At 39.8% G+C, this 144,179-nt stretch overlaps 1 protein-coding gene and 1 pseudogene across 1 annotated transcript; both read right to left on the minus strand.

Moving 5' to 3' along the window:
* Nucleotides 1-34,990: 34,990 nt before the first annotated feature.
* LOC101554253 (ATP synthase subunit d, mitochondrial-like) lies at nucleotides 34,991-35,436 on the minus strand (annotated as a pseudogene).
* A 14,240-nt stretch (nucleotides 35,437-49,676) lies between these two features.
* Nucleotides 49,677-115,749, minus strand: ST6GAL2 (ST6 beta-galactoside alpha-2,6-sialyltransferase 2). Its single transcript, XM_004617928.2, has 7 exons — nucleotides 115,681-115,749; nucleotides 113,495-113,726; nucleotides 102,047-103,012; nucleotides 88,746-88,843; nucleotides 81,815-81,916; nucleotides 78,533-78,707; nucleotides 49,677-54,946 (listed from the first exon to the last, which is right to left on the minus strand). The coding sequence occupies exons 3-7, from the start codon at nucleotides 102,954-102,956 to the stop codon at nucleotides 54,675-54,677; spliced, it is 1,557 nt and encodes a 518-aa protein (XP_004617985.2). The 5' UTR covers nucleotides 102,957-103,012; nucleotides 113,495-113,726; nucleotides 115,681-115,749; the 3' UTR covers nucleotides 49,677-54,674.
* Nucleotides 115,750-144,179: the final 28,430 nt, after the last annotated feature.

Raw genomic sequence — 144,179 nt, forward strand, 5'->3', positions numbered from 1 at the left:
TACATCATGTAAAGGATCCAAAGAGTTTCAGTTCTGTACATGTGCACACATTTATGGCACGGAGAGACTAGGCGTTGGCAGTCTATAGCACAGTTAGTGTACCGTTGACTCCAAATCTTAGCTGGGAACAGCCATACCTGTGAAGCATTTAATAATCCACTGAAACTGCGAGCTGCTGAAACAACAACAACAGAAACAACAGCAAGCAAAGCCATCAGTCCATGCTTCTGCACAGTCATCCTGAAACTGATGTTCCGGCAAATGCAAAAGTCCTCCAGTAATATGAAGATTAGCTTGATCAACAGCAGTGATTGGGATAAGAACTGCATACCCAGCCGCTGCCCACATCAGTTTGGTTGTGACACTACATCAACTGCCATATAGCAGAGACTGTGAAAGCTGGGCTAGAGCTCAGACCAGTTAGACCGCAATGCTCCAGCAGATACACACCATGGATGTCACAAATCCCCGCCACCTAGGCGTACGTAAATAAACACAGACTGATTTTGTCAAATTCTCAGAAATTCTCACAAGGCATGCAGAGCTGCCAGAAATCAGAAAAGTCATAAACACTAGCTTGGTACTGCAAATTGGAAAACTGGATCATATCTCAGAACACAGAAATCTTGGCATTCTTTCATGAATAATGAAAACACTTAAAAAATTCAATTACATCAACAGATGGGCACAGAAGTGCAGGTGCTCAAGTACCAAGGAACATGCGATGCCGCCAGAGGAAGACATCAGTGTTACAATCCTCTTGATGTTCACTTAACTTACAAAATAATTAGAGGAGAAATTAATAAATTGGAAGAAGATTTATGTAAAGATTTAATAATCCACTGAAACAGAATTGAAGGAGTTAAAGAATGTAGCATCACATCTCAGAAGCAGAATAGAAGATGCCAAATATTTAAAAGGTGCCTTCAAGGACAAGGTATACAGCATATAAATAAAGAAGTGATAATACAAAGCTTAAATAGGGCTGGAGACACAAGAACAGAGGGTAAGATGCTTGCATTACACGTGGCAGATTGGGTTTGATTACAAGCACTGCAAATGTTCCCCTTAGCACTTCCAGGAATGATCCCTGAGTTCAGAGCCAGGACTAAGCTCTGAGCACAGCTGGGTGTGACCTATCCCTATCCCCCCCTCCCAAAAAAGAAGTAAGAAGATAAAAGAAAAGTAAAAGGAAGTGAAAAAAGGTTAAAACAGATAGGGATGTGTGCTGAAAGTGGGTAAAGGACCAAACACGATAGCCTCTCTGTATCTGTATAATAAACCATAATGCCCAAAAGGAGGGAGAGAGACAGAGAGACAGAGTGACAGAAAGAGAGAGAGAAAGAGAGAGAGAGAGAGAGAGAGAGAGAGAGAGAGGGAGAGTGAGGAGAGGGAGAGTGAGGAGAGGGAGAGAGAGGAGAGGAAGAGGGAGAGAACTATCTGCCATTGAGGCAGGCTGGAGGGGAGGGGTAGTGCCAGGAGGGATACTAGGATATTGGTGGTGGGAAATGCACACTGGTGGAGGGATAGGTGTTGAAACATTGCATGATGTTGATCATGAAACCTGAAAATGATTACGAAAGTGTTTTAACTGTATATTATGGTGATTCAATTAAATATTAAAAAAATAAAAATAAAAAGGGTGTTGGAGCATATGCTGCCCGGGCCCATGTGCTGCTTGCGCCCATGTGGCCAAGCACATGTGGTGACCGAGCACATGTGTCGCCCCAATCTCCCCTCTTAAGATGTGTACTTTCATGCTTTCATGACTAATGCTGGGATATGTCTAGGGGCTCTCTCCACTTTTGGAGAAGCCCCCGTTCTCTCTTGAGCACAGTACTCTCTCCCATTCTCACTCTCCCACTCAAAAACGCTCCAAATAAAATCTATTTACTTAAAAAATAAAATAAAATAAAATAAAATAAAAAGGGTGTTGATATCTTGATCAAAAAAACCCCAAAACCAAAACCAAACAAAAATAAAAAACAACAAAACTCCCAAAAATCAACAACTCCCTCCCCCCAAATTTGATTACAAGCACTGAAAATGTTCCCCTTGGAACTAGGGATTGGAGAGATATGACAGCAGGTTTTCTTTGAATATAGTCAGCCTAGGCTCAACCATAGCTCAGCTTATGATTCCCCAAACACCACAAGGAATGATTCCTGAGCACAGAGCCAGGAGTAAGCTCTGAACACAGTGGGATGTGTTCACCTAAAAAAAACATACCAGACTAAAGAAAATTTAAGATGAACAGAAATAGAATAACTCTGAATCCAGAAGAGGAAGAAATAGATAAATAGATAAAGAAGAATGGCTGATGGATGAAATAATAGCTCAAAACTTTCCCAGTCTGAAGAGGACTGAGAATATCTAACATATATTGAACAAAACATACCGAAACAAAATGAAACCAAGACACATTTTATTTTGTTTTATTTTTGTTGTTTTTTTTAAAATTGAATCACCATGAAAGACAATTACAAAGTTTCATGTTTGAGTTTCAGTCATACAATAATTGAACACCCAATCCTCCACCAGTGTACATTTTCCACCACCAATGTCCCCAGTATACCTCCCCCACCCCACACCCCCAGCCTCTATGGCAGACAATTTACTTTTTATTCTTTCTCTTTTTGGGGGCATTATGGTTTGCAATACAGATACTGAGAAGCTATCATGTTTGGTCCTTTATCTACTTTCAGCACACATCTCCCATCATTATTGAATCCTCCAACCATCATTGACTCAGGGATCCCTTCTCTATCTCAGCTGCCTTCTCCTCCAGCTCATGAGGCAGGCTTCCAACTATGGAGCAGTATTCCTGGTCCTTGTGTCTCCTGTCCTTGGATGTCCATCTCATATTTTGTTGTTTTATATTTCACAAATGAGTGCAGTGTTTCTATGTTTTTCCCTCTTTTTCTGACTCTATTCACGTAGCATGATACTCTCCATGGCCATCCACTTATAAGCAAATTTTATGACTTCATCTCTCCTAACAGCTGCATAGTATTCCATTATGTAGATATACCAAAGTTTCTTTAAATAGTCATTTGTTCTTGGGCACTTGGGTTGTTTCCAGATTCTGGCTATTGTGAACAGTGCTGCATATACAGGTGCACATGTCATTTTTCTTGTGCTTTTTTGTGCCCTTGAGATATATTCCCAGAATATATCTCAAGGGCATATGGAATCTCAATTTCAAGTTTTTTTTTAAAGGAATACCCATATTATTTTCCAGAAAGGCTAGTATCTCACCCATCAACAATGAATGAGAGTCCCTTTCTCCCCACATACACGCCAGCACTAGTTCTTGTTCATTTTGATGTGTGCCAGTTTCTGTGGTGTAAGATGCTATCTCATTGTTGTTTTGACTTGCATTTCCTTGATGATTAGTGAGGTAGACATTTTTTCATGTGCCTTTTGGCCATTTGTATTTCTTTTTTGAGGAAGGTTCTATTAATTTCTTCTCCCTATTTTTTGATGGGGTTGGAGGTGTTTTTCTTTGTATAATTCTACTAATGTCTTGTATATCCTGGATATTAACCCCTTATCTGATAGGCATTGTGAAAACATTTTTTCCCATTCTGTGGGTTCTATCTGTATTTTGATCACTGTTTATTTTGAGGTGCAGAAGCTTCTTAGTTTAATGTCCCATTTGTTTGTTTGTTTCCACTTGCTTAGTCAGTGGTGTTTCATCCTTAAAGATGCTTTAGCTTCAATGCCACGGAGGGTTCTGCCTACATTTTCCTCCACATAACTCATGCATTCAGGTCTGATATTGAGGTCTTTAATCCACTTTGATCTGACTTTTGTGCCTAGCATTAGACAGAGGTCTGAGTTCATTTCTTTGTGGGTGTTTTTTGCAGGCAACTGTCCAGTTTTCCCCACATTCACACCAGCACCACTTGTTGAAGATGCTTTCCTTGCTCCACTTTACATTTCTTGCCCCTTTATCAAAGATTAACTGATGATATATCTGAGAGTATGTGACAATATTCTACTCTGTTCCATTGGTCTGCAGGTCTGTTTCTATTCCAAACCTTGATGTTTTAATTACTACTGCTTTGTAGTGCAGTTTGAAGTTGAGGAAGGTGATGCCACCCATCATTTTTTTCCCCAAAGATTGTGTTAACTATCTTTGGGGGTTTATTGTTCCACATAAATGTCATCAGTGTTTTGTCTATTTCTTTGAAGAATGTCATGGGTATACTAATAGAGACTGCACTGAATCTGTATAATGCTTTGGGGAGTACTGCCATTTCGATAATGTTAATCTCGATCCTTGAGCAGGGATGTAAGACACATTTTTTTTCTTTTTTGGGTCACACCCAGCGATGCACAGGGGTCACACCTGACTCTGCACTCAGGAATTACCCCTGGCGGTGCTCAGGGGACCATATGGGATTCTGGGAATCGAACCCGGATAGGCTGCGTGCAAAGCAAACACCCTACCCGCCTTACTATCGCTCCAGCCCCTGTAAGACACATTTTAATCATAATGGAAAGACACAGAAAGATAGGCTTCTTAAAGTGGGAAGAGAGAAGTAAAGCTTCAAATTGAATGGAAGAATATGAAATTCACATCAGATTCCTCAAGTGAAAATCTGCAAGAGAATGGAATAACATTTTCAACGTATTTAATAAAAACAAATGCAATGAAGAATCCTCTATTCAAAAATATTATCTCTCAGATTTGTGGGAGTTACAATAACATTTATGGACAAACAACAGCTGAAGATATTTTATCTAAATGAGGTCTGCAAGAAATAATGAATAGATTCCTACAAAAACATGCTTTATGATAAAAATGTCCAGAATTCTCATAAAAATGGCAATATCTTCATTTATATCTATGATTACTCTAAATGTCAATGGAGTAAACTATCCTGTAAAAAGGAATAAATTGACTGGATGAATCAGAAAAAAGGAATCCAACTTTTCAGCTGCCAGAGATAATTCAATTCTCATGATAAATAACAGTTCAGTGTGAAAAGTTGGAAAAAATTATACGGACTATGTTTACATGAAATGAAGAAAAAAGGTCATCACTTATAGCAGATCAAATAGCAATCAAGCTAAAGAAAATAAAATATATATTATTTAGAGTAAAGGAATCATTCAAGATGAATATTGTTCCTTAATCATATTTTAATTATTAATATTTATAAAATAAATGTTAGCAAACACATAATTTTGATTTTCTAAGTCTCATATCTATTATATTTCTGAAGTCTTTAGTAAAATTAAAATGGTTTTATAAAATTTTAGGTCCTTATATCTGTGTAGCTCTAACATACTTCATAGCACCTAATTGGTGCTTGTTAGGCTACTTTCTTATCTCCTGTGATTAGGTGGAAGCTGGTAAATAAGTTGGAGCTAATTCTTTGATCTTAAAGTGCAGAATTCCCTTTCTTAGTCTTGCTGAGCCACCTGGATATTCTGAATTGATTATCTCATATGAATTCCTGTCTGCTTCCTGCTTCTCCAAGTTTCAAGGAGTGGGAATGAGGGTAGACAAAGGACCATGCCACGGAATAGCATGCACACAATTCTCAGAGATTTTCTTGGCTTGAATTTTTACAGTTCCTAGAAGTGGAATAAGGAGAGTGGTGGAAGATATTAAGCACTTTGTGGTGGTAAAAATCTGGTAATTTTGTACATCAAGCCAATAAATGTTAACACTACTGTGACTATGATACCGAACTACAATAAGATTTTAAAAATAAAACCTGCAAATTCCTCCAATTCTTTTGTTTACTTATGTGATGAAAATTCTTTTCCATGAAATTCTACAAATTTTTAATTTCAGGAAGTTTATTTAAGGGATTTCGGTTTTAAAGGTATTATATTTTACAAGCTTTGAAATTTGTTGCCTTGGGGCTGGAGTGATAGCACTGTGGGTAGGGCGTTTGCCTTGCACATGGCCAACCTGGGCTTGATTCCCAGCATCCCATATGGCACCCTGAGCATCATCCGGAAGTAATTCCTGAGTGCATGAGCCTGGAATAACCTCTGTGCATCGCTGGGAGTGACCCAAAAAGAAAAAAAAAGAAAGAAATTTGTTGCCTACTTGATTTCCTGAACATGTATCAATTTATGCTCCTATTTCAGTCATTTTGAGAGGAAAGGTCTTTTTTTCTTTTTTTTGCGGAAAATCAATCTCAGAACACTGAATCTTAGAGAAAGATGAGGTTTTTAAGAACATGATTTGGGATTATTTATGTGTATTAATATTTTAGATGCAAGACCTGACTGATTAAATTATAAATAGAAAAGACATACCCATTTAATATCTCTACAGGGGTAAAAAGTGAATCAGCTGAGGTAGTCATAATTCAGGAGAAATAGATTTGGGTAGCAAAGAAGTTGTTTATACTTAGAAGATGAAGTGTTGTTTACTTGAAGTTAACTTGGTCAATATTTAATCTTATAAAAAATAAAGTATTGATATCTCTCACATACACAGACCTGAATGCCAAATATTTTTAATAAAGCAAAGAATAGATTAGATCCCATTATCCAGTGGAGTAAATGTTAAAAATAGGACATAAAATCAGAGCTATTCTTAAACCACATGAAAAATTAATTTACTTACTAAGACAATGGGCTGGAGTGATAGCACAGTGGGTAGGGCATTTGCCTTGCACATGCACATGGCTGACCGGGGTTCGATTCCTCCATTCCTCTTGGAGACTCAGGCAAGCTATAGAGAGTATCCCGCCCGCACGGCAGAGCCTGGGAAGTTACCCGTGGCATATTCAATATGCCAAAAACGGTAATAAGTCTCACAATGGAGACGTTACTGGTGCCCGTTCAAGCAAATCAATGAACAACGGGAGGACAGTGCTACTAAGACAATAATTTTGGGTAGGGAGGTCTAGAGATGACAAATTATGTTTAAAACAAGGTGAGGAGTCTTGTGAGAGCCCTTAGTATGAATTGCTTGTGCATAGATCTAGCAAGATGCACGATCAGGAATACAGAGCAGGGCTATGGGAGTAGGAGCTATGCAAGATTAGGGAGGGATGACAGTGCATGCAGTGCCGAGCTTTGCCAGTGCTGTACAGAGAGAGAATACAGAAGAGCAAGAATATGAACAATTATCAAATGTTAAGAGACATGTGAAGATAAAGAAGATGAGTAGAATTAAGATGGAAAAAGAAGAAATGAAAGAGACACTGCCCCTGCCATTAATTTCCAATGATGGTTGGAACAAATTGTCACAAACTTGGCAGCTCTAAATAACTCAAATTGAACAGGTTTTTCTGGAATCAGAAGTTTATAGTTGAGTTGTCTGGGCTATAATAAAGACATGCAGGATGGAGCTATAGTACAGTGGTGAGAACATTTGCATTGCATGTGTCCGACCAGGACTCGACCCCCGGCATCCTGTATGGTCCCCTGAGCACTGCCAAGAGTAATTCCTGAGTAGCAAAGCCAGGAGTAATGCCTGAACATTACCGGGTGTGACCCAAAAAGCAAAAAACAAAACAAAACAAGAACATGCAAAGGAGTCTTTATCATCTATTGGTGCCAGGGAGCCTCTTTTCTTTCCCAGAATCTGGAATCGCATGGCTTCCATCACTTAGACATCTGTGCTGGTTAGAAGAATCTTTAGAATGGCATTGAACTCACCAAAATAATGCAGAATCGGCTCTTCATTGCTGGATCCTTACCCTTATTTTACCTTCACAGTCCCCTTAGCCACCCGATGTGGCACTTGCAAGTTATAGGAATTATCAGATGGCCCTTTGTAGGGACAATTCGTCTTCCTACCACAGATTCTAAACATATCTGATGATTTTTGGACTCCATTATTTAGGAAGAAACTTTTCAAACATTCTGATCAGGCTCCATGTGTGAAGTCTACAATCCTCCATGTCTTTAGGCAGAATAAACAGTGATGAATGCCAAAAGTGCGTGGGGAAACATAATTATTGAAATGCTACATTACCAGAGAAATTCAAAATAGTAATTTCCCTCAAAAGGTGAATTTAACGAAATCTTTAGTACGAAATTTAATATGGATATCTTCTAGCTCAATCAGGGAAGGAAGTCAGTACTGAATTTCACCACTAACTGTTAGAAAAGATGGTGGAGGGTTTCTATTTTAACTGAAGAAAATAAAAACACGTATACCCCCTTAAGTGCTGAAAGGCCTTTGCTCTGGCACCAGGAGTGTCACACCCAGCATCAGTCACCTGATGGCATGAAATCTTTATACAGGGAAGAAAATACGTTTCATTTAAAAAAAAAATTCTGAACTCTTGCTACTTCGGAAGTGAAATCTTAGGATGTGGGAAAACAGCACCTGGAAATAATGGTGTAAAACAGAATTAGCAACTTTTCAAATTTATTCTAAATTTAGTTCTTCGTTAGGTCAGATGTGAAGTATTTTGATATTCATTATCATTTCACTGAGGTCCTAACTGTAACACTCAGTTGATTTGACGTATATAGAAGCCTGGGTTTTCTCATGATTGTTTGAAGTTCTTTTCCTTGTGTCTCCCAAGTGGTGCTTTTGGGGCCCAAAGTCCACTCCTGGCGGTGCTTGGCCAACCCAGCAATGGCGGCCTGTGGATGTGGTGCTGCTGGGGCCCAACAATGCCAGAGACAATAAGATCCACCCAGTTCTGCAGGAAGCCCCATGGGAGAGGCTCCATGGAAGATCATGTGATACTGGATGTGGGATCTGGTTCTACCTGCTCTCTGGCCTCTGCATCTTTCCCCACCCCCCCTTTTTTTTTTTGCTTATATGTGAAGTTGAGGTGGTGCTGGCTAAAGAACTGTGTATGAGTGGGCAGAAGAAATATGGGTCAATGCATTTGTTTATACACACATGTAATTAGTAAATAACTGCCAGCAGTGTGACTTAAAAAACAGATCGCTTCATTGACTTAGGCTTAACAATTTATGATATGATATATGCTGTCACAAAAGGCCTTAGACGTAATTTTTCCATCTAGCTTACAATTGAGGAAAATAGAATTGCAGTGGGCACCTGAATCTCAGAGCAGAGGAAAAAGATTTCCCTCACATTTGAGATTTTTCTTAATTGTGTGTCTCATTGCCTTGTGGATCTTTAAATATACAAAACCGCATTCAGAGGTTTTAAATTTTGGAGTTAAAAAGACATGAAAAGGAATCAGAGTGATAGTACAACAGGTGGGACATTTGCCTTGCATACTGCTAACCTGGGTTCTGTCCCTGGCATCCTGTTTGGTCCCTGAAGCAATGCCAGGAATAATGCCTGAGTGCAGAGCCAGGTGTAGCCCATGAGCATCACCAGATGTGAACCAAAAAAGCCGCCAAAAAATAAAAAGACATGAAAATTGCTAAATTGTGCAAATTTATTCTTTGTCATTGATACAAATGATTAATCCTTTACTTCCTCGTAGAAGTTACTTACTACGGTAAGAGCTAATGATTACTGGCTGTTTTCCAAGAGCAGACTCCAGAGCAGGTGTTCTTTATCTGTTTACTCATTTACTCTGAACAGCCCTAAGTAGGCGCTCAGAAATATAAAAAGAATTTAGTATTTTAAAATCTTGTTCCTTGGAAACTGGCTCATATATGTGCCCCATTGTTCACATGCACTAGGAACAAAATCAGCTGCCATTTCAACCGTGAACCATGGCATTCTAAGAATGGTCACAGTTAGAGTGGAACATCTCAAACAGTGCAGCTCGTCCAGTAACACCGGTAATGATTCACTGGGTCTGAGCTGGGCTCTGGAAATTTACATATGAAGCTGGGTTTGCTCCTAAGAATACACAGGGAACAGCAGGGAACCAGAGAGTAGGGAGGACATAAATCCTGCCATATGAGAGTCACCCACGGAGTGTTTGCAGGCTCACAGAACTGGCAAGCCTGTGGGGATGGGCTAGGGCGACATGAAGGCAGGGCAGGGTCAGTGCAAGGATGCAAATGAAAGCAGACTTTCCTCCACAGTGCTTATTACATTTGCCAGGGACTGAGGAACCTGCACGGCCTTTATTTCTGTCCTTGTAATCCAATTTACTAGTCGGATAAGGCCTTCCCATAGAAGCAATATTTTCTTCAGCTAGTAATTTCTGGGTAGCAGATCATTCAGTTTCTCAGATGGTTGCAGTCTTATTTATTTATTTATTTATTTAAATTTTTTATTAGTGAATCACCGTGGGGTAGAGTTACATACTTAAAAACTTTAGTGCTTGCGTTTCAGTCATACAGTGATCGAGTATCCAACCAGTGCCCATTCTCCACCACCAATGATCCCAGTATCCCTCCCACCACCACCCCCCCTCCACTCCCACCCCACCCCACCTCTGTGGGAGGGCATTCCCTTTTGTTCTCTCTTTCCTTTTGGGTGTTGTAGTTTGCACTAGAGGAATTGAGTTGCCATTATGTTGGATCTATAGTCTACATTCAGCTTGAATATCTCAAGCCGAGTTGGTCCTCCAAATACCCTTTACTTGGTGTTCCCTTATCTATCTGAGCTGCCTTTTCCCCCAGCATTTGAAGCCAGCTTTCAAGCCATGGAGTAGACCTCCTGATCCTTATCTCTACTATTCACTGCTGGTGGTAATGCCAATGGGTTCAGCCCTTTTGGAAAACAGTATGGACAATCTTCAAAAAATTAGAAATTGAACTCCCATTTGACCCAGCTATACCACTTTTCGGAATATATCCTGGAGACGCAAAAAAGTATAGTAGAAATGACATCAGCACTTGCATATTCATTGCTGCACTGTGTACAATAGCCCAAATCTGGAAAAAACCTGAGTGCCCAAGAGCAGATGACTGGTTAAAGAAACTTTGGTACATCTACACAATGGAATACTATGCAGCTGTTAGAAAAGATAAAGTCATGAAATTTGCATATAAATGAATTAACATGCAAAGTATCATATTAAGTGAAATGAGTCAGAAAGAGAGGGACAGACATAGAAAGATTACACTCATCTGTGGAATATAAAGTAACAGAATGGTTGCTGTCTTTTGACTAAAATCACGTGCAGATTCTCAGGTGAAGCAGAAAGAAATATGTGACACCCCTCAGCCAGCATGGGGCTTATCTTCTGAAAATATTCATATATTTTGTCCCAGAATGGAAAATGGGCTCCAAGGGAAGTTCTGTGGGCAGCCACATAGTAAGAAGGGCAAAAATGCTGCAACATACCATAGCCCAGAGGGTTGTAGAGTTTATGTGGTATTCTATCAAGGAAGTCTTGCCTATGAAGTGCATGCTCATCTCCTAAAAATAAGTCCTTAGGCAGGGACATCATATGAGTGGAATAAATATATTTTATTCCCTCTATCATTAACGCTATTTGCTTCTTGGCAAAAAAGGATTAGACCAGGGAGTCTCAAAGATCACCTCTGTCTACCCTCCCCCTGGAGCAGGTCACAATTTCTCTGTGATGACCTTCCTCTCTGAGCTCTCCTGTTTGAGTAAACTCTTCTCCTCTTCTTCAGTCCCAGCAGAGACCCAGTGCAACACTGGTGGTTCTCAACACCAAGTGAGTACCTTTATAAATGTCTGTTTTCCTGAAATTAGAAAGTAGCATGTCTGGTTGGTAGCACTGTACCACTGTCATCCCATTGATCATTGAAATCTGGCGGGCACCAGAAATGTCTCCATTGTGAGACTTGTTGTTACTGTTTTTGGCATATTGAATATGCCAAGGGTAGCTTGCCAGGCTCTGCTGTGTGGGCGAGATACTCTCAGCAGCTTGTCGGCTCTCTGAGAGGGGTGGAGGAATAAAACCTGGGTCAGCTGCGTGCAAGGCAAACATCCTACCTGCTGTGCTATCGCTCCAGTCCTGGTTGGTATGATTGCTATTAACATTAATTTAAATAAATTTTATTTTATCATTCCAAGGCACCCCTCTCTCAATAATCTTACAAGTTATATCAACTAGGAGGTTCTACTTTGAGATAGTGGAGAAAACCTGTAGTCATTTTATCAAACTTTCCAAAGGCTGGAACGTGGTATCTATTTTCTTCTTGGACACAAGTATACTCCAAGTGACTATTCATATGTGTCTTCAATCAGCCTTATCAAATTAAGATACAATATTTGAATAGTATCAAATAGCTGAGTGTGATGATGGGAGAGCGCTACATTGTTTCAAAGTCCTCTGTATGCCCTGCTACACTTTCGTGTTTTAGCAATTCTCCCTTATTTGAAAAAGGTAAAGATCATCTAAGCCCTATGTAAACATAGACCCATAGACCTCATTGCCTAGAGTGTTAGAAATAGTGTTTAAAATATTCTGAGCCCTTCTATCTTCTCAGTTCCCTGGGACATAGATTAAAATTGTCATGTTCAATTAACAGAGAAACCAGCTATAAAGCGAAAGTGCTGACTTTTTCAAGGTCACTCCAAGTTGACCAGCAAAACACTGAAGCTCTGACAGTTTTGCATTTCCCATAAATTACAAAGACATACAGAAGTCATGCAGTATATTCATTTTCTGCCTAGTAAGATTAGTTTATGGAAAGAGCTTTAGGGGAAAGGCAAATAACTAAAATGCAATTTTCATCCTCTTTATGGAGAAATTGAAAACAAATTGAAGACACCTAACTCTGAGGTTACTGTTGAAAATAAATGTTGAAAATTGGTGGTGGCACTCAGCAACTTACTGAGATATATTAAGCCAATCCTTCTCTCTTTCCTTCCCAGCCCCTCTATTCACTCTATTCCCCACATAATTGAAAATTTCCTCTCGCTCCAAAATGGCAGCATGAGATGTTGTAATGTACCAATTAATAGTGTAATGTACTACTACTTAAAAATTTCTCTGGATCCAGTTGGATTTTAACCTGTGTTGCTTTTATTTTACTTAAAAGCTGTTTACCTTGAGTTCTTGGGACTTTATATGGTTTGTTTCTATTTTTTTCAGAGCTAAGATAGGGAGTCTGTTTCTCGAAATTCCAACTATCCCCTCCCCATCTGTCCACAAGTCTATGTGGCTGCTAGAGGCAAACGTCCCTCAGCTATTTTTAAACACCTTCCTTATATCTTCCCATCTACAGCCCCCTCTATTCCAGATGGTTTTTAGAAGCTGTTGGAGATTAGAGGACAGACTTAGTCTAATAGAAGAATTTTCACTGCAGATTGAAGCACAGGGACTTCAGACTATAATTGATATTGTTTGTGTCTACCACTCTGAGATATAAAGATGCTTAACCAAGTGTTCTGAGCTTTAGAGCAGCTGTTATAAATAAAATACAAAGTGCTGCAGTCTGTCTTATTCCTGCTTAAGCCCCGCAAGCACTAAGCTTAGAGAATACAGTCTCTTTCTTGGCTGAATGTTTCAGAAGAGCCATAAATAAGAAATACGTTGGCCTGTGTAATTTCTCATTGTTTTATTATAAAAAAGATGAAATTTGTAAACAAAATTGGGAGAATATATTGTGCCAGAGAAGAACCACCCAACTGTGTGCTCAGCAGCCTAGTGGTTATTTAGAATTGAAGAAAGAGGTTGAAAACCAGTTTCCAAGAATGGTAGGTATATCAAGCTACCCATGGCGTATTTGATATGCCAAAAACAGTAACAAGTCTCACAATGGAGATGTTACTGGTGCCCGCTCAAGCAAATTGATGAGCAATGGGATGACAGTGACAGTGATCTAATTCTTTATACTCTTAAAAATATGATTAAAGCTTTTCTGTGGTAGCCTGGAAAGTGAGAGGCGAGAGAAGAGTGGGGAGAGAGATGTTAAAGGAAAAGAGAGAGGAAACTTTTTTTTTCTTTTTGGGTCACACCCGGCAATGCACAGGGGTTATTCCTGGCTCTGCACTCAGGAATTACTTTTGACAGTGCTCAGGGGACCATATGGGATGCTGGGAATCAAACCGGGTCAGCTGTGTGCAAGGCAAATGCCCTACCTGCTGTGCTATTGCTCCAGCCCAAGAGAGAGAAAACTTGTGAGATGAGTTTTCCATGCATGTGGAGGTAAACACTGGAAAATTCATTTTTCTTTAAACCGCAACACTCTTTGTTATGTGTTCCCTTTCCAAATTTATTTCTTTGTTTCTTGAGACTCTATAATCCCACTGCAGCGACTGAATGACAAGTTCCATTGTTCAGTGTATGGGTCTCCTTGGGCATATACAGTTAAAGCTTTTTGTTTCTCTTGCTAATTTCTTTTCTGTCACTTTAATCATTTCACAATGTAAAAGCCTAGAAGGGTAGAGGAAGATTAACTTCCTTCCCAACAAATGTTTGTGTGAAATTTATGAGTAATTAAAACAGCATCAAAAATATTAGCAAAGGAAAAAATGAAAATGATTTAATAACATAGATATGGAGAACTTACCCTGGCTGTGAATTCTAAAGTAAAATGGGGAGCAAACCGGAGGCATATATCCTATGCTAAGGGATCTGGGTCATCAGGAGAGAGGAAGATGATATTCATGTGACAAGGAGAGGGTGAATTCATTTTCACTCTAAGAATTAAGTTGAGACTCAGATATAGAGGGCATGTTTACAGTGGGACATATACACCTCCTGATACCTAGCCATGCTCTATTCTTCTGTGTCAGAAAAAAAGGGGGTCAACGGATAGCTTCTTTAGTTAGGGAGAAGGGCAAAAGCTTAGGGAACAATGAATCTTCCTTTAATTAGGAGAGGATGAGGAAATGAGACGAGGACATGGTCCTCTCCTCAACCTCCAAAGTATTCATTGTCCTTAACTCAAAATAATCTATAGCTTTCCATAATGGTAACAGACTTTCTGAGGCCTACATAGTCACTCTTGACCCTAATTCTACAGTCCCAAATAACCCCCGGACAATGGTGCAGCAAAGCAGACACTCTGGTGGAGGGTGTGGTATTTATGCAACTATACTCATAAAACTCTATAACAGACAGCATTGTAAATCACAGTGACATTGTAAAATAAAATTAAACAAAAAACCCACAAAGTTATACTCATAAAAAAAGGCCTAATCTACACTTACTGAGAAATACCTACTGGACTCCTGGACAGGAAGGAAAAGAGGAGCCTTCAATATGAACTTCCTTCACTGCCCTTTCTTTTTTCTTCTTTTCTTTCTTTTTTATTCCTTTTTTCCTAATTTTTATTAAGCACCGTGATTTACAAAGTTGTTCATAATACCATTGTTTTAGGCAGCTAGTGTTTCAACACCACCAGTGTGACCTTCCCCTCGAAATGTCCCCAGTTTCCCTCCTAATCCCAAACTGCCCTCTTAATAGGTACATAATAGATTTACTTTATATTTCTTGTGCAAACAAACCTTAAAGAAATGGCAAATAAAATGATCAGAAAATAAATCAGTAGGAGTCAATGTGTTATTGCTATATGACTTTAACCTATGCAAATGAGGAAATTAAAACCATTTAATACAATATAATAAAATGCCTATTCTCATTTAAACAAGTAAACTTTCAACTCTGGAATCTAAAGTATGTTGCATGAAATTTTATTTTATATTTGGTTCTTGGGCTGGAGCAATAACACAGCGGGTAGGGCATTTGCCTTGCACGCAGCTGACCCAGGTTAGATTCCTTCGTCCCTCTCGGATAGCCCAGCAAGCTACTGAGAGTATCTCGCCCACACTGCAGAGCCTGGCAAGCTACCCATGGCGTATTCGATATGCCAAAAACAGTAACAACGAGTCTCACAATGAAGATGTTATTGGTGCCCACTTGAGCAAATTGATGAGCAACGGGGTGACAGTGACAGTGACTTGGTTCTTATTATGGTAATAACCATGTCTTACCTGCCATTAATAAAACTTTAAAAAATTCTGTGCTAGTATATTTTGGAGTTTACATGAAATAGGTAAGACCTACACATGTAAAAATTTCCCCCTACATTATATATAAACACTGCAGTTTACAAAGTTGTTAATAATGATTTGTTACAGGATTCAATATTCCAAGACCAATCCTACCACCGCTATCACCTTCCCTCTATCATTGTCTCCAAATTTCCCAACCACCCCTCAAACCTGCCCTCATAGCAGGTTAAAAATAAGTTATTTTATATTGCTTATTCTGAATAAATTGCCAACAATTTTGAAAACATATTGCCTTAGAAGAAAATTAGTCTAAATAGTTTTATCTCACCACGGAGACAGTAAGTCCTTGTATGACGGGTAACTAAGATGTTGTTACAGGTTAAGCCTTCTCTGCTAATGTTTTGATAGCTGAAATTGGTTGCTATCTACATTACATCCCATCCAACCTTGTCTGCTACTATTGGATTATCAGTGTTGTAGAGTTTGGAGATGTCACAGCTGCTTGCTAGCTCTAGGAATCCAGAATTTTCCACTTGGACTTAACTTTTTAATTGGGCTATGACTTTGCCTCCCTGACCTTTCATTTTGGGATTTCCTCTTGGATATCCAGTTTCTAAGATTTTTGTTCTTTAAGCCTTCCTGTTTGTGATACTTTGTTATAATATTACTAGTAGATGACTATAAGTCATATACCATTGTTGCCAAAGGTACCTACAGACCCCCAAAATAGGAGGTGACCATAGTAGAAAGACTTCTATCCTGATCCTGCTTTGCTCCCCTGGACATCACCGGTGAAAGGAATGTAAGTAACACTTGTGACTGATGACTGCATGCATTCCTGACCAGTGTGGACATGAAAGAATTGAGTGTTCGTTCCACCAATAAAACTTTCTTTTCATTTATTTATTTATAGGAGGGTTTTTTTTAACACAGATGGCTGTGCTCAGGCCTTTCAAAAGTGCTCTTGAAATTTTTTTATGATGTCCTGAAATTCATTGCCAAGGCTTCCCTATCCCAGACCTGACTATGTATTTCATCACCTAAATTCTTCTATTATTATGTTACTCTTCTTGCTTTACATTATACCTACTCACCTATCTATTCCTCTGTCACTCATTCCAGCTTGACTTAAATTATAGAGTGCTATTGTCCAAGAGAACACAGCAAATATTTATGCTTCCCATTTGAGCAACAAAAAGCCCTCAGATAGAGTGGTGTTTGTGTTACAATGAGAAAACATGAAAATTGTCCTTTGTAATTGCATTTCTGAAAATATAACCCTTCCTGTGAATCTGTCTTCTGGAGTACAAAATTATTCTTACAGAAATAGCAGTGCATTGGGGTACTGGTGGTTTTGTTTGCATCCTGGTCTCACAGTGGCTTGTTTCCTTGGAGGAAAATATCCCTCAGGTATGTGAGTGAGAGAGGAGTGGTGAGAACAGGGATAGGCAGAAAAGATTGTACCAAATGTGGAACAGACACTAGCAATCCTAAATTTGGACAGATGTTCTTCCTAGGAACTGGAACAATAGCACAGCAGGTAGAGCATTTGCCCTGCACACAGCTGACCCCCTAGGTTCGATTCCTCCATCCCTCTCGGAGAGCCCAGCAAACTACCGAGAGTATCCCACCCTCATGGCAGAGCCTGGCAAGCTACCCCTGGCGTATTCGATATGCCAAAAACAGTAACAACAAGTCTCACAATGGAGATGTTACTGGTGCCCGCTCAAGAAAATTGATGAACAACAGGAAGACAGTGCTACAGTGCTATAATTCTTCCTAGATTTCCTAGAGTCCACAGGGCCTGATGGAGAATAAGGAAATGTCTTGCCTACAGAGAGTGCAATCCTGGAGAAAGAAAGAAAGAAAGAAAGAAAGAAAGAAAGAAAGAAAGAAAGAAAGAAAGAAAGAAAGAAAGAAAGAAAGAAAGAAAGAAAGAAAGAAAGAAAGAAAGAAAGAAAGAAAGAAAGAGAAGAAGGAAGGAAGGAAGGAAGGAAGGAAGGAAGGAAGGAAGGAAGGAAGGAAGGAAGGGAAGAAAGGAAGGGAAGAAAAGAAAGGAAGGAAGAAGGAAAGAAAGGAAGGAAGGGAAGAAAAGGAAGACAGAAAGAAAGAAAGAAAGAAAGAAAGAAAGAAAGAAAGAAAGAAAGAAAGAAAGAAAGAAAGAAAGAAAGAAAGAAAGAAAGAGAGAAAGAGAGAAAGAAGGAAGGAAGGAAGGAAGGAAGGAAGAAGGAAAGAAAGGAAGAGAGAGAAAGAAAGAAAGAAAGAAAGAAAGAGAGAGAGAAAGAGAGAGAGAAAGAAAGAAAGAAAGAAAGAAAGAAAGAAAGAAAGAAAGAAAGAGATAGAGAGAAAGAAAGAAAGAAAGAAAGAAAGAAAGAAAGAAAGAAAGAAAGAAAGAAAGAAAGAAGGAAAGAAGAAAGAAAGAAAGAAAGAAAGAAAGAAAGAAAGAAAGAAAGAAAGAAAGAAAGAAAGAAAGAAAGAAAGAGAAAGAAAGAAAGAAAGAAAGAAAGAAAGAAAGAAAGAAAGAAAGAAAGAAAGAAAGAAAGAAAGAAAGAAAGAAAGAAAGAAAGAAAGAAAAGAGAACCTGAGTTAGGAATTGACTCTGGTTGCCTTCTGCATACTGAGGGTTTCAGGTTCACCTAGTGACAAAAATTATTCAAGATTCAGTACCAGACAGCACATCACATTCAGGATGATGGTGTCCAAAAGTTTCCACTGACTTGGAACATCTTGCTCAAATTGTTGAACTGGACAGCTGGCAACAGGCTCATGCTCCTTCAGGAGCGATTCTAGAGAGAAAAGTCCCTTTCATTTCTCCTTCAAACCCAGACTGTTTGATGGTCTGGATTTTTTCTTAATCCACACTTGACATTTAATAAGTGCTCAGTACTGCTAACAGTGATCAGCGTGCATTTCTGCTGCATGGGGAATTGTATGCCTGAGGAAGGAATAGTGATTATGAATAAAGATAATTACTTTTTTCCCCTCATTGGATCTACCGAAGGTGTGTCTACATTTTAATGACATGCACTCTCGATTTCTTTTTAAAGTTTTCTTGTTCCTCACCTATGGACCTATCTTTTGTTGACCAAGTCCTACCCTTTCAGCGACCTTCTTCCTTTCAAGACTTCAACCTGACTGCTTGGCAGCCAGTTTCGATGGCACTTACAGACTCTAATACTTAGACTGTCCTGCACACACATTCAACATCCCCTGCTCTGCTCAGTCCTTCATCAGCATGCAAACATGACTGCATGTTCATTCATTCTTGGAGTGAAGAACTGAATGAAAGCACTTCTGTTTACTTTTTGTGATAACCATTTTTCTAAGCTTACTTTGTCTTTTAAAAGCCAATTTAAAAATGTATGGGCTCTGAGATATCTGTAAGGACAGAGAATCTGCCTTGGGTCCCACGAGTTTGCTGGGCAGGTCACTCAGATAAGATGATGCTTACTTCTGTGATGATACTTTCACTTTCACTGCTTTAAGTCACAGCCAGCAGTGCTCAGGGGACCACACACAGTGCTTCAGACCACAGTTGGCAGCACGCAAGACAAATGCCTCAATCTCTGTACTATCATTCTGGCCCCAACTATTACCACTTTTCATCTCTGTCTCTGCACCCATCTAAATTCACATCTAAATTTTGCCACAAATATTCAAGTCTAAGCAGTCCGTGATGGGAGGAACCAGTCAGCCAGATTCTGATACAATATACATTTAACATATGCATATATTAAACACAATATTTGTTCAAATACAATTTAAAGTAAAAATATAATAGAGTACTATAGATATTTTAGTACTATATAGTACTATAGATATAGGACTCCTCATAGTCACGTCATACAGGTTTAACTTCCTTATTTTACTAAACTTAGTGTAGCATGATCTCCCAAGAAGTTTGGACACAGTTGCTAAAATCTCAGCACAACAGAACTGAAGAAAAAGAAAAGTGTCATCTATAGAATTACGATTTCTAGGAAAATAAATATAAAACGGTTAAAACACTCACAAGATTACCGTGAAACAGTAAGGATCTCATGCTTGTGGATAAAGCTCTCTTAAGGTAAAGGCTAGGTTGATACCTGATGACAAAGCTTACGTGAAACAAAATTATCTTAATAATAGGGTGCATTTTCATGTACCATGTGGACTAAATAACAATATTCTGAAAATATCTGGCTAATTATTAGGACTAGCAATTCTCCATTCTCAGAAGCCACTAAAGTTGAAACAGCTCTCATAGGAGAGGCTGAGTTTAAAAAAAAAAAAACATCGAACTCTCCCCCCAACCCCTTTCCATCTGCCCTCATTAGCATACAGTCAATAAATTCACTGGGTCTCTGCTAAAGGGGAGGGGTGAGATTAAAGTGGTTCACTTTTTTTTTGTGTGTGTGTGTGTGTTATACCATTAGAGAATTTATTTACACCATTTGGGGAAGTTTTCTCTTAGCATAAGACATAAAATGTATTACTCTTTTCACGTTCTTATACAAGAATAGAAGAATCGGGTACTCAATCAGTTTCATTAAATTTGTAAGTAATTTTTATCATAAACTTTGGAGTTGACTGGTAATTTGGACATCAGAAAATAAGAGAATTTGGGGTACAGAAAATTATACCCAGAAATGTTGAAGGAACCACAGGACCTTTAATGAGGCTAACCTCAGGTTAAGTGAGGGTTAAAATCAATGACTTTGCATCATTCAACACCTGATATTGTGGTTTGTAAAAAAGCATGTCATAAAATTCAGTAAACGTTCATTTCTAGTTAATAACCTAATGCTATATCAGGACATGAGCTGGAAGGAATACATAGTGAAGGATATTAAGGCACATTGTTCAGAATATTGCAGAAGTTGAAGTAAGGAAATATTGTAACTTGGTCAAGTAGCAGTAATGGGTATAAAGAGGAATTTATTGAGTTGCATTATTTTTGAATATCTATCTGAAGTTATTGATGGACTGTAAGAATGATTCAAGGTGGCTTGTGAAGTTTTTTTTTTTTTTAATTTATTTATTTTTAATTAGAGAATCACCGTGAGGGTACAGTTACAGATCAATGTTGTCAAAATGGCAATACTCCCCAAAGCATTATACAGATTCAACGCGATCCCTATAAGTATACCCATGACATTCTTCAAAGAAATGGATCAAGCAATCCTAAAATTCATATGGAACAACAAACGTCCAAGGATAGCTAAAACAATTCTTGGGAAAAAGACAATGGGAGGTATCACCCTCCCCAACCTCAATCTTTACTACAAAGCAGTAACAATTAAAACAGCATGGTACTGGAACAAAGGCAGAGCCGTAGACCAATGGAACAGGGTGGAATACCCTTACACACAACCCCAAATGTATGATCATCTAATCTTTGATAAGGGAGCAAGAAATGTGAAGTGGAGCAAGGAAAGCCTCTTTAACAAATGGTGCTGGCACAACTAGACAACCACATGCAAAAAAATGGGTTTAGACCTTGACCTGACACCATGCACAAAAGTCAGATCAAAATGGATTAAAGACCTCAACATTAGACCACAAACCATAAGGTACATTGAAGACAAGGTCGGCGAAACCCTCCACGATATTGAAGATAAAGGTATCTTCAAAGGTGACACGGAACTAAGCAACCTAGTAAAAACAGAGATCAACAAATGGGACTACATTAAACTAAAAAGCTTCTGCACCGCAAGAGATACATTGACCAGAATCCAAAGACTATCCACAGAATGGGAAAGGATATTTACACAATACCCATCAGATAAGGGGTTGATATCAATGGTATATAAAGCACTGGTTGAACTCTACAAGAAGAAAACATCCAACCCCATCAAAAAATGGGGCGAAGAAATGAACAGAAACTTTACCAAGGAAGAAAGACGAATGGCCAAAAGGAACATGAAAAAGTGCTCTGCATCACTAATCATCAGAGAGATGCAGATCAAAACAACCATGAGATACCACCTCACACCACAGAGACTAGCACACATCCAAAAGAACAAAAGCAACCGCTGTTGGAGAGGATGTGGGGAGAAAGGGACCCTTCTTCACTGCTGGTGGGAATGCCGACTGGTTCAGCCCTTCTGGAAAACAATTTGGACGACTCTCAAAAAATTAGATATTGAATTCCCATTTGACCCAGCAATACCACTGCTGGGAATATATCCCAGAGAGGCAAAAAAGTACAATCGAAACAACATCTGCACATCTATGTTCATCGCAGCACTGTTTACAATAGCCAGAATCTAAAGTGGTTCACTTTTATTTTTAGTAAGAAGTCCTGAAGCAGATCTGGAATTCCAGCAGGAAAGCCTGATATCTTTTAACTCTGATAGGATAAAAGTTTTGCAACAAATTTTATAACTCTAGAAACTCATGTTTTAAATCAAACCATTACTCTTTGAACCTGTTTTTATGTACCACAATTACTTCAATGCACAAGATTTTCCTAATCCAATGCAGAAGCAAATAAATATACACATTTAGACAATCTGAAAGAGGAAACCTTAGTTTCCAATTGCCCACAAGAAGGGACCCCACACTTTCTCCTCACCAGATGTTCCATTTCCCCCCATTTTACCTAAGCCCCACAGTCCTAAACTTTAACATTCCTTAAGTTCCCCAGGACCATATTCTTCTGTCCCTGAACTAGAAGTCACAAGACTAAGAAAATGAACAGTATCCAAGGCAGGTGACCAGAAAGACAAACCAGTCTGACCACCCTGTAGATTCCCTGCATTCTTTGTAACACAAAGAACTGGTTTTCCTATAAAAGTCTTACAAAGCCATAGTTAACTTATAAATTTCTATACTAAATTTCTCTCCACTTGGGGAGCAGCTTCTCTTCTCTCTTCTACCCTCCAAAACTTTTCTACCTTCTAACTCTGAGCATCTTGATTACTTAATATTTTCATTTGGGCGTTTGCTTTGCACATGGCCAACCCGGGTTCTATTCCTCCATCCCTCTCGTAGAGCCCGGCAAGCTACCAAGAGTATCCCACCTGCACAGCAGAGCCTGGCAAGCTACCTGTGGCATATTAGATATGCCAAAAACAGTAACAACAAGTCTCACGATGGAGACGGTACTGGTGCCCGCTCGAGCAAATCGACGAACAACTGGACGACAGTGTGACAGTACGAAAAATACTGAAGAACCTGGGAAGTGCGAATCAACACAGAGACCTGCTCTCTGTCTCACCTGCATCATTACCAGCATAAGAAAACCTTTGAACCATCAATTTTTATGAAAAAAGAAAATATTCTTTGACTTCTAGGAAAACACAGATATTACCCAGTTTAGAACACAAAGGTTAACATTTTCGGCTTTCTTGGCACGTGGCTGGCAGACTTTCTAAACATTTTGTTTTCTCCAGTGTAGAATACTAGAGTTGTGAAAGATGTGTTTACTTTATTGCCTTAAGGTGCACCCTAGATTACATTACTTTCATGAATCTCATTCAGCTCCTATGAAACCCAGGAGAGCTTTTCTTCCCTGATCCTCTGGGTGTTAAGTGAAATTCAGGGATCAACTCTGGGTCTAGTGCCTTTCGGGGGGAAAAAGGGGAAACCCCACTAAAGCAGATCTAGCCCCCACAAAAGCAGATCCTCTTAATCTTTGTGTGTGTGTGTGTGTGTGTGTGTGTGTGTGTGAAAATCTTGGATGTTGCTGTAAGGTGGGATCTAATGTGGTTTGAGGACTGAAGCTGCATGCTTTAGCAGTCTCCAGAAGGAGAATTGGGCTGTGACCACACTCACAACAAAAAAGGTGAAAGCCCAGTTTGTTCATAGATGGTTGTGAGGACTTTGTTCCTTTGACCCAACTTCCTGACATGAAGAATCTTCTGTGTACCCAAAAGGATTTATCTCCACCTGCAGGCTGACACTGCTCCCATCTTTTCCCCAACATCATGTCACTTGGTGGCAATGAGCAAATCGATGAACAACGGGACGACAGGGTGACAGTGCGGAAAATAATGAATCTGGGAACCTCGAATCAACACAGAGACCTGATGGCAATGAGATAATTCCAATCATTACAGTTTTGTAGTTATACCTATCTGGTGCCATATATATGTGGTGTCAGGGATGAAATCCTGACCGGCCAGGTGACAGAAAAATGCCTTACCTGCTCCACTGTTGGTCTGACCATCATTATCTTTTAAATATAAACCTACTTTATTGAGGCATGGCATATAAACAGCTATATGAATACAGTTTGATAAGTTTGGAAGTTTACACACAAAACTTCCTTCACATTAAATGCTACAAGCATAACCATCATCTCCAAAAGCTTCCTCCTGCCTTCTTTCTTTATTTTGTTATAAAACTCTTAATATCAGAGCTATTCTCTTAGCAAATTTCTAAATACACAGTACATATGTCATGCCACATAATATATTTTCTTAGACTTGTTAATCTTGTATAACTGAAGCTTTGTACTCTTTGACCAATACTTTCCATTTTTTCCCTGCCCTAAAACTGGCATCTAATTTCCATTTCTATTGCTTCTAAAATGTTTTGACTATTTTATTGCTTCTAAAATGTTTTGACTATTGTCATATAAGTGACACTATCTAATAATTTTTCTCCTTATCTATTTAGCATAAGCTACTCTAGGATCACTGATGTCACAAATAGCAGTTTTCCTCTTTATGTATTTTAATGTAGTTAGTAAAATTAATTAATTGCATATATGGATTGCATTCTGTTTTCACTGGGCAGAACTGTGAAATGTAAGCAGAGAGTAATCCTTATATGCCATTTAAAATGTTCTGTTTTGTCTTTTGGATCACACCCGGGAGTGTTCAGGGATTAGTTCTGGTGGTCAGGAATCATGCCTTATGAGACTCAGGAGATGATATATGGTACAAGCAATGGAACCTTGGTCGGCCACATGCAGGGCAAATGACCTGTACACTGCTGGGTCTCACAGGTCCCAAGACAACCTTTTTTTTTTTTGATTTGGGTCACACGTGGCGATATACAGAGGTTACTTCTGGCTCTGCTCTCAGGAATCACCCCAGGCAGTGCTCAGGGGACCATATGGGATGCTAGGAATCGAACCTGGGTCGGCCGCATGCAAGGCAAATGCCTTACTCACTGTACTATCACTCCAGCCTCAAGACAATCTTTTTAAAGTGAATTATTTTGTTTAGCAGAGCATTTACTTCACGTGTATAAAGCTCTGAGTTCAATCCCTGGCACCAAAAAAATCATCCATTCATCTAATATTCTAAAACTTATATTAATATTATTTAGATGGATAATATATTAATAAAGTTTCAGTAATTGATAAAATGTCTTTATAATCCATTTAGTTATTTATCAAGCACCTCCCATTACTATGGGAAATGGAACTAAGAAGCCAATTTCAGTCTGTTAAGTAAACCTTTAGTAATTGATTTTGAATTCAGCAAAATAATATGAAAAAACTTACAGAAATGGGCCCTGACTTAATCTTCCTGAGAAAGGCACTAATCGAGTATGATGATAATTCAAATTGAGGGGCCAATGAGGCATTTCACTATTTTCAGAAAGTAGGCTCAGGGACATTTCACTCACATTGTCTATAAAGTGGTTACATGTCACGATTCTTGGCTGTTCTGGTTTGGTGAAGACTCATTCATAATTCTTATTGTAGTTGCTAGAACATGTTAGGTATATTTTCACTAAATTACTTAGCATATTTCTTTTTTTAATTTAATTTTTAATTTTATTGAATCACCATGTGGAAGGTTACATAGTTCTCAGGATTATGTCAGTTATACAATACTCAAACACCCTTCCCTTCACCAGTGCCCATATTCCATCACCAACTACCCCAGTATACCTCCCGCCCCCTCCCGCCCCCCAGCCTCCGCCCTTGTAAGTGATAAGTTTCACTTCATTTACGCTTTATCTTGATTACATTCCATGTTTCAACACATAACTCACTATTGTTACTGGAGTTTCCCCCCAAAAAGAAAAAGACAGTCCTACTGCCAAGGAAGCATTTGATAGTTAGTTTTCCATTGCTGAGAATGTAGAGATATTAAGTCCCGCTGTTTGTTACATAACTTATTTTTTTCCCCCCTCGTCCCGTGCCACCGAGTTCATGCCTGCTTAGTAATCACCACGCTGTCTGACAAAGGGAAAAAAAACCGAGAAAGATGGTTATTTCCCGTCATCAGCCGGCGTGGGGCTATGGCTTAGTTGATAGTCTAGTAGAATGTCTGCAAGCAGTTTCTGGAACCAAATGTAGTGCGCTGGTATTGGCCCCGGCTCGAGATTCCACCAGCATCCCACTGTTCCATGTACATAATAATTTTTTTTCCCTTATATCCCATTCCAATGCTACCAGGTCTGTGTCTGCTTAATGGACATCATACTATGGTTAACGCCACACCGCGTTTCTTCCCGAGAAAGAAGGATATTTCTTCTCCTCAGCCGGCGTGGGGATATGGCTTAGTTCAGTCTAGAGAGATGGCTACCACTTTGATTGCCTTCAATATTTCAACAAAAGACTTAGTATTCTTGTTAGGATTTCCCCCCAAAGTCCGACCCGTTAAGAAGGAACAATTTCATATTGCTGATGATTAGATGACATTAGGTCACGCGGCCGCAGCAGCGGCTGCGCAGTTTTGGGTTTCTGTGTAAAGTCCAGGGAAAGTACAGCCAGAAATTACATCACTGCAAACTTTTACCCTTTTATGGTGCTCATAAGATGGAAAAACCTAGAGAGAGCTGGATCGGCGTCTCCATTTTGTGCTCAAAAAGCGGTGGAAGCTGTGCTGTGCTCAGGAGGAAGGGGTTAAGAGAAAGAGGTTTAAAAAATAGAGAAATACCCGGCTCCCACTGTCGCAGCTTGGCGTAAGCTCTCAGTTCGCATTCTGGAAGTATTTCAGTGGGCTGCTGGTGTCCAAAGGAGCTCTTTTGGGCTCTTCGATCATGCTCGAGCGACAGCCGCGCCAAAAGGGTTAGCATATTTCTTTGGATACAACATTTAAAATTCTATTTTATTTGGCTGTAACTTGAGTGTGAATAAATATGAATGAGTAGTTAGTAGATTATGTGATGCAAAAATATATGCTTTTTATAAAAAAGAAAATCTATTGCTTTTTCTTTTTCAGTCTAGATATTCCATGGACTGGAGCGATAACACAGCGGGTAAGGCATTTGCCTTGCATGTGGCTGACCTGGGTTCAATATCTCCATCCCTCTTGGAGAGCCCGGCAAGCTACTGAGAGTATCCCGCCCGCACGGCAGATCCTGGCTAGCTACCCATGGCATATTCGATATGCCAAAAACAGTAACAACAAGTCTCACAATGGAGACATTACTGGTGCCCGCTCGAGCAAATCGATGAACAATGGGATGACAGTGATACAGTGCTACAGATATTTCATGAAAGCAATGAACGGGACTAGTGTGTTAGCTTACTGTGTATACTTTGCAGGCTGAACCCCCAGAATTCTACTCCCAGCACCCCCTGTTTTCCTGAGATTTGCTAGAACTCACCCTCAAGTTTAAAGCCAGGAGTATCCCTAAAGAATCACCAGATACACCCCCCCCCAAAAAAATCTCAATAAAATGTTGTAAAATAAAATGTAGTAAAGTTTAAGAATTTGCAGCATTTTGCAAAAAGTATCAGTCATTACTAAGCTTCAATTGCTTACTTGGAAAAATACTGCTGTCAAATCATCTGTTTATTGTCTCCAAGGAAGTTCATAACGGGAAATCTTTCTCTTTTGTGTCTCTATGTTAGGTAGCCAAACTTTATTCCCATAAGTTATAAATTCTAATAATAAGAAAATCACAATTTTACTAATTTTTTTGTTCTGAAAATCACTTGATAATCTCTTAACAGTTCTTATGAATGTAATAGAAGCAATAAAGCACACATTATGGTTTCATTTGGAATTGTATGTTTTGTCTCAGCCCTCCTGAAATTCCCCCTCTGAATTAGGTGATAATGATAGCACTCAAGAATACACAACACGGAGGCAGATAACAAAAGAATTTCTAACAAGTAATAGAAGATAGTAGATTGGGATTTTAAATTAAATGAGTAAATCAATGAGCCAGAAAACAGACAGGAAAACTGATTTCTCCTCTGCAATTTTCAGTAGTAGGAGGAGTGAGAATTTACAAAGTAAGGGTCTGAGGTCTGAGCTGGATGAATCTCTGAACCAGACAGCTGAGATAGGACAGAGCAGCTCCAGCCTGGAAACAGGTGTTAATTATAGATTTGCCCCATTGCCTTTTTTAAAATCACTCTTATTTAATTAATTAATTTATTTATTTTAAAATTTTATTTACTTTTTTTATTGAATCACCTTGAGAACAGTTACAAAGCTTTCAGGTTTATGTCTCAGTCATACAATGATCAAACACCCATCCCTTCACCAGTGCACATGTTCCACCACCAAGAACCCCAGTGTACCCCCCAGCCCACCCCCACCCCCCGCCTGTGTGGCAGATGATTTTCACTTTACTTTCTCTTTACTTTGATTACACTCAATATTTTGACAGAAAACCCACTATTATTATTTGGAATTTTACCCCAACAATCAGACCTGCCAAAAAGGCATCATTTGATAATTTGTTTTCTATTGCTGATAATGAAGAGCATAGGATGGCGCGTGGCTGCCCACGTAGTTTCGGATTTCTGTTACTTTACTAAGTAAGTCCAGAGCGATTTCTCCCAAAAGCCGCTGGGTTCCGAAATTGGTTTGTGTGCCTCTGGGATCATGGCCGTTCAGGAGCAGAGGAGCCATTCGTGGGCGGCCGCTCGGGGTCTTGTCTAGGCAGGAAGCAGCGGCCCCAATGCCTTTTAATGGAGTGGATCCAATGTCATTTAGAAGGGGGCACAGTAAATATATATCTATATGTGTGTATATGTATACATGAAAATTGAAATAAATATAACAATGTTATAATTTTTTTGTGTATTTTTTAATTGAAGTTCAGAAAAGAAACTACCCAGTTGATGCTCCACTGGAGGCTGAATTATGATGTTGGGAAATTGCTATATTGTCGGGTCTTATGTGCACAGTCATGTCCTTTTATTTGGTAGCACAAGCTCCTACTAGATCAACACGGAACACCCCTGCACCACACCTGGCAATGTTTGCCACAGCTGTCACTGTCACTGTCACTGTCATCCCGTAGCTCATCGATTTGCTCGAGCGGGCACCAGCAACATCTCCATCTTGAGACTTGTTACTGTTTTTGGCATATCAAATAATGCCACGGGTAATTTGCCAGGCTCTGCCGTACAGGAGAGATACTCTTAGTAGCTTGCTGGGCTCTCCAAGAGGGGCGGAGGAATCGAACCCAGGTCGGCTGCTTGCAAGGCAAAAGCCCTACCACTGTGCTATCGCTCCAGCCCAGAAATGTCCTCTCACATGGATAGGCTTCAGGGACTCAGGGAGAGGAATGAACTAGATGAAACATGGTGCTGGAAATAAAATCTGAGGTACTTCACATATTAGGCAGCACTCTAGCCCTTCAAGTTATTTTCTCTGCTCCCCCAAAGGGGAAAATATTTTATTTCTTTTGCCCTTTGAAGTTTGACTTTTGATTTTCTTCTGAGGGTGAGGATTGGAAAGTCTTTCTCTGACCAAATATCTCCTCACCAGTCTATTCCATTGACCTATTTTCTATTATTTTCACCAATGAATATAAATAGTATTCTATTTTTAATTTCACATTTCTTTTGATTTACTGAAATACAGGGAAGTGATTGGCTTTTACATATTAAACTTGTATCCTGAAATCCTGCTATAATTTTTATCCAAATTTTTGTTGTTTATTCTTTTGAATTATTTGCAAAGATGATCATGTCACTAATCAACAACTACCTTTCTTCCCATATAGATACAATTTATTTATTTTCCTTGTATATTGCATGAGAATAATTTGGCATGATTTTGAAAATGAGTGATGAGGAAGACATTCTTGACTTGTGCCTGATTTTAGAAATTTTTAGTACCTCACCATTAAATTCTATTATAACTTTAAATTTATATCGATATTTCATATTATATTGGAAAAATATCCTTCTATTCTCACCTTCCTACTTCCTCATTTCCTTACTTTGATAATGTGGCAGATAGTCTACATGGTTTCAAGTCTTGTTCTTAAGGATCTGGCACCTGCCAACTTTATCCACTAAAACTTATGCCTCGGCTCAGCTGCATGGAAGCTTTTATGACTCACTTGAGTGTGAACAGTTCCACTCCATGGAGTAAAAAAGAGAATACTCAAATAACAGTGTTACTCATCATGAGATAAATGAGCAACTAAGAGAACAAATCAGCATGAATGAGATAAATCAGCAACTAAGGGATTCTCTCCCTGAGTAAAGTCCCAAGAACACATCAAAAAGGAAACTAACAGAGCGACTACCCAATTAACTTCTGGAAGCATTTCTCTTTGTTTGAAGACATTAATGATGATATATATTATCTATTCCTATGCAGCAATAGAGAATACATATCAACAGCAGAAATAGTCAAATAGAGGGAAAATAAAACCAATGGTAAGTGTGTGCTACTTAAAACACCTCATTTTCTCACTTTATTTTGTTGAGTGTTTGTGCAGATTCTAAAAATAATTATTTGGATATGTTTGGCCCTTTTCTTGGGCAGACTTGCCGATCACAGGTGCAGATCCCCTGTTTTGGAATATAAGGATAAAAACAGGAAAATTTCAAGAACATATTTTTCTAGTTTCCTGCAGAGTCTTGAAAACAAATCAATACAAAGACTTTTATTTTATTTTATTCTACTTTAAAACTTTAAACGGGAGATCACTGAAAAGCAATCACCTACAATGTTTAATGCCCATCAAATGTTCGCTATTAATATTTTAGATATATTAGGCTGAGACAAAATATAATAACAATGATAACACCACCAATAATTTATATTCATTAGATGTCAGGCTCTGTGTTAAATAATTTACATGTACCATCTAAATTAATAATCGCTATTATCTCCATTTTAATTTTTAAACTATTTTTTATTGAAGTACTGGGATTTACAATACCATTGTTCAGACTTTTCATGGATACATCATTCCAACACCACACTCACCATCAAAAAATTCACTTTCTTTTACCAGTGTCCCAAGGTCCCCTTCCACCCAACTCCTATTTAAGCTTAGTTCTGTAGATCATAACTTCTAGTTCTGATGACTTTGACCATTTCTTGTTCCCTATGTTTTTTACTTTTTTATGAAAAAAGCAAAAAGAAAGTCATATTTTAGAGAGACCTTGTTGGGAACTGTTTAGGACCCTGAACTAAAGAGAGCCCCTTCAACCTTTACTCTGGACAAACCGGAAAATTCCATTACCAGCGTTTGCATAACCTGAGGCACAGGTGCCCTTGTGACAAAGGAAATAGCTAAACTCAAGAAGTAAAAGTAGCCCAGGGCAGTTAACTACGAGACCCTAAGGGCCCATAAAGAAGAATACCTTCCTCTACACTAAAAGCCATACCCTAGCTTACGAAACCTTGTATGTTCCGCCTAACAGATGTTCCTGCCAGATAAACCCTTGTCTTCCCCTCCCCACTATTTCTCAACCGACTCTTAGAGAATATTGTAGCCCACCAAAGAACACCCCGAACTTTTCCTTATTTGGTCTGAGAAGACACTTCCCTGATGATTGACAACTCATGTACCAACCCCCTGCTAAGAAAGGTATAAAACCAGCATGACTGCTAATAAAGACGCTCTTGATCAGCATGTGTTGTCTTGAGCCTCTTTCTTTCTAACCTCACCAGTTTTATTCTCAGGTCGGGACCGCTCATAGAACCCACCCAATTAGCAGCGCTTTCCACTGTTGTCTCTTCGCGGGCCGGAGAGATTACGGGGGAACTCGCAAGACCTCTCTCTTTTTAAAAAAATTGTGGGGGTGGTAAAAACCTACACACATATAGGTAAACAGAGGTAAGCTCCTGGAATTCTAGAGAATTCCAGTAAATCAATATATTATCTCCATTTTAGATGTGAAGAAACTGACTACAGAGAAATAGGTAATATATACAAGGTCATGTAGTTCTATTTTATTCTATTTATAATTTTTTTATTGAATCAGAGTGAGATACAATTATAAGTTATTCATGATTGGGTTTCAGTTAGACAATATTCCAACACCCATCACTTCACCAGCGTACATTTCCTACCACTAATAGTTCCAGTTTTCCCCCTCCTCTCCTTCCCGTCACCTACCTCTGCCAGGCACTTTTCTTCTCTCTCTCTTTTTTTCTCATTCATTTTTGGCATTAAGGTTTGCAATACAGATACTTATAGGTGATCATGTATATCTCTTTACCTACTTTCAACACTCAGCTTGTGCCTAGAGTGATCATTTCTAACTATTATTGTCATACTGGTCTCTTCTCAATCCTAACTGCCCTTTGCCTTCCCCCCCACCCACCCACTGTGGCAAGTTTCCAACCATTGACCATCTTCTTGGCCCCTGTTTTTCCTAGCCTTGGATATTAATCTCATACTATTTTTTAGATATCTATGTAGCTAATTGGGCTGGAGCGATAGTACAGCAGTAGAGCATTCGCCTTTCACGCGGCTGACCCGTGTTCAATTCCTCTGCCCCTCTCGGAGAGCCCAGCAAGCTACCAAGAGTATTGAGCCCACACGGCAGAGCCTGGCAAGCTACCCGTGGCATATTGGACATGCCAAAAACTGTAACAATAAGTCTTACAATGAGAGACATTACTGGTGCCCGCTCGAACAAATTGATGAACAATGGGATGACAGTGACAGTGATGTAGCTAATTTAGTAAGCATGGAGAGAACCTTGCCTCTCTGATTACTCATGTGACCCTACGTGGTGTTGGTTGTTGACAGCAGTGACTACTGAAGGGTTAGTCTGTACTGCACAGGCACTTGCAACTGTGACCCCTTTCACACTTGGATGTCACTGTCACTGTCATCCTGTCATCTCCATTGTGAGATTCGTTGTTACTGTTTTTGACACACCGAATACGCCACAGGGAGCTTGCCAGGCTCTTCTGTGTGGGCGAGATATTCTTGGTAGCTTGCCAGGCTCTCCGAGGGGGCAAAGGAATCGAACCTAGGTCAGCCTTGTGCAAGGCAAACACCCTACCACTGTGCTATCGCTCCAGCCTTGGATAAAGAAATAAATGTACAGGATATTATATTTACCTGTGACAATTAACACTATTGGAGTCTGTTAGATCACAAAACCTCTGGGTATTTTCAAATTCTTTGTAATTATATTTATTGATCTTTTTTATACGTAAAATAAAGTTTGAAGCCACTTAGTTTTGTTGTGACCCTGAGTTAATCACTGTTATTGCAATTGTTTAATTTTGGGGAGAGAGTCATGCTCAACAATACTTGGAGGCTACTCCCAATCCATTGCTCAGGAGTCACTCCCATCAGTTCTCTGGAAACCATGTGGTCTTGGGGATAAGCTCCAAGCTTCCTGAATATAAAGCATATTTACTTAGCCTACTGAGCTATCTCTTGGCCTATTTTCAAATTTTGCAAAAATTATCAGTGACATACCTACATACGAGAGATTTATATCACTGTCTCACTGTACCACTGTCATCCCATTGCTCATTGATTTACTCTAGCGGGCACCAGTAACATCTCTATTACACTCAGCCCTGAGATTTTAGCAGCCTCTCCTTACTCGTCTTTCCCAATGATTGGAGGCTCTTTCAGGGTCAGGGCAATGAGACCTATCGTTACTGTTTTTGGCATATCGAATATGCCACAGGTAGCTTGCCAGGCTCTGCTGTGTGGGCCAGATACTCTCAGTAGCTTGCCGGGCTCTCCGAGAGGTATGTGTATATCTTTTACTGTATTTGGGATATGAATACATCATGGAGAGCTTGCAAGGCTCTCCTGTGCGGACAACAGACTCTTGGTAGCTTGTCAGGTTCTCCATGAGGGAGAAGGCGGCTATTAGATGTTGTGTGTCCGCATTACAGGAGTATTTCTACTCCCACTTCCGGGAACTTGGTTTTATAGCCTCTGGATGTTAGCCGTTGGTGGGATTACATGGCGCCAGGGGCAGTTTGTGGGTGTGGCTACCAAGCTACTGGAAAATGGGGGTCTGGGTGGAGAAGGCCCAGTCCAAATCCAAGCAGGCTTGGAGATCTCAGCCTCAGGTCCCGAGAGATTCATATATACATCTGAGATACATATATTAATAGATGTGTGTAAATATGAGAAATTATAATTCAGATATAATTTTACATCCTATTTGTTTTCCTTCACATTATATCACGAACACTGCCCATGCAATAATTTTCTTTATAGTCATGGTTTGCAGATTCTGTGAAGTTCCCTTAACTGATTGGTTCAGTCATTCTATTCTGTTCACCAAAGTTAGAATAAAGAAGAGCCAGGACAAGTTATTTGGAAATACTATTAATTGATAGTCTCATATTTTGTCCATTAGGGCAAGTTCTGATGTTTACTTTTACTCATTTTGTTTATTACACAGATAGGTTGGATGAAATTTAACAAATTTGAGTGAGAAGACGTGATCTTGAATCCTGCTCCATAACTATGGTCAAGTAAGTACCCATGGGCACATCATTCTCTCAGTATATCCAATGGGATAATGAAATCTGCTTTCCAATAGTGTTGTGAGAAATAATGGAAGAATATTGGTGCAGGAATTTTTTTCTTAGACTTCAATATTAATCATCATGCTAATTTCATTTTCCAAATATACTCTTTTTGGAGAGAGACTGGCTAGTTTTCAGATGACTGTCTCTCTCATAATATCCACTAAATACTATTCGTGTAAGTCAACATGCAGTGTGTGTGTGTGTGTGTGTGTGTGTGTGTGTGTAACTCCTTTTAAAAAGTAAATAGCATAACAACAACAAGAAGGACTAAATCCAGCTGCCTAGAGTAGATTCTGTTTTGCTACTTAACGGTTTTCTAATTTTTATTAAATTATTTTGCCTTTGTTTTTCTCATCTCTCAAGAAGGGAAGATGTATTGCTTTTGTAAGATTAAGTAACAGTACAATTGATGTATCTATAATGATTAATTAGAATTAATGGCTTAATAAATTGTATGTCTTACCATCAAACATTCTTTTAAAATTTAATTTTATTTTTTTCTACCACCTCATCCTTTTACTGTCCACTGGAACTGAGATCAGAACTTTCACCCAGATTTGGGTTTATAAACTCTCGATGGGCTTGTGATATGAACTACATAGGCATAGTAAGGCTAGTAGGGATACTTCTTTATGTTGAACTTGGTTTCCGGGAAGGCCTTGTTCAAGTCCTTGCTGGTTATCTGATCAAATGATATAATGCTCCAGCTCCTTCTGGTACCCCTCCATCCTGGCCTTGGAGAGTGCCAGAAACTCAGCAGAGCTTTTCATATACTCTTTTTTCCCTCAGCATCCACCTGAGCAGTGAAATTATCCTCAGGCACAGGGATCTTCTGGACACTGAACTTCTCAAGGACAGAGACCAGGCTTGCCTTCGTCATGTTGGCCTTGTAGTAAGCCTGGTTGATGGCAGGTGGTTTCTCAGGAGATTGGCCAGCCTGGAGGAGAGGATCTCATTCTAGTACTTCAGGGAGTTAGCAATGGGCTTCTGGCTTCGGGGGATAATTTCCCCAAAAGTTATCCGGTCAATGATTTTCAGAGCAAGTTTTTGCCTGGCCATCTCAAGATTCTTCACTGATCCCAATGGTAGAGAGTGAAACATCTATATTTTTTTGCAGGAGTGTCACTCTCCTAAATGGCTAAATAATTTTCTAGTGCCTTATTCTCTGAGGTAATCTCCCATAGTATGCCAGCCTATAACAACCAAACTGACTTGACAGTTGTTTCCTGTTTCAGCCCTATTTTCTCGTGTGCTAATAGATTGTCTTTGCATGACTAAAAGAATATATATTATTTCATTATTTTCCCTATTTTTCTAATGATTAAGAAATATATATAATATACATTATATATATTTGCTTTTTGGGTCACACCTGGCAATGCACAGGGATTATTCTTCGCTTTGCATTCAGGAATTACTCCTGGCGGTGCTCAGGGGACCATATGGGATGCTGGGAATCAAACTCGTGTCAGCCGCGTGCAAGGCAAACCCACTGTGCTATCGTTCCAGCCCCAAATGATTAAGAAATATTATGATTGAACTTATGCATATTACTGGGTTCCTATTTATATTTTCTTTCCTTTTTTGTGGAGGTGGAATATACTTGACTCTGTCTAGAGCTTACTCCTGGATTTTTACTGGAACTGCTTGTGGGGATCATAGTAGTACTAGGGATTGAACCAGGGTTGGCCACATGCAAGGCAGATGCCTTGCATCAATCCCTGTTCTATCCTATTGATGATTTATTCTCTAAATCTTAGATGATGTATGTCACTAGTATAACATTTCTCCAAAGATAAGTTCCATGAGCATATCCGGGGATCTTTATTTTCTCTGACTTATGATATTACTTAGATATAATATGTTTAAAATTATACACCCTTATGAAGTTTATATGTACATACAAAAACTGTGTGTATGTATGTTGTTATCCATATATATTCATTTATATTCTTATATGAAACTTGAAGAAATTGCTCAGGTTTCTTCCCCCATATGTGTGTGGCTTTTGTTTGCATTCTTGCGCAGTGTTTCATTAACCAGAATTTACAAACATCAATTTCCTCATATGTATTTTCAGAGATATTTTGCATTTATGAATATTTAAAATCTTATGCTTTAATTTCAAGTGGTAGTCAGAAACAGTGACATATTGAAGGTATGACTTCAAATTACTTGGTCCCACTGAGAGGTGCAGTCTAATTATGCTTCCCTTGAATCTGGATTGACTTTAGTGCTTTGTTTGACATTTTGAGTCTTAGAGGAGACCATACAAAACCTTTGCCTCTCAGGGAGACATAAGCTGCTTTTAAGAAGTCTGTCAAGCCTATTCTGTTCTCTGAGGATAACTAATGTAGTCCTTTTCTTTGACAGTCTCAATTGAACCCCAGCCATCAAGCCACCTTTGGAAAATAGCAGATGTGACAAAGGCTTACAGGGAGACCCCAGACTAGTTCATTCACAAGCTGAGTACAACAAGCAGAAGAATCACTCACTTATATGGATACATACACAATAAAATCACAAAACTTTTTTTTATAAAAAATGATCATTGTTTAACTTGAAACTTATTAGGCAGAAATTTTAAAAAGAAAAACCAAGGCAATGGCAACCACATATTTCAATTCCTCTTTTTTTTTGCTTTTTGGGTCACATCTGGTGATGCACAGGGGCTACTTCTGGCTCATGTCTCAGTAATTACTCCTGGCAGTGCTCAGGGGACCATATGGGATGCTGAGAATCGAACCCAGGTCGCCACGTGCAAGGCAAACACCCTACCTGCTGTGCTATCACTCCAGCCCCCATTTCAATTTCTCTTGAATGAGATTTGCACAATTTTTCTATAAGCAAGCAGTTAAATGTCTTAGGTTTTGAGAAAGAGGTATATAATGTAAATCTCAGTTGTGTATTGACATACATATTGTGCTTTGACAGTACCTATAGACAATATAGAAATGAATGAGCTTAATGGTGTTCCAACAAAGCTTAATTTACAAAAACAAAAGGTAAACTATTTAGCTGTAGATCATAGTTTGCTGACCAAGCATTGCCATAGTTCGGCATTTCATATATTTTTTTCACTTAATATTCAAGTTGGTGCAATGTGATACTGCTTTAAATGTACATTATTGAGACAGAACACAAATGGTGTCTGATGATGTACAAGGATAAAATATAAATAAACCTTACCTAATTTATGTCATGTCAGGAAAAAGTGTTAGGAGAATGATTGAATACAAGAATTTAAATGAATCTACACCATAAAATTTTTTCCTATTTATGTGATTCAGTTTCAATAAACCAACATTATCTGCAATACTGATGTTGGTATTAGAAGTGTACTTCATTTGGCAGATTATTTAACGTCATCAAAATTATTATATAGCTATGTGACATATATAAGCACTCAGAGATTTTTCTAGGCTTATTTTAGCCCATCACAGCTTTGTCATACTAAAGTTAATTTTACTTGACAGTGGGGGCACAGAAAATATATTTTCTTTAATATGCTCTTTGAAAAACATAGGAAGTACTGCTTACAGGTAGAAAAATCCATGGCTTTATTCACTAGCAATCATTGGCGGATCTCAGACTAGTGTATCAAGTACCACTTATCTGTTAACGGTGCCAGAAAATTACAGATAAGTAGGAAGGATGATAAATTTTAAACCTAAGGAATAAATTTTGTCTTCTCAACCCAGTGATTAGCTTTACTGTTCTCTAGGTACATCCTTGGTTATTATTTGATGTTGAACAGATAAAAGCGATTTCATGCAGAGATGAAATTAGCATATCATTACCCTCACGTTTCCCAAAAGCCTTCAGGTATTAAAAAGTCATTGAGGGAAGCATAGTACCATATAGGCCAATTCTATACTTGACCATTTCTGATTTTCATCTTTTCCAGAAATTGAAAATTTGATAGGAGAAAATATTATAAAACTAATTTAAGATTATCCATTTATTCTTTCTGCTACTTATTCCTTTTGCCCAAACTCAAGAAGTTTAGGCCAGTTATCATCATATCTCTTAGAAGGGATATCAATACACCTGTTGATGAGCAGAGTCAGATTCCTGGTTTCTGACTTCCATTGGTCACAATTTGGCTTTAAGACTTTAAGAATTAGAAGAATATGCTATCTTAAAGCAATACTTTAGATCTATGTCCAGTTTGGCTAAAGGTCTTCCAAGCTGGGGATAAGAGAAAATGCGGAGAGCAAACACTGGGAAGACTGTCGAGTTGGTGGATAATGACACATGTCAGAATCTCCTTCTCCCCACATTTTTATCAAAGTGAAATCTAGGTCCTAAATCAAAACCTGACAGCTGGCTGCATAGGGAGAGATGGAAGGAAACATCAGTGAGCATAGGAATTTCTGTAAAGGAGGTAACACCATACCTCTTGGACTTGCATGATGGAGGATGTTGCCAGTCAAAGCATGACAGGTGGTGCAAGGGTTCCTGCCCAGAATCAGTGGGACCCCGATTTCTATTCCAGAGCCATACTTAAGCCCTGAGAAGCTCCAGATGTGGCTCCCAAAGCAAGACCAAAAATAAAATAAAAGAATACTTTAGTGAAGGGCTGAAGTTATAGCACAGCATGTAGGGCATTTACCTTGCACGAGGCCGACCCGGGTTCGATTCTTCCATCCCTCTCTGAGAGCCCGACAAACTACCAAGAGTATGCCGCCCACATGGCAGAGCCTGGCAAGCTACCTGTGGTGTATTCGATATGCCAAAAACAGTAGCAACAAGTCTCACAATGGAGTCGTTACTGGTGCCCACTCGAGCAAATCAATGAGCAACAGGATGACAGTGCTACAGTACTACCTTAGTGAAATTAAGTATATGTACAGATTGGTGTCTCTATCTTCTTTATCCAGTCTCAAACATTTTTCTTATCCCCCCCCAAAGAAAAGTGCTACCAATTTTTAGTCATTTTTTATTCCCTCTGCTTTCCAGAAGCAGAAAATCATTAATATATTCTTTGTGAGTATTTTCTACGTTTGAAGACTTTATATAAATGGAAAAATATTTTTGGCTATTATGAATAAGGTTGCTATGTATATATATATGTACAGCTATTGTGTGGAAATATGTTTATATTTGTAGGCTTGTAATTATTTTCTTCAGCTGTTATAACAAATTACCACAAATAGTTCTTAAAACAAAAGTTTCTCATCTTATTGTTCTGTAGTTAAGATGGGTATCAATAAGCTAAAATTCAGGTGTTAGCTAAATGTTCCCATTCCAGCTAGTACCATTTATTATTATCTCCATTCTGAGAAGTTTTTAGCTTTTGAAGGTTGCTATATTCTTTGTACAAGCTGTAATTTTGTCACTTTGGGCACAGATCTTAGCACACTGCCATTTCTGTTATTTTTATTAATATATTCCACTCTTTATTTTAAGGATATGCACATCATCCCAGATAATTTCCTTATGTAGTAGCCTTTGCTATGTAATTTATCATATTCACAGGCTTGAGATATTAGAATATATATATGTGTGTATATATAAATTATTCTATCAATCTCTATCTTACTCTTATATGTATACATAGGAACTTGGGATAAAAATAGGCTTTTGGTTACTATGTTTAAAATCTTTTTGGGGTGGCATGCCCAGCAGGATTCAGGGCTTACTTTGGGTTCTGAGCTCAGGGATCACTCCTGGTGAACTCAAGGGACCATACGTGGGACCAAGAATCAAACCTGAGTCATCAGTATGAAAGGCAAGTGCTCTACCCACTCTCTCATCACTCTGGTCCTGTAACTTTAATTTTTTGAGAAATTGCCAAACTGTTTTCTAAGCTAAACTATCATTTTATATTTCTGCCAGCAATGAATGAGATTACCAATATGGTTCACATATAGAGTTCAGAGTTATTAATCCCATTTTAAATTTAAAGCAAGTGATCTCATGCTTATTCTTGGAAATCCCACTATTACGCCCTCCCTCCCATGCTCACCTCTCACATTTTGTTTTTAAAATATATATTAGAGTGGGGATATTTTTCTTTTTCTTTTTTTCTTTCTATTTAAGCAACACTGTGTTGAAACATATGTTTCAAGTATAAGGCATTATAAATCAACATCTGTATATTATGATCTGCGCCAAAAGCTAACCTTCTGTTCAGCACCATAAATTGGCCTCTCAGCTTGATGTAATTTTCCTACTCCTATACTCCTTCTGCTCTGATATTTCTTTCTTTCTTCTTTCTTTCTTTCTTTCTTTCTTTCTTTCTTTCTTTCTTTCTTTCTTTCTTTCTTTCTTTCTTCCTTCCTTCCTTCCTTCCTTCCTTCCTTCCTTCCTTCCTTCCTTCCTTCCTTCCTTCCTTCCTTTCTTTCTTTCTTTCTTTCTTTCTTTCTTTCTTTCTTTCTTTCTTTCTTTCTTTCTTTCTTTCTTTCTCTCCTTCTTTCTCTCTTTCTTTCTTTCTTTCTTTCTTTCTTTCTTTCTTTCTTTCTTTCTTTCTTTCTTTCTTTCTTTCATTTTCTGGTCTACTTCAGATGTATTTTAACATATGCATATGCTATTTTATGACACTACTCAGAATCTAGTTTTCATCCAACACCAAACAAGTGACTCCCTTTAATCTTTATGTCCCTCCACTTTCCCTCTGAGAACTGCTATTCTATCTATACAATCTAAAAGTTTGTTTTTGTTTTATTCTTTTACATCCCCCAGAAATCAACTTACATTTTAAAAATTACTTCCTAGAAAAAGCTTTGTTTTTCTTCCACATGAGTGAAATTGCACAATATTTGCCTTTCCCCTTCTGACAGTTCACTTAGCACAATCTTTTCAAATTCAACCCATGTTGCTGCAAATGGTAGTATCCCATTTTTCTTTATATTGTGTACATATCCCATATCTTTTTGTTTGTTTGTTTTTATGCTTTTTACTTTTTGGGTCACACTTGGCGATGCTTGGGGGGTTACTCCTGACTCAGGAATTAATTCTGGCAGTGCTCTGCGGACCATATAAGATGCTGGGGATCAAACCTGGGTTGCCACGTACAAAGCAGTTTCCCTACCCACTGTGCAAATTGCTTATGCTGGCCCCTATACCACATCTTTATCATTATTAATGATGAGAATTTAGGTTGTTTTCATATATGAATGGACAATATCAAATGATGATGAATCCTTAGTCTTTGACTACAGAACTGAAATTACCAAGCAGCCAGGGGAATCGGTGGGGTTAGGAAAGAAGAGACAGATTAGAGATGTCATAAGAATCGTATAGAGGTAAATTGGACACTTTGGTGCTGATGAAGGTAAAGTAACTATACCTCAAACCCCATTATAACCATTTTGCACAAATTAAAATGCACCTCTATGTTCACTGCAGCATCATTCTTTTCCCTTTCTTGCATAGCAAATTTAGTGACCATGAATTCCTTTAATTTTTGTTTGTAGGACATGCTCTTTAGATTCCTTCAAAGATGAGTGATAAACTTGCTGAGTATATTATTTAGTTGGTAGTCACTTCCACTCAATGCTTTGAATATATATACATATATATATATACACACACATATATATTATGCTATTCCTTCTGGCCAATAGAGTTTCAGTTGCTAATTTTGTCGTGAGTCCTATGGTAGTTAAATATGTGCTTTTGTTATCTCGTGTTGCTGTCAAGAGTTTAGCTACATCTTTAATTTTTTATTTAAATGAGAGTGCCTTGCATGTAGGTTTGCATTTATTTTGTTGGGAATCCTTGGGCTTTCTTTTTTTTTTAATTTATTTTATTGAATTACCATGTGGAAAAGTACAATGCTTTCAGGCTTAAGTCTTAGTCATACAATGCTGAAACAACCATCCCTTCACCAGTGCCCATATCCCACCACCGGAAAAAAAAAAACACAGTATGCCTCCCATCCCGCCCCCCCCCGCACCCCCCCTTATAACTGATAATTTTCACTTTACTTTCTATTTACTTTGGTTACATTCAATATTTCAACAGAATTCTCACCATTATTGTTAGGAGCACCCCACTAGAGTCAGACCTGTTGTGAAGGGAAATGAGGTCGCGCGGCCGCGGTAGCGGACACAGGTTTTGGATTTCTGTACTTTAACAACTAAGTCCAGGGAGATTTCTTCCGGATATTGGATCATTGCAAGCTTGTAAACCCCATCTGTGGTCGTCATAATATGGACATAATATGGCGGTCCTCACGCCCTTCATCCCCGGGAAGGGACAGGCGAGAGAGAGAAATACCTTTCCCCTCCTGGGCGGGCATGGGGTCGCGGCTTGGTTCTCAGGCTGGAGACATTCTGCAAGTAGCTGCCCATGTTGAATTTGGTTCAGCTGGGTCAGGATTCATGCTCGTGCAGCTGCAGAGGAGCCGCACATGCGTGCGGCCCCCGGGGTCACATCTCAGCGGAGCGGGCTTTCTTTTTTTAAATATTTTTAAATTTTATAAAGTAGTTTATAATATTTCATTACATTTAATATTCAAACACTAATCCCACCACCATTAAACCTTCCCACCACCATATTTCAGGTGTTTCTATCACGAACCCCAATCCCTGCTCCAAAGCAGAACTGATATATTTTGTATTGTTTGTTATGAAATATATATATATATTTTAAGAAATATTTTATTGAACCACCGTGAAAAAAAGAAAAAAAATACAAAGCTTTCAGGTTTAAGTCACAGTCAAATACTGATTAATCCACCATCCCTTCACCAGTGCACCCGTTCTACCACCAAGAACCCCCCCCCCATCTAAGTAGCTAATGATATTCCCATTATTCTCTATATATATTGAGTACGTTCCATATTTCCATACAGAACTCACTATTATTGATTGGACATTTTCCCCAACAATCAGGCCTGCTGAATAGGCATCATCTAATAATTTCTCTTCATTGCCAAGAGTGAAGACTTTAAGGTTTTGGGTTTCTAATATTTTAGCTCAGTTCACAGTCAAAATGGATGGCTGCAAGAATCCGCTCTGGTGCCAAAATGGGTTAGGAGACCTCAGGATCACAGTCAATAGGCGCGGAGGCTCTGTTTCTCGTGCCGCGGCTCCAGGTTCATCTCTGGGCGGAAGGCGTGCCGGGAACGCCCCCCCCCCCTCCCAGGACCACCTACAGGCTACGTCACTAAAGAAAGTCCTACCTCCTGGTGGAGGGGTCTTAGAGGGTGGCTCTTACCACGTGGCTGCTACCGCTGCCACCATTTTCGCTCAGAAAAATGGGGTGGAGAGGGAAAAAAATCCCTCCCCGGGCTGCACGAGGTTGTAGCTCAGTTCACAGTCAAAATGCATGGCTGCAAGAATCCGCTCTGGTGCCAAAATGGGTTAGGAGACCTCAGGATCACAGTCAATAGGCGCGGAGGCTCTGCTTCTCGTGCCGCGGCTCTCGGTTCATCCATGAAATATATTTTGCTATGAAATATATATTGTTTGTTATGAAATATATTTTGTATTGTTTGTTATGAAAAACCGCTGAAAATGTTAGAAGTTGAGACTTTTGTTTATATATATACATATATCTGTAAAAAAAAATTTCCCTTTAAGATTAGTTGCCTCCTACTTTGAACTCCACCAAAAAAGGTGAGGTACTCGAAGTACAGGTGGGGTGTGTGGTATGAAGTGTCGCATGGCCATGGATGTGGCAGTGCAGTCCAGTCATAGGTTCACACGTCGGGGAGGCTCAGCCTGAGCATGTGGAGAATGGCTGTGAGCATGGTGGCAGTTGAGTACTGGAGGTTTGCAGCTGCTGGTTCTGGGTCCCTTGGGGTGGGGAGGGCTCAAACCTCCCCCGTCTGGGGTCCCCCGAGCTTGGCCTGGGGTCTGGCCTCCCCTCTTCTTATGAAAACTCTGGTTGATAATGTTATTTATATTGATGTTCCATAAATCTTCTATGGTATCCTTACCTTTTAAATTCTTTTTTTCTTTTACTTTCTTTTTTAAAAAATAATTTCTTAACCCTCAAGCTCACTAACTCAATATTGGCTTTTTGTCACTATGCTATTGAGTTCTTTTATTTCAGGTTTTTAGATGCAACACTGTACTATTTAGATCAGTGATTCATGCTTGGATTTTCCTCATACTTTCTCTGTCCTTGTTCAAGTTCGGATCCATTGACTTTGTCACTTCAGGGAGCATCATTAGGATGGCTGTCTGATGCAGTCATTAAGGGGTTTAGAAAGCCTTCATATGCTTGGTTCTCCAGAGGTTTTTGTAGTTCAGAGGTTTTTGTTTTTGTGTTTCATTGGAAGTGAATTTCTTCCTTTATTCATTATACCTGTGCTGTTATTTGTGAGGATCTATGTTTGGACAGGTATGGATGATAATCAGAGGTTTATAGTCATAAATAGTTTCTGTGGGTCTAAATGACTGCTAGGAAATTGTGATCACATGTGCGCTGCAGCAGATTAATTTGCAAAGAACAAACAGATCTTGGTGGTGATCCATGAGTCATAGCTGCTAGTGTCCAGCAGAGATGACAGTGTCTACAGGCTAGCCTGGACTGAGCAGTGACTTGAGATTTTCGGTCATGAATGCCCAACAGAAGCTGTGGCACTGAGAAGAATTCTGTGACAACTAGAAGATTGCCCACATTTGGCAGTGGTAGTGCCAAGTTGGGCTGGAGCGGTAATCTCTAGATTTGGTGAAAAGGATGACAGCCACAGGAGAGAAAAGCAGGTAGCAATGAAGTATAGGTAAGGTGATAATTTTGTGAAATGACATTGGATCTTTGGTGGTAACTTAGATAAGTTTCATATACATAAGAATTATACAGTTATATCTCTGAAATTTTGTTATAAACTAGTGATAAATGAATAAAATTAAGTCAGTTAAATTACATATTTTATACATACCCCCTACTTAATTTAAGTGAGAGTTGTCCAAGATGTCATTGCTTGGTCTCTCATCTTGGGTATCTTTGAGCTGCATCTTTTCTTTTTAAATTTTTTATTGAGTCACCACGTGGAAAGTTACAAAGCCTCCAGTGACACCATGGTAGTTCCATCACTACTGATTCTTCATTGTCTGGCCTCACATACTGAGGCTGTCCGATATCTGGGCGTCTTCCTCTAGGTTTTTCAGTGCTTTCTTGAATTCACTCAAACCAGTTTTGCAGATAAGAATAAGAACATTCAAAAGCTCCTTCCCTGATCTCTTTATGCCAAAATTATTTTTAAAATATTTAAGAGGTATGTTACTGTTCTAATCCTTCTTCCTCTGCAGTAAGTCAGCAATGACAGAGGTGCATTTTCCATAGGCATTGATTTTTTTATTTTTTGGTTTACATGAACTTTTGTGATCAGCTTCCAAGCTGCCGTCTCATTCTCTAAGTAAAATATTATTTTACAATTTAGTTTGGAGAGTGGCTGGAAATAAAGTTTACGAACTGTCAACTATCCCTGTCAGCTTTCTCTGTGCTATATCATACGCTGTCTTTATTTGGCTTGTGACAGAGAGCTTGCTTCTAATAACAAAATAAAAATTATACTTGACTGACATATATAGTGAAGACACACTTTACTTTCTGAATGTTTAGAGAACTAAAAAAGTTGGGTCAACCCGAATGGGTCCTCCCATCATCCTCTACTTGGTGTTTTTTTCTCTACCTGAGCTGCCTTTTCCCCAAGCATGTCAGGCCAGTTTTCAAGCTGTGTGGGGCAGACCTTCTGGTCCTTATCTCTACTATTCTTGGGTCTTAGTCTCCCACTCTGTTATTTTATATTCCACAGATGAGTGCAATATTTCTATGTCTGTCTCACTCTTTCTAACTCATTTCACTTAACATGATACTTTCCATGTTGACTCACTTATATGCAAATTTCATGACTTCATCTTTTCTAAGAGCTGCATAGTATTCCATTGTGTAGATGTATCAGATGTGAACTGAAAGTAGACTATAGACCGAACATGAAGGCCACTCAATACCTGTATTGCAAGCTACAACACCCAAAAAGAGAGAGAACAAAAGGGAATGCCCTGCTGCAGAGGCAGGATGGGGTGGTGGGGGATGGGTGGGAGTGGTGAGAGGGATACTGGGATCATTGGCAGAGGTGAATGGGCGCTGGTGGAGGGATGGGTAAAAGATCACTGTATGAGTGAAATGCAAACACAAAAGTTCATAAATTTGTAACTGTACATCACAGTGATTCTCTAGTAAAAAAATTAAAAAAAAAAAAGAAAGAAAAGCCCAGGTACACGGGATCAGTGACAGCAAACTCCAGGTCTCAAGGGATAGGGGATGGGCGGTCCTTCCCATCTCCCCGCCCCATGGGACCCTGGATGTCACACCCATTAACTGCCTCCTGCTGCTATTTAAGCCCGTTAATGGCCATGATCCAGAGACACATAGAGGAATCTCGGAATCAAGCAGTTCACTGCAGACATTTCTTCAGACTCTAATTATCTAAAATTTTAGAATTCTAGGAGTGCGCGGCTGCTCTTGTGGCCATGCAACATCTTATGCTATTCATAACAAGCAATACAAAATAAATTATCTAGCATCAGTCTTTTCAGCAGGTTTGAGTGGTGGCAGGGAAAACTCAAAATAAGGGTGGTGGGAAGGTGTAATGATGGGTGGGACTGGTGTTGAAATATTGAATGTAATCCATTATTGTGAACAACTTTATAAAAATAAAATTTTAAAAGAAATTTAAAAAAATGTTGGGTCTTCTGTTGATCCATACATTTAAAAGCACATTAAAAGACATTTCAAGTATCATTATTCTCCTAAACTAAGGCTTTGTAGTATATTTATTGGGAATTATTTGAAAACTGAAGCAGTATCTCAGGCAGAAACTACTTTATTTGTTTAATGTTTTGATTTGGGACTGCTTCAGGTGGTTCTTAGAACCTGGGTCAGCTGCACAAAAGCCCTATCCACTATCTCTCTCACCCAAAGGAATGATTCGATCATTCCTTTCATGGGTTTTGAATGATAACAAGACTGAGCCTGTCATTTCCTGACTATGTGACTGTAGGCTGATGAATTAATCTTTTTATTCCCCACTTCCTTGGGGCTAAGAAGTCAACCTTAAAGGTGATTTTGTGAGGATTACAGAGACACAATGTGCCTCAAGTGTTACTAAAATATTTCTTGATGAATTGTATTTATAACCAGAGGTTAATTAACCAGAGGTGAAGAACCAGAAAATATTTAGGCTTGGTGTATTATGAGTCTCTGTCACAACTATACTTAACTCTGTAAGTAGGAGCTATGCACAATATGTAAATAGTGAGTATGGCTGTAAGTCAATAAAACTTTATTTGCAAAAATAGCTAATGGGCAGGATAGTCAACATCTAACATCTAAACTAGGGTTTAGTGCAGGATACCTTGTCTTTTGTGATTCTGTCTACCAAGGTTCTTGAACAAAGCACTTCAGCACACAGTCAACTGTCAACCAGTTAAGATGTAATTTTCCACTTTAGTCTTGTAATTTTCTGAATTAATGGCTTTGATATGCAAATAGCACTGTCTTTGTACTTGCATTTATTTACTCCCTCTCTCTTTAACCTTCACTTTCCTACCCTGTTCTTCATTCCAGAGTTTCCCTCTGCTTCTCTCTGATTTCTTTGAATGATCTAAAATCATTTCTTTTCTTGTCCCTTAATCCTGATAAGAACATTTCCAACTTTCAGGCTGCAGTCTCCTGAATGTGTAACAAATCAGGACTGTCTCATTCCCAGCTGCTCTCTGGGTTTGCCTTTTGAGTGTACAACTCTGGTCCTTCCCAGTCAGGGTCTACAGTTCAGACCCATGTTTTAATTAGGACAATATTAGGTACTGGCAGCATAAATAAACCTTTTCAGCTTGGTTTTGCTCTGTTAGTGGCCCTGTTTGTGGTGACTAATCTCTTAATGAACAAAATTAATCCACTTCTAACTCATGCTGTGTGTATTCAAAAAGTGTGAGTGTGTGTGGGCGCTCGCCAGTGCCTTCAGTGACCAGGGGCCATTTCCCCACCCTGACCTGTAGCCATCGCCAACAGATGCAAGAGGAAGGGAAGGGTCGCCAGGCTGGTTTTTGATCAGTCGCTGTTTATTCCAATCTGTGTCCCACCATTTATTCCCTTCTCTCCAGGTGCCTCTTCCAATCTCACTGAATGCCCCATTCCAGTCTCACACTGCCCCTCATTCCTCTCTCCTACTTTCCCCAGGCTAGTCTCCCCACACCCAGTCTTACAGCCTTAGTCAAGAGCCCAACTTCCCTGGTTGGGGGTAGCAACTACACATAGGTCTGATAGCACAATCAGCATATGTACAGCCCTTCCTGGGAGGTGGGGGGGGGGAAGCTCTTCTAAGACAAAGATCTCATCCTGCTAGGAGATCTGCTCAAGGGTGAAATTTTATCTAAGGGCATATTTCTCCTTTCCTTAGTCCATAACCATTTAAACAGTCACCTTAAGCTTACTTCTTAATAATCTTTCTAATGATTTTGTACGGACATAGTAAGAGCTATATTAAGCTTAAAGGGTGATTCTCCTGGGAACATCTCGCTATAGATCCCAAACTACAGTTCTCAGGACAGATTAGTCCTTCCTAACCATAGCAGTGTACTTGTCCAGTCACTTCTCTTTGGGTCATGACAAAATTTGTCCATACTGTACTCTTATTGTAAGTTTTATGGCACTTGGCTTGTCCCGTTTCGATGTCAGGGTAGTTTACAGCTTGCCCTGGGTCCATCCAGTCTCTTCCCTGGGACCCTGCTTTTGGGGTGCTAGGGACTAAAGGAAACTGATGCTTAAGTCAAATAACCATGACAGATGTCCAGGAGTAAATATTATTTGAAGCCATTAACTCCCAAGTTACAAAAGCATAGAATTATCTGTAAAAAGGACAGTAAATAAACTATGCAAAGTTATAAATAGTTTATAAACTATTTATAAATATAAAATAAACTATGCAAAGGACATAAGGGAAAGCAAGAAGCAATATTTCACTCACAAATACAAAATCCAGAGTCCTTAGAAGGATCTGACCTTACAAGTCACAGGGTCTGACTTGGGGATATAGGTGAATAACAGATAGGGGTAGCAGAGCTCAGAGAAGTTTAAGGTAAACACAGAGAAATGGGAGCACTGTGATGGGTATAACCCAATAAACCAGAGCTCTCTGCAGCGAGAGAAAGGACAAACTAATGTTACCCTACAGTGCTGTGTACACATTACAGATTGAAAACTTGTTATATTGTTACTTACTTTTCTCCACACTGTTAATTGGATTCTGGCTGTCCGCCAGGTGTTTGGGGATTTTATTTTGCTTTAGGAATTGCTCTTTCTTGCCACTCACATCTGAGAATTAAAACAGACTCTAGTCAAATGAAAACATGTTTTATTTACAAGAAAAATCTGTACATTGTGTATACATAAAAATATACAAAACCAAAATAGAAAATATCAAAGTGTTCAAATGTGTACAAACACCCTTAAAATGTGACTCCTGGAAAATCTTAAGTTTCAGTTAGTTTGAAGAGCACACATTTCATTTTTAAAAATTATCATACAAAAAATTCCTAAAACTGTTAAAAAAGTTGACTCATTTTCATCAGAAAAATTTATCGAGAGTAAAACAGGATGTGTGGTACCATGTATACTGGATTTTTCATACTAGCAATGCAGTAAATATGTTCAAACTCTCTCTTGTAAGACCATTTTCCATACATATTTCTCCCCTGGTCTTGTCAAAAAGTCATGAGCATTAGGCATATGACTGCGATACAATCTTTAGGTAGAATGTTCTACCTTTATAAAGCTTTCAAATTATTTTTCTCTTTTTGGGGTGTCATGCCCACAACGTTCAGGGGTTACTCCTGGCTCTGTACTCAGAAATCACTCCTGGCAGTGCTTGGGGAACCATATGCGATGCCAGGAATCTAACTTGGGTTGACTGTGTGCAGAGTGAGTACCCTACTTGCTGTGCTCGCACTCTGGCCCAAATATTTCTGCCATGCTTTTGAACATAGCTATGATATGTTGAATACATATGTTGGAAGACTGTTTTTTTTTGCCATGCCCAGTTGTGCTCAGGGTTTACTCCTGGCTCTGTGTTCAGGGATAAATCCTGGCAGAGCAGAGGAGAACATATGTGGTTCCAGGGATTCGACGGGAATGAGCCACATGCAAGGCAAATTCCTTCCCCACTTTACTGTCTCTCTGGCCCCAAAAGACTTAAATTTTTTTTAACTGGGCATATGATATTGGCTTCCTTCACTTAAAATATTGGTGTTGACATAATTAAAATAAAATTTATTGTAAATGTTTCAGATAAAGTTTGATAAGGAGACAATATAAACAACTATATATGTAGATATGTATATATACAATTATATAACTATATCTATATGCATAATTTTTATAACAAGAGTAAGAACTATATCAATGTCTTTAATTCTTTAAATTCTATTAGCCTATCATTTGTAGAGAAATATGCTAGATTTATTTTTTTTTACTAAAAGGTTTCATTCACTTAATAAAACAAGAATCAAAACTTACATTTCCTTGAATTGAAAGAAATATCTTTCACTGACCAAGTCTGTAAATAATGTCCAAGTGAAAGAAACATGCAGAATCATTTCACAGTGGAAAGACCCAGAGTATAAAAAAAAAAAAAGTTCTGTACCTGATTTGAAATCAGGTATATTTTTTACCTAAGCACTTAATTACTAAATGTGGCTGTTTTTATTCATGAAACTACTGAGTAAGAGCTCTAAAGTGAGAAGTTGAAGAAACAATTAAAATATATTCAGAGACTATTTTGTCTCTAAATTTTATCATGTATTTCTCAGTAATTCCTCATCCTTTCTCTGTCTCTTCCCATAGCAAAGAGAAAGGATCAGGCCAGGTTGCTTTTATCACCAGCTGCAAATGCACTGTGCACTGATCTCTGAGGAAGGCTGGAGAGAGAACCTTAACGACATTTTTGACACAAAATTCTCCCATATTCAATTATTCATGTGACACTTGTGCTCCATTTATTGCAGCCAACAAGGACATCCTTGATTTAGTGGATACAGCTATTCCTGCCCAGAGGGCTCTGCCAATAACAAGGAATTAATCTGTTCCACCAGAATGAAAAAGTTCATAAACACGTAACAAACCACCTTACAGTAGCCTTAAACAGCTACTTTTTATTTCCCAATTTTGAAGGCATTATCCTATAACCTCAGCATTACTTTGTCCAGATGCTCTGGAAACAATGACTGGTGACTACTAGAAAGTAGAGTATTGATAAAATTCTTGGCTCAGAGACAGCTGAAGAGCACAAGACTGTAAGAAATGCTATAGCTAAAGGAAGATCTTTCTGAGTCCTGCATCCAGGCAAATGACCCAGTAAATATAAGATGCACAAAAATTCTTCATTCCTTCTTAACACAAATCCCTGATATTTTCATGCAAGTTTTTACTGACCCCCTTGTGCTTCTACACTCAAAGCTCTTGATAAATGTATGCCTGTGAGAACTTTGTGGGGCAGCCCTGGTATTTCTTGGAAACAGTAGGAACCCACCATCCATTAAACCTTGTCCTAGTATCTGGAAGACAGATTGGAAAATCAGGAAAGGAAACATAGATGTAGGTAAGCTATTCCTGATCTAGACATGCTTATTTTTTTTATCAAGATAACAATAAAACTTTAAAACTCAAGTGAAGTTATCTTGAAATGTAAAACAACAAAACAACGTTAGTCCTGAGAGTTAGAAAAGGGCCAAGTTATGGCTTCAAATTGCACCGTAACGATTTCATCAGCATCCCTTCACAGAAGTGAATGGAAAGTTCTGGAAGGGAGAGAGGCTGGAAAGAATAGAGTGGGACAACTTGTATTGTTTACTCCAGAGAATGGCCATGTGGTTATTGCCACTCAGTAAATTTGACATACAACGATTTAATGTCTTGCAAAATACTGCCACTTAGGACCAATATTAACTATAATACCTATTTTACTTGGGACTCTAAGCAATTTAAAGTTTTACACAGAAAAAACTCAATCTATGATATAGTGATATGTGTAACATATTTTCCAAATATTTAATGACCCAGATTCCCAAGAGTCTTTAAAGCCTTACTAAAGTTCAGAATTATAATTGTTTCTTTTGCAATTTGTACTCTTTCTCATACCTCAATGAGACTAAAATTACTTAAAAGAAGTGTATGTGCTATAATAAAATGGTGTTTAAAATCTCTGAAACATTTTCTTGGATTTTTCAATTGGCATAATTACATCAACCCCTATAAACTTCCCTCCAACCAAGATCTCATGTCATCCATGAGGACGCCCTGGATAATAAGTTCATCTTTATAAGGTTGTAAGGAAATGATGCTGTTTGTAAAGGTAATGGCAAAACCATGGCATCTGAAGGAAACGCTGGCAGGTCTGGGTAAAGCCCAGGCTGCAAAAAGGGGGTTCAGCGGAGCTATTTCACCAGAGTCAAGTTCACTGGCTCCACCCTCTATACATGGGAGTCATAAAGAAAAGTGACTTGGCCATGTCCATGTACCTTGACATGTGTAGGCATGCAGGACAAAATCATCGATGTCTTCTCATAGATTCTGAAGTAGGCTTTTGGTGTCTTAATTAAAACCTTACAATTAGTCTTTATTTTCCAATTATGCACCAGCAAGAAAACCAAGATGTTCATTTTCCATCCTGGTTTTTATAGCATGGATGGACTAACCAAAAAAACAGAAGCTGTTATTTTCTGTAAAACATTCTTACTGAAAAAAATGTTTCTCGGAATGCTGTGGAAATAAATGATTTTTCCAATTAACTTTCCTGATATCACACATTTGCATGGATTAAATTGCTGTTGTCATTGCCATGAAGTTTTAACTGCACCAGTGAGATATGTTTTGGTTATAAATTAACATTAGTGTTATAATTAAGTTATTCTAAAATATTTATTTAACTGTAAAAATTTATTTTTTAAATGTATAAGTAACAAAAGTTGAGTAACAGGCTGAGGACGTGGCTCAGTGGTAGAGTGCCTGCATCTTGTGTGTGAGGCCCTGACTTCCACAAACCACAAAAAACATGAAATAAAAATAAATACAACTGAATATAACTAACACACTGAGATGACAATTTTGTCTCAAGCTGCTACCACTCTAAAATATACATATTTCCTTTATTAAAAAACAATGACTGCATACAATTCTATATGTGGTTTTGTTATGTTGATGGCATAAAATATATATAAAAAATAGTGAAAAGATTCTCTCTGGGAAAGAGGGAGTAGTTGGACACTAAAGCCTGCGTTCCAGTTCTTTGACTCATATCCCTGGCCCAAAGAGGAAATTTTTAAATATCTGCCTTTTAGGAAGAACTAAAACAACCCTATCAGGTTGATAGCTGATAGTAACCTCCTAGAAACTGATTTAAAAGAAATACGGTTTATTGCACAGGGTTATTGCACTCCAAGTCTTTCCTTTGATCTGGAGAAACCCTCTCATCAGACATGCTAAATATGCTAAACGCCAGTGCATGTTACTATGAGAGGATTCGGGGGTAGATGACATGTGGGGAGGTAAGGAAATAAAAAGTCCAGGGCACCCTGAAATGCCCTGATTGTACTGCTTTAGTGACAATGTTCTTCTCCATCTGGCTTATCCTGCATTTCTCGCTGGTTTGAGAAGTATTACAGGAAAGCAAAGTGAACCCTTAGTGGTAGCATGCCAGGATAAACCTTTTCTTGGACTGCTCAAAATGGATGCATTAGGGTTTTAGAAATTTGTCTGGATACAAAGAAAGGATTCAGCAAGCAACTGAAAGCAGAGCCATTTGAAACATGTGCACTTCCTCTGAGAAATTTTTGCTGTCAAACATATCTGAGTAATAGCTCAGATATTTGTCATAAGCTCTAGAACCTTTAATGACGAATGCATGTAAAAGTGACACACTAAATGCTATAGACACCACAGCTCAACTTGAGTTTTTCTAGGTAGAAACCACTTCATAAAGGTGTGTATCAAGTACATCACTGAATCATGTAGCTGAAACCAACCCTGAATAAAGGTGTCCACAGCACAAAGGAAGTTAACATTTGTTGATGTACATCATTCATTTGTTATACATTTGCATTTTCCCTCAAACTATTCCCCCTTTTAAAAGATTTTTCTCAAGCTTTTATTAAAAAAAAATTCGTTCTGTTTTCAAAGCAGTAATACTCAATGGCTTAGGAAGAGAAGAATTCTGATGGCCACCCCTAACCTACAGTTTAAAGACTCAGACTAACATTGCCTAAAATATATCTTCAAGTATTCTTATGTGATTTATTGTACAACAGTAGTACCTTATTGCACATTAATCCCCAAGGGTGATTTCAAGAGTGGGGAACAGTGGGGTTGGGAGCAGGGCAGCGCACAGCCCGTAGCCCTGGCAGGACCACTTTGCCCTTGTGGTGCAGGTCCCCCTGGGCACCAGTGTTCAGACGCTGCACCAGAAGCTTCTCATAGAGCAGTGGGTGGTAGGCGCCAAGTGTGCAGGCGGCATCGTAGTACAACTCATGGTAGTGGCAAAGCTCAGTCTGCCGGACAGAGGGTAGATATTCATACACGTGCACTTCACTGCACATAGACATCATGATGAGGATTCCTGATGAGAGAAAAAGAGAGAAGGGCAGGGAGAGAAAATGGGAAGGGCAAGGGGAAAAAAGGGAAGGGGAAGGGCAGGAAGGGGAAATGGAAGGGAAAGAGAAGAGAGGGGAGGGGGAGGGGGAAGGGAAGGAGTAGGGAAGAGGGAAGGCAAGGTGGAGGGAAGAAAAGGGGAGGGAAGTGAAGGGTGGGAAGGAGAAGAGGGAGTCAGAGTGGAGTAGGGGATAGGGGAGAAGAGGACACAAAGGGAGGAGAGAGTAGATAAAGGGAGGGAAGGGTATGAGAGGAGGGAAAAGAACAGAGAGGAGACAGAGGAGGAGGAGAGGAAGGGAGAGGAGAGGAGAGGAGAGGAGGGGAGGGGAGGGGAGGGGAGGGGAGGGGAGGGGAGGGGAGGAGAGGAAGAAATTTAGCACCTAGTGAACCTCAAATGGAAAGTTAATTTTTTCTTTTTTTTGCAGCAATGATATTGCCAGTAATAAAAGTTTGGCACCCACCTTCTTGTTATCTTTACATTTTGCAGTGTTCTAAGATTTGGTGAGTGACCAATAGGGTATAGGTCTACATTAAGATGTAAAATTTAATCAGTCAATACAGACCAGGGTTTGATACTTCCAGCAACAGGAAATGAGAAGATAAAGCTATTGAACTTAAGAAGTCATTATCTAGTGAGCAGCAGATTTACACTGTCCAAGTTAGAATATCACTTATCACATTTTGCATACAAGCCCATCAGTCACTTATCATTTTCTGCATACACCTACAAGCCCATCAAATTTGCATTTGTAGGGCCAACCTGTTCCAAAGAAACACACATTACAAACAACACTTACAAAACAGTTTCCTGATAGGGGCTGGAGAGATAGTACAGCAAGAGACTGGGTGGGTAGGGCTCTTGCCTTGCACTCAGCCAAGAGGGATTCAGTCCCCAGCACCCTATATGGTTTCCTGAGCCCACCAAAAATGATCCCTAAGGGCAGAGTCAGAAATAAGTCCTGAGCACAGTTGAGTTGGGTGTCATCCCAAACACAAACAAACAAAACACAGTTGCCTGATTATTAATGCATCGTAAAATGCATCGTAAAATTTGTTTGAAAGAACAGGGACAAATCTGGGGGCATTGGTAAGATTCACATTAACAAAACTGTTTTTTTCCCTGGAACCATAGTATTAAAGTTGCTTTAATTAATTTTTCTATTATTTTTAAAGGGAGATGTGCTTTGAACAACACCCAGAAGTGCTCAGGGTTACTCCTGGAAGGACTTGGGGGCTGTACTGGCCACATGGGAGGCATGCTCCTTATTCACTGTACTACATAGTTTAACCTGAACTTAAAGGAGCTGCCTGACAGACAAGGAGTGGAAGAGGAACAATGGGTATTTCAGAAACATCAAAAGAATCCACTTTAGGAGCCTGTAACTTTGTTTTTGTTTGTTTTGTTTTGGCACCACATGTCAGAGTTTACTCCCAGTTCTGCACTCAAGGACTCAGGGGACCTCGTGGGGTGCAGGGGAATACACCTAGGTCAGCTGTGTGCAAGGCAAGTATCTTTCCCACCTGCAATCTCTTGTTGCCTGAGAAATGAAATGGGGAAGCACTACTGAAAATATCTCAGATTCATTATGGTTAATTTTAATTAATTTTTGGTTGCTACACATTCAGAAAACTTGAGTGTTGTCAAAATTTTCATAACCCTACAATTAGCTACATACACAGCCTACATGAGGTCAACACCCACAATTTAAGAGGCTATGAGTTAGTATGTACTGGAAATCAGTAAATGGGCTTCAAGTAGTAGGTCAGCTTATCTTTATTCTAATAATGTGCTGCTTTAATTACTATAGCTTTATAGTATAAAGTCAGGGAATGCAACCTCCAAAACTCTGTTTTCAAGAAAGGGGTTTGGCTATTTATTGGGTGTTATGTTGCTATGCAAATTTTAGTAGTGTCTGTTTTAATTCCTTGAAGAATTAAAGGATTTTGGTGGGAAAATATATTAAATCTTGTAGTGCTTTGGGTAGAATTGATATTGTGACAATATTAATTCTTCGAATCCAGAAACAGGGAATAATTTTTTTCCTTTCCTGGTTTCCTCTCCTATTTATTTCTTAAGTGACTTATGATACAGCAGCACCATCTTCTGAAGGAATCTATATCCCCGCCCAGATGGCAGTCATTGTGGCAGAGTCTGACGTCACAGTTTCGGAACCTGAACCTATGGAAGGACTGAATCTCTTGGAGGGAAGCTTGGGCAGTTCGGATCAACTTAGCCCTGCAGCAGACAGGCTGCCCGCATTCCTAGGGCAGCTGGCTCATGTGTTGGGCCCTGGCTGGATAACAACAACTCTGTCCTCCAGACATCAGGGCTATATTCTAACTGCTTCTGATAACAGATGGGTGTGCACCAGACTTCGTTGCAAGCTTATCCCTCGTAGCTGAAACAGCGCCTTTGGATTAAAAGGACCAGTGCTCTCCCATGGCTCTTGAGTCACACTTGGCAATACTCAGGGCCTACTCCTGGCTCTGTGCTCAAGGATCACTCCCGGCAGGGCTCGGCACCATATATGATGCTGGGAGTCAAACCTGGGTCAGCCATCTGTATGACAAGTGCCCGACCTGCTTGTACTATCTCTTCAGTCTCTTCCTTTTGCTCTAAATGTTTCTTTTTCCCTTTTGGGAGCCGGACTGGGATATTAAAGAGAAACTGCAAAGGAAGTAATCTGAATGTCACTGTGCAGGCCCAAAAGGTGCTCACTCAGAATGGCCTTTGAAGACCCTACTTTTCACCTCAGGCTGACCCATAGTCTGGGGGCAGCCCACAGTTAAACAAAATGAAATGCCGTAAACTCAGAGAAAGGGAAAGTCTAAACTCTAGAGTTACTATAGTATGGCATGTTTACAAAAGAAGACACTTAAAGAGGAAGGAATAAGCCAACTATTCATGAAAAAGACCCGATAGTGGATTATACAAGGTGTTGTGGAGAACAACAATGTGAAAACAAAATGAAAATATCAGTAGTGAGAGAGAAAACCTAACAAAGTTTTAAAGTCCAGAACTAAAAAGTACAAATAGCTGGCAGAAGAAATGAGCTAATCCAAACTACAGCTAAGGTCCGGGAGATGGCTCAAGGGACTGGAGACTCAGATTCCCATGTGGGAGCTCCAGGTTCATTCTGATCAACACATAAGCACTAGGGTCAACCACTGAGCCCTAAGCTGGGAGTAGCCTCCAGCACTGCTGCATGGGACTCCAAAACAAAACAAAAACAGCAGGAGATATCACCCATTAGAATGACCTTCACTAAGCTTTTTTTTTTTTTTGTCTTTCTGGGTTACACCCGGCATTGGCATTGCTCAGGGCTGACTCCTGACTTTGCACTCAGGAATCACTCCTGGCGCTGCTCAGGGGACCATATGGGATGCTGGGAATAGAACCTGGGTTGGCTGCATGCAAGGCAAATGCCCTACCCGCTGTACTATTGCTCCAGCCCCCAGAATGACCTTCACGAAAAGTAAGATGTCAAAAATAGCAAGTGTTGGTGAGGAGGTGCAGGAATCAGAGCCCTCTGTGGTGATTCTGGGAATGTAAAATGGAACAGGAAAAAGGAGGGAAGTTCCTCAAAAAAATTCAAAGGAAAATGACTCAGCAATAGTATTACCTGGTATACAGAAAACAACTGAAAATAGGGCCTTGAAGAGATCTGAACACCTGTGTTCCTATTTTTTTCATAATAACTACAATATGGAAGCAGTCCCAAGAGTCCTGAAGTGGTTTCTACATGCAGTAGAATATTATTCAGCCTTTAAAAGGAGATTCTGGGACTTGGGATGTGGTGCATGCCACAACCCTCCCCTTCCTGCCCGCATCAGCACTGCTGCATATGGCCCCACAGTAACTTTTTAATTTAGAAAAATGAAGGAAATTCTGACATGGATGGGTTGTGATATTATGCTAAGTAAAAGGGACCAGTCACAGAACAATAAATGTGATTCCATTAGGTACCAGAAATCGATGAGAGGAAACAGAAGGATGGTTGGTGGGGGTGGTGAGGGGGAGGGCAAGAGAGAGGTAGGTGTGTTGTTTAGTGGGGACATTTCTGTCAGGTGAAAAAGAACTCTGGAAATGGATGGTGATGATGGTTTGACAGTGTGAATATGCTTGATACCACTGAACAGCATATATTAAAAGTGATTAAGATGGTAAATTTTGACAAGTTTAATTTTACCACAAAAGATATACCAGTTAAAATCGGATAAAAGGAGCTTTGGAGGCTTAACCTCTGGATTTCTGCTTTCTGATTTTGGGTCAGTTATTACTCATTTTTTTTGTTATTCAGTGTTTCCTATATTTCATAGAGTTTCAAAAATTATTCTGAAAAGACTGATCTGAATAACCTAGCACATCAATAGCAAAAACATAAGTTCCCTCATTAATCCATTTCACAATTCTCTACCTGTTTTTTGATGATTTAAACTCTTCCCCTCCCTATTTTTCAAAGAAAACTCTAAAATTTTATAATTTGCTACATTTATATAAATGCAATGCCTAGTAATACTTTTGTTACTAACTCTTTATAATTCTAGGAAAAGACCCATTTGATGCAACTACAGACTTATCCACTAAGAAGCATATAATTAAGCTTCTCAAAGTTTGTTTGAAGTTGGAAGAAAACTATCAGTGATCTAGACCAGTCCCTTTACTTAAAAAAAAAAAGTTAATGGCAGAATTGTAAAGTAAATGATACTTCTTTGTTTCTAGTTCATTCTTTCCACTACTGGATTATTTCAGAAAACCATTAATTTCATAAATTGTTATTTTGATTACTTAAGTGTCAATGAAAAAGAGAGAACAAATTAAGACCCTCTAAGACCAGAGTTCCGAAAGTTGAAAGGATCATGGATCAATAAATTTGATGAATTCTATAATTAAAATTATTGCAGTTTTTCCTCTAAACATGTTTTAAAAAGCACTGCAAATTTCAAAATGAGTGATGACAAATTCCCCAAACTTACATAAATACGATGCCATTTCTTCCTAGAAAATCTTGGTTTAATTTTCACAGAATATATTTTGAGAACGGACATTTTAGATTGCCACACTTCTCAGACAACTTGTCTTACCTATCCCCAAAGGAGAGCACATTTATTAAAATTATTTGTCCTAGGGGCATGGTAAGTAAAGGGTGAGAGCCCTTCCCACCCCAAGGAACCCAGCCCTGGCAGACGACCTCCACTACCCCATTGCCGCCAAGCTCCAGGCCTCTTTCCACATGCTTGGGCCGAGCCTCACACATAAGCAAAGTCCCATGAAACCCAGGTAATGCAGAACTTTGTGATCTTGGACTCTGGGCTCAATGGAACCCTGGAGCAGAGATCCTCTGCTTGCTTCCCCCAGTCTCTGGTGACCCAGGGGTCACACCCATAAGCCACCTCCTGCCAGTGCCAGACAATCTCCTCATCGGCCACCCTCCAGAACTCACAGTTGTTTCTCCCAGAAGGGAGCATAAAGTGAGGCTCCATAACCATGACACCAGACTCTGCACCAGGGGTGCCCCAGAGGGAGATGGGTAAGAGCCCTTCCCACCCCAAGGGATCCAGCCCCAGCAGCCGACCTCCACTACCCCACCACTGCCACACTCCAGGTTGCTTTCAACATGCTCGGGCCAAGTCTCACACATGAGTGAATATATTCCTGGACTGCATGGCTGCAGCGCAACACATCATCATAAAGGGAAATGTAGCTACCGAGAGTATCCCGCCCACATGGAAGAGCCTGGCAAGCTCCCTGTGGCTATTTGATATGCCAAACACAGTAAAAATAACAGGTCTGACCCTGAATAGAGCTTCCAATTGTTGGGAAAAACGAGTAAGGAGAGGCTGCTAAAATCTCAGGGTTGGGACAAATGGAGATGTTATTGGCACCCGCTTGAGTAAATCGATGAACAACGGGATGATAGTGATATAGTGACAGTGATGATTTCCATGGCCTAGGTCTGAAAGATATTTAAACATTTAAAAATGTTTATTAACTGGATGGTGCTAATTATATAAAGAACGTCTAAGGGAGAAAGCGGGTTAAAAAAACTATTCTTTAAATTTAAAAAACATTACAGGTAAATTTTAAAAGATTACTACTAAATAGGTATACCAAATCCCATGCCAAAATGATTATACTTACTTATATTTGGATAGAGCCTGATTTTTTAGCAGGCCTCATATCCTTCCATCTGAGTTTTGCATATAAGTATTTGTCTAAGAAAAACATGTTTATATATGAATGGAATGCTATAGCTAAAATAGTATCCTCAGAAGATCAAATATAATTTACAAGGTTTACCTGAAGGAAGCATTTTAACTGAGAAATTTAATTAAAAAAATAAAGGTTGTATTCTACCTCTAGATGTATCTCACTGCATCTATAAATATAAGTACCAATACATGGTTATTAGATTTCTGATTTGCCATACATAAAAGATGTGTAGAAAGTACCCAGCCCAGCCCAAGTTTGATGATGGATTAGGAGTATCCGTGGACTTGGAGTACAGTTTGACTTGGCATGAACGTTGTTCAATTTCTCACGTTGGAAGATACAAGTTCCAAAAGTATCTTTTTGGGAAGATACTATCCCAAAACACAGAATCAAGGAAAAATCCAGGGCAAGTTTTTAGACTCCTTCTAGAATCCTAAAAGCTTCTAGAATCCAGGCACACAGAATTCACTCAAGATTTCTTAATTCTTCTACCTACTGATAAACTACTGCCAAGAAAGGATGCTGATCACGTGGAAGCTGCTCTACCTGGCAGATACCAAAATTCCAAACTCCCAAAAGGGCAGCTGTAGGTGTTCAACATGGAGGAACAGTGAATTATTTTTTCATTTGTAGGTTTGGGAACTTTCCTGAGATCCAAGTTCCCAGACGCCAACCAAGGGTCAACCCTAGTAATGAAGCCTTCCAAAGATCAGCAGTCAGCCCTGACATGCTAAGTCTTTTCTGCACACACTATATATGTGTGCATTCAAAGTATTACATTATGCTAAGTGCATTTGCATACATATGAGAACATCTAGTTATGATTAAAATATTATTTTTAATTTTTTGAAGGATAGGTTTACCTATGAGATGACAATAACACAAATCCAGTAAGTAATTCTGAAAACATAAAGAATTTTTACATTTAGTAATTACACATAGAAGATCAAAATAACTGTTCTTACCTCTTTTTTTCGGGGGGGTTGTTTGGGCCACACCTGGCTTGCTGGATTGGGGGACCCATATGACTATATGGGTGCTGGGGATCAAACTTGGATCTGTGGTGTGCAAAGCAAATACCCTACCAGCTGTATTAACATTCCAATTCCTGCTTTCAACCTTAACATAATTTCATAGCCTTGAAAATGAACATGAATTTGGATTTCACAAGAAGTATTTGTATATTTTTAAATGTAGTTCTGCAAGTCAAGAAAATGAACATATTTTATAAAAACTTTATAATTAAATTAATGTTGTTTTTTAGGCTAATATAAATACGTCAATACAATGGGTTCATTTAGAAAGAAAAAAGTGTGTTTTTGTAGGGAATTATTAGTTAAAAGATATTTATCAAATTGAATGTTTAAAAATATTTAATAATGCAATATAACCACTAAACCAATTAAAAGAGGTTTTAAATGGTCTTAGCAAAATGTCATATTAGGTTACTTAGCAGTACATACAACTACTTTTCTGTTACAAAGCTTGCATAAGAAACATAGTTCGACCCATATTCAGATAAACACAAATTCTGAAAGAACTTCTCTATAAAAGAAGTTCTCCATAAAACTATACTTTGCATGTATAGATATGTTCGATATGTTTTGCCTATTATAGTATAATCATTTAGTCTTTTTGGACATGGGCTTCCCAAAGGAAGCTCAGAGTTACACAGATTACTTACAAAACTCGATCTGGAGGGAAGAACTAGGTGAAACAAGATACCCAGGTGTACAATTGACAAGAGTTGTAATACTGGATGCCCAGTGCAAGCCTGTAGGGAGCTCTGAGTCCTTTGTGAACCCCAAACAGCACAAAGGCAAGATGCACCTTCCAAACTGAAGGCAGGGAGGAATAGCAGTAGCTAAGTGGTAGCTGTTGTCCCTGTGAAACCTTCTTTGCACATTTTGCTATGTACAAATTCAGACCTCCAATGAACAACAAAGCACTTGCCTAGAGTTCAGGACAGAGAACACCTCTCATGTCAGTTTGAGTCTGATAAACAATCAAATGCACACTGAGCAAACATCCTAGTATATACTAGAGTATCTACTAGATCCACATGAGTCTGCATGATTATCGGGTGCTTCTAAAAATCAGTTCACAGTTGCTGCCCAAACTTGTTGGGCATTGACACCATGGTTAGGGACTGGCAAAGGCAATCACTGAGTAATAGCAGTTATCTATTACTCCCCATGGTAGCAACTGACTCAGAAACGTTGTGATGGGAAATACTCAGCAGCAGTTCAGAGTAACACAAATGCACACTACAGTTTCTGGATAGCATTTGCAAACATGAACCATATGTGGCCAAATTCTTGGAACCAAATACTTGGGAACTAAACACAAAACTACTGAACTACCAGTATGTTAAAGAGGATTTAGAAGAAGACATAAAAATATTCCTAGAAACAAATGAGAATGAAGAAATAAGTTACCAGGGCCTATGGGAATCATCAAAAGTTTTTGTAAAAGGGAAGTTCATAAGCATATAGGTGCTAATCAAGAAATAAGAAAAGGCTCAAAATCTGGAAAACATCGGAGTGCCCAAAAACAGATGACTGGTTAAAGAAACTTTGGTACATCTACACAATGGAATACTATGCAGCTCTTAGAAAAGATGAAGTCATGAAATTTGCATATAAGTGGATCATCATGGAAAGTATAATGTTAAGTGAAATGAGTCAGAAAGAGAGGGACAGACAGAAAGATCGCGCTCATCTGTGGAATATAAAGTAACAGAGTGAAAGACTAACACCCAAGAGTAGTAGAGATAAGGACCAGAAGGTCTGCCTGCCCCACAGCTTGGAAACTGGCCTCACATGCTGGGGGAAAAGGCAGCTCAGATAGAGAAAGGAACACAAAATAGAGGATGTTGGGAGGACCCATCCGGGTTGAGAGATGTGTGCGGAAAGTAGACTATACACTGAACATGATGGCCACTCAACACCTTTATTGCAAACTACAACACCCAAAAAGAGAGAGAACAAAAGGGAATGCCCTGCTACAGAGGCAGGGTGGGGTGGTGGGGGATGGGGTGGGGGTGGTGGGAGGGATAGGGAACATTGGTGGAGGAGAATGGGCACTGGTGGAGGGATGGGTAAATGATCTCTGTATGACTGAAATGCAAACACGAAAGTTCATAAGTTTGTAACTGTACTCACAGTGATTTACTAATAAATTTTTTTAAATTAAAAAAAGAAATAAGAAAAGGCTCCATTAAATAACTTAACCTGACAACTCAAAAACTAGAAGAACAATAAAAATATAAAAATTAGAGCAGAAATAAGTTCTATAAAAATTAAAAAAGAGCAATGACACCAAGGCTGGTATGTGTGTGTGTGTGTGTGTGTATGTGTATGTGTGTACTGGCTGCCCATTGCAAGCCTGTAGAGAGCTCTGGCATCAGGATTATTCTGGAATAAACAATACTGACAAACCCTTAGTTAGACTCCCTGAGAATGAAAGTAAGAAATAAATCAGAATAGAAATGAAAAGGAAGAAAAATGACAATGCGACACAATACAAAAGATCATACAATATTACTGTAAACAAATTTATGCCACAAACAAAATTGGGAAAGCTAGAAGAAAGGGAACATTTTTTAGAATCCTACAATCTCCCATCAGTATCAGAAGAAAGTAGGAAACAGACCAGCTTCTAGCACAAAAATACATATAGTGATCAAAGTCTCCCATCAAAGAAAAACACAGGCCCATATGGATTCACCAGTGAGTTTTTCCAAACATTCAAAGATGTTCTAATGTACATCATTAAGTTATTCCAGAAGAATGGAAAAAACCTAAATTATTCCTAATAATTTCTATGAGGCCAGCATTACCCTGTTACCAAGAGCAGACAGAGGAACAACTAAAAGAAAAAAAAAACCCTAATACCTCTGATGTACATAACTGCATAGATTTTACAAAATTTTAATGAACCAAATTTAAATATATATAAAATAGATAATCAAGAGGGATTTATCCATAGGATGTAAGGATGGTTCAGTGTACACAGAAATTAATGTAATGTAGTACATGAATAAAAGTAAAGATAAGGGACAAGGGGGGAGATAGAGGCTAATGTTGCATGTGGCCAACCCCAGTCCTGGTCAAATAACTGTCACAGTCCTCTTAGAACTGCTGGGGTATGGCCTGACTGGTCCCTGGCACCACAGGGTCTTTGTGTTAAACCAAATTGGATGAGAATTGACCAGAATAGTCATCAATACACTGATCACGACTCGGGAGCCCCTTTCCGAGAAAAAGTAAGAGTAACGAAAAAAACATTCATTTATGGAAAAAAAAATCTTGACAAAATGAGGATGGGAGGAACTTATCTCAATATAACAAAAGCCTTATATCACAAACTTATAGTTAACATTTTCTTCAATGCTGAAAAACTGAAAATGATTTTACTAGATCAGGCACAATACTAGAATGTCCACTCTTACTACTATTATTCAACATAGTAATGGAGTTCCAAGCCATAGCAATACAAGGAATACATTAAATAATTTCAAATTAGAAATCAAAATCTCACCATTTGTAGATGACATATTATTACACATATATATCCCTCAAGACTGTGCTAAAAAAACTCACTAAAACAAAAACCAATATAGTCAAGTAAGAGGCTACAAAATCAACACACAGAATTCTTTGTATTTTTATATGTAAAGAGTGATGTAAGAAATAAAAAATTCCCATTTATTGTTATGTTGAAAAAAATCAAGTAACTAGGAATCATTTCAACAAAAGTAAAAATCTATTTATTAACAGTATAAGCCATTATTAAAAAAACAGAAGACACAATGAAATTGAAACACATTCCCTTTCCATGGATTGGAAAATTAACATAATTAAAATGATGATCCTACTAAAGTATTAACAAATTGAGCACAATCATCATCAAAATTTCCATGACAGTCTTCAAGGATATAGAATTAGTATTGGTAAAATTTGTATAAAACTACTTAATTCCTTGATAACCAAAGTAATTCTTTTTTTTTTAATTTTGGGCCATACCTGGCAATGCACAGGGGTTATTCCTGCCTCTGCACTCAGGAATTATTCTCGGTGCTCAGGGAACCATATGGGATGCTGGGAATCAAACCCCGTCAGCCTCATACAAGGCAAACGACCCACCCACTGTGCTATTGCTCCAGCCCCGATAGCCAATGTAATTATAAGGAAAAAAAGATCAGAAGTAGCATTGCATTGCCTAATTTAAACTATAAAATAAAGCTATGTTAGTAAAATCTGTGCTTTACCAGAATAAAGGCAAATCAATAAAGGCCTAGAATTGACAGACAATGACAAAGAGGTGCTTTAAGTGGTACAAGGAAAGCCTTTTCAATAAACTGCACTGTAGCACTGTCATTTTCAATAAACATTGCTGGGAAAATGAGTTAGACAGTAAAAAAAAATACTGCTATCTCACACATAACACAAAAAAGCTCATTAAAAGATATTAAAGACCTTGAGGTTAGACCAGACTTTGTAAAATAAACTGAGGAAAACAGAACTCTTTGTGATATTTACTGAATCAGTATCTTCAATGATTTGACTCCATTAGAAATAAAAACGAAAGCAAAAACAAACAAATGGGACTACACAGAGCTAAAAAGTTTTTGCACTATTAAAGAAATGACGAAAATCAAAAGAAATCCTATGATTGGGAGAAAGTATTTGCACACAAAATATTTTGCACACAAAAATTATACAAGAGGCTAATATCCAAGATGCACAAAGAAGAACTCACAAACACAACAGAAAACTAGTTCTTTCCAAAAATATAGGGAGAGGTGTTGAACAGGTATTTCCTCAAAGAAGACATACAGATAGCCAGGGATATGAAAAAGTATTTATCAGCACTGATTATCAGTTAAATGCAAATCAAAATAACAGTAAGACAGCACCTATATCTCACTGGCCTATATTAAAAAGTTCAGAAAAATAAAATAATGCTTGCAAGGATATGTTGCAAAAGGAACATTCATCACAGTTGGGATTGCTACCAGGTTCAGCTTCTGTGGAAATCATATGGAGAATTCTAAAAACACTGAAAATAGAACTGTTATATGTCAAGATGAATCTATTTTTTGGCAGCTATCCAAGATAATAAAAATGTTAATTTGGAAATGTCTTTTATACCTATGTTCACTGCAGAACCATTTGCAGTACCACAAACTGAAAACAAGTCAAGTGCCCAACAACAGATGAGTGGATTAAGAAAATGTGGTGTTTATGCACAAGGAATACTTCTGAACTATAAGAAAAGATGAAATCTTACATTTCACTATAATTTAGTTGGAGCTGGAAGATTTTATGTCAAGCAAAATGAATCAGTAGGAGGACAAATACAGCATGATCTGATTTATATGTGGAAAAACAGAATAGATTGACCAATGCAAGCCAACAGAACTTCGGGGGCGAGAAGGTGGGGGTGATGAAAGGAGGAAAACCCAATAAAGGACTTAGTGACTTCACACTTAATGACAATACTTAAAGTATATTGGCACACTGGTGTTGGGTGTGGTGTAATGATACTGTTTGCCTAAATGTTAATGCTATTATAAATCATGAAACATCAGTATTATTTTAAAAAAATAAAATAAAAATACACATGCCATCCAAGGGGTATAAGAATCTCTTTATTACCTCTCTGAAAAGGGGATGGCTTGTTTAAAATGTTTTCAGTGCATCTACCAGTGTATTTTGTGAGCTCTAAGGATAAATACAGACTTAACAGAAATTAAAAGAAAAAGCTGTTTGGCTTTATGAACAAACAGCAAAGTGTCATAGCTTAGTTGGCTCAAAACTGAAACTCTTGGGAATGCAGCTTAATAAAAGAGTCTATAAAAGAAATAAAAGTCTATGTCATCACATAAAAAATAAGGTATAAGAGCCACGAAGTCAACTCAGGTTCAATCACATGCACTTAATATGGCCCTAAAATATCACCAGAAGTCACTTCCAAGCTTGGGGATAGGATATCCCCTAAGCACTGCCAGGTATAGCCCCAAGGAAAAAAATAAACAGATATATTTCAGGTACCTTGATACATGAATATAAAACAACTCAATAAAAAAATTTAAAATAGAAACTAAATATTTTAAAACAGTCTAAATACTCAACAATAAAAGAAAGGGATGAGTTATGAATACTTATTTGATGTGTCTCTTTTTACAGTGGCCATATCTGATGGTACTTGGTGGACCATGATATACTAGGGATCAAGCTCAAGGCCTTGCATATGCTTTAGCCACCTGAATTATCTACTTAGTCCTTTATTTGTATCTTTTAGCCTTGATTATATCTTATATGTCCTATGACAAAAGTTAATAATATTTAAGAATATTCTGTCATATTACCTTGCAAAAATTTTACAAATTCATTATAGTAACAGTAAATATGATCTACTGTCTCTTGTGCTAGGTATATCATGAAATACAAAGGTGCTATAAGTATCTTTATTCCTCTATTGAAATAATAGAGATTTGAAGACATTGAGTAATTTGCTGAAGGTCACATATTTTGTTGACTAGTGGAGCCAACAATTGATTCTTGACTTTGCAGAGACTAAAGTCTTATTGCACAACTAAAGTTACACACATATATATATATACATACATATATATGCATATATATCTCCAAAATCAATCTTAAAGGACATTTACAGTCAGGGGATATTTATTGCATTTTATATATCTTTCCAGAACATAAAATAACTACATTAGCTATATATATACATATTTATATGATGATGATCATGTCCTATATGTGAACCAACTGATTCAAAGGTGAGACTCAACTCTGTAAGATACCACAAAGGACAACTTCCTTTTACTTGCTCATTCAGCAAATATTTATTTTGCTCCTGTCATGTGGAAACATATATTGAAAGAGGGTCAGTCTTTCAAACAGCATTGAGAATAAAAACGCCAGAATGTGGTCAATATTTGATTTTAAAAGAAGGCTGGAGACATAGCACAGCCAGTATGGTGCTTGCCTTGCATGCAACCAATTCAGGTTTGATCCCTGAAACTATATATGATACCCTGAGTAGTTCCAGGAGTGATCCTTGAGCACAGAGCCAGGAGTAAGCTCTGACAGCTGCCAGAGCTATCCCCCTATTGTTTGCAAATTCACTGTATCACTGTCACTGTCATCCCATTGCTCACCAATTTGCTCGAGCGGGCACCAGGAATGTCTCCATTGTGAGACCTGTTGTTACTGTTTTTGGCATATTGAATATGCCACGGGTAGCTTGCCAGGCTCTGCCATGCGGGCGAGATATTCTCGGTAGCTTGCCAGGCTCTCCAAGAGGGATGGAGGAATCAAACCCAGGTTGGCAGTGTGCAAGGCAAATGCCCCACCTGCTGTGCTATTGCTCTGACCCCGTTAAACAAGAATAATTTATCTAGCTTCAAATTAAGAATTTGTGCTCAAATCTGATTTCACTAGGCTATTATTTCCAGAAAGATCCTTTTTCCCTATAGAAACTTATGAACTGGAGTGATAGCAGAGCAGGTAGCATGTTTGCCTGGCACGTGGCCAACCTGGGTTCAATTCCTCCATCCCTCTCATAGATCCCGGCAAGCTACCAAGAGTATTCCACCCTCATGGCAGAACTTGGCAAGCTACCCGTGGCATATTCAATATGCCAATAACAGTAACAACAAGTCTCACAATGGAGATGTTACTGGTGCCCGCTCGAGCAAACCAATGAACAATGGGGGGCAGTACTACAGTGCTAGAGACTTACAGTTCACAGATTCCAATATAACTCAGGAACAGAACACAATCCTCCAATGAACACAATCCTCCAATTAAAAGCACTATAATCAGAGACAAAGCTGACACAGACATATCTCAAGAGCGGAACACTCAGAATAGCAGAATAGCATAGTGCCAGAAACTGTTCTAGAGTTCTTCCCTTTTATATATATTTATATCTCTTTTACAGCATAACACACAACACATCCCACAGTCCCTATACATCAAGAAGGGTCTAAATGTTTGTGTACCATTAGGGAGCTTACTGATATGGGGCTTAGGGTTGTTCTTGAAGGCACAAGAAAGATGTTAGTCTTCTTAAAGAGAACATACTTGCTAAAGCATTGTCCTGCATGCTAGTAAGAATACTTTCCTGAGATCAATGAAAACTGGAACTTGCTTATTTGCTCCCAGAGGAACAGCCTTTTGATATAATGTCTCATGATAATCATTATATCCAGGAATATGGATCCTAAGATAATGAAACCCAGCAGGCAAGTAAGTGAAAAAACAAAAATCCATTTTATTTCTTTTGGCTCTTGGGCCACAAGGCAGAGTGCTTGGGGGCTACGCATACCTCTGTATTTGAGAGCTGGTTCTTGCCGTGTTTGGATACTTGTGACTGAACACAGGCTTCTGCATGCAAAGCCCTTTGAGCTATCTCTTTGATCCCCCAAATCAATCTTAAAGGACATTTACAGTCAGGGGGTACTTACTGCATTTTATATATCTTTCCAGAACATAAAATAACTACATTAGCTACAGTGGAAGTAAATTTCATGTCATTAAAGAAACAAAAAAAAACAATGCATTGTCATCTAAAATCTAATGATTCTGAAATATTTAACATTACATAGTTTCAAAAGGCAAAGATGTATTTCTAGTAATATTTATTGTTCTAGTAAGCACTTAATGATCCGACCTGTGTTTAAACATTTCAAAATATGAAGAATAATCATTAAAAATCATATGCTCTCCTAGTAAGTCAAATGTTTATCATTTTTACATCACGTATACCAATACAGATCCCAAGAACTAGATTCCCCAAGTTCCATCCAATATTAAATAAGCTGCCATTAAAAATGAAATTGTGCCTTTCGGAATAAAATGAATGCAGTGACTATGCCAATGAAACACTTGAGGAAGTGGAAGGCAATTATCAGGTGGTTTCACTCATATATGGATTATTAAATACTAAAAAAATTGCAAGATACAATACAATATTTTGTAAAAACTATGGTAGTTACCAGAGGGAAGGGGGAAATGAGGTGGGGGAAAAATGGATAGAGAGGTCTTTTCAGTGGTGGATGCACTAAAACTCTGGTGGAAGAATTGCTGACCATTAATATCTCCTAAATCTATCTATATTCCCATAAGAAATAATAAAAAAGAATCTTTAAACCAAGAACATAAAAGAGAAGTTCTCAAATTGCAGACCATCAGCTGCAGAATTACTCAAGACCCTGATAGAAATTGAGATTTTTTTTTGGCTATTTGGGTCATACCCAGAGATGCTCAGGGGTCACTCCTGGTTCTGCACTCTGGTGTTACTCATAGTGGTGCTTGGGGACCACATGGGATGCCAGGGATTGAACTAGGGTCAGCCATGTGCAAGGCAAATGCCCTTTCTGCTGTACTATCTTTCCAGCCCAGAAATTGAGATTTTTGCCACCTTTTCCTACTTGTAAAGTTTAGAGGAGTAACCATTAGACACTGTGGTTGTCACCCTCCAGCATGGCACCTGACTCCCTAGCTTGGCATTCCATCTTTGTGCAGTTCTATCTCACAACAGTGCAGCCTACTTGTATAACACACAGAAGACAGCCAATGTGTTGTATGACACCTTTCTTGTTTTCTTCTCTCTCTTGAATCTCCTACTCTGAGGAAGCTGAGTGCGAAATTATGAGGATACTCAAGCCATCCACAAAGAGGTTCTAAGCCAAAGAGGAACTTAAATGTCAGAGCAAGCAGTCATGTAAGTATGTCATCTTGGAAGCAGACTGGCCTGAGTCTGGACCACTTGACTGCAGTCTCAAGAAAGACACTAAGTGGAGTGCCCGAGTGGCCACCCATGAATGGGCCCTCCGCTCCTGAATGGCCATGATGCCAGAGGCACACAAACCAATCTCGGAATGCAGCGGCTGCTAGCAGAAATGCTCCTGGACTGTGAACTAAGCTGTGGCCTCATGCTGCCCTGGGAGGGGAAGGGTTATTGTCCCTCGGCCATTTCCCCTTTGTGGCAGCATGGCGACCGCCACCCTTCAGAGTCTCTTGGACAGAGAGGTAGGAGGTTGCAGTGATGGGGCATGTGAGAAATCTCGAGATGAGGGAGGTGGGGGAAAAACTGGCCCTGCTCCCCACCCAGATGAGACCCCGAGTAGCCACCCACGAATGGCTCCTCAGCTCCTGAACGGCCATGGTCCCAGAGGCACACAAACCCATCTCGAAACTCAGCAGCTGCTGGCAGAAATATCTTTGGACTTAATTACTAAAGTACCAGAATTCCAAAACCTGGTAGCATATTCTCTTCATTATCAACAATCACTGTATCACTCTCATCCCGTTGCTCATCGATTTGCTCGAGCAGGCACCAGTAATGCCTCCATTGTGAGACTTGCTGTTACTGTTTTTGGCATATTGAATATGTCATGGGTAGCTTGCCAGGCTCTGCCATGCGGGCAAGATACTCCCAGTAGCTTGCCGGGCTCTCTGAGAGGGGCAGAGGATTATCAGCAATACAAAACAAATTGTCTAATGATGCCTTTTCGGCAGGTCTGATTGTTGGGGAAAATATCCAAATAACAATAGTGGGTTTTCTGTCAAAATTGAATGTAATCAAAGTAAAGAGAGAGTAAAGTGAAAATCATCTGTCACACAGGCAGGGTGGGGAGTGGGATAGGGGGTGTACTGTGGTTCTTGGTGGTGGAACATGTGCACTGGTGAAGGGATGGGTGTTTGGTAATTGTATGACTGAGACTTAAACCTGAAAGCTTTGTAACTGTTCTCTCGGTGATTCAATTAAAAAAGAAGAAAGAAAGAAAGAAAGAAAGAAAGAAAGAAAGAAAGAAAGAAAGAAAGAAAGAAAGAAAGAAAGAAAGAAAGAAAGAAAGAAAGAAGAAAGAAAGAGAGAGAGAGAGAGAGAGAGGGAGGGAGGGAGGGAGGGAGGGTAGGAAAGGAAGGAAGGAAGGAAGGAAGGAAGGAAGGAAGGAAGGAAGGAAGGAAGGAAGGAAGGGAGAAAGAAAGAAAGAAAGAAAGAAAGAAAGAAAGAAAGAAAGAAAGAAAGAAAGAAAGAAAGAAGGAAAGGAAGAAAGAAAGAAAGAAAGAAAGAAAGAAAGAAAGAAAGAAAGAAAGAAAGAAAGAAAGAAAGAAAGAAAGAAAGAAAGGGAAGGAAAGGAAGGAGGAGAGAGAAAGAAAGAAAGAAAGAAAGAAAGAAAGAAAGAAAGAAAGAAAGAAAGAAAGAAAGAAAGAAAGAAAGGAAGGAAGGAGGAAAGAAAGGAAGAAAGAAAGAAAGAAAGAAAGAAAGAAAGAAAGAAAGAAAGAAAGAAAGAAAGAAAGAAAGAAAGAAAGAAAGAAAGGAAGGAAGGAAGGAAGAAAGAAAGAAAGGAAGAAAGAAAGAAAGAAAGAAAGAAAGAAAGAAAGAAAGGAAGGGAAGGAAGGAAGAAAGAAAGGAAGGAAGGAAGGAAGGAAGGAAAGAAGGAAGGAAGAAAGAAAGAAAGAAAGAAAGAAAGAAAGAAAGAAAGAAAGAAAGAAAGAAAGAAAAGAAAGAAGGGAAGAAAGAAGGAAAGAAAGACACCAACCTAGTTATCTAGACAACATGCTTCCAGTTTTCTGGCCCACAGAAACTATGAGATGATAAATGCTTACTATTCTTTTAATATCTAAGTTTGGGGGCACTTTGCTTCACACAGTTAAGATGTGAAATATGCAAGTATTCTGGATGATTCTGATGCAGGCTGAACTTTTATAAACACTGAACTAGAACATTCATTCATACTCCTGAAAATAATTTCATTTTGTACCTTGAATTTCTAGGTTAAGAGAAAGAATTGAACGTAGGGTAAACTCAATGCATCCTGTTCATTTCCCTACTGCATCTAACGCAGTTGTAACTATAGTTCTCTATGTGCATACACACTCCCATGGCATGATCTTCCCTCACTGCACTAAGTTCTAGGTGGGAAAGATCTGTCCTTGGCTACCTTTCCATGTCTGCCGCACCGCCCTGAGTTTGGTCTAGAGGAATTACTCAGTTATTATCCATTTGGTGATTACTTTTCCTTCCATGCTCACTGTCTTCCTCCTAAACAGTGACTGAGGACCCAAAAATGGACATTAGACCAGCAGCAGTAACATTAAAGAGGGATTCTAACTGACACTGACTACATTTCCATCAAAAGAAATATCTTTTTTTGTCTTCAAAATAGTCAGTTTTAGATCCCCTCTAAAAGACAAAGAAAATACAACACAGAGGGGTTAGAAATAGAAGAAATAAGACACAAGACTCCCACACAGGATGAGCATCAAAACGAAGGGATAAAAGGATTCATGTGCTACACTCCAGGCCCTGACTTCCAGGCCCTTATTCTAATGAAGGGAGCGGGCGGTCAGAGAGACACAATAGTGCTCCTGTCTACTGAGAGACAGACTGGTCCTGCTGACTTCCTGCCTGAGTCACAACTGGGCTGTGAGCTCCAAAGTTCTAAAATGTCTAATCTCACTTAGCAGCTCCACCATCAGTTCTTTTTATTCAATGACTGACATTAGAGGTGAATGTGTTTGGAAATAATGAGTTGCTGAGAAGTCACATCAATAGCTTTCAATCTGACCTTAGAGCATAAAGGGATATGCACAGAAGAGTTGAAAACAGGAAAAAAAAATCATCATTGATTTTTAAAAATTCTTGTGCCAAAATAGATTGAGATGTGGGTGACATTCTTTTACCTATATTTAAGAGCATCAGCTAAATGATAAAAAAAGAAAAAGAAAAAAAAAAGACTGACTTCAGCAGACTTCTGAGCAAGCACACACAAAAAGGTTGAAAACTGCATCATCAAAAGGGTAATAACAGGGTACCCAAGAGGGCGCCTGACCTACTACTGGATACATTTAGTCCAGCTAATGTCTGACCCCCATCTTTAGGAAGGAGCTCATGCGGAAATACAGCAAGGAGCAAGGGCAGAAACTGAATTTAGTGAAGGCGGGTTCTGTCTTCTGACCTATCTGTACTCTCCAGCACTAAGCGCAAACCTGCCCAACAAAAACTGTAATGTGTGCTTTATCATTCTTTGCTCTTTTTGTCATTCATTTAGATCTGTCCAACACAGCCTTCTGTGATGGCTGAGAGGTCTATATACACTACACAAATTCAATAGACAACAGGGGCTACCAAGGCAGTGAAGTTTTCCTCTAACTATCCTAAATAATTTAAATATAAATGGTCACATGTGGTTAATAGTTATTCTATTGGACCAGATAGTGCTAGAACACAACAATGATAAATTGGCCCAGTGACTCACACTTAGTGATTTTTACTACTACTATCATTTCCCAAATAAGCATATTGAGGTTCACATATGCAACATGCCTAAGATCAGAAAGCTAGTAAGTGACAAAGAATTCTTTTTTTATTATTATTAAATTTTATTTTATCACTGTGAGGTAGTTACAAGCTTTCATGTTTGGGTTACAATCTCACAGTGACCAAACACCCATCCTCCACCAGTGCAGTCCCCACTACCAATATACCCAACATACCCCCCCCCCTTCCCAACCTGCCCCTGCCTCTATGGTAGACAATATTCCCCATACTCTCTCTCTACTTTTGAACATTATGGCTTGCAACACAGACACTGAGAGGTCATCATGTTTGGTCCATTATCTACTTTCAGCACACATCTCCCATCCCAACTGATTCCTCCAGCCATCATTTTCTTAGTGATCCCTTCTCTATTCCATCTGCCTTCTCCTCTCCGCTCATGAAGCAGGCTTCCAGCTATGGGGCAATCCTCCTGGCCCTTGTATCTACTCTGAGTGACAGAGAATTCTAAACCTGTCAAAACCAACTCATTCTCCAGTATTAATATTAAACTGTATCCTCCCTTTCTCACATAAATAGAGGTTTAAAAGGAAACACCTACTTCAAAAAACTCCAAAGTATGATTGAATAGATATAAAAGTAAGCTGGCTTTCTAGGTTATGATTTCATTCTATAAAAACTCATGGTAAGTTATTTTTCTCTGCCTACAAGTTAAGATGAATCTTTCGAACTATATTTTAATAATGAGCATATCTGACAGCATCCAGTGTGCTTTGAAACTTTGCTCTAATCATATTAGTCAGATGAACTCATATAAATGCAATGGCATAAAAAATCACTTTATTAAACTTCCACCACTTCTCTTCAACTTTCTAAGCATTCTTCTATTTTGTTTACCCTTTGTTGACTAACTGGGTTCAACTTCATAAATCAACAGGATCCTACAAAACCACATAGAAGATAAAAACAAAAAGAGAATTTAAAAAATAATCTGAAAACAGTGTCAAGGGCATGACTTTCAAAGGATCAGTCAGAAGAAAAGAGATAGACACAGATTGTTCTGTCTCATTTATGGAATTTAGAGATATGCAGCAATGGAGCAACAAAGGGCTAAAGGCAGCAGAGATGAATAGTTGGTCCCCAGAACTAAGGTGGGATGGGGAGGGCAGAGAAGTCTTGGGACTTTGGAGGGAAGTGGAGACTCCAGTGATGGGTGTGGCCTTGGAATGATACATGCATAGAGCCATCATTAAGAGTACTATAAGACACAGTACCTCAAGAAAGATTGGTGATAACCAAATAGGTGGCTATGCTTAGGAAAATAATAGGCAATTGTAATATAATTTTGCATTTAAGTACATGCAAAATCTATCACATTATTACAATACCAAAAATTCATTCTAAAACTAGGCAAGCTTATGCTGGAGCAATCATAGGTAGGGCATTTGCTTTGTTCATGGTTGATCAGGTTTGATCCCCTGAACACTGCCAGGAGCAATTCCCGAGTGTAGAGCCAGATAAAATATATTTCATCTCCAGAAATCTCTCACTCATGAAGACTAACCCACTATGTGGTCCATGTTAACTTCAGGCTTACATTCTTTGACATTAGGGTATAGGAAAATATGATCTTTCTTGAGCAAAATTAATATTTTTGGTACTATTGGAGCTTGGACTGGAGCGATAGTAGGACTGGAGTGATAGCACAGTGGGTAGGGTGTTTTCTTTGTATGCAGCCAACCCAGGTTCGATTCCTCCGTTCCTCTCGAAGAGCCCAGCAGGCTACCAAGAGTATCCCGCCCGCATGGCAGAGCCTGGCTAGCTACTTGTGGCGTATTTGATATGCCAAAAACAATAACAACAAGTCTCACAATGGAGACGTTACTGGTGCCCACTCGAGCAAATCTATGAGCAATGGGACGACAGTTCTACAATGCTACTATTAGAGCTTATTAATAAGGAACCTAATTGTGGTATTTGATTAGTCTACTTTGGTAAAATTAAAGAAATAACAGAGTTGAAGCATAGGTTAAGAAATGAGGTAAGATTACAAATTGGTTCAAGGTAAGAAATTGTAATATGCCAAGTATGATACCCTTGTTATATAACATTACTTCGGTTCTAGACAAAAACTCTACAAAGAATTACTCTCATCACATTTGGACATAATAGTAATAATGTAATACATGGCATATGCCTTGTCTCAAATTCAGCTCCTTAGCTTGGTCTCATGTCATCTGTGTGTTTCAGAGGGACTGTGGATGGGTAAAAAGATAGTTGAAATGCTATGAATCTATGGCCTCTCTGAGCTACACATTTCATCAACATTGGTCATGCAAGGGAAATTCTGCCTCATGAAACTGCCTCATGTTCCTTTTGAGGAACAGAGCAATAGTACAGCAGGTAGGGCACTTGCCTTGTATACGGTCCATACAGTTTCAAACTCTGGCACCCCATATGGTATAGCAAGCGCTGCCAGGAGTGATTCCTGAGCACAGAGCTAGCTAGGAGTAGTACCTCTGTATGGCTGGGTGTGGTTCTCCCTCAAACAAACAAAAAGAAACAGACTGTTTCTATCTCCCCCTCTGGGAACACTTGCCAGAAGTTCTTACTTTTCTAAATAGAAAGCCCAGTTACCCTGAGAACACCATGTGCAAACACATGGTGAGGTGTCAGCCATTCATGGCAAGGGGCTATGGAAATGAAGTCATTTCATGCAGTAGTCAAATACTACTAAGTGAAATCCTCCTAATGATACCTGTAGAACAGAAGTACATATTCAAATCTATCCTGACCCATAAAATCACGAGAAAATAATTCTTTTGCTTTACATGTCAAAATCGGGGGTATTTTATTATATAGCAATAGAATGTAAAACACAGAAAATCTCTTCTTTTCAATTAATCTAATTTCCCCTTAAAATCACCTTTAAATTGCTATTATATAACATGACTGAACATTTAAGTAAACATTAGTTATATCCTTCCAGCCTGCCAGGCATGATCATTTTTAACATGCACCTACCAATGAAGCCAGAAGACGGTGGGTTGGGCTGAATCTTCTCCTTGGTGTTCTCCTGAATTATGTCCCAAAGCTGCCATATAAATTTAGGATGAAGAATGTAAAATGGCTGCTTCGGGTTTCTCTGACGATGCTGAACATATGGAGTGAACAGGTTGTAATCTGGCTTCTTGTACCACTAGGAGAAAAAAAAATCAATAGTTAATTTCATAGGATCACTCTATGGAAAAAAATAATGGGCAGCTGTTAATCTATGGAATGTGATTTGATCTCTGGCATCCCCCCACTGCTGGTACCTAAGAATCATTCCTTGTTGGGGAAGCCATGTTAGACTTAGGTGGCAGGAATGTCAAATGGGGCAGAGGGAAATCACCTTAGGCATTTTTTACCACGCAGTCTCTGCTGAAACTACAGGACTCTATTCAAAGATAGACACAGAAAAAATGAAGGGACGTAGCTGATTTCCAATGAAACTCCACTTTACAAAATCAGAGTCAGATTTGGCCTATGACTCTGGTATGCTGAGTCCTAGAATCAACCAGTATGTTTCAAAGGTGCTTTCCCAATTTCATCTACATTGACACAAAGCAGGTCTGGAAGAGGAAGCCTGACATGGATGGAGCACAGGGAAGCCCGCGTTTTTAATCAGTTAATTATGTATTTATTTTTCACCACACCTAGCAGTGCTCAGGTCTTTATTGCTCTCCTCTTAGAGATCACTCCTGGCAAAGCTCATGAGACCATGTGCGTTGCTGGCGCTAGAACCTAGGTTAGCTGCATGTAAGGCAAGTGCCCTACACACTGTACTATCACTCTAGTCTCCACATGGAACTCCAGGTAAAATAATCTGACAAATAACTATAAAACAATTCTAGTTTTGATTCTGGTAATGGGTAAAAGTCTATACAAATTTTCTAATATTCATCTAACATATTTACATTGGACACATAAATTACTGTACATAAATTATTGTATATAAATGAGTATCTCACACACACACTGTCATCCCCTTGTTCATCAATTTGTTCGAGCGGGCACCAGTAATGTTTCCATTGTGAGACTTGTTACTGTTTTTAGCATATCGAATACACCACAGGCAGCTTACCAGGCTCTGCCATGTGGGCACGATACTTCAGTAACTTGCCGGGCTTTCCGAGAGGGGTGGAAGAATTGAACATGGGTCAGCCATGTGCAAGGCAAATGCCCTACCACTGTGCAATCATTCCAGCCCATAAAAATGAGTAAGACTATTTTTTAAAAATGTGTGCAAAAGTACTTCATGAGCTGGGTTTTGAAGATTGTATATGGGGACTTGGAAATGGTATAGCAGTTAAGGTCCTTGCCTTGCATGCAACCTGGGATTCAATCCCCGGCATCCCATATGGTCCCTCGAGCACTGCCGGTTGTGATTAAAAAAATAAGAAAGAAGGAGAAGAAGAAAGAAAAAGAGAAGAAGATTATCAGGAGCTAAAGGGAGACCCTTACACCTGTGCTTCCTTAAGACACCTCAAATCTAGGAATGTATTACAAGAATAAAAAAGAATATTCCTTGGGTGAATGGATTCTGGGGTTTTAAAACTTCAAGGAACATCTTTTGTCATATAGTCCCCTGCGCCCTACCAGGAGTGACTGCTGAGTCAGAAAATCCTGAGCATGACCAGGTGTGGCCCCTAAACCAAAACTAAATCAATCAAACAATAAACATTGATACTTCATTTCTTGAAACTGGGTTGTAAAATATATTTTGGAAAAATATTCTCTAGATGATTTTGATTTCTATTCTTGATTTAGAACCAATGAGAAATCATACTAGGTCTATGTCAAATGTCACTTCAAGAGGAATAGCACTGTAGCACTGCACTGTTGTCCCCGTTGTTTATCGATTTGCTCTAGTGGGCACCAGTAATGTCTCCATTGTGAGATTTGCTGTTACTTCTTTTTGGAATATAGAATACACCACGGGTACCTTGCCAGGCTCTGCAATGTGAGCAGGATACTCTTGGCAGCTTGCCAGGCTCTCTGAGAGGGACAGGAGAATCGAACCTAGGTCGGCCTCATGCAAGGCAAATGTCCAACCCACTGTGCTATCGCTCTACCCTCAAGAAGAATAAGATAGAGCAATCTTTTCAAGGGACCCAATCAACAAGCAGCTCTTTTAGAAAGGTGCTGCCTCTTGGTGAGACCAACATCTGTTCCACCATGTTCATTTAAAATTATATCCTTCCAGGTCATAGCAGAAGAATTCAAAAGACACTCACTGGTACAACTGGCATCATCTTTTCCAAGACTGAATTATCAACCATCATTCCCAGCCTTCTTTATAAAGAAAATACACTGGCTTACCATTTATCAAAAGTAGCTAGCTCCATATTTAGAAGGCTACTGTTTGCTATAATACTATGAATGCCATGTTTGTAACTGATGACTAGTAATGATCTTATTAATGTTTTATCACTGAAGATTAAAAAAGTTAGAAGCAGAAGTCACAAACTGTCAGACTCAAAAGAGCTTGACTGCAATTGAATAAGAAGTTGTTTCACAAAGGTTGGACTTTCTTTTATGTAACATTAAAAAATTCTTTTACAAAGCTGTTCATGATTGGATTTTTGTCATACAGTATTCTAATACCCATCCCTCCACCAGTGTACATTTCTATCACCAGTGTCCCCAGGTTCCCTCCCATTACCCACCCCCCATACCTGCCTGCCTCTATGGCAGGTGCTTTTCTTCTCTCTCTCTCTCTCTCTTTCTCTCTCTCTCTCTCTCTCTCTCCTTTTGGGCACTGTGGTTTGCAATATTGATACTGAAATGTTATCTAGAATATCCCTTAGCTACTTTTAACCCTCAGCTTTTATACAGCTCGATCATTCCCAGATATTATTGAGTTTAGACTTTCTTACCAAGTACTTCTAATAGTTCATTTCAAATGGTCTTATAACAACTTGGTAGGTCATATGAATCTATCACAATGGAAGAATTCTGTTTAACCAGCCAGCTCTCCAGAGTAACTAGGCATCTCTGAATATTTGTCACTACACGGTGTCTGTGTTTTGTATGGTAAACACCACCCAGAACACAACAACAACAAAGAATACTTCAGCATTAGATGTTCAATGCTTTTCAAGAATGCTGACAAAACTGAGTAGCAAAATGGAGTGAACTACCTGTACTTCATGAGAAAAATGAAAAGTTCCTTCTATTAAGGCATCTTTTACTTGTTTCTACTGTGAATCACCCAGAAGTATTATCTAAAAGATAGGTAAACAGTACAAATAAAACTCTTACCAGATTAAGATTTGCAGAATAAGGAGCAGGATCCCAGGCTACCAAAATGACATCTTTATACAATGAACTGTCAATGAAATGATGGTTGGGGTTGGTCAAAATCTGCAAACGAAGAGAAATATAATTTCAAATCAAGTATTTTGCTTTTTACAACTGTACATGAAATCGTAGTGAAATTTTATAAAATATGCAATGCAAGAAGAAATGTTCCAAATGTTCCATGGAATATATCTTCCTCTGGGGGAAGGAGAAAAATCAGCATTGCATGCTAAATTATACAAAGGTTCAAAAAAAACAGGAAAGGGGGAAGTAATTTCTTTTAAACCAACAGCTCTTATATTGTCACCAGTATTTTACTGTGGAAACATTAAGTCAGCCCCGAAAGATGAAACTCTAGCAAATCAAGGGCTCCCTTCCCCAAACCTCATCTGCAATTGCCTTGACAGGTAATTTGGGAAGAACATAACAGGTGTGGATTAACTGAGTTATTAAATTATGTACAAGGTACCAGGCTCGGGACAAACAGGACAAAGGATGACACAGTTGACCTGAGCCAGACTCATACGGCTATCCACTCTCTGTGACCCTATCTGGCCCTGGGTAAATTCTTCAATTTCATCTGCCAATAATATTTAAAAGCTATACCTCTGGAAAAAATAATGTACTAGTTTTTCTATTTTAAAGTGAAAAGTCTAAATTGCTAAGGTGAATTTTTTCTTTTACATTTAAATTGTTTTTCCAAGTTAGAATGTATTGTACAGGTGACAGTGAATTTTATATTGGTAGGCTAAATCTCCTCTCTGGAAAGCTATTATAAAATGAATGATACATTCTATAATTCCATAGCATCTAACAATTAAGGAAGTACAGCAATTGATTATATTTTTAAACTTTTTAAAAAATTTATTTTATTAGTGAATCACTGTGAGACAAAGTTACAGACTTACAGGTTTTCATGCTTACATTTCAGTCATACAATGATCGAGTGTCCATCCCTCCACCACTGCCCATTTTCCACCACCAATGGTCCCAGAATCCCTCCCACCACCCTACCCTGTCCCCTTCACCCCACCCTGCCTCTGTGGCAGGGCATTCCCATTTGCTCACTCTCTCTTATTTTATAACTTTTTATTTTAATTTTCTCATTCCATGTTTCTACCTGACTCCTCTTCCACATTTTGCTTCTCCTCCAATAATCTTACAAAATTTCCCTTGTTTTCAATCTTGGGAAATGTATTGATCTTTCTATGATTCAATGTATTTCTTAGGAGTTCCATCTCCCAACGATTCGTTGCATACTTACTCAGGTGGTCAATTCCCCCAACTACACGTATGGCTTGGCTCAAATCTTGTGGAAGGGCCCCATTTACACAAAGATGAAACTCCGAGACACAGCCTAACTCTTTGAGAGGAACTAAAAGAAACTTAGTCCAAGTTTCCCATTCAGATCACAATTAGCTGCAGAATCCCAAGAATATGAACTCCCCAGCACAGGTTTCCCATTTACTTAACTGTCAGGGGGAGCATCTCTAGCGTATGAAATCCCATGTACATAAAATCCCAGAAAAAAGCTTCAAAAAAAAAAGAACAATAAAAAAAGGTCCACAAAGCCGCTAGACAGGACTCCCTCCTCTCTCGAGTCTGGGATGGTCTCTTCTGTCAAATCTAGTCAGTTTATTTTCTAATAAGCTGTTGGTTTTGCTGTTGCCAAAATGCCTTGCTACTGGTACATTCCTTGAAAAAACCACCGCTTGAGACTCTAAAGGTCTGCTGTATTTGAGGCATTTCTTAATTTTGGTGCCTAACATGGGACTGAGACCTTCCTTCCCATTTCCTCTTTTTCTCCAGATGGGGGGAATTTTAGCAAATTGGCCATGAATAAAGAAGCCTGACCAGGACAACTCTTTGGCAGTTCCAAAACTTGATTGATCTGTGGGTATCTCCCGGGGCCAAAACGTGCTGACGGTACTTCAGACTACCTCTCTTATTCATGTCTGGAAGAAGGATATTCTGCTGGCCAGAAATACTCTTGGGAACAGGGCAGGTAGAAGCCTCTCTGGTCATCTGTGGATTTCCCCTCGGCCAGAAGGTGGTGCTAGAGGTATTTGTTTTCCTGCTTGCTTGCTTTCCCTTCTCCCAAACAAACCCAAGTTTCCGGTCTTCAGTATGAACATCTGTTCTCTTTCTCTTTCTCTCCTCCTTTTCCCTGAGTAAGTGAAATACATTTAATTGGTTGAAAACGGAGATGTTTTTGGACTGAGGCTATTGTCCAGTGACTTTCAAAGTCTGTCAATTTATTAGTCCCCTTCAGCACAAACAGGTGCCAGAGGTATGTATCTCTTTCTCTTTTCCTCAACCATCCTCCTCTTTTCTACCTTAAGCTGATATGTGGGTTCTTAATTGACATATGGCGTCTTCAGACTTCTATTGCATTTCTTGATAAGCCATTTTTCCTCCTCCCAAATAAACTGGTCCATTTGGGCTACAGGGATAAGTCCAGGACTCAAAACATCTTGCATAAGTCAGTGTATTGGTGGGACACCACATAGCCTGATTCAGGACTCAATCCTTGGATCTCTGACCTAGAACACCTCTCTGCCTGAGACACATGGCCAAGCTATTTAGTTATTCATCCCCACTGACTCACTCACCTTTAAGGGACATCTTTGAATAATTGATCTATATTTCACACACAGAGTCCTAAAAAAGGAGAGTAAGCCACTTTCTGATAAAAAATCCTGATCATAACAGACCCTTGCCAATAAATTTATCATTTAATTGGAAATTTACTGTCCCAAACTGGAAAAATGTTTATGACTTGAGGTCTCAGGAACTCATCAATAAATGTAGGACAACAAACTCAGACATAAAATAGTGAGATTGGACCTCTTTGCTCTCATCCAGTAACAGGTCATTGCTTCCCCCTCTCTGATAAGGGCAATTCTGGCTCCCAAAACCTGCTAAAAATAAAATTCCTCTTCCCTCCCTGGTCAGAACAATTGCCATCCCCAGAAAAATTCTGTCTTTGTCCTAAAATCATTGGGAAGCATTCATAAGAGAAGAAAAACATACAAAACAAAAACAAACTAAAAACTAAAACTCTTCCTCCTACAAACAAGACAGATATTAAGAAAGATCACTCATATCTGCATAAGACAAAGTCATAGAGATAAACAATATACCAATTAGACTTACAAAAACCAAATTCTTACTTTGCTTTGGCTCATAAATGAGATGGAGTATGTCTCAGAGGCTGTAAAATCCCCCTTTGCACTGCCGTCTCTCAACCACTTTTCAATCCATCTCCACGTAGCCAAGATTGAGGTTCAATGATGGGCTGATCTTAGAGCCAGAAACTTTTAGGTAAGGTTTTTTGCCCTAGGGCTGTCCTTTCCCGGTTCTGGGGCCACTTGTTACCCATGCCACTTCCGATGGTCAAAAGAACCAGCTAGAGAAGTCAATCAACTACATATGTGCACCTATATCTGGCCACTTAGATCTAATATTTGTTACAGATCATGTGATTTTATATGTTGTGGCATGTGGCTCTTTCTATTCTGTGTTAAAGAAAGCAAGTCTTTTTTTTTTTTTTTTGCTTTTTGGGTCACACCCAGCGATGCTCAGGGGTCACTCCTGGCTCTGCACTCAGGAATTACCCCTTGCCGTGCTCAGGGGACCATATGGGATGCTGGGAATTGAACCTGGGTCGGCCACATGCAAGGCAAACACCCTACCCACTGTGCTTTCACTTCAGCCCCAAAGAAAGCAAGTCTTTAAAACTAAAAAACCCCATAAATTCACAGTATACAGTAGTTATTAGGAACCCCCTGTGTTAAAAGCTAGGGATATAGATAAGCATATAAAAATCAAGCCAACATGGTATATTGGAGCTTAATGGCAGCTTTGTAATTAAAAACCTCAACCATCTTAACATGCATGTAAATAATAACATGGGTACCCTAAAATTAGTTAGAAATCCTAAAGGCTTTAATATGCTGTTTGGTTTAATTCTAGGTACTTCAAGTTGCATGTCACAACTGAGTAAGCTTCCTTGACAATTGTGGTCAAAGAATATCTTTAATTTTAATCATTCTAAAGCCTTTAACCATTTAGTAAAATTGTTCTAAGGCCACTTAGACACAAATTTAAAAACACCCTAAATAAGAAAGAGCTTCTTTTAAAGCCCACGCCATTAGCACCACAGAAAACTACAAGCCTCTAACAGCCCTTCTCTCCTAGAAATGGCCAGCGTGCTTCCTGGAGGAACACCTTCCCCTCAGTTGTGGTCAGACTTTGCTGCCACTTTTAACTGGGAAAGGAAAAAGCCTCAACTGCTGGACACTTCAAGTATTGACTATGCTGGTGACACATTACTGTTCATCCTGGCTCTCCAGTTGTCATATCAGTTCCCCAGGCAAATCCTGTGTCCAGCCGAAAGCCCTCATGTCCACACACCACCACCTAAAGACACTGATGGCAGACACCCACATGGAATACCAAATTTACCTGGAAAAAATGGACTTTTTTTTCTTAATAATTTTAATCTACTCACAGGTAACAAAGTAGTTCCTTGGATACTTTCAAATAATAATAAAAAAGAGTAATTAAGCAATCCCAAAATGCCAGTGATGTGGATTGAATACTGAGGATTTTTTTTTTTTTATAAATCCTGTAATTTTGTCATATTAACTTGGGCCCTCAGTTGCCCTCCAGTTTGGGCCTTATTGATATCCCTATGAATCCTACATTGAGCCTTGATGGACTCACCACAGGTTGCTGTGCTACTAGTTAAAAACAGGGGAGAGTCTAAGAGCTGAAAGACAATTGGTAAAAGGGCAGTGTCTTAGGAGACAGGAGTTAATCAGCCAAGAAAACTACCTTGGCTCATTCTCTTTCCTCCAAAACCTACAAGGGCTCCCTGGGATTAAGCAAACTAAACCAGACTGGCCTAAGGTCAATAGTTTAGAAAATTCGATAAGAGACTCTTGGGAGAGGTTACCTTGCTGTAATCTCTTTATTCCTGAGCTCAGAGAGCTCATTTAAGCTTAATTTAAGCTTCTCTCCGGGATGGCCTTGACTGTGTCAAACCTAGCCAGTACATTTACACTGTAATGGACTTTTTGCTTTACTCTTGATAAAATGTTTTGTGACTGATAAATCTTTTACTACCCTGTAACTTGTGCCCCTTGGTGTCCAGGCCCAAGGAGTCCCGCCACATCTTCAACAAAAGTAAAATAAAAGGGGGGGGAAGTAAAATAAAAATTCTCTTTAAAAAATGAAGTGCTCCACAAATGAATCTTGGACCCGAGCAATTTGCAGTAGAGATGGCCCGGGACTTTGCAATAGGCCCTCTCCACTGGGCTGCTCCAGATGGGGGCAGGTGCCGTCCCACCACCTGCCCTCTACGAGCTCCAGAGGTCGCCATTTTCTAGAAGCCAGCGAGAAGCACCCAGGTACGAGTCGCAGTGATGGCAAATCCCAAGTCTCAAGGGACAGGAGAGGAGTGGGCCGTCCTTCCTCCTGTCCCTAGGGGACTCTGAGAAGATGCCACATCCTCCCATCATCTACTTAAGCTCCCACGTGGCCACAATCCAAAGGCACACAAACGAATCTTGGACCCGAGCAACTTGCTGCAGCGATCTCTTCAGACTCTAATTATTAAAATCTTAGAATTCCTAGAGCACGCAGCTGCTCTTGCAGCCGTGCAACATTATATTTTATTCATAACAAGCAATACAAAACACATTGTCTAGCATTACATTCTCAGCAGGTGTGAGGAGTGGTAGGACTGGTCTCATCGAAGGTAACTAAAGTAGAGAAAGAATATTTTGCAAATTGTCTGCCACACAGGCAGGGGAAGGTGTGGAATTGGGGAGTGGATACTGGGGATTTTGGTGGTGGAAAATGTGCACTGGTAAAGGGATGGGTGTTTGATGACTGTTTGATCGAAGCTCAAACATGAAATATTTGTTACTGTACCTCACAGTGAATTAATTAAAAAGAAGAGAAAAGTACAATGCATGCTTTTAAAAAACATATTTGAATAAAATTAAAGTAAGAAAAATGAAGTGCTCATTGTTGAGAAGGACTAGTAAAGTGTGACAAGATATAAAAAAGATATGCTGAATCCTATTGAGTAGCTAATGCATCCCAGTTCTTAATCACTCCCAGGGTACCTTCCAGTTAATGATAATTGTTTTTTACCTTGCAGCAAGCTGCCTACTTCAGGCAACCTCACATTGAGCTAATATTTCATTCTGCAAACAACTCAACATAACTCACTCATCACCTCCTTTTTCTTCATGGTTTAAAATACTAGGGATTTGGGTATATTTTGAGAATAATTTGTTACTAATTGGAGGAACATTCTTAATTAAAGCACAAAGAAAACAGCATGTTTTTCTTTCTTGATTTTTCCCCCCTTCTTTCCCTTTGGTCTTTGAGCCATGTTGGGTAGTCTGGGGTTACTTCCAGTGAGGTTCAGGGGACTCTGCAGAGCCAGGGACTGAAGCCAGGCCTCCGGAATGCAATAAAAGTATGTGCTTAAGTCCTTTGAACTATGTCCCTGATCAAACACCTTCCATTTCAATGAAACATTCTACTTTCATTTAAAAAATTTCAAACAGACTAAAGTTTCCAAGCTTCTCTACATTCTCTCAGATATCATAACTTTGGTTTTTTTCCTCTTCATCCACTGTCTTTCTCAATGCCAAGATTTCAAAGGTTAGCTGTTTTTCTCTCTATACAAAAGCAACACACAGTGCACACATTTCTCTACCCTGGTTTGGTTATATTTAAAATTGGCTCTAAGCACTCCTAGATGTGGCCTACAACTCTTCTCACACTCATACATATGACAAAATAAAAAAGAGAAACAAAAGTTATTAGTCTATACGATGTTTATTTATGAGTTTTACACCATCTGTCTTACCTGGGAGTTAATGATGCGCACAGTAGTTTTATTTCCAACATCTTTCTCATAGCCACGTGTCGGAGCAGAGTTAAATCTTAAAACTGCATCATGTGAATCTAAGGGCATATAAGTAACAAATTTATTGTTTTTTTAATTTATATTATCAACATAACATAGACAAAAGTTTAAGTAAATATTTTGATACCTGATCAAATAACACAATACCAATTAAAGTCGACATATTGGTATACATATTTTTCAGTCTTTTTTTTTAATAATAGGATCCTGGTTAGGGACAAAATCAACATAGAAATTTATAAGCCCACACTAAGTGGTTCTACATCATCTAAGTTAATTTACTCAAAGCATACTTGAGTTAAAGGTATTCACATTCTTAAAAGACATATTTTATGGTGTTATTCACTTATAAATCCTAAAATATTTCTAAGATGGAATCAATGGTACTGGTAAGAATGTTGTAAAACAGATTTGCAACTACAACTAATGTGGTCTGCAGCTCACATTCTTTGGAGAGCATATAGGCAAAACGCAGTTAATGCTACTGCCAAGTGTTGCTGCTTCACACTAAGAGAAGAGATTCTCCAGGCACAAGACAAGGCTGTCCACTCATACCATTATTATTCAATACAGTGTGAGTTTTTTTTTTTGCAAAGGATATCTTTTGCAAAAATTGGCTTATTTTTAGTAAGCAAATGTGTAAATTAGAAGATGTATCTTTTCTAAAATGTTCTTTATTCTTGCTGCTTGTTTTATTTTGTATCTCCTACTTATACAGCCCCCCACACCAGGAGGGCTGGAGCAATAGCACAGCAGGTAGGGTGTTTGCCTTGCACGAGGCTGACCCAGGTTCAATTCCTCCATCCCTTTTGGAGAGCCTGGCAAGCTACTGAGAGTATCCTGCCCGCACGGCAGAGCCTGGCAAGCTACCCGTGGCGTATTCGATATGCCAAAAACAGTAACAACAAGTCTCACAATGGAGACATTACTGGTGCCTGCTAAAATACTGTAAGAAGTTCTGATCACAGCAATGAAGCAGAAAATAGGTATTAAGGGCATTAGTTTGGATAAGAAAGAAAACTATCACTATTTATAGATGACATGTACTATTCTTAGAAAACCTAAAAAGACTCTACAAAAAAACCCTCTTAGAAACAATAAATTTTTTACAGTAATGTAAGCCACAAAATCTACATACAGAAACATGTGGCATTCCTATATGAAAATAGCAAAACAGAAAAGAGAGAAATTTAAAAAATACCATTCACTATTTCACAGTTGTGTCTCAGAAATTTGAGCACCTGGAAATCAGCTAAAAAAATAAAAGAAGACATATAGAAATAGAAATACATCACACATCACTTGTTGATGAATTTGAAGGAATAATTTTGTCTAAACGACAATCATGCCCAAAGCAATATGCAGATGCAGTTCCATAAAAATACTCATGGCATTTTTAAAAACATAGACCAAATGCTGAAAAATTCACACTAGCCAAAACAATCCTAGGAAAGAAAGATGAGATGCCTTTGTCTTTGTAACTTTAAATTATACAAACAATCCATAATAATGATATTGACCCCCAGGTACATGGTCATTTCGTCTTTGACAAGTGAGCAAGAAAAGTGTCTTCAGCAAATGGTGTTGAGAAAACTGGTCAGTCAAATGTAGAATTTTTTAAAAAGTGAGTTTACACTCTTTTTCAACACCATGCACAAAAGTTAATTAAAATGGATTACAGACCTCAATATCTTATCTGATTCTATAAAGTATATTGAGGAACATATAGACAGAACTCTTCTTAAAATTGAATCTAGAGGTATCTTCAATGATCTAATGCCACTGGCCAAGCAAACAGAAACAATGATAAATAATTGGTGCTACACCAAATTAAGCTTTTGCACCATAAAAACAATGATGACTAGAGTTAAAAAGATGTAGATGTAGAGAATATTTTCCCACCACTCGTTTGACAAAGGGCTAATATTTAAAGTCTATAAAGTATTTGTAAACGTTAACAAGAAAAAATAATCATCCATCAAAAGGGGATAAGAGATAACAGAAATTTCCTTAAAGATGATATGCAGATGCCCAAAAGGTATATGAAAATTATTTATATCACTTATTTTAGGGAAATGCAAATCAAAAAAGCAATGATATATCACCTCAGTCTAGAGACATTGTCACATATTATAAAGAACAAAGGTAACTAGAGTTCATATTGACATGGGGTAAAAGTAACCTTCATTTATTGCTGGTAAGAATGTTGAGTAGTTAATCTTTTTTTGGAAAACAAGCTGGACACTCCTTTAAAAATCTAAGAACTGAGTTTCCCTTTGACCCAGCAACTATACATCTGGGCATCTACCCCAAGGGCCAAAAAATTCTAATCAGTGAAGATATTGGCACGCCCATATTCATTACAGCACTATTCATGATAGCCAAAAATCTGCAAACAGTTTGTATCAAAGAACAGACGACTTCATAGAGAAATTATGCCACATATGCACAATGGAACACCACTCAGCTTGAGAAAACAGAACATCATACAATTTGCCACTATGTGGATGGAAAATGGAGCATACCGTGAATTTAGTGAATTTAGTCAGGATACAGAGAATGATCTCTCTCCTATGTGGGGTATGAGGAGGGATGGTAAGGGAATATAAAAGGTCTAAAATGACACAATCTAAGAACTTGTCTCACAACTGGGTTTTCCATCTCATCATGGCAGTGAGATGGGAGGGAGAATGGGAAAAAAGTTATTGATGTGGGAGGGTCACTGTAGGGGGAACACCGAGATGACTATGGAGGAAAACAGACATGCTGGTGGTGGGTGTGGGGTTGGAATGGCATATTCATGAAGCCCTATCATTGACAGTATTGTAAAACTACAAATCATGGTGACCAAGATATTTATAATTTTTTTTCTCACTTTTTGGGTCACACCCAGCGATGCATAGGGGTTACTCCTGGCTCATGCATTCAGGAATTACTCCTGGAGGTGCTCGGGGGACCATATGGGATGCTGGGAATTGAACACTGGGGAAAATAGATAAATACATTTCTCATGTAGCTAGAGATATGATGTTCAAGGAAACCTTATTTGTGGGTGCAAATCTAAGATTAAAAAGAAAATCACCCCTATTTATGTGCATGTTTACATGCTTCTGACAGAACAAGATGATACAATGAGAAAAGTAATAGATAATTTTTTTTTCTTCAATGGTATGACTAACTGTTAAACACTGGAGAATTAGAGAGGACTGTGGCACTGGTTTCCAAAGCTCTTTATATTCTGTAGCAGCCCACCTTAGTTCACAGAATAACTGCAACACCAATCTCGAACTGCAACACAAATCTCTGACTGTCTTCATTTAACATGATAGACATCCCAAGTTCCCTTAAGTTCAGGTGTAAACATGGTTCCCCTATCATGAGGTAGAAGTAGAATAAGTGGTCTCATCTAATTATGGGCTAGGACGATGTTTCCTTTACAAAAAGTAGTACACATACATCTTGACATTTCAAAACTCAATGATTTTCTTTAGAAATGGTCTTTGACCAGTTACTCAACAATAAAGGAATTTCTATGGATATCTTTAGCTTTGAAAAATTTAGGCTCATTTTGAGTTTAGCCTGGACCAAAAGTATTTGTGAGAGACTAAAAATATATTTTATTCTTATCTGCAAATGGTTACATTCTGTATTTACCGATGGGATATTCCACACAAATCCCCCATGTTCTAAAAGTTTGAAAGTCCTCTACCACAGCAATTAGATGAGAAAAAGAAATCAAAGGATCTAAACTGGAAAAGAAGTTACACTATCACTATTTTCAGATGACATAATATATATATAAAACCTTAAAGAATCCATAAAATGTCTTAGAAACAATAAATATTGTAGCAAAATAGGTTATAAAATTGACACACAAAAATCTTTTGTCTTTCTATATACTAAATTATTATCTGGAAGAGAAATACCTAAAAAGAACAACCTTATTCAAAATAGTTTCTAAAATCATTAAATACTGGGAATCAATTTATCAATGATGCCAAAGACATATAGTATAAACTACATGTCACTATTGAAAGAATTAGTAGATGACAATATGAATGATTATTAATGAGTTAACTTGCCAGGCTCTCAGAGAGGGGAGGAGGAATCGAACCCGGGTCAGCTGTATTCAAGGCAAGCACCCTACCCGCTATGGTATCGCTCCAGCCGCATGGCAGAGTCTGGCAAGCTACCCGTGGCATATTTGATATGCCAAAACCAGTAACAAAAGTCTCACAATGGAGACGTTACTGGTGCCCACTAGAGCAAATCGATGAGCAACGGGATGACAGTAACAGTGGCAGTGACTAATGAGTTGGAACAATTAACATTCTCAAAATAGCCATCCTACCCAAAGTAGTATACAAATTCACTGCAATTACCATTAAAATGCTGTTGACATTTTTCAAGGTTCTAGAAAAAATTTTACTATAATTTATATGGATCCATAGAACTCTTTAAATAGCCAAATTAATCCTGAGGGGAAAAAATAAAATGGCAGTATTGCATTTCTTGACTTCAAATAATATCATAAGGCTATAGAATCAAAACCATGTGGTAGTAGCATAAAAATAGACTCTCAGATAAGTGGAATAAAGTTAAGAGCCCAGAAATAATTCCTCAGACCTCGGGACAGTTAATCTATGACAAATGTTCTGGGTACATGAAGTGGAACAAGGAAAATCTTCAAAAATTGGTACTGGGAAAACTATATAGTAAAAACTGTGGGAAAAGTTTTTAAAAATAAATTGAATCTCATACCATATGCAAGTTTTAATTCAAAGATAAAAGATCTTTAAAGAAGACCAGGACCCATAAAATACATAGAAAAAAACTATGCAGGATGTGGACCTTGGAGGTATTTCAATGATTTGGCTCCAAAGGAAAAGACAACAAAGACAAATACAAACAAATTCTTTTGCATTGCAAAAGAAATGGGCCAAAATATATAGACACTATTTTGAATGAAAGAAAATATTTTCATACAATACTTAAGAAGACTACTTAAGAAGACTAAGGTATATAAAGCACTTACAAAGTTCAACACAAAAATCCAATAGCCCCATCCCAAAATGGGGAAGAGCCAGAGCAATAGTACAGTGGTAAGGCACTTGCTCTGCATGAGGCCAATCCAGCTGATCCTTGGCCCCCTGTATAGTCCCCAGCACACCACCAGGAGTGAGTATCTGAATGCAAGAGGCAGGAGTAAGTTCTCATAGCCTGAGAACTGCTGGGTGCAGCCCCAGAACAAATAAGCACAACAAAACACAAAAATGGGAAAGATGAACAAACACTTCCCTCAAAGAAGTAGTAGGTATTTAAATGGGGGAATGCAAATTAAAAATATAATTATGTACTATTTCACATCAGTATTGAATATATCAAAAAGTTTGGAAGTAACTAGAGCTAGTGAGGATATGGTACAAAAGAAAATTTCACTCACTGTTGATGAAAACTTCATTGGTTCAACTTATGGAAAGCAGTATGGAGACTTCTCAATAAAAGTAAGAAGAGAACTCCAACAAGATATGGCAATTCTACTTCCTGCCATCCACCCCATACACAAATAAAACCATTAATTTAAAAAAATACATGAATTCCAACTTTTACTGCATTATTTAGTCATGCAAATGAATATGCATCTCAATAGCCAGGATATGGAACCAACCCAAAAGTTCAATAACTGATTAATGAATAAAGAAAGTGTGACACCCACTGACCAAGCAAGTGAAAAACACAAACAAATGGAACTACATTTAGCTTAGAAGCTTTTACACCTCAAAAGAAACAATGACCAAAATACAGAAAGAACCCTCAGAATAGGAAAAATTATTTATGCAATACCCATTTGATAAGGAGTTAATATCCAGGATATATAAGACTTAGTAGAACTGTACAAGAAAAAAACCTCCAACCCCATCAAAAAATGGGTAGAAGAAATGAATGGAAACTTCTACAAAAAAATAATTACAAATGGCCAAAAGGCACATGAAAAATTGCTCTACATTGCTAATCATCAGGGAGATGCAAATCAAAACAACAATAAGATATCATCTCACACCACAGAGACTGGCACACATCAAAAAGAACAAGAACTACCATTGCTGGCATGGATGTGAGGAGAAAGGGACTCTATTTCATTGTTGGTGGGAATGCCAACTGGTTCCGTCTTTCTGGAAAATAATACAGGCATTCCTTTAAAAATTAGAAATTGAGCTTCCATATGACCCAGTAATACTACTTCTGGGACTATATCCTGAGGGTGTAAAAAAGCACAGTAGAAATGACATCTTCACCATATGTTCATTGTAGCACTGTTCACAATAGTTAAAACCTGGAAACAACCAGAATGCCCAAGAACAGATGACTGGTTAAAAAAACTTTGGTATATCTACCCAATGGAGGACTTTGCAGCTGTTAGGAAAGATGAAGTCATGAAATTTGCTTTTAAGTGGATGGATATGAAGAGTATCATGCTAAGTGAAATGAGTTAGAAAGAGAGGGACAGACATAGAAGGACTGCATTCATTTGTGGAATATAAAATAACATAACAGGAAACTAACATCCAAGGACAGTAAAGACAAGGACCAGGAAAATTTCTCGATGGCTGGAAGCCTGCCTCATGAGCTGGGGAAAAAGTCAGCTGGGATAGAGAAGGATCACTAAGGCAATGATGGTTGGAGGGATCATTTGGGATGGGATATGTGTGCTGAAAGTAGATAAAGGACAAAATATGGTGGCCTCTGAGTGTCTGTATCGCAAACTATGATGCCCCAAGGTAGATAGAGAGAGTAAGAAGGAAACTGTTACAGAGGCAAGAGGTAGTTTCGGGTAGGCATGGTGGGAGGAATACTGGGGACATTAGTGGTGGAAAATTTACACTGGTGGAGGGATGGGTGTTTGACTTCTTATGACTGAAACTCAACTATGAATACTTTGTAACTGTATCTCACGGTGATTCAATAAAAAAAGGGGAGGGGGAATAATGATGACCCTGAAACGAGAAAGGTAATTTTTTTAAAAAGTGACACACACAATGGAATACTATACAGCTATAAGAAATGATAAAATCATGCAATTTTTGGCAATGTTAAGCAAAATAAGTTATCAATGTTAAGCAAAATAAGTCAAAGGAAGAACAACAAATGCCAGATTACCTCACTAGTCTGTGGAAGACAGAGACAAAATAAGAGAATATAAACAGTACTGAACAATGACAAACCCTTGGACTTGGATTACAAAATTTATTAAAAACAGTGGGGAGATGGGGAAAATGAGAGAAGATCCAATAATACATATTGTCTTCCAGGATAGAGAGGGTTATTAACACATTTGTGGTATGCACAGTAATTTTATACATCAATACCATAAAATTAAACACTATTATAACAACCTAAAATATAATAATAAAAAACAACAAAAAAGTGTACTCAAAAGCTGAGATTTAATAAAGCCAATACTTTTTACTACTTTTTCAAGAATACCTGAGTGAAATTGGCTCTTTTCTTTTCCTATATCTATCACTGTCACTGTCACTGTCACCCCGTTGCTCATCGATTTGTTCGAGCAGGCACCAGTAACGTCTCTCATTGAGAGACTTATTGTTATTGTTTTTGGCATATCCAATACGCACGGGTAGCTTGCCAGGCTCTGCCGTGCGGGCTCCATACTCTCGGTAGCTTGCCGGGCTCTCGGAGAGGGGTGGAGGAATCGAACACGGGTCGGCCGGGTGAAAGGCGAATGTCCAACAGATGGCCGAGTGGTCTAAGGCACCAGACTCAAGTTTCCAATATCTATATCAGGAAAAATTCTGTGCCCAACTATCTTGACTTGTGCAAGAATCAGTTTATTCAACAGTGTTTTGGGCAAAAGTCATCAAGGAAAATATAGGAACAAAACTCATAGGCAACAAATACATAAAGATCTCAGTACTACAGTCTTTGGGTTTTTGGCTTATGTTTGTTTCTTATTTGGTCTGGGGCCACACATGGCTGTGTTTAGGGATAACTCCTAGCACTATGCTCAGGGTCCACTGCTGGTGGGGCTCAGGGGACCATATACAATGCCAGTGATCATGCAGCGCCAGTGCCTTGGCTGCATCTGGAACCTTAACTTTTATTTCTCCAGCCCTTTCAGTATTATTGTGAAACTAAAAATGATACTGTGAGGGTTCATCTAATGAACCCTGGAAAAGTAATAATTTCCAATTTACTAATCACTCCTGACAGTAAAAATGGGGCAGGGATGAAGGCCAGTGTCCAATACTGAAGTGTGTTTAAAACCTTCAAACAACTTTACAAGCCAGAGGGCAGAGCAATATAAACTGGCATCTTTGGAAGTGGTGTGAATCTAAACCCTCCAATTGTCAGACCGCTGAAAGCTGTCAGCATATAGCATGAAGAAAGGAATCCCAGCGGAGGGTGGAGGCTGCGGGGCGGACGAGCTAGAATATCTGCCACTCAGGCACGTTTTTAAATGGATGCCTGCCTGTGTATCTCCTTGATAACACACCTGAAAAAACAAGGTGTCCATTCATATTTAGAAAAGAAGGCATACATTTGACAGGCAGTACAAGGGGATAAAGTAAAGCCTCATTTCTGAAAAAGGCAGTTCCAGGTTGGACTCATTTCACACTGAACTTGAGAACAGAGCCAGGATAAATATAATCACTGAAGGAAGATGAAAACTCTTCTTGAAACTGCTCTCCAGGAAGAATGTGCTAAGCCATAGCTCTGGCATTGCTTCCTCCCTCTCATTTCTCCAGTCCTTCAAATTAATGGCCATCTGACCCTACACTTCTTTGCCTTAGAAATCTCAAGGGCCATGGGTCAGAGGTAGAATTTCTGGACACCCCCACCAGGGTTTAAATTAAGGCTCTCACTACTGCATCTGCCAAGCCTTCATTTCTTATCTCTAAAACTGGAATAATGCTATCTGTAATTTATGATTATAAGCCACAGCTAAAATTTGAGTGTATGAAGTAGAGGACCAATCTGCAATAAACATGTGTTATGCATTTCTAAAATTATGAAATGAGGTTTAACTCTTTTAAATAACACACAAGAATATCTCTGAGTGACACACAGGCGGCTACCTCTTGCCTCTCCATCTCCCCAGTGCTTCCTACGGTTCTCATCACATGGCATATCTGTTTTTAAGTTGCCTGGGTTTATTTTTTGTTCATTTGTTTGTGTTTGTGTGTGTGTTTGTCTGTGTGTGTCTGTGTGTGTGTCTGTTTGCCACACTTGGTGTTCAGAGCTCACGCCTGGCTCTGCAATCAGGGATCACTCCTGGTGGGCTCAAAGAACCATATAAGATGCTGGGGATCAAATCCAGGTCAGTCGTGTGCAAGGCAAGCACCTACCCACTGTGTTATTCCTCTGGCCTCCTCACTTGCCTGCTGTGCTGACCTTTGGCCCAGATGTTTCTCTTCTCAGCAGTTCTTGCTAACCAACCCTTCTTCCCAGCTCTCAGCCCCCACAATGGATTCTAGGATTCTTTTGCCATTTCTTCTCAGCCATCTATCTATCTTTTTGTCCCTCTCCTGAACATAATACTGGGATTGTCAGTCTTCATCCTATTCTCTAAAGAAACTTGAGATGTAATTTCTGCCTTATTCATTTTTATATCCCTAGTGGTTAATACCACGTATGGTGAAGAGTTAAAGATTAGTAATTAACTCTCATTGAAGACTACTATTTGCTTTCTGAATTTTTTTCCTTAAGGGCCACAGGATATGTCCAATATTGACCTTTCACAAGCAAGTCATAAAAGGCCCTACATACTCACTCCCTCACTCTTTATTGTCCCCCATACTCCCTAGAATATGTTTCAAGTGCACTATTGAATGTACTTGAATGTCCTCTATTCCCTGTTGTTAGTTCAGCAAAGCTGTTTCTCCTCCATAGGACTGCTCCAATTTCCTCTATTCCACAGACCTATCACTAGATCTGACTACCATGTAAACTTACTGTTTACATGGAAGGGTGAAAAAAGTCATCTTATGACTCTAGGAAAGAAGTGTGCCTGACATAGTTAAGCTTGCTCTTCAATAACCTGTTCAAAGGGGAGGTGTTTACAAGGGCTACTTATCTAAAAAGCAATTACACACAACTCACTGCTAATAACATGGGGGAGCACTGCAAAGCCAATGGAGGAGGAGCTAAAGGATAGTCACAAGCAAACCTGAGCCACGAAGGCTCAGTTCCCAAGGGGAAAAGCATTCAGTCTGGAGGTCGCATCTATCAGGACTGACAGAGAGCTAAATTCAGGTATTTTTCTAGCTCTGCCCACACTCAGGGATCGTGCTCATTTTTTAAAGTTTTTTTTCTTCAATTTTCATTTAGCCAACTCACAGGTGTATATTTAGGAATCAAGACAAATTTTGTTTCATTTTGGGCCCACATCCAGAGATGCTCATTGTTGATTCCTGGTTCTACTCATAGGGGTCACTCCTTGCAAGGCTCAACGGGACCATGGGGGGTGCTGGGGATCAAACCCAGATGACAGCGCCCTACCTTATGTACAATCACTCTTGTCAGGGGCCAAGATACATTTAGCTAAACAGTTTAGCCTTCCCCGATAGTGCAATTTGTTTTGAGAGATTCATTAACTAGGTGCCAGTAAGCATGCCTATGATAATATGAGTAAAATGAGGTAGGTGAGATAATACAGCAGGTAAGGTGCTTACTATGCATGCAGCTGATTTGCGTTCAATTCCTTTCACTCCATATGGTTCTCCAAGCCCTCCAGAAGTGGTCTCTGAGTGCAGAGCCAGGAGTGAAGTCTGACCACAATCAGATATAGCCCCAAAATGGAACAGGGGTAGACTGGGTAGAAAGCACTTGGTAGACAAAACTGCTAACTACCTGCATATAAAAAACCCAGAGACTCTGATTTTACAAATTGAATCATGTTACAGTTACATATTCTTAAAATGGTAGATACAAAACTGAATTTTAAAGCCTACTCACGAGGCTGGAGAAATAGTACAGTGGGTAGAGGATGCTTGCCTTATGTGCAGTTCACCTGAGTTCAAATTCTGGCATTCCATATGGTTTCCCTGAACACCGCTAGAAGTAATTTCTGAGTACAGAGCCAGGACCCCTGAGCATTGCTGCATGTGGCCCAAACAAAAAATAATTCAGGGACTCAAACGGAATAGAATGTGCTCTGCTACTATAACCTCAATTCCAAAAAAGAGAGTTCTACTTTAAATTTTTGAACATATTTTTACGTATAATTAGGTGATTCTAATTGTGAAACTGTATGTATAGGTACAAATAGAGATTAAATTTGGATACTATAAATAACAAAGCTGTCACTGACATTTCATGTTCCCCAGGAAATACAGAATTCCCATGTCTTTCACATTGTCTTCAAATCCTACACAGTCAACTGAACAAGACTCTGGTCAGAGCTAGTGATGCCACAATAAAGAGCAGAGGAAATTTCCTGACACACAAAAGCAATTCAAATATGCAAGCACAAGGCTGAGGTGTTTAAAACAAAGCAACACAAAGTTAGAAGCAAGCTACTGTAGACTTTAAAGCATAATGCTTAAAATTCCATCGTACATTATTAATAACAGTCCTAGAAACAAGAAAGAACCGTGGTTACTTCACCCCAGGGACCTCTAAAACACTCTCTTTCCTACTAATAATTTGAAGCCTGTCATACAGTGCCTTCTGCTATAAGCTTATATGACACTTGGACAGTGTTATATTGTTCCTGCTGTAAAGTCAGCAGGGGGACACAGTAACCCCAGACCTAAAGCCCAGATTTGTGTCTTGTCTTTACTTTAAAAAAAGGAAAAAATTACAAATTTTACACAGCCTCATTCCTAAGCACCTCTGAGATGAGATCCAGATTGTGGAGCCTGACATGCCCCTATTTCCAATGGTTCTGCAGTATTAGTTACTCTCAAAGGAAGAAAAAAAAAGCAAATAAAACCAAAAGCAGAGGCTATTTCTATCTAACAACTGGGCAATGCCCCCATATGTCACTTCTAGGTTAGTAACAAACCATCTACTCTGAGATGGTATTAGAAACCAATGTCTCCCTGCATTGTTAGACAAGGTAGACAAGGCTATGTCTAGTTCAGGCGTGTTTTCTTTGTACCTAGTATAAAAGCTGGCAGGTAACAGTGATCAAAGAGGTTTGCTGGCTGAAGGAAGGGGTGTAAAGATCTGAGTTCCCTGGGCATAGATGGAGTCTGAGGTCTTAAGGCAAAGACTAGAGTGCTTCAGAGAGAAGGAATTTACACTTACAACCCTAATTCACCACCATCCCCCTTCTTGCCCCCCTTCCTGTCCCGAATAAAAATAGACTGAAGGAAGAACCTTGGTTGCGCATCCAGGGGTCTATCTGATCCTGCAGATTCAGAACTCACCTACAGAAGTCACTCTTAAATTTTGCCTTCCAATGTCAGACCTACACATTCCCCCTATGGCCAAGCAGGTCTGTCAAAGAAATCCCTGCTTCTACACCCATGGGACTGTTTAAAGGGTTCTTAAAGGATGAAAAGCGCTTGCTCAGAAGTGGAGCTGGGCAGCAGGCTGTCGTCCCATGGTTTGGGAGGACGGAGAAGGTGGACTTGCTGCTAAGATACACTGGCCACAACCTCACGGTAGGCGTTGGGCCCGGGGTGGGAAATCATAACACTTGCTGGTTCTGACTGAAATCATGTAACAGAAATGCTGTCTTCAAAGAGCAGTGGGTACCTGTGCACAACGGGTCTCTGCAAGAACGAAATGATCCTGTATTCTCATCTTTGGAGGTGACACCCTGTCACTGTCCCACGAGAATCTCCTGTTTACTTTTGTTCTCTGGTGCCTCTCCCAAATTTCTACCACATAGCGGGGGCCCAATGGGATTCTGGAGGAGAAGCTGGACGCCTGTAGTATCCCCCGGAGATGGAACCTTGAAACCACGGAGGCGAGGGAGGAAGCACGTGCCCGCTGACAACCCCGCCTTGGGCACACACATCCCTGCTCTTCAATGCTCCACCCACCCACCCACCCACCCAAGCACGTCCCAAGGGTCCACCCAAGCAGGACCCTTGCCAGATCCTGGCACCACGGGGAGGGGCCCAAGTACAAGGGTTGCGTGCATGTGTGTGCGGAGTCCAGCCCCAGCGAGACTCAGCAGCGCCCACGCCCCCTCCCCCGGGGTGGGGTGGGCTCTGAGCGGGGAGTCCCGCGGGAGGAACCGCGCGCCCGAGGGCCCGACCGACACCCACCGATCTCGGGGCCCAGGGAGGAGTTGAGGATGGCGCCGGCCGACATGACCACGGCGCAGCTGCGCAGGCCGTGCGGGTGCAGCCGGCTGAGCGGCACGGCGGGCACCAGGCGGCGCCAGCCCAGCTCGGCGAAGGGCGCCTCGGTGCCGTCGAGCGTGCGCACGCGCACGCGGCCCCGCAGCTGGCACAGCAGCTGCGCGCGGCTCCGCGCCCCGGCCCGGCGCCCTCGGAAGCGCACTCCGTGCTTGTTGGCGCTCACGTAGTCCCTCATGGCCTGCTGCAGGCGCGGGGCCAGCATCTTGGACGACACGTTCCCCTTCCAGAGGCGCCGCAGGAAGGCCCTGGACATGGAGGAGGACAGCCGCTCGCCGTCGCCGTCGCCCTCTTCCAGCCCCCAGGGCTGCTTCTTCCAGCGCCCGCGCGGCCACAGCCCCGGGCGCTGGCCCGGATCCCGGGGGAACAAGGACCCCCACGTGGCCTGCGGCTGGCGGCGCGGCCCCGGCTGAGCTGCTGCAAAAAAGTCGTCGGCGTCTGTGTAGAAAGTGCTCTGGGATTTTCTCCCCAGCTGAGACGATAAAAACTCCGCCTCCTTATGCCCAGCCGGTTCCTGTTCCCATTTCTGCAGCTCCTCCCGCCCGGGGTAGAAGGGCTCAGAAGCGGGTCCGGCGAGAAGCCCTCGGGTCGAGTCCAGGCTCTCGGTCCCCGCGGGCTCCTGCAGGGCACCCATGATGGCCCTGCGCTTGCCCTGCGCGGGCAGGAGCCGTCTGGTGTCCAGGAGTGAGCAGGAGCTGGGCACCGGGGCCGCAGGGTTGCTGTCGGTGAAGTAGAGGAATAGCGCCACGAAGAAGAGCCCCCACGCAAATATTCCGCAAAGCATCCCTTGTCGCCACTGCTTCAGGTGCGGTTTCATGGCAGGTGTCTGGGATCAGCACCTTGTGCCCGAGAGCGGTGGGAGGTCGATAGAATCTGAAAGACAACCAGGTGCCACAGTTAGGCCTTGCTGGACGCCAGCTCGGGGCGGTAGGGAGCGGGACGGGGGCATCAGAAACGTGGATTCAGTGAAATCAGAAGTTGGACTAAATTCACTTGTCAGATCTCCCTGCAGCCCGGCTTGTGTAGGGCAGCAGCTGAGGATTTCCGGGGAGGACATGGAGTGTAATTCTGTATATTAGAAAAACTTTAGCTAATGCAGCCACAGGTTTCTTCCTCATCCCGACAGTGCTTATTTGGCGCCACTGCCATAGCCTCTCCTTGCAAGTAGATTTACAGAATTACAATCTGTGAAAGCAAAGCAGGGACCACCAAATGTCCACAGTTCAGGCACTTCATGGCCACACAACTGTGCCCTTCCAAAGGGTGACGAATAAAAGATTCTTCTTCAATCACTATCTCCCCAACCTGCCTGGGGGCTGCCTAGAATATGCTCCAAGGTACAGTTTCAGTGACTGGCTATGAACTGGCTTGAGAGGGATGCTGTGCATTTTAACAACGCCCACCAAAATGCTCCCTCACTCCAACCTCACCATGAGTCTCTGATGGAATGGGGGATGAAGGATGTTGCAGTTTCAAGCATGAGGATGAGGGGCGAGCTCATCCTCAGATGAGCTTCCAGGAGGGAAAGGATGCCAGAGGAGGCAGAAATGAAAGGTGAAAGACAAAGAGAAGAAAATGCTCCTCCAGGTGCATTGCTACACACCACTAGCAAGAGCACTGGGCTCAGTTATGGGAAACAACAAAATTTATTCATAAGAAACGTACCTAAGCTTCAAGACCATAAAGCAGAGTCCCAGAAAAGAGAAAACGTAGGCATGCTTGTGGAATGGCAATCGAGCTTGTTCGCACTTGAAGTTAAGCACAGAGCCCAGCAGAGACACATGAATAAATACTGGTTGAATGAATGACAGGATCTTGTGTGTATGTGTTTGTGTGTGTGTGTGTGTGTGTGTGTGTGTAGGAGAATCAATGTCTACATCTTGATTCCTGTGAGTTTGAATGATGGTGTTAGAAAAAGCAGGGAAACCGTGCATGGGGGGAGGGGGAACTTCATTGGAAAGCTATGACTTCCCAACAATAGGAAACCTGTTGAAGTCTTTTGGGATATCGGATCCATGTGCTCTATAAAAAATGGGGAGGGTGGTTTGGAGGCTGTAAGTCTAGAAATGGGAGGGGTGTGCAGCAGTGCAGTTCTGGGAAAAGATGAAGGCCCTAGTAGAAACAGGCATTTGGAGCCTGAGAGGAGGACCTCATGGGAAATTACCTCTTGGATGGAGCTCACCAGGAATTCTGTGGCTCACCTAGTCCTCTGGCTGAAGCTAACCACTAGAACACAGTGGCTTATGACTAAACCCACAATGCAGCCATTTTTATATTAACTTAGAATGGAAATGAAAATACCGCTACCTTAGGAAGGTACACTGACTGATGTGAAGTGGAGGAATCATATTACCCATAAGCAGACCACTTTTGTGTTCTGCTAAAAACAGCACAAATTCTTTGACTCTCTTCCCAGGGAAAATGGGATCTACCTCTTTTCCTTGAGTAAAGGGAGGATTCAGTGGACCAGGAGCAGCAACCTCAACTTCCTGCCTTTGAAAACACCCACCCCAGGGAAAGCTGGCTGCCAACAACACTCTCCGACCAGATTCAGTATGTAGTGAGGAAACCCAAGCTAGCCATGTGGAAAGCCTGCAGAAATGGAGAGATGCCCAGCAGATCTAGGCAGTTCCAGCTGCTCCAGACTTGGCATCAAGGCATATGAAGACTCCATCTTGCATGTCCAACCTACTGTGGTTTTCAGATGGCCACTGTCTCAGTAAACCTCTGACTGAAGTGCAACTGAGAATCCATTCAAACGTAGTCTATCTACAAAATCATGAGTGACAAAGATGAATTGTTGGTTCAAACCCAGAATTTAAATTTTTTGTTAGATCTTGTCAGAAATCAAGCCCAGGATCTTACCCTATCACATTACCATTGAGATATATTCCAGGTGATAAACCACTACATTTTGAGATGATTTGTTTCTGAATAGATGACTGAAATGCACTCTAATACAAATGCCAAATAACAGTCTCCAAGTGTTTCAAACAGTTGCCACAACTTGAGATGAGGATCAGGCCTCCCAGAGGAATTTTATGAAAAACAACATTCCAATATATGTATGAAACTATCATTGCAGTATTGTAAATCATGTTACTGCAACAAAAATGGGGGAACACAAAATAACAAAAAGCAGTACTCCACAAATGAGTGCAGTCATTTTATGTCTGTCCCCTCTCTCTGTGATTCATTTCACTTAGCATGATACTCTCCATGTTGATCCACTTATACGCAAATTTCATGATTTCATCTTTTCTAACAGCTGCATAGTATTCCATTGTATATATGTACCAAAGTTTCTTTAGGAGATACGTGCTGAAAGTAGACTATGAGTCAAACATGATGGCCACTTACTACCTGTATTGCAAACCATAACATCCAAAAGGACAGAGAGAGTAAAGGAATGTGCCTACCACAGAGGCGGCAGCGGGGGGGGGGGTTGTTGGTATGGGATGGGGTGGTGGAAGGGATACTGGGAACATTGATGGTAGAGAATGGGCATTAGTTATTAGTAGAGGGATGGGTACTTGATCATTGTATGACTGAAACAATGAGTGAAACATAATCAGAAAAATTTCTAAATCTGTAACTATGTCCTATGTCTCACAGTGATTCATTAAAATTTTTTTAAAAAGCAGTATTCCTTGAAATGTGTTTGTTGTAGATTTTTTTAAAAATGTAAAAATGTTCATTTATGAAAGGAAGGATTTAGGATTTTAGGATATATAGCCCTAAATCAAACACACTTGTACAAAGCATACTTTCACCACGGCAGAAATACCAATGCCAAGAACTGAACTTAAATAATATTGGCATTAAATCTACTGTATCACAGGATGTGTGCTTAGTATTTTCCTTGACCATTTCATTTGGTCTTCTCCACCCCTAATGAGGTAAGAGATAATGCTATTTTCATTGTATTGATGACAATACTGAAGTTCAGATATTTTTAAAACATCTGAAAATAATTTGCTGCAATCTAATTTGTATTTGAAAATAATCTGCAAGCAGCAGATACTGGACAATACAAACTCATCTGCTTAACTCTAGCACTCACACTTAAACTTGCAGTAGTGATTTTATCTGACCCTATACAACAAGACAATCTTTCAAAAACAATAAGCCTTAAACTATGCATGGTGCAGAATTATCTTCCATCCCCAACCTCCACTGGCACAGTCTGATAATTTTATATTTTCATTCCTGAATGTTCTAGCAATGTTCATTTACTGTCAAAAGTTTTCAAATGTTTATTTTGGACTGGAGTGATAACACAGCGGGTAGGTTTGCCTCGAATGTGGCCAACCCAGGTTCGACTCCTCCGCCCCTCTTGGGAGCCCAGCAAGCTACCGAGAGTATCCTGCCTGTACGGCAGAGCCTGGCAAGCTACCCGTGGCGTATTCGATATGCCCAAAACAGTAACAACAAGTCTCACATTGGAGATGTTACTGGTGCCCCCTCAAGCAAATCAATGCATAATGGGACGACAGTGCTACAGCGCTATGATTGGGTGTATAAGGGAGCAACCAACAGTTCTCAGGGCCTACTTCTGGCTCTGTGTTCTGGGATCACTCCTTACAGAGCTGAGTGTGGTGCCGGGGTTTGAACATAGGTCTACTGCATGCAAGGCATAGACCCTCCTTTGGCCCTCAAATGCTTATTTAATAATTCTATGTATATCTCATTAAGAAATGGCAATGATTAGTTTGCAAAGGGTTATAGTCTGGGGCCACACTTTCTGCAGGATTTATGAAATGACCCTTCTAAACCAGGAAAAGAGTACTTCAAAGGGTCATGCTCATCCTGAAGATCAAGAAGCTGTTTGCAGTCGTTCAACATTCTATTAGAAATCAGAAAATGAATGAGAGTCATTATTGTTCATAATGACTGAGATATTATTTCAACACTAACCACCGCAATTAGTACAGCCCACACAACTTAAGCCCCAGACACTAATCATAAATGAGGCTCCAGGGGCTGGAGCAATAGCACAGCGGGTAGGGCGTTTGCCTTGCATGCGGCCAACCCGGGTTCAATTCCCAGCATCCCATATGGTCCCCTGAGCACCGCCAGGGGTGATTTCTGAGTGCAGAGCCAGGAGTAACCCCTGTGCATTGCCAGGTGTGACCCCAAAAGCAAAAATAAATAAATAAATAAATAAATAAATAAATAAATAAATAAATAAATAAATAAATAAATAAATGAGGCTCCAGGCCAGCAATACTACTGTTTGGTTGCCAATCTGAGGGTCTCTCATGATATCACTTGGGTTCGTGAATCTGCTAGGAAAGCACTATGTTAATTAATACAGTTATTTCACTAAAAAACATGTGTATCCTGCATGTACATGTGGGGGGTCTCAAACAGAGATTCCATGTTTTTTTCCCTGAAGAATTTCCTATGATCCATGTGACTGATGGATCTCTAGTCCTCGCCTATTCCCTGGAGGTCTGATTGGCTCAAAGCCTCCCTCTATTCCCCTTCATGGTTAAGACAACAGGCCCCATCCTTGAAGTCATTCAGAGACTCACCAAACATTCCCTCATTGACAAGACAAAGACATTATGTCAACTTAGAAAATTCTAAGATGTTTAGAAGCTCCTTGCCAAAAATCTAGGACAAAGACCAGACACAGACACGCCCACAAGGCCACAGCAGCTAACTTTTAAGACTGCTTTTTGACCTGTCTGGAAATCCTTATGACTTGGTTTCCCCTTCCTGGAGCAACAGCTCTGGGGGTTTGTCTGGTGGATTACTAAGGAATGAGAAACAGATTTCTTATTTAATCATTTGCCTGAGAATCTTTTTCTTTTCTTTTCTTTTGTTTTTTGGTGAGGGCACAGCTGGCCAGTGCTCAGCGGTTACTTCTGGCTCTGCACTCAGGGATCTCTCCTGGCAGGGTTTGGGGGACCATGTGGGGTGCCAGGGATTGAACCCAGGTGTGCCATATGCAAAGCAAGTGCTCCACCATTGGCATTATTGCTTCAGGCTCTATGTATGCATGCATAGAGTGTGACAGGTGACACAATGAGAAAAATGACCATAACATGTTGGGGGAGAACAGGAGCCCTCTGGTCTAGTGGCTGACACCTGAAGTCAGGACCCTTTGCTCCTCCATTCAGATTAGACAAGCAGCCTCGATTCAGTAGGGGCAGGAAGTTGAAGAAAGTGGAGCTGTTGAATTCTGCAACAGGTTCGGTCTCAGAGTCTGTTATGTGGAAATGCCTAGCTCCAATTGAAGACATATGGATCTTTTCATTTTTCACCATGACAAAGAATATGACAGACAGGAGGAAAATGAGAGGAAACTTGGGGGCACCAAATAATGGTGAGAAAAGGCTTATCAGAATAGAAGGGACTGCTGTTAGGACAGGGACTTGGAACATTTTTTTCTTTCTCTTTTTCCATTCCCCTCACTCCTCTTCTCTTTCTCGCCTTACTTCCCCCCCACTTTCATCTCAGTCTCTCCCTCCCTCTCTCTCTCATCCTTCTCTCTTCCACTCAATCTTCCTCTCTCTCCTCTCTCCATCCTTCCCAACCTCTCTCTTTCCATTCCCTCCCCCCCCCACACACACTCCCCTCTGTGTCTCTTTCTCTATTCTGGGAAGTCGGAAAGGGGTGGGGGATTTGAGCAATTTGCAAAGGGCCATGAAAAGAAAACCTATACCTATCACAAAGCAAAGCAGGATGGCTTTCATTAGATAAACCTTATGTGGCGCTGAATGTACAGTAATAATGGAAAGGAGTAGGATCCTGCCACAGTCATGATGAGGTCCAATTTCTAATAATCCAAGAAGTCTTCACTGCAACCTCTGTCACAGCAGACTAATTAAGGTAACAGTCTCCAAAATAATTCAATTTCGAGGTAATGTCAAATCTGCTATTAGCAAAATCCTACAGGAACCGGTTTATCTAGTATCAGTCCCAGTTGTCAGCATATTTATACAAATTCTGACTGCAGAGTAAGGAGGGCATCATCACTTGGTAGAGCAAAATGATCCCACAGACCAAGAGGAGGAAACATTTGGCTAAGCAATATAAAATCACACCTCATCCCCCCGCTGCCAATTACAGTACATCTGAAATGCTATAATGATATAGCTTAAACAAATTCATGTCTGTAAGACTCACTGCTTTATCCCATCATTAGCTGATGTGATATAAATTACCATCAGGGAGATAAAAGAAGCCCATTAGGCAAATCATCTGTCCCCAGGCACCACTGATAAAGTGCTCCCTAATCATATTTCACATGTACTTTGTTAGGATGGGTTAAGTGACAGGTTGTTCAGTTCTTGCTGATGCTTCCCGGGGAAGAGAGCCAGTAAGATTATAAGCAAAGTTTGTTCAGTATGGTTCATTTCATAGCACTTCTGACATAAATTACCTGGCTGTCTAAAGGTTTAAATTTCAAGTAGATGTTCCCGGATTATCTGAACTGCTATTATCTATTTTCACCTTACGTCTACTTCCTGGTGCTTTTCTAGTAAGTTCCCCAAGAAAAGACAATGACTATGGGAAATTTTTTAAATGTTCTGTTGCCAGAAATTATTTTAATTGTTCCACTTGCTCAGGAATGTCAGAGCCCATATCTTAGATTCTAATTCTCCAAGAAATTAGTCATATTTCTGCATGGATATTCAAACAGCACAAGAGAACATACAAATTCTCCTCCTAAACATTTATAAAGAAACCAGAATTTCCAAACTATAATTCATAACTAGTTATCAGATGAAAATAGAAATAAAAGCGTGCCATGGGTGAACACTGCAGTGCAACTTAATGTTACATAGCTACCTGCTTATTTTGTTCAAGGGTAAAAAGAAGTTAATTCTGAGCTTTGCCACTTTAATGATGACCTCTTAGCCACCTGAGATGGATCACCAGTTTTTTTGAATGGAGAGTATTTCTAACACACATTGATTGATGTGACATTCACAAATGCCATCTGGCCAGGTTTCCTGCTGGTGTATTATCTGAACTGATCTTAAATCTTAGTATTTACTTTAACATCAAAATCATAAAAAGGGATGTAGTGCAGGAGCAATAGTGAGACACTTGTGTATCTTAATCACTTTTGGGAGTCAGATTCTTTTTCAAGAGGAATTTTTCTAAGATTAGCTCTTGCTACATATTCAAGAAAACACTTAAATCTGCAGAAAAGAAAGACAGCACCACCCCAGATGGAATTCTGTATCTGCACATCCTCATCAGCTCCTTTTTCTTTCTTTTCTTTTTATAAATATAAGAAGATCCCCAGGGAGAAGCAGAGGGGGTGGAGGGGGATAAATTGGGACCTAGAGACAATAGCAGAGAGATGCTGATAGTCTGGGGTTGAGTGTAGTGGAGCAACAGTGTGCTGCTAAAATGATACTGACACTTATAAATCATGATGAATACAAATTTTGGGAGTTAGGGTGGGAGCAATGTTCAGCTGTACTCAGGGCTTACTCCTGACACTGTGCTCAGGAATCATTCCTGGCAGAGCTCAGGGACCATATGCGGTACTGGGACAGAACTTGGGTGGCAGCGTGCCAGGCAAGTGCCTTACCTATTAGAGTGCTGTTCTGGCCTCGAATACAAATTGTTTTTTGTTTGTTTGTGTTTAGGACAGCACTCAGCAGTGCTCAGGGTTTACTCCTGGTTCTGTGCTCAGGGATCACTCCTGGTGGTGCTCAGAGGACCATGTAGGATGTTGGCGATTGAATTCGGGTCAACTGTGTGTAGGGCAAGCACTCTACCCACTGTACTGTCACTCTAGTCCCAAAATACAATGTTTAAAAAAATAGAAAGAAAAAAACATTGTAATCCTTTGAGGATAGGAGTGCGATAGTGCAGCAGGGTAGAGCACTTGCTTGCATTACACATCCAGTTGACCCTGATCAACGCAATCCATAATGGTCCTTGAGATCCCCAGAGTGATCTCTGAGTACAGAGGCAGGAGTAAACCCTGAGCACTGCTGGGTGTGCCCTGAAAATAAACAAGAAAGAAAAGAAGAGAAGAAGAAGGAGGAGGAGGAGGAGGAGGAGGAGGAGCAGGAGGAGGAGGAGGAAGAGGAGGAGGAGGAGGAGGAGGAGGAGAAGAAGGAGAAGGAGAAGGAGAAGGAGAAGGAGAAGAAGAAGCATAAGAAGCAGAAGAAGAAGAAGAAGAAGAAGAAGAAGAAGAAGAAGAAGAAGAAGAAGAAGAAGAAGAAGAGGAGGAGGAGGAGGAGGAGGAGGAGGAGGAGGAGGAGGTGGTGGTGGAGGAGAGGAAGAGGAAGAGGAAGAAGATGAGGAGGAGGAGAAGGAGGAGGAGGAAGGCTGAGATCACTAATTGGATAAATAAAGTTTTAGTTCTGAATTCATTAATTTGTAATCTAATATACAGACAGAAAGTAAAATAAGCAAATAAAGAAAGAAAAAAACCAGTCAGGTTGAGAAGACCTTTGTGGTAAGAGCGATAAGAGACACAGTCTCCTTTACTGTGTCCATACAGAAATGTCAACTCCCATCTCTATAAGAAATGGGCAAACCTCCATCCAGCCTGCTAGTGTGAGTGGTTTAAGCAGAGCAAGGCAGGGTTTCCAGGTGCAGGACACTTGGACCAAGAGCTGCGAGACTCTAGAAGGGATGCAGCAAACCCATGTGTGAAGAGGGACAGCCCTAGAGCTAGCAGGAGCAAATTTCCTGACTTAGAAAAGGCGTACAAGGAAAATACTAGAGCCAGTGCTCCTATCTAATTTAAACACGGGTGCTTGGACAATCTTAGGGGGAAATATATATGCTCCTTATAGGCAGAACCACATCTGAATAAATCCTGCATCTGTGACAAAGTAGGCTATTCCATGGAAGGTTCCAATTATTATTTCTAAAATAAATGATAAAGTAGTCTATTCCATGGAAGCCAACTTTATCATTTATTTTAGAATAAATAACTTGGATGAGTAAAATGAAGTGTGATTCTCCTGGCATGGGTTCCTGACTGTGCAGGAGGGAGCGAGGATACACTGCTAACTGACCCTTCCCAGGCTTGAAGGAGTCTGAGTACCTCTGAACTTTATGTATCAAGACAGTGCAAAGCAGTGTTGGCTGTCAGGTCACTGGGGAAGACTGACGGCGACAGTGATCAGATGCTGCCATTCCCCGAATGCATGCCTGACTCTGTACTGAGCACTGCACACATCATGTCACATTTTTATCTTCATTCTCTGTTGAAACTTTTCAACTATTTACTGGACATTATTTTTAGTTGACTTATAGACTAAAGCTCAAAGTAGTCCCTTCCTGGTGTACTAATCACAGAACTTTTTTTTTTTTACATTTTGCTATGAAGCAAGATGTTAGATCATACTTAAATTGGTTATCTTTCGCCCTTTATGTTTCTAAGTACTATGCCAAACTTATGAGTTTGGTGCCTAAGTTCACAGGACCAAGTGACCCCTGCCTATCTTTGCTAGAGAAAATGATTTTCCCAATCTTCCCAATAATCTCCAGAATTTGAACCTCTTCCACGTTTGGTCTATCGCCAAAGAGAACTCAGCCACAGTTCACAAATCAAGTGGGTTTTGCCAATTCAGGAAAGTGCCCAGTGAATCGGTGGTGAACTCACCAACATTTTCAGAGATGCTATGGATGTAAGAGTCTGTGACCTTCAAACGGTTTTTTGTCTAGGTGCAAAGACAGAATAATTCTGACAGCTTGTTACTCTCTCCCTGGGAGGGTGAACGTACAGAAGTTGAAATTAATGCAGGAGAGGCCCAGAGAAGAGCAAAGTAAGGTTGGACATTGAAGGACACATAGGCAGGGGAGAAAGTAAGTTATTTAAGCCAGTAGGACACAAAACCAAGTGTCCCTGTGATGAGTATAAAAAGGATACATGGATCATAAGATGGTAATAAAAAATGATGGCTTCCAGCTAGACAATGGTGGACAACTCTTATGAAAAGGATAATATTATCTTTCTGGGCAATCAATTTCAACAGTATGATTTTTTCCCTTGAGTGACATGGTAGATGAGAGAGTTTCAAAGATAGATTCTCCCATGTATGAGCCACCCTGGACAGCTTTTGGCTTTCAAATCTTTGTACAATGATGTGGCAGGAGCAGTTGGGGTAGGGGAAGGTGTAAATGATTCCAAACATCTATTAATGATTGTGCAGAGACAACACAAGCTGTCTACCAGCTAGATATTCTGGCTTCATGAAACAGCATTTGGACTTTTCCAACGATGTTTGTGGCCTGCTTGTTTTATGACAATGAGTGCTCAAATATTTACACTTTATACCAATAATGTGCCAGGTCTCATGACTCAACCTATAATCTAGCTTCAGCTCTGAAGTCTAATCATTAGGAAGATAGAAGAATGCATACCTGCCACTGATATTCGAATTTTATGAATTTCTGAACTGTAAAGTAGAGCTGGATGGATCTTTCAAGGAGGCCTTAGTACCAGCAGAAGTCACCTTTTCAGGGAAGAGCATGCTTCCATTCTAGCCCCAAAGCAGTCCAAGACATCACAGGCTGGCATGGGAGTGCTGAATCCACTCAAGTGGCAGATGAGGGCCACCAACCGGGTCCTGTGGCATGAGTCAGACAACTCTACCTGTCAGAAAGAATTAAAGTGATGTATGGTTAAGAGGAAAGCCCTGTGGTCAGTCTTACAGATCCTTGCTGATGGTATAATTTTGGATCAGTCCTTTGAGTCTCAGTTTCTTCTTCCAATGTGACTCATAATACTGCCTACATCTTCACTGGTCCATGGATAAGTTATGAATGTGCATGCTGTGTCCAGGATCTAGCCCAAACCAAGGCTTCAGGGAGAATTATTTTTCACTCTGAGTTTTGACATTCAATAAAAGTAAAAGAAAGTGACAGAACATGTATACTTAACTATTCTGTCTAAATATTGAATCTATGAGTATATACTTGACAGTTTTCTTTTAAGCATCACTTTCTTCCTTACATCCTTGATTTACAGTCCCTGATGATGATTTATAGTCATCATTCAGATGAATGAGGGACTATGAATTAGGGATGTAAAGAAGAACACCACTTTTCCTTACTTGAGGGAAATACACACATAAGCACAAACATTACATACGAGCACAAAATATATATTTTTACCATATGTCCTGGCACTGTCATTGATGATGGGATTAATGCCAGGAATATATAGATGTCTTATCTTCATTAATATATAATTTATTAGAAATAACTATTCAAACTGCCTTCATGGTATCACTGTCAGTCTAAAATGTTTTATTTATTTGGCAAAGCAAAGTGGATTTTATTGAGAGAAATTTAGTGAGAGAGATGTGAAGGAGAAAAACATGTTCAAGAGAGAAACAGGCTTCTCAAGAAGGAGAAAAACCTGCAATGTTCAAATACTGAATGAAACAGAGGGTTATTGATTCTAATTTATTGCTCTTAAGTAAGCATGCATATAGCTTTACAATTAGGGTGTCTGATCTAATTTTCATGAAAATAAATGAAAGTTCTGTAATAGACAAAAATAAGTGACTGATCCAACATTTATTCACTCAACAAACATCTCTTGTAAGGCACACATTCAGGCATGAAATTATTGGCAATCATGCTATACTTTACACACAGCTTAAATGAGATGTTAAAGCCGCTGCACCACAGTCATAAAACAGTGCCACTCTTTATGATGCATCTTATTCCAGTGTGCATTTGCTCATTTTATTTCTGCTCTTGACAAGATTTAAAGAAAGGCTTTTTCCTCCTCCTGTGCTCTACAAATGTTTGCAGCAGCTATATTACACTGACTTAACACAGCATTAACTACAGTACAAATATACACTCCCAGATGGCTTTTTGAAAAAGGAAAATGTTTATGATCTCTATCACAGAAACAGTGAATTCATTGGTCTAAAATTCATTTAAGATGTCAGACGAGTCTGATAAAAAAAAATCTGTATCTGGAACTCACTTCTAAACAGTGTAGCATTGTCATTCCAAATTCAAAAGACAATAATATACCCTAAAATATGTTCTGGTTCTCAGAATGCATAGTTCCAGCTCAGTCATATATGGTGACTATGGGTCACATTCGGTATGTGCTTAAAAAAGCATTTCTGACCTGGTTGACTTCTTCATAGAAATTTTAGTTGCAACTCCACAATGCAGTAAGATATTAGAAGTGGAACCGTGGAAAGAATAAGTATAATTTTATTCTTCCTTACATTACGACCTGGACATCAAAGAAAGGCAGGTCACTTAAGAAAACTAATGGAGACATGGCAGAGCAGTCAAGAAAAGTGACTCAACATTAGAGAAAAGAAATAGTTGAACTACTTTAATCTAATTAGTTTGGAGAATAAAATGCTTCTGTATTTCTCAGTCCCCAAATAAATGGACACAATAATAGAATCATGAGGTCTCTGGTCACAATATAAATGTACTGTCTGGTGCAGAAAAGCCAAAGAACATGGAAAAATCACTGGTGAAATTTTGTTCATCCTGGAGACAAAGGAACTCTGAAGAAAAGTACATTATAAAATGTGCTTATAGATCTTATATAAACTTCAACTTACCTTTTTCTTCTTCTATTTATTTTTTGCTACTAGAGTCCATGGTCTGAATAAATGAAACAAGTGACAAAGTCAGTTGAAGGTATACTGAAATGAAAATACAGGTTTTCTAGTTCAAAATCTCTCCCTCCTTCTTCCTCCCTCTCCCTTTCCTCCCTCTCTCTCTCTCTACCTTTCATTATCTGTTATTAAATGATGGAAATAGACTAAAATCCCAAAAACCTACATAACTCTGTCCTGCTAACAATGTGCTTCTTTGTCATCTAATGATATAATGGCCATAGGATCATGGATTTGATTTCTAGAATATCTGAAAGCTCTGCAACTGGACAAAATGCTGCAGAAATTGAGAATGCAAAACCTTAATCATTCTATGGAGTTCAAAAGATTGTGAGGGAGTGTGCATGGTAACCTGTTTAAGGTACAGTGTTTCTGGTTGTCCCTGGAGCAGACCAACATCAAGTGGCATTCTGGAATAAGGGCACCACCCTACCTCAAATCTTACCTCAAGCACCAGCTACCCAAGGAAAATATGCTGGTTAAGACTAAGAAATATGGATCTGGGTTTGTTGAGGTGATAGTACAAGGGGGTAGGGGCCTTGCATGCAGCAACGGCAGATTCAATTCCCAGCATCCTATATGGTCCCCTGAGCCCAGCAGGAGTGATCTCTGAGTACAGAGCCAGGAGTAAGTCCTAAACACTGCCGGGTATGCCCAATTTAAGAAAGAAAGAAAGAAAGAAAGAAAGAAAGAAAGAAGAAAGAAAGAAAGAAAGAAAGAAAGAAAGAAAGAAAGAAAGAAAGAAAGAAAGAAAGAAGAAAGAAGAAAGAAAGAAAGAAAGGAAAGAAAGAGAAGAAAGAAAGAAGAAAGAAGAAAGAAAGAAAGAAAGAAAGAAAGAAGAAAGAAAGAAAGAAAGAAAGAAAGGAAGGAAGGAAGGAAGGAAGAAGGAAGGAAGGAGAGGAAGGAAGGAAGGAAGGAAGAGAAGAGAAAGAAAGAAAGAAGAAAGAAAGAAAGAAAGAAAGAAAGAAAGAAAGAAAGAGAAAGAAAGAAAGAAAGAAAAGAGAAAGAAAGAAGAAAGAAAGAAAGAAAGTAAGAAAGAAAGAAAGAAGAAGAAAGAAAGAAAGAAGGAGGAAGGAAGGAAGGAAGGAAGGAAGGAAGGAAGGAAGGAAGGAAGAGAAGGAAGAAGAAAGAAAGAAAGAAAGGAAAGGAGAAAGAAAGAAAGAAAGAAAGGGAAGAAAGAAGAGAAAGAAAGAAAGTAAAGAAGAAAGAAAGAAAGAATAGATAGAAAGAAAGAAAGAAAGAAAGAAAGAAAGAAAGAAAGAAGAAAGAAAAGAAGGATAAAAGAATTCTGGATCTGCCATGTGCTACCAGTGAGATCTGGTACCATCTAGTGAACTGCTCTACTGTTAGTCTCTCAGTTGTAAAAGAAGAGTGATGACTTATCTTAATATCTCTCAGTGTAATTGAGGGGCTAGATGAAACTGAGTATGAAGAAATGTGAAACTAGGAAGAGCAATGATGATGATAATGATGATGAAGAGGATGATGTACACAGTCTTTCTTCTGATTTGTGAATACTAACAAAGCTCTAAAATAATAGTATTTCTCAATATGTGGTGCCTAGTGCAGCCTCAGAATCTCTAGAGGTATGCATTAAAAAAAATTTACGTTTAGACTTGCTGAACCAAATATATAAGAAAAAGGATTTATGAGCTGCTTTATAGAAACTTCCCCTGCAGCCCTTAAAATGGTGGCATAAAGGTTAGTAAGAAGAGCAAATGCATCCCAGTGTATTTCTAGAAGTAGCTTTTACCCACAGATGCCCATCTGGCCTTAATCACCTCCTTCCTACCACTTCTCCCCAAACTGTCCTCCCTCTAATACTAGAGTGAAAGTAATGCCCAGACACACACCCATCCACCTGTGCGTGCACTGGTTTTGTTACATGAAAAGCACAACTGCCCCTTTTCAAAACCCAGAATAAAGAATAAATTTCCTGCCCCTCCCCCCTCACTACTCCCTGACCATTTCCCATGCCTCCACAACACTTTCAACATACCTATTTCTTTCTCAAGCAAAACCTTAAAATGGGCAGATTTGACTTTAGATGCTTGATGTACAAATAAATAAAGGAAAAACATGGTATAAAAACTTGGGAAAAAATCTGATATTAGAATTGAAAATGATTTCCTTTGCAAAATCTATTCACATTTATGTTCTACAGAGAAAACAACAGCATTGACTCACAAAAACCTACATTCAAATATTTTTCAACATCACATCTTACCTGTACTGACTGAAAAGTTATTGACTCAAGGTCAGTTTCTTCATCTGCAAGACTGAAGTAACATCACACAGACTAGCAAGTACTTAAGAGGATCTCAAGTGACCTCCATATGAAAGGCATTTAATGTATTGCCAGGCACAGATGCTGAAAGTATGTTCACTTAATTTTTCTTTTTTCTTTTCTCACATTCCCCTACTGGGTTCTATAACAGTCTAGAAGAACTACAGTTTGTCACAAGTGTCCTGAAAGGAACTTTTACACTAATTTCATTCCTGCATAGTAAGGCCCTGTTTCAATGCTTTCTATTGGTTCTTGGGAAGAAGGTTTGGGGCAGAGACCTGATTTTTAGCATCTGGCCATTTCTGTGGTATAAATACTTCTATTAGACGTGGCCATCTTCAAACTACCCCTGTGCCATTGGTGAACACAATGCTGAGAAGAGATGTGCAGAAGCTCACAGAATAGCATAGATAGGACAGGTAAACACAATCCCAAGAGGTAAATGATATTAACATATAATACAATGATTAGGAAATTAAGGCATTGGAGTTTACACCACCTTTGTTTTTAATGTGTTAATGATTGGTTCACAAGCCTTCTAAAATTTTAAAAGCTAGAATCAGCACATCTTATATCCCACACCACCAGGAAAACAGGACCATAGAAGGGTATTCCCATGAATTTCAGACCACCTAAAGGGCTTTATTCATGCAGAGTGCTTTAAAAGGCAGAAAGCACATGTGCAGATGTTCCACAAGGCTGCAGATGCAGTGCAGTAGTCTCTCACTCCTGTTCTTACTACACTCATTAATACACCCTCATTTTTAGGCCCGTTCAAGTTGTAAACCATCATGCCATAACTGGCCATAACCAGGCATCTGACAACTCACCTGACACATGAGGAAACAAATACAGAGAAGGAATAAAGTTACCTGCGGGGAAAAAGATGTCTAACATTTTTATAAAACTACTTTGCTCTTAACAGGCCTTAAGGCATTATATTTCATCTGTCCAGAGACTGATTCATTTCAAAAAGATTAAAAATCTTTATGAATCCCATATTTTTAATTAATAAAAACAATTTTTCCTACCTGCTCAATGCTAGAAGAGACATACAAGGACCCTGGCTGGCATTTGCATCCCATACCTAGAAGACCAAATGGAAGTTGCAGCAGGAACAAAAGGCCAGGAAAGGAACTTCAAAGAAGGCCATCAACCACTCCCAACTCTACCTCACACCTTGTGGTGTCAGGCCCAGTTTTGAACCCTGGCACTTCAGGTAAGATGGTTTCTAAGAACCATCTAGAACAGCACTTCTCAGCAGGTCTCTATATCCCTGCTGGACTCCCAAGACATTCCAAGAAAATCACAGGCAAACTTATAAGTGGGGAGAGTGGGGTCACAGCATGAGACTAGGGGCCACATCAGTAGCACCTGTAGCATAAAACTTTTAGTGAAAATTGTCACATATCAAGTGTGGTATTACATAAGCTATAGAGGAATTATATAAACATAAGAACAACCTATTGAGTTGGTAAAATTATGGTCTCACTTTTAAGATGAAAAAACAGGTTTAGGTTGAATCTATGTATCATCCTAGGTCTGAAGGACTTCCATAGACTTGTAAGGCCCCACACTCAGAAACTTTGCTCTTGATTTAATGAACTCCTGTCATTATCTTTTAGCTCTTGATAATTTTATCTTTGAATTTGCATTTTGAAAATGTATTGTAGTCCAGTGAAAGAATGGATGGAAGAAGCCTGTGCATGAGTAGAACAGATTTATGCAAAGGGTATACATCTATCTGCCCATTGTACCTTACCATCCTGTTTATTTTCATTCTAGACAGTGACCTAGCCCAGAAATTCCAATAAGCCCACAATACAGCAAGACTCTGAGTACTCAGCAAAAGCATGTGAGTTCTATAACTAAGTAGAGTACTCACAATCTTGGGATGCAGTGTTTTCTGTTGGAGCCAGAAATTCTCTCAAATGTAAAGAGAGAATAATGGTGTTTTAAGAAAAACTGACTGGACTAGAGTTATGGTTCCAGTGATATAACACATACCTTTCTTATTTTCCTTGACTAGTCACCCACATGTGCTAAAAAGGATGGAGAGAAACTGTATTTACTTATCAGATAGCTGAAGATAGAATGTCCGTAAAATATGCATGTATCGTGAGATAAAATAAAAAAACACCTGAATTTGCTTTGACCAAAATTTCCAGTGTTCTGTTGAGAATAAAATACAAATGCACTAGCCAGTTAACAATTACAATTGTGTTATTTTGACAATTCTGAATGGGATTTAAATGTTCTTATGTTTGCTTTTAAAAGCAACATTGCACATGCTAACAATTAAAATTTAATTTTTCTTTACTTAGAATAGAATTATAATGTTGTAAGTCAAGAGAGAGAGGAAAGATAAAGAAAGGAAAAGTCTTTTGTTTTAGGACTAATGTGAGCATCCTCCCCACCCCCGCTTTATAAATAAACTGTCCATCTTTTAATTTTGCATGGGATCTCTCTTGCTATCAGAGTTTGCAAGTGACAGATTCAGGCTCTAAATCCTGGGTCACCTCAAAGCTCCTCTGCTTTGACGCCATCTTATACACCCTCCTATAAATGAAACTGAGTTTGTATAGTTTCAGACAAGTTTCATCATTTTTTGGCAGTTATCAATCTAAGCATTTGATTGTTCATTCCCTTCAGCTTTGCTTTCTTTTTTTTCTCTTGTATTCCCTGAACCTTTGAAACTGTATTTTTTTGCAGCAGATAAAAATCTTTCAGTGGCAGGTTAGAGTTGGCAGAATCCAAAATAGTCACTACAATAAGCACTTGATTGCTAATCATGCAGGTTAAAATGCCAGGTGCCTCTGTTCCACCAGGAGTCACAATCAGGATATTTCCATCCAATGACTTTCCAGCACTTTCACAACTTTATAGGGGACAAGATCCATGAAGGGATAAGTAACTTGAAAGAATAAGGTATTGTAGAAAGAAGAAGTGTTATAAGAAAACAAGAACAACAGATGGAAACTTTTAGGAAAGCTGCTTATTCTAGCCTCCAAAGTTCTGCAAGACAGCAATCAATTCAAACTCAAATATTGAAGTCTTATAATAAAAGTTACAAATGCCACCCATGACTTCATCAGATGTACTGTTGGCCTTAAAAACAGTCCTTGTAAAAAAAAAACAGGCCCTTTATTCCATCCAACAAAAGGAAAAACTACTAAAGCCTAGAGTTTAGTTAATATTTTCCTATTTTGTTATGACAGCAAGTTGAAGATATCACAGACCTAATAGAAGAAAACCTAGATGACCTTAGGTAAAGAATTGATATTTCAGAATCAACATCAAAGGCGCAGTCCAGGGGAAAAAATCTGCTAAGTTAGCTTTAATTAAAATTAAAAGCTTCTGCTCTCAGAAAGACAACATCAAGAAAATGATAAAAACAAGCCACATGCTGGGAGAAAGTATTTGCAAAAGATAGGACTGTTGTGGGAAATACACAAAGGATCTTAGAACTCAACAAGGAGAAAATTAATAACCTGATTTAAAACTGTGCCAAGGCTTTAAAATAAACTTCAAAAAGATCTACTAATGACAAATAAACACATGAAACAACTCTCCACATCAGCTGCTTCTGGGGAAATGTAAATTAAAACAAGGCGATGCCACAATACCCCCTTGAATGAATAAAATCCAGAAGAGAGGATGGACCCAGATGGCCCTGTAGGAGGGAGTTGCCCATCACTCTCCCATGGCATAAGCTATACCATGGGCTGGATTTGTGTGGGTGGCATATGAAGTGGGGAGGAGAAAGGCATCAACCTCCAGAGGGGAGTCTACTCCTTTCCTCTCTCTACCTCATTTACCCTGGGCAGTGCCTAGATGGTCAGAACTGATCCAACTCTGCTCAAAGAACCTTCAGGGTACAGACCTTACACCTCATCCAGCTCCACATGGTAGCTATCAAATATACCTGAGTCATACTCATTCTACCCAGTTTGGCAAATGATTCCTGCCACCCGGGCAATTGTAGAACCCAAACTGAGGAGAGGAATTGCTCTTTGCAGAAAAGTCTACCCAGACATCCTTGGTCCCTTGCCTTCCTGTGCAGAAAAGAATTTTAGGAGGTGATAAATTGTGAAGTAAAATAAGCTTCTTTGGAAAACTCAATGAGGGGAAAGAGTGTTTCATGTAGAAGAGAGAATATAGGTTGCTCCAGAGTGGAATAGCCAAGCTCCTAAATAGAGCGACAGTGAATTCCCAAAGGTGGGGAATGTGTGCCATAAAGAAAGCACACATCTCAGGCAGAGATGCAGGCCACTTTCCCAGAAGAGGAAAATGTGTCCCTTTGCCTATGCCAAGTTAGTTTTTATAAAGTTTTCCCAAACTGCCTGGAAAAGTCTGTTACTAGGGTGGTTGCCAAGGAGGAGAACTTGATAGTATTAGTTTGCTATTCCTAGTATGGCTTTTGCCTCAGCAGGGCCTCTCTCTCCAGGTGGTCCAGTCATGGGGAGTGTAGACTGCTCTAATGGGTCCTTGTGTCTGAAAGGTCTTCATGCCTTCAGGGCTAGTTTAGATTTCTGACAGTGCTTTTCTTCCAATACACTTTACCAGCACTTCCCACCTACCTTCTCTGTGCTCTCTGCATGCAACAGACTGAAGAGCCTTGCCAAAGTTTCAGTGGAGAAAAGTCAGTGTCTTCAGGTATCCACCCAGAAGAGGAGATATGCGGTAGAAGAGCAGGCAGTAATATCAGCAAGCATGAAGGAAGGACCAGAAAGCACGAACGAGTGCAAGTGGCTTGGACATAGAATTGAGAACGGTCAGACTTTAGTCTTGGGTTTATAAGGTACTGAGAACAGTGGTGGAGGTGGGGAATTGCACACATCCTCCAAAAGCCCACTGCTGCTTTTGCTTCTGCTGAGCAGAAAAGCAAATGACTGGGACTAGATCGAGCCAGCACAGACATCGCCTTTGTTGCCTCTGTCAGATAGGCCAGGGGCTACCATTCTAGAAGTGTCCTAGGTCTGCAGCAGAGCAGGCTGGTGGCATAGTCAAGCCCACAATGGTCCCACCCAGTGCAAGTTGATTAAGCTCCCAAAGCACAGGCAAGCAAGGAACCCAGAGGGTGGAATACAGCAGAGCTGAAGGGAGCCTGCCAAGCTCTGGTAATAGAAAGCCTTTAATGCCAAGTGGGCCCTCTCTAGATTATGCATTCGGGCACATCGAACATTTCTGATCTAAAGCCTATTCTTCCATAGTCGAACAAATCTGGCTCACAACTACGTAAAAATCCCAATTCTCCATCTCTCAAGTCCTTTGAAACTGGTGAGCTCATATTCCTGGCTGTCAGCTTAACAAACGTGTTTAAAGTCAACACAGACCTAGCACAGGGTACAAGGGACAGTGCCCCCTTAGCATCTTTCAGTCCTGCTTAAACATAGCACTCCTCATACATATTAATTCATTTATTGGTGGCAACAAAAGCCCACTTGAATTTGGTGCCACAAGTCTGTCTAAACAATTGCTATTCAAGCCGGCAAACACTGACTCTACAACTGTAGCCAAGTATCAGCACATACAAACCCCTGTAGCTACATAGACTGGCTCACCAAACACCTGATCTTGGGTATACAGGACCACAATCCCCAGTCACTGCTCTGGCAGTGGGGCTTTGACATCATATCTGCTGCCAGATACAACAGTGGAGAGAGCCCAAGGGCCAGAGCCCAAGCCTGCTAGACTGGTGCTATAGCAACTACAGAACACTTGTGATCACTTATCCCTAATAGCCATCCACCTCACAAAAAAAAAAACCCAAGTCACAGCCACAACTCAATTTTGTAAGTGTAAGACCCAATCATTGCTCAATCTAGCATGCACTCAGATCCCCACCCCTGCTCTCAAATAGCACCAACCATAATGAAAATAAAAAAACATCTCTGAAGAAATAGTGAAGCAGCTATGTTACTGGCTTTGAACTACTGAGTGATTTCTGAGTGCAGAGCCAGGATTAAGCCCTAAGTACCACCGGGGATTGAAATAAAGGAAGGAGGAAGGAAGGAAGGAAGGAAGGAAGGAAGGAAGGAAGGAAGGAAGGAAGGAAGGAAGGAAGGAAGGAAGGAAGGAAGGAAGGAAGGAAGGAAGGAAGGAGGGAGGGAGGGAGGGAGGGAGGGAGGGAGGGAGGGAGGGAGGGAAGGAAAGAAGGAAAGAAGGGAGGGAGGGAGGGAGGGATAAAGGGAGGGAGGGAGGAAGGAAGGAAGGAAGGAAGGAAGGAAGGAAGGAAGGAAGGAAGGAAGGAAGGAAGGAAGGAAGGAAGGAAGGAAAGAAGGAAGGAAGGAAGGAAAGAAGGGAGGGAGGAAGGAAGGAAGGAAGGAAGGAAGGAAGGAAGGAAGGAAGGAAGGAAGGAAGGAAGGAAGGAAGGAAGGAAGGAAGGAAGGAAGGAAGGAAGGAAGGAAGGAAGGAAGGAAGGAGAGAGAAGATTTAAGATCCATCAATGAATGGGGACAAAGTATAAAAAGGTTTTCAAACACACTAGAATGCTCTAAACTTTCCAAGGAAGAAGTCAGAGAACAATCCTATTACTGTTCAAGAAAATGAATCAGTAGAAGAAACTATCAATAATTCTGAAGGCAGTATGGAAGAAAATATAAATACCTAATAAAATGGATAAGTTAAACTATACAGCAGGTAAAATAGAACACATATTCATATGCACACATTTGTGAGATAGAAAAGCAGAAATGCACACCAATGACCTTAAGTATAAGTTAGAAACATCATCAATAAAGAAGAGGAAAAATTAAAAATAAAAAAAATTTAAATGAAGACGGTATAAGAGATTTATGGTACAACACAAACAGGAAGAATATTCAGGCAACTCCTGAAACAGGTTGTTCAGAAGAGAGGAAAAAGAAAGGGAAAGAATTGCTGGTAGAAGAAATAATGTCCAAGAATTTACTTATAGGAGAAAGGAGACAGATACCAAAATAAACCCAAAGAGGAGAACTTGAGTACTCCTACACATAAGTCATGTGTCCTGCCACTTGACCTGCCTCCCTGGCATCCATGCCTGACCTCTACTTAGTGATGAGAGGTTTAAAGAACTGAGAGGGATCAGGGGACTCGAATGCACATATTTTTTTGCAGAGAATCAAGATGAGTAGATGAGCTCATTTGATTTAAAAGGTCTCATAAACAGCCAAGTACTGAAGGGGCCAGAGAACATAATAGCTGTATTTTTCGTAGACATGTGACTTTATTTCTTTTTAAATCAACCTCATTCAACTTGTTTATTCAGGAAAAGATTATGAGTCCCTAATGTGTGACAGGCACTGGGGTCCTAATTCTTTTCTGAATAATTGAGTTGATAGAAGTCTGACCTGATCAGCCTTATCAAAGCCCTTTATTTTTCTGTAGACCCTTTTAATGAAAACTGGACTCTTGGAAAGTGTTATAGAAGATACATGTATCTAAGAGATCCTTGTTTGGCCATTTGCCTTAGGTATTGTCCATTATCTAAGTCTCCCTGTGAGCCTGAGCTCTGGGGCAGAATTTTATGACAGGAAATTATTAACTCCTTGTTTATCAGAAAAGCCCAGGAATTTTCAGGTCAAAAATGTAGGATGGGCCAGCAAAAGAGAGAGTGAGAGCAAGAACGAGAGAGAGAGAGAGAGAGAGAGAGAGAGAGAGAGAGAGAGAAGAGAGAGAGAGAGAGAGAGAGAGATTGTTCCCAGCAGGGTAAATTGAGACTTCTTTCTTCATGATCAGCCTTAATGCTCTTTAATATTTACTACTGAACTCTAAATTGTCCACACAAACATGTATGCACGGTTGCGTGGGATGGTTTTAATCATAACTGTCAAAATATGGAAGCAAACAAGATGTTCCTTAGGAAGTGTGAAAAGGTGAAGTGAAACACAACCAGACAACAAAGTATTATTTATTCAGTGTGATCAAACTGATATAGGTAAGTAGACAGGGGAGGGCAATGGAATTCCTAGGATGTAATAAAGCCACCTAGCCTTAAGGCCATTTGGGCCCACCTTGTGAGCACAGGAACTAAGGTCTAATAAGACTTTCAACTGGCACCAGCAACAGACCCACACTGAGAGAAGTTCCAGCGGGAACAAAGGCTAGGAAAGGAAAATCAAAGAAGGCCACTGACCACTCCCAACTCTACTCCTTGGCAACCTTCCTAGCAATGGACTCTTAGCTGGCTAGAAGCCTCACTTATGGCAGCTTGGAAAAACCCTGTAAAAGCCAACTTAAACAAAGGAAGGGCATGTGCATATACTGCCTGAGCCCATGTGCTGCTTGTGCCCACGTGGCCGAGAACATGTGGCACCTACATCTCCCTTCTTAAGAGATATACTTTCATGATTCCATATCCAATGCTGGGGTGTGTGTAGGGGCTCTCTCTGCCATTGGAGAAGCCCATGTTCTCTCTTGAGCCATTACTCTCTCTCATTTTCTCTCCCGTCGCCCCTTCCTAAAAACCTCCAAATAAAATGTTTTTACTTCACTGCTCATCTGCTCCTGAAATCTTTTCTGCAAGGTGAGAGAAGAACCCCAAAACCCTGGGTAAGGCTTCCTAGGATTGACTTTCCTTTCCTGCAAAGAGAAAATTCTCGCTCCAACCTGAATCTGTAGCTAACAAGTAATCAGATGGCAGGGATTAAGTTCCATACCTAGAAGACCAAGCGGATGTCAGGTGTGACTTGACGGCCTCCTGGTAGGGTTTTGGGGCTCTGGCTCAGGCCATGTAGGGGCTCATCTCAGACTTTATCAGTCCTAATCTTTCCAGCTGGCTCTGGGGTGTCAGAGGCAAATCAGGAGAAAGCGGCTATCCCTCTCTCCTCTCTGCCTCACAGAAGCCACCCATGGGGCCCACTGATCTCAACATCATGAAAACACTTGGAGAAACTACAAATGCCTATTAGTAGGGAAGAAAGTTGTGAATATGAAAAAAAAATGAAAAAAACCCAACTGAATTCGAGAAAAAAGAACTATGTAGTGGATAGAAATCAGTGATTGTGTAAGGAGAGGGTGATATGTGTAGGCAGAACAATGAGGAGTTTTGTTCGCTTGTTGAGCGTGAAAATATTCTATGACATTATAATGGTGGCTAGGTCATTATACATTTATCCAAACCCAAGTAATATACAACACCAACAGTTGATCCTAAGGTAAGTTTTGGGCTTCGGGTGATAATGATGTGTAAATGTTCATTCACTGATAGTGAATTCACTGAGGCTGTGAACTGTGAACATTGAGGGTAGGAGGCAAAAGGTAAATCTCTGGATCTTTCAACTCAATTTTACTGTGAAATAAAATGCTATAAAACTATTATTTTATTGAATATGAGAAAATAACATAAAAAAGAATTAACACAATTTTCCCCAGGACTGTAACTTGAGACAGTGCTTATTCCAAAGCCTGTCTCTCTTCTCAGACTATCCACTGTTGAACAGCAAAGCGCTTTTACATACGGTGTAGCTCAGTGCCATTAGGATTCAGATTAACTGCCCAATTCTGACCTCAGAGGCCATAAATATTTTTTTACCTCAGCCATAAATTTTTAGAACTTACTATTAAAAGTTAAATATGTGTGTGCATGTCCCAAACAAAGATGAAGTGCTGAAAAGCACCTGCAATGGTGCTTTTACTGTCAATGATGTTAATGTTCTATTAGGATATGCCAGGGAATCTGGGACCAGAAGCTGAAAAAAGTTCAAACAAGATGAAAAGAGGAGCCAGAGTGATAGCACAGCGGGTAGGGTGTTTGCCTTGCACAAGGCCGACCCGGGTTCTATCCCCGGCATCCCATATGGTCCCCCAAGCACTGCCAGGAGTAATTCCTGAGTGCAAAGCCAGGAGTAACCCCTGAGCATCACTAGGTGTGACCCAAAAAGCAAAAAATAGATAAAGAATTTAAGATAAAGAAACTGTCATCTATAGAGTATCACTGCAGGCTTGGAACGTTCTAGAGACCAGCCTGTCTCTTTTCTATAGAAGGAATTCCAATTTTAGTTTATGTGCTGCTAAAGCCAGCACTCTCTAGAAAGAATTCCAGGCCTCTGGAAGTATCTTTCTTCCATACATTTCTGTCCCTACATATCTAACTTATGGCTGGAAAGCATTAATCAGAGTGAACAATTAAACAAACAACTATTCAGAATATTACCTGTTGGAGGAATACCGTGGTATCATGTGATATGTTAGGGATAATTGGATGGTGATCTGTGACCAGATGAACAATCCTAAAATGACCATGAAAGAACTTTCTTGATTCATCAAAAATCCATGGAGAGAACCCTTGGAACACAAAGGTACATTAGATAAATTCTTACATCTAAGAACCAAAAGATATTGGAGTGAATTTGTTGGAGATATTGGAGAGTTTGGATGACCAAATTATGCAAAGTCCTACAGTGGGCTGGAGTCATAATCCGGGATTACGGCTTTTGGTATCCATGGGACCTAACCTGATTTGATCCCTAGCGGCACATATGGTCCCCTGTGACTCCAGGATTAGCCCCAGAGCAATGCCAAGTGTAACTCAAAACCCAGACCCCCAGTAAAGTATTAGATAGTGATAACCCAGAGATATAAGCTGTGCATATAAGGCTGTGAGGGGAGGCCCCCCCACACCCTAGAACTTTCCATTCTAGAAGGGCTTCTCACACAGTTGGGCACAGTGGACTGGGCCTATGTACTCTGCGTACAGTGCTTTAACTCTGCCCCTTGGGCACTCAGAGGAAAAACAAAAACAAAAAACTACTTCCGGCCAGCAAACAAAAAGCAAAACTTGTCACATATTTTCGTTCAGAAGTTCCCCCAAACAACAGACCTTTGAATTCAGTGACAACAGGAAGCTTTTAGAGATTAGGGGGCTAAGGAGCAAATTCCTGCCTGTTTGTAGAGCATGATGGTTCCCAAACTGCATCTCTGGTGAGTGAGGCTTACACAGCTGTCAATCAAATCACAGAAGAATCCCAGGAGGGGAGATTTGTTTGCTTTTAAGCATTTCTCAGTAACTTGATGTATAACCAAAGTCTGGGCAGTGCAGAGATCGGAGGTCAAAGTTGAAGCATTGCAGAGTTCTGTGGGAATGAGTCCCCACCTCCTCTCCTACCACTCCCTTCACCCCTGCCTGACAGGAAGAATGATTGAATGGTGGATTCAGTTCAGGATGCACCTGACCTTTGAGCCTGTGAGACAGACTGTATTTGATTTATCAGTGAAGACTAGAATGTACAACTTCTGCATTTAGCTGCATCTACTTAGCTAAGCGTGAACTCAATGCAAGGCCTATGACCTCAGCAGCCGCTAGAAGGCCCAGCTACAAAGTAGTCAGTGAGAAGAGGGCAGGGACTGCAAGCCCTGGACAAGAAGCCACCTGGCGTACCAGGCTCTCCGCCACTATTTGGGCAAGGAATTCCTCCAATCACCACAGCCACCCCCAGAGTAAGATTCTTTCCTACTTTCACTTGGCAGAGGAAGCCAAGGCCTTATTATGCACATCACTCTGCAAGAGGCCAGCCTTCCCATCTCAGTGGCCAAAGGGAGGCCCTGCTTTCCCAAACAGAATAAGGGCAGTTGTGTTGCTGTGCCAACTGAATGTCTGACAAAAGTTCCCTGAAATGTTGATGTTTCCAGTTACTCAGAAATTCATGAAATACAGGACTCCTTCAAACCAGATCATTTATCACCAGTTTCTAGGGATCCGCAAAATTGTGCTTACTTTGAGTAACTTTAAGGGTACACAACTTCTCAAGGAATTCAAAACAGTTATTTTTTACTACAACAAACAAACAAACAAACAAAACAGCAAACCTACTGAAGGTTCAGGTCAAGTTCACTCGCTCTCTCCAGAAAACTTGGAATCCATTTGAAACCCAATCTAAAATGACTATAACTTTCCTGAATAGTAAATACAATCTGCACTGGGGAGTTGCTTTTATCATGGGGAGAGGTCTAGCTGGTTGGCATCAGGGTCTTAGTATGCAATAATACAATTTTCAAACAACATCTGGGGAGATTGACCCCCTTAGAAAAACTCGACCCTAAGGTTTGGATAATCCCCTGGACAAAACAGCATAGGCGATAGAATATAGGTGTTAGAATAGAAATGGGTAACAAAACCCAGGAAAGAATAAATTAAAACTGTTTTGAATCTTCTCCATAAAAAGGGCAACATAGGGGAAAAAGAGAGAGGTGCTTGCAGATTGGCTATGTAAAGTACCCCAGATTCTGCTCTTAAAGTACCCATTGGATTCTGATGATCTTATTAACTATCCTTAATGTCTCTGTCAACTTAAACAGTAATTCATGTGATGGGAACTGGGGTGAAGGGAGTGATGTTGTACTGAAAAATGGCCAGCCTATGTTTTCACTTATGCTGCCCAGGTAACCCTAAAGCTTGGGCAGTCAGTGTATGTTTGTTTGTCCCCTTATGCATTTGTTACTCTCATTCTGTATTACTGACCACCCTGCTGGATGGAGGTCCAAGATGACAATTTGATGGCCTATAGGTAATATTCAGTTATTGAAAATCTTATCTGGGAGAGAAGGGACCAGTATGACAATATAGTTGGGAATGATCACTTTGGACAGGAACTGAATGTTCAAAGTAGGTAAAGGGATATACCTGATAAGCTCCTAAATTGCAAACCATAATGCCCAAAAGGAGAGAGAGAGAGAGAGAGAGAGAGAGAGAGAGAGAGAGAGAGAGAGAGACAGACAGACAGACAGACAGACAGAGACAGACAGACAGAAAGAGACAGAGAGGGAGAGAGAGAGACAGAGAGAGACAGAGAGAGCCTACCCTACCACAGGAAACTGGGGACATTGATGGTGGAAAATGTAGATGGGTGAAAGCATGGGTGTTGTAATATTAGCACTGTAGCACTGTCGTCCCGTTGTTCATCAATTTGCTTGAGCGGGCACCAGTAAAGTCTCCATTGTGAGACTTGGAGACTTGTTGTTACTGTTTTTGGCATATCGAATACCCCATGGGTAGCTTTCCAGGCTCTGCAGTGCAGGCAGGATACTCTTGCCGGGCTCTCCAAGAGGGATGGAGGAATTGAACCCAGGTCAGCCGCATACAGGGCAAACACCCTACCTGCTCTGCTATCGCTCCAGTCCAGTTTTAACAAGACAAAGTATTAATTTTCAAAAATTTATGGTTCAAGGAGGTATTAAACCTCTCCCCTTATTTTCACTGTAGAATATTATTTCCATATGAAAATTTCCTAGGCAACCAAATTTTATTAATTTCATTTGTACTTTCCCTCACTGAATATTCAAAGTAGAACACCAGTTTGAAATTTTTACCTATACATTGCTATCAAGGAATTCTAATTTTTCTCATCAGAGTTTAATTTTTTAATCATCATTAATAATTATTATTGATGATTAAAATGATGATGATGATGATGATGTAATATTATATGACTGAAACCCCAATCATGAATACCTTTGTAACTCTGTATCTCACTGTGATTCAATTAATTAAAAAAAAAAACAGAAAACCCTGTCTGGGGCAACAATCTAATTATAAAGTGCAGGAAAACAAAGTGGCATCAATTGCAAAACTTATTCTGGCAAGTGAGACTCATAAAGAAAATTAAAAAGGTTTGGGGTAGTGCACAGAGCTAAGGAGAGCAATGAAATATTTTTCACAGACTTAAATACGTTGACATTCTTTTCAATAACAGGAGCACCCAAATATTTTGGGACTCAACCAGGAACCTCTCAAAAGCTTCATCTGCCTGGTGTGTGAACAGAGGGTATCAGTGTGAGTCTGAGCTGCTCTGAGCTGTCCCAAACCTGCAGCTGACTAGAGAACCCCAGGAAAAAATGCCAGATTTACTGTCTGTAGGGATACCTTTAAAAGCTAACACACATAAAGTCATTAAAGCCTACTTAACTTAATTATTAAAGTCATTTAGTTATTTCCATGGGTGAGAGAAAATCCACACTAGTTCTTTTTTCTACTCCCAAGTGGTTCTTTGTACCTTATGCATATGCAAACTAACCAATAAAATATTTAAATGGTTCACTTTTTTTTCTTTCTTAGCGCCTTTATTTAAATTGCTGCAGTATTCAATTTACCATCCAGAAACACCAAAGGTCCTTAACATCCACCACTGGAACATCCACCACTGGAACATTTTTAGTTTTAATTATGCTTTTCTCTTACCCCCAGAGTAAGAGGCTGGGGGATAAAAAAAAAGTCCTGTTAATTAATGCACATGTCAGGCATGTTCCCAGATCTTACCTGACATCAGGGGAAGAACTGCATAATTTAAAATAGAACTGTTAAAGAATGGGGAGAGAAATACACAGTGCTCAACTTAAAGGATGAGTCTAGAAAGATGCTTTGAAAATTGTGAATTTTCACATATACTAAAGGTACCCAGTGCACTGGCCCTCTCTTCCCAGGAGGTGCCCTAGAGGTCACCACCTGAGAGGACATCTGGCCGACTGAGGATAAAGCTCTTGGTGAGGCCCATAGCAGAATCGAACAATGTAGCTTTGATCTAAAAGTGTGTGTCAGGGGCTGAAAAGTGAGTGCAATGGATGAAGAACTTTTCTTGCATGCATCTGACCCAGGTTCAAATCCCAGTACCTCATATGGTCACTGGAGCCCACCGAGAGTGATCCCTGAGTGCAGAACCAGGAGTCAGCCCTGAACACAGCTGCTTGTGGTCCAAAAACAAAACCAAAAAAGGTGGGTGTCAGTTTCCTGACCTAGTCTGGGGTAGACTGAACTTTTCAAGATATTGACAAGTATATTTTTTTCATGGATGCTGTACCTCTTCTGCAGTCTAGACGTATATCTTCCAATTTCTTTTGTTGGCAGGGGTGGTGTGGGTACACCCAGAGATGCTCAGGGCTGACTCCTGACTCTGCACTCAGGAATTATCCTGGTAGTGTTTGGGGGAACCAAACACTACCAGGATATGGGATGCTGATCAATTGTGTGCAACACAAATGCTCTACCTCTCTGGCCCCCTATATTGCAAATTTTAATATGCAATGATTGGTGAGAGGCAAAGGAAAATACAGCATGACAACATACTCTCAAGCCCATTTATTTTGGAGGAACTTCACTACTATATCCAGGTACTGATCACGCATGTTGTCCTAATTGTTAGGATTTATTCTAACATCTAAGAATGTAAGCCAAAATGCCTTTTACAAAAATCCTCCCCCTGGACAAATCCTGTGCAATTATTTACTAATTAGGTTCTGATGACATGTGTCCCTCATTTTCTGAAAAGAACAAAGACATCAACCCCATCTATAATGCCGGAAAACAATATGTGAATTCCAGTATTTCATGTGACATTCACAAGAGGCATAAAAATCACCAGGCTTGAATAGTTTGGCTTTGATTTTCTAACATTGCTAATTAGTGTGTTTTTCCATAGAGAATAAACTATAAATTCGATGTGTAATTGTACACACAGAATGGCACACAAGTACAGAGTCCCAAGTCATTAGCATATCCTGTTTATACATAGATTCCACAATTTGGAGATCTATATTAATGGCAATCCCACTTAGTTAAAAGAAAAAAAAAAGACCATCTAGCTTTCCACCTTTTGCTTCCTCATCATTATGCAGTAGACTTATTTCCAGACAAGAGGACTCTGCTCCATTCTTTTAACACTGATCAAAGTATCTACTGAGCTCAGTATCTCAGTACCTGCTAAGTTCATCTCAATACCTGCTAAGTATCTCAGTACCTTATTATCAAGCAGGATGGAGAAGTGACTTTTGTAAGGCAGGGAGTACATGTAACAATAGAGGATGATGCTCTTAGACAGAGGGACCACTCACCACCCGTGTAGAGTATGTATCTACCTGTGTTGGAAAGATTGTTAGCAAGTGAAGAAAGAACAACAGCCTTACACAGTCAGCCTAATAATTAAAAAAAAGTGGCCTAAAGGTAAGAAAATAAAGATAATAAATTAGGATTCAATTGAATAGGATTTAAGGAGCTTGCCTTGTATGCAACCAACCCGTTTTAGATCCCTGGTACCACATGGTTCCCTGAGCATTGCAGAGGAGACCTCCTCAAGCACAAAACTAGAAGCAGCCCCTGTGCACCTCTGGGTCTGGCCTAAAAATAAATAAAAGACTGTCTAGTGTCCTGTATGAAATGGGGGAGATGTGTGGTAACTGGTGTATTCAAAAATGGGACTGTGGGCCAGCATGATAGTACAGCCTAAAGGTTGTTTGCTTTCCGCACAGTGGACCTGAATCTGTTTGATCCCCCACATCCCATATGATCCTCCAAGCACCACCAGGAGTAATTCCTGAGTGCAATTGCCAGGTGTGGCCCCAAAACAAAACAAAAAAGAAGGGACTGTTGCATCATCAAGATTAAGTTTGGATTGGAAAGATGACTCTGCCAATATGGAGAAAGGATGGGGTGCAGGAGGTGAATGAGAAATGAGTGGGTGAAGCCATATGTCTAAGATCTAGTGTAAAATGTTCCTTTTGCACAGGGCTTCCCTCCATGTTTTCTGTAAAGAATATGATGCACACTAGAAGCTGAAGCCCGAGAAGCCCTCTACTCTCCAGAAACTTTAAATGATACTGTCAAAAACCAGGAAAAAGACTGGATAGCCACAAGAAACATAATCGCGGATTTTCAACTCACTGAAGCAGCACATGCCCAAGGGCATTCTGTAGAAAAGCTAGTGTTTCCAGGAGCAGGTAACATACAACTTCCTCTTTCGAAGACAGAAACCCAATTATGCCGCACTCGAGGCTGAGTGAGCCCTGACTGCCAAACAGACTGTACATACCTGCTGATTCCACTGACATCTAGCAGGGAGCTTAAGCCAAACTCTGAAATTTATACAATGTAACCTGAATGTAGTAGATCTTGGTTAGGCAATCAGCTTGTGACACATTTCACTTTTGTATCATATTTCTGTTTTTTATTCTCTTACTTCGTACTGAATTTTAATATATCATTCTGCCTTTGTTAATGCCTTTTTCTCCTTATATCTCATGTAGCTGATTTAGTGGCTATACCTCTCTCATACTTAGTGCACTCCCAGTGTATGGCAGACAATGAGAGACTGAAATAAGGTTTTGCATTTTTTTAGTTTTCTGATATATATTTTTGTCATTCTCAAATTGCAATTGAATTTTTTCTACAGGAACAACAACGAAAAGTCTAAATAATCTGTGTATGGGGGCTGGAGAGATAGGACAGCAGATAGTGACTTGCCTTGCATATGGCTGACCTAGGCTTGATCCCCAGAACTGCATATGATCCCCAAGTACTAATCCTGAATGCAGAACTAGGAGTCAGCCTTGAGCAGTGTGGGTGTGGCCCGAAAACAATCCCATTGCTCATCGATTTGCTTGAGCGGGCACCAGTAACATCTTCATTGTGAGACTTGCTGTTACTGTTTTTGGCATATCGAATACACCATGGGGAGCTTGCCAAGCTTGCCAGGCTTGCCATGTGGGCAAGATACTCCCCATAGCTTGCCAGGCTGTTTGAGAGGGGCGAAGGAATTGAACCCAGGTCAGTTGTGTGCAAGGCAAATGCCGTAATGCTGTGCTATTGCTCCACCCACTGCCCGAAAACAAAAACCAAAAAATTATAAACATTCAAGAAATGTTTAAAACGAATCTATATAACTTAACCTTATACACCCTACTGAATTTTTCTCTAAGTTAGTTCCTTAGACTGCCTCCTAGGATAGTTTAACTATATTATTCAAAATAGCTCATAAAACTGACTCTCAATCACTTGTATCCCTGTCCAGTTGTAATATTACAGTATTCCAAAATCAGAGATGCAGCTACCAGTTACCAAATGAAAATAGATTCAGTTGCCACAGAAAGGCTCATTTTGAAATGTTTTCCTCATGTAAATGTTATATGTTCGACTTTATTTTAATAAACTTAAATATTTTAAAACATGACTTGAAAATTTAGAGCATAAAGAACCAGTCTTTAATGCATTTTCGAACTTACTTTGGTCCTGTAATGTGGGTGGTAAACTAAAAAAAGGGAGAGCTATAAATCCAACAAATGGCAAAACTAAATTCTATGTAAATAAAAATTTTAGGTTTGTTAGTTACAAAAGTTTAAAGTTGGAGAAATATCAAACTTTTCTATTTAAATAACGGTATACATTTCATTCCAGGCGGGCTTTACTTAATACTAGAAAAAAATACACTACATTGTTAAAAAATGTTTTTGCTTAGGCAGGCTGTGGGGGGTGGGTGGAGGGAAACTGGGGACACTGGTGGTGGGAAATGTACACTGGTGGAGGGATGAATGTTGGAACATTGTGTGACTGAAACCCAGTCATGAACAACTTTGTAACTGTGGACCTCACAGTGATTCAATTAAAAAATACAATAAATATATAAACTCAACCCCCCTCCCGCCCCCAAGGTGAAACTGTGGAGAGAACAATATAGCTACTGTACTATACACATGGACCCAAGAAGCCTACAACTGATCAAATTCAAAGAGAATAAGGAAGGAAATAAGAGTTCCGAACTCTCAGGAAGAAAAAAAGTGACACTTGCAGGAGGCTGAAAGAAGAGGTAAAGGTGTCAGGTTTTATATGATTCTTTTCCTAAATCCAATTTGACAGCATCTCTCTGTAGTTGGAGGTCTAGCAGGGAAAGAGACACGATACAAACCACTTATTACTGACTGGTGTATCAACTCTTTATGTTTCTGTAAATATTCTGTATGTTTCTGTTCGGTTCGCAAGTCAAGGGCAGCTTCTTCTGCACCTTTCTAAGATCCCAGAGGGTAGTTTGTAAGTCAGTGTTCCACAACTATCTGTTGTGTTTGAGTTGATAAAATTTAAGATGCAAGCATTTTTTCAAATATAGGGGTACATTAAAGCAAATGTGGACCCATGAATCAGAAAAAGGCCAGAAAAAAAAGAAACACTCCAACTCATTTTCACTCCTCTAGGCAGATAGTTGTCGTTTAGAAATCACAAACATCCATTGCTTCAATGTTCTTTTTCCTACACCTTTAGTATCTAAGCACATTACTAAATTTAGCCTAAAGCTTTTCTTTTATACATATGGTTTTTAATTATTTTTATTTTTATTCTTTTGCTTTTTTGGGTCGGCAATGCACAGGGGTTACTCCTGGCTCTGCACTCAGGAATTACCCCTGGCGGTGCTTAGGGGACCATATGGGATGCTGGGAATCGAACCTGGGTCGACTGTTTGAAAGTCAAACGCCCTACCCGCCATACTATTTCTCCAGCCCCTATACATATGGTTTTATATCTAATGTTATACTTGGAAGTTGTGAAAATATTAAAAAGATCAAAATTAAAAAACTTATTCTGCTATGTCTTTGTGTATGTTCTTTCTTTGCGTATGCTAAACATGAGGTACTTCAAGGGTATGATTATAATATAGGATGATGTGTTCCAATTATGTGATGGAAAGTGTAGCAAGACAACTATAGAACTAATGAGAGCATCATACTACTTTATTTAATTCACACCCTTATAAACATTTCCCTATTACTACCAAGTCCATTTCTGAAATGCTCCCCATTTCAAACAGTTAATGAAGTAATCTACTTAATGATACTCTGTGAATGTTATTATAAGTACCAAGTATTGAGTCAGGCAAATTACTTAATTAGGTCAACTCTCCTAGCTACTAATTTTGAACACAGGGCAGAGGAATACATTTTCAAATGCACTGTGGTTCAGAGACAATTATCTTTGATAGAAAACTATACTTTGAAAAATAAGGATTAGATTATATCTATACACATAATACATACATATATACACATATACAAAAGTGAATCATGCTGTATTTGTTGGCATCTTATTTGTGTATAAATTGCTGAAAAATTACCAGGGGATCAGCTTTTGATGTTTTTAATTCATTTTTTAAATAAACAAACAAAAAACGAGTTTACTGGCTTAATTACTTTATCTAAAGGGATTAGACAACACTAAAATTCAAGGCAGCTTCAAATTAATCTGTTCTCCAGGAGAGAAATTGAGTCACATAACCATTTGGACAACATTAGGTTGGTCTGAAACACTTAAAGGGCCTCTACACTGTGATCCTGAATAACTAACAAACATTGAAGCTTTAGCAGATTCCCAGGATGTCTGTCCCAGAATTCCCCCTCAAGAGATAGCTCAAGTGTGACACATTTCCAACCATCAAAGGCAAGAAGATATATATTGCCTATAAAGAATACTTAAACACACACATATCCATACACACAAATGGACATGTTTTCACATATGTTCTATGCATTATAAATTATGAATAAAGTTTAAACTCCATGCATTTCTGATAGCTTCCTATAAATCACATTGAAACATTAAGTTCTCTGAGACACAAGTAATGCCTGACTGTTCTTCTCTGAGTTGAAAACATCAAGATTCTAGTCCCAATACTGCTACTAAAAGCTGAGAATCCTAACAATAAAAATATAACTACCTTAGTTCAAGAGCCCATTCCTTGTCTGAAATGTAAAGTCACACAATGTAAACAATAATTCCTCCTGTATTTGTGAGAAAGAGTGTGTATATGCACATACTATTTCAGTTAAAAAATTATTTTTATCTCTACCCTTCTTTTTAATGTAGGAGTACTGTTATTTATTCAGCCATTGATTAAGCTTATTGAATTAGGCATGAACTCCACATTACTTAATTTTTTTTATATTGAATCACCGTGAGATACAGTTACAAAGTTTTCATGTTCGAGATTCAGCTGTACACTCATCCCTCCACCAGTGCACACTTTCCACCACCAGTGTCCTCAGTACATCTCCCGCATCCCAATCCTCAGTCTACCTTCATGGCAGACTATTCCCCCAATACTCTCTCTCTACTTTGGGGCATTGAATGGAGCAATAGCACAGCGGGTAAGGAGTTTGCCTTGCATGCGGCCGACTCGGGTTCTATTCCTCTGTCCCTCTCGGAGACCCCGGCAAGTTACTGAGAGTATCCCGCCTGCATGGCAGAGCCTGGCAAGCTCCCCATGGCTTATTGGATATGCCAAAAACAGTAACAACAAGTCTTACAATGGAGACGTTACTGGTGCCCGCATGAGCAAATCGATGAGCAATGGGATGACAGTGACAGTGACTTTGGGGCATTATGTTTTGCTCAAATTTTCCCACCATCATTCAAGCCTGCCTGCCAGGGGCGATGTTAGATCATTTATTGTCCCTGGCTCATTTTGAATATCATGGGTGTTGTGGCTATGTGCTTCTGGAATCCTAGATTGTAGATGGTTGGGTTCCAGAGACATTTCTGTAGGGCACTAACACATTTTCGAATTCAATTGGGCGTGTCTGGACCAGGGCTGTTGGTCTGCTAAGATGGCACCCAGAGGCAAATTGTGAGGGTGACAGCCAGGCCGACCAGTGGGTGGGGATCCAGGGAGAGACACCCCTGTGCCTCTGCTGCCATGATGCAGCATGGAGATTTAGTTCTGGCACCCGCATGCCTTGCTTGTGAAAGCTCTTGGACATCGGGTTTCCATCTGGAGTAGGCAGGGAGAGTTCGCCTTCTCCATCTGAGATGTCCCAGTGAAATTGGCTCTGTATGGAGCCCAGAGAGATCTCAGGCTCTGTGCTGTCTTCTGGGACTCACTGTTGTGTCTTTGGCTTTTTATCTCTTTCAAGATTTATTTATCGGTCTCTGAAGCAAGGCCAGTAATAGAGTTTGCAGGGTGGCGCTGGAGTTGGTTTGTGGGGGTGACTGCCAGTGCTTCCATGTGTATTGGGAAGTACGGGGAGATAGCCCACCCCAAGTCCATGAAAGCTTGGAGATTTCAGTCACAAAACTCATATACCGGAATTTTCAGCAGATTATGTCTTGGTGAGGTCCGTCCTGAGACAGTGGAGTCAGGCGGGGGGTATAGTGTGATTTTGGATTGTGGAAGCAAGCGGCTACTGGAGGGCTCTGCTTTTGATCTCTTTCGAGGTTTATCTATGGGTTTCTGAAGGCCAATAAATGAACTTCTATAGATGAGCTGGAGGTGGTTTGTGGGCATGGCTCCCACATACCTAACTTTTGGTCACTTAATTTCTTGGTAAACTTGGTCCCAAGTTGTTGGGGTCTGACCAAAGGCACAGCGGCAATTTGGGGGTATCTGGAAGTCTGAAGGTCTGAAGGTACCATCAGATTGCTGATGCACTCGCCCCGCAGGTACAGGTTGACCTGCTGGTGGCACCATACCTCCTCCCACAATTCTATTTTGAAAAAGCATTTGTGACCCTATGGTTCACTGCAGCACTATTCACCATAGCCAAGATCTGGAAACAAATTGTGTGCTCAAAAACAGATGACTAGATAAAGAAAGTGTGGCATATGTATGCAATGAAAATACTACTCATCCCTAAGACAAAAGTCAAGCAATTTGCCACTAATGGATGGGACTAAAAGATATAATGCTGAGAGAAGTCAGGAACAGAAGTAAAAATATCGGATATTCTTATATGTGGGGTATAATGACAAATAAGGGAGAAACAAATGGCAAACGAATAGCCAAAACTGGAGAGCTGACCTGCAGAACTGAACTTACTGCAAGGGAGGGGGCACAAGGAGGGTCTTTGGGACACTGGGGGGGGGGAGCTACATTTTAAATTTATAGCAATGAAAGCTATTGTGCTCTCCGAGAGATTTACCATTCCTAAATTTAATTTGAAACTAAATCATTTTAGAAAGCACAATTACCACTGCGCTGGAAACTCTATTTGAAAAATATGTATGATTTGAACACAGAAACACAATTGTTTTAAATGTAATAAAACGTTTTCCTTTCAGACTCAAAAACTAGAAGCAGCTTAAAGTACCTTAATGGATGATTTATAAACTTTTGAAAATAGAGGCTTACAAGCAAGATATCACAGGGTATTTCTTTATAGTATAGTCTCTTGTTTAGCCAATATATTCTAAATGTTCCAAGAAGCTTTCTGAGCTTGCACTCTACCAACTCAAAGGATATACACTTGTTTACTCTTAGTTTAAGTTTTTCCTTGAAAATTTTACTTGCTATGTACCCTCCACAAAAGCATGGATTTCATTCTAGTTCTGACTGCCTAGGTTTCACAAATTGCAGGGGCAGTTTTAAGTTGCAGTTTAAGTCTATATTTCCTAGCTCTAGTGAATGAATGAGTGAATTAATGAATGATGAATAGACTTTCTGTCTACATGGGCTCCCTGCCAGTCCTTTCCATATGTTCAATTTTCCTGACCCAGAATCTGGGCCATAGTTTGAGGACATGAAATACTCACTCATTCTCTGACCCCCAACACAAAGAAATTAATCCCATTCATCTAAAGAGCTAGTTCTCAATCAAGCAGCATGGATTCAGCAGACGCACAAAGTGTGGTTCCATTCCCCTTTCTGCCACTCTCTCATGTGGGGCTTTTTGAGAAGACTATTTCACCTTTCTGAAGTTCAGTCTCTTTAGGGAAAATAGGGTAACAGTCGATCACAGGGTTGAGGCTAAGACACACTTTGATCATTCATACATCGCAAGTGGCAAGATGTGCTTCATAGTAAATTCAAATCAGTTGTCATCTGAAGGGATGTCTAGCATGTTGATTTATGGCAAATTCTCTTCTGAGCATGAGAATGATTAGATTTTCAGTGTGACAGAACACACACCTATCAATGACAAGGCATCCCAATACCAGATGCTACCGTGGAGGGGACTTAATCAAAGTTTTCTTTGCATCCTGAATCAGGAGCCAAGGAGGGCCCAGATTTCGTCCAGGACAGATGCAAAGCTCCATACTTCTCAGGTCTGAGCATTTCGCCCAAGAGCTTTCCCTATTGCTTCCTGAGCCATAGGAACTGAACAAATTAAAATCAACCTTCACACTCTAAGTCATTTGCGTACTTGCCTGCCTTGAACTAGGAACACCTTGCAAGAGGAAACACAGATAAGCAGAGAAACCAGAGGTGCCAAGAGAACCAGTGATGGACAGCAGTTCTAGAAGGTCATTTCATCCAAAGAGCAATTCTTCCTGCTGAGCAGGAAGGTCCTGGTACAAAGGGTCACCCTGCAGGAGACCAAGTGAAGACAATTGCCGGTAACCACTGGGTCCCAGTTTCCCCCATAGCACTAACCAAAGCCAGTTTGGGACTACACCTCTGGATTCTGTAAAAGATCAGGGCAGCTCAGTTCATTTTCTCATCCTTTAAACCTATGGCTACTGCTTCACTCATGGGCTAGGTGGCTCCCAAGAATTTTGGACTGCAACCATTTTCCATCTTTTCTTAGGGTAGTGGTATTGTGTAGGCCTTGCAATTTTAGATTGGGAGAGGATCTGGTAGGGGGCATAATAAATCACACAACAAAGCCCTAATAAGTGCTTCTAAGGTTTTTGCCCATGTCCAGTATACTTATCAATGTTTACAACAAATATATTTCTCATATGCATTTTACTTGGAGGGGGGAAGGCAGATATAACATATGTGGAACTGAATATTTATGTTTATAAAAGTAGATGGTCATCTTGTAATGTATGTCCATTCCTTAGTCTTCACATTAATCTGTTAATATTGACAAATGTTGTATAAATGTATACCTGCATTTTTCCTGATTCTAAAGTTGGTATCTAATTCTACATGAATGATTTCCATCAGAGTCACCATGATTTTTATTCCATAGCTCTTTTCTGAATGGAGGTGCTTTTAGTGCTTAAAACCTCACAGTCTAATATGCAACTATCAGAAGGACACTTTCACTTTGACACTTAAGTATGCTGAATAAAGTATTTCATTTGATCTAAACAATTAAAAAGTATGTCATGTAACAGAAGGGGCAATGCAGTGCTTAAAGAAAAGATGCATGTAAAAACAAAAAGAACACTGGTCCTATTATCATGCACACAATATTTTCTTTTTTTAAATTTATTTATTTTTTAAATTAGTGAGTCACAGTGAGGGTAGAGTTACAGATTTACACATTTTCGTGCTTGTTTTTCTCTCATGCAATATTCCAGAGCCTATCCCTCCACCAGTGTCCATTCTCCACCACCAATGAACCCAGTGTCCCTCCCACCCCCCAATCCCATCCCCCCCACCCCACCCCGCCTCTGTGGCAGGGCATTGCAGTTTGTTCTCTCTCTCTCCTTTTGGGTGTTGTGGTTTGCAGTAGGGGTATTGAGTGGCCATCATGTACAGTCTCTAGTCTACTGTCAGCATGCATCTCCCTCCCCGCGCGGGATTTCCAACCATGTTTTACTTGGTGTTCCCTTCTCTATCTGGGCTGACTTTCCCCCAGTGTATGAGACCAGCCTCCAAGCAATGGAGCCAACCTCCTGGTATTATAAACTACTATTCTTGGGTATTAGTTTCCTACTCTGTTATTTTATATTCCACAGATGAGCATGCACACAACACTTTCATTAAATATATGAAAAATGAGACCTCAAATTTGCAAAAGAATTGTTTCTTACAGGACATAGGTCTCTAAATTTTTGAAAGAAAATCATCTACAATTTATTAGTAGGTACAGAAGCTAGGAATGAGTTTTTAAGAAGGGCCTATGCACTTGAAAAAATGCCTGAATAAATTCTAGATCTAGAACACATGCTTTCGATCAGTATAAGCAATAAATCAGACTCATAATTAGACATATAAGAAAGAAGAGATGTTCAAAGAAATGCTACAAAAACAGGTGCCCGCCCGCGGCAGCGGGACAGCTCGGAGCACCCCCTCCCCGCCGGGCAGGTCCCAGTCATTCGCCCACCGCGCCTGATCCCGCCCTCCCGTGTCCGAAAAGGTTAGGGGCGTGTCCTGTCATTTGGGGGCGTGGCCTTAAAAGTGGGCGTGGCCTGTTTCCAGAGCGGCGGCCGCTAACGCGGCCGCAGATATTTTTCATACCATTCCACGCATTGTCCTTTGGCTACAATTGATTGAACCCATTTCTCCAAAGAACTCCCTCATCATCTTAGTTACTATATGTTGATACTCAACTAACCTAGCCTATCCTAACTTCACAAAAACTGTCAATGAACACATCAACTTGCACGGAAAAGTACTTTGTCAGAAATGCTACAAAAACAGACATCTACAGGAATTTCTCAATGATCACTTATTCAACCAATCTTACTAACTTCAAACCTTTTTTTTTAGCTAGCTCTAATTTATCTTAACCCAAAGGGTTCAACTCTTTCCCTCTT

This window comes from Sorex araneus, chromosome X, assembly GCF_027595985.1.
Source record: "Sorex araneus isolate mSorAra2 chromosome X, mSorAra2.pri, whole genome shotgun sequence".
NCBI lineage: Eukaryota > Metazoa > Chordata > Mammalia > Eulipotyphla > Soricidae > Sorex > Sorex araneus.

Bases quoted from the DNA above. Each gene is read 5' to 3' on its own strand.
- ST6GAL2 (XM_004617928.2), bottom strand. From the start codon at position 102,956: ATGAAACCGCACCTGAAGCAGTGGCGACAAGGGATGCTTTGCGGAATA. The intron at 81,917-88,745 runs GTAAGACAGATG...CTTCGTTTGCAG, and splicing joins TGCGCATCATTAACTCCCAG to ATTTTGACCAACCCCAACCA. The intron at 54,947-78,532 runs GTAGGTGCATGT...TTCTCTCATCAG, and splicing joins ACCGTCTTCTGGCTTCATTG to GAATCCTCATCATGATGTCT.